Source organism: Anomaloglossus baeobatrachus, chromosome 6 (genome assembly GCF_048569485.1).
Source record: "Anomaloglossus baeobatrachus isolate aAnoBae1 chromosome 6, aAnoBae1.hap1, whole genome shotgun sequence".
In the NCBI taxonomy this organism is placed as follows: domain Eukaryota; kingdom Metazoa; phylum Chordata; class Amphibia; order Anura; family Aromobatidae; genus Anomaloglossus; species Anomaloglossus baeobatrachus.
Genome location: NC_134358.1, coordinates 215,208,548 through 215,352,726, shown reverse-complemented (window position 1 = coordinate 215,352,726; position 144,179 = coordinate 215,208,548).

The following is a 144,179-nucleotide window of genomic DNA, read 5'->3' as shown; positions in this document are numbered from 1 at the left end:
AGAAGCTGTTACTCGATCTTAGCTCGGCTTTTCCACCAAACAACCGTGCAGGTGCAGGGAGGGAATCTCCCAGTTGTAACTTGACAAACATGGGACGGTCTCGTCATCTTCAACAGTCTACCCGTACCAGTAGGACCGTATCTGGTGCCGGTAACAGCAATTTTATGGAATCTTTTCATAATTTTTTTAGACCCTCTTTTGCAAGGCCACCAGAGACAACAAGTCTGACACATAGTCAACGGCTGGAGAGGATGATACAGGAGTATCTCCAAATGAACATCGATGCCATGACTGTGCAACTGGAGCCTTGCTCCTTTTGGGCTTCAAACCTAGAAAAATGGCCAGAGCTCGCAACTTACGCCTTGGAGATTTTGTCGTGTCCAGCTGCCAGCGTTGTCTCTGAACGTGTATTCAGTGCTGCTGGGTGTGTGCTGACAGATAAGCGCACGCGTCTGTCCAGTGACAATGTGGACAGACTGACGTTCATCAAAATGAACAAGTCATGGATCCAGAAGGAATTTACTACCCCTGTGTCATCCTGGGGAGAGTAAATGCTTGTTGATTTGGAATGTGCTTGATGCAAATCAAAACATCCTGTTTGCAACTAGGGCACAAGTGCTGCCACTGATGGGGTGGGTGTGTGGGGCCCAATTTTTGGAAAAAAAGGGAGACTCCGCTTGGAGTAACCCTTGCTTACATTGTTTTTAAAAGAAGCCAAGATGAACAAGTCATGGGTCAGCAAAGACTTTATCTACCTACCCCGGTGTCATCCTGGGGACGGATAAGAATGGCGTATTTTGGAATGTGCTTGATGCAAATGTAGCTGTGAAGTGTACAACTAGGGCACAAGTGCTGCCATTGAATGGGTGGGTGTGTGGGGCCCAATTTTTGGAAAAAAAGGGAGACTCCGCTTGGAGTAACCCTTGCTTGCTGTGTTTTTAAAAGAAGCCAAGATGAACAGAGCTGGGATCAGGAAAGACTTTGCTACCTACCCCGGTGTCATCCTGGGGACGGATAAGAATGGCGTATTTTTGAATGTGCTTGATGCAAATCAAAACATCCTGTTTGCAACTAGGGCCCAAGTGCTGCCACTGATGGGGTGGGTGTGTGGGGCCCAATTTTTGGAAAAAAAGGGAGACTCCGCTTGGAGTAACCCTTGCTTGCTGTGTTTTTAAAAGAAGCCAAGATGAACAGAGCTGGGATCAGGAAAGACTTTGCTACCTACCCCGGTGTCATCCTGGGGACGGATAAGAATGGCGTATTTTGGAATGTGCTTGATGCAAATCAAAACATCCTGTTTGCAACTAGGGCCCAAGTGCTGCCACTGATGGGGTGGGTGTGTGGGGCCCAATTTTTGGAAAAAAAGGGAGACTCCGCTTGGAGTAACCCTTGCTTGCTGTGTTTTTAAAAGAAGCCAAGATGAACAGAGCTGGGATCAGGAAAGACTTTGCTACCTACCCCGGTGTCATCCTGGGGACGGATAAGAATGGCGTATTTTGGAATGTGCTTGATGCAAATGTAGCTGTGAAGTGTACAACTAGGGCACAAGTGCTGCCACTGAATGGGTGGGTGTGTGTGGGGCACAATTTTTGGAAAAAAAGGGAGACTCCGCTTGGAGTAACCCTTGCTTGCTGTGTTTTTAAAAGAAGCCAAGATGAACAGAGCTGGGATCAGGAAAGACTTTGCTACCTACCCCGGTGTCATCCTGGGGACGGATAAGAATGGCGTATTTTTGAATGTGCTTGATGCAAATCAAAACATCCTGTTTGCAACTAGGGCCCAAGTGCTGCCACTGATGGGGTGGGTGTGTGGGGCCCAATTTTTGGAAAAAAAGGGAGACTCCGCTTGGAGTAACCCTTGCTTGCTGTGTTTTTAAAAGAAGCCAAGATGAACAGAGCTGGGATCAGGAAAGACTTTGCTACCTACCCCGGTGTCATCCTGGGGACGGATAAGAATGGCGTATTTTGGAATGTGCTTGATGCAAATCAAAACATCCTGTTTGCAACTAGGGCCCAAGTGCTGCCACTGATGGGGTGGGTGTGTGGGGCCCAATTTTTGGAAAAAAAGGGAGACTCCGCTTGGAGTAACCCTTGCTTGCTGTGTTTTTAAAAGAAGCCAAGATGAACAGAGCTGGGATCAGGAAAGACTTTGCTACCTACCCCGGTGTCATGCTGGGGACGGTTAATTATGGCGTATTTTTGAATGTGCTTGATGCAAATCTAGCTGTGAAGTGTACAACTAGGGCACAAGTGCTGCCACTGAATGGGTGGGTGTGTGTGGGGCCCAATTTTTGGAAAAAAAGGGAGACTCCGCTTGGAGTAACCCTTGCTTGCTGTGTTTTTAAAAGAAGCCAAGATGAACAGAGCTGGGATCAGGAAAGACTTTGCTACCTACCCCGGTGTCATCCTGGGGACGGATAAGAATGGCGTATTTTTGAATGTGCTTGCTGCAAATCTAGCTGTGAATTGTACAACTGGGGCCCAACTGCTGCCACTGAATGGGTGGGTGGGTGTGGGGCCCAATTTTTGGAAAAAAAGGGAGACTATGCTTGGAGTCACCTTGCGGTGTTTTACATGATTTTAGAATGGCGTGCCATGCCTATATCTGTGTGTCCTCCTCTTTTTCCTTGTCCAGCTGTTTTGTTTTCGCATGAGTATATGTCCTTGTCACTTTCCAATGTGTTTGAGTTGTTTGTCACCTTTTGGACACCTTTGAGGGTGTTTTCTAGGTGTTTTACTGTGTTTGTGATTGCCTGCCATTGTTTCCTATTGGCTTGAGTTCGGTTCGTCGAACGTTCGACGAGCCGAACTCGAACGGGAGGTCCGTTCGGCGAACCGACCTCGAGCCGAACCGGGACCGGTTCGCTCATCTCTACTAATAAGTGAAAGTAAATAAACACGAACACCAAAAAATCCTTTATTTGAAATAAAAAACAAAAAAGCCACCCTCTTTCACCACTTTATTAACCCCCCAAACACCCCACCAGATACAACGTAATCCACATGAGGTCCCACGACGCTTCCAGCACTGCTACATCTGACACTCACAGTGAGCGCCATAGAACAAGACTGCTCGCTGTGAGCTCCACACAGCAACTGAAGTGAGCAGCACGACTTCAGAATCAGACTACGAGACAGAGCCGTGTAAGGAGAATGAACTCGGGTGAACCTCTGACGTCACAGCTGAGGACCCTACACTACTGTCTGTGTTGCGGCACTGACGTCAGAGCTTCAACCGAGTTCATTCTCATCTCGCAGAGATGTCTGTCTGCTGTCAGCGGGCAGTCATGCTCTACGGCGCTGTTGTGACAGGACAGGGATGTAGCAGAGCTGAATCGCCGTGGGACCTCAAGTGGATTACTTCGGACCTACAGGGGTGTTTATGGGTTAATAAAGTGGTGAAAGAGTTTTTTTGTATTTTATTCCAAACAAAGGATTTGGGGGTGTACAGTCATGGCCAAAAGTTTTGAGAATGACACAAAAATTATTTTTTCACATGATCTGTTGCCCTCTGGTTTTTAAATGTGTTTGTCTGATGTTTACATCACATACAGAAATATAATTGCAATCATATTATGAGTACCAAAAGGTTATATTGACAGAATGATTTAATGCAGCAAGTCAATATTTGCAGTGTTGACCCTTCTTCTTCAGGACCTCTGCAATTCTCCCTGGCATGCTCTCAATCAACTTCTGTACCAAATCCTGACTGATAGCTGTCCATTCTTGCATAAGCAATGCTTGCATTTTGCCAGAATTTGTTGGTTTTTGTTTGTCCACCCGTCTCTTGATGATTGCCCACAAGCTCTCAATGGGATTAAGATCTGGGGAGTTTCCAGGCCATGGACCCAAAATCTCTATGTTTTGTTCCATGAGCCATTTAGTGATCACCTTTGCTTTATGGCAAGGTGCTCCATCATGCTGGAAAAGGCATTGTTGGGTGTGAAACTGCTCTTGGGCAGTTGGGAGAAGTTGCTCTTGGAAGACATTCTGGTACCATTCTTTATTCATGGCTGTGTTTTTAGGCAAGACTGTGAGTGAGCCGATTCCCTTGGCTGAGAAGCAACCCCACACATGAATCGTTTCAGGATGCTTAACAGTTGGCATGAGACAAGACTGGTGGTAGAGCTCACCTCTTCTTCTCCTAATAAGCTGTTTTCCAGATGTCCCAAACAATGGAAAAGGGGATTCATCTGAGAAAATGACTTTACCCCAGTCCTCAGCAGTCCACTCCCTGTACCTTTTGCAGAATATCAGTCGGTCCCTGATGTTTTTTCTGGAGAGAAGTGGCTTCTTTGCTGTCCTCCTTGAAACCAGGCCTTGCTCAAAGAGTCTCCGCCTCACAGTGCGTGCAGAAGCAATCACACCAGCCTGCTGCCATTGCTGAGCTAGCTCGGCACTGCTGGTAGTCCGATCCCACAGCTGAAACAGTTTTAAGATACGGTCCTGGCATTAGCTGGTCCTTCTTGTACGCCCTGGAGCCTTTTTGGCAACAATGGAAGCTCTCTCCTTGAAGTTCTTGATGATGCGATAGATTGTTGACTGAGGTGCAATCTTTGTGGCTGCGATACTCTTCCCTGTTAGGCCATTTTTGTGCAGAGCAATGGTGGCTGCACGTGTTTCTTTAGAGATAACCAAGGTTAACTGAAGAGAAACAATGATACCAAGCACCAGCCTCCTTTTAAAGTGTCCAGTGGAGTCATTCTTACTTAATCATGACTGATTGATCGCCAGCCCTGTCCTCATCAACACTCACACCTGTGTTAATGGAACAATCACTAAAACAATGTTAGCTGCTCCTTTTAAGGGAGGAATGCAATACTGTTGAAATGTGTTTTGGGGGTTAAAGTTCATTTTCTTAGCCAATATTGACTTTGCAAGTAATTGCTGTTAAGCTGATCACTCTTTATGACATTCTGGAGTATATGCAAATTGCCATTAGAAAAACTTAAGCAGTAGACTTTGTAAAAATTAATATTTGTAGCATTCTCAAAACTTTTGGCCATGACTGTATGTGTTCATTTACTTTCACTTATACTCACTTTCACTATACTCATATTCACTCCTCCCTACATCTGTGAACTAGTCTCCCAGTACTTGCCTGCACGTAACCTTCGATCCTCACAAGATCTCCTTCTCTACTCCCCTCTCATCTCCTCTTCCCACCATTGCATCCAAAACTTCTCCCGTGCCTCCCCCATACTTTGGAATGCTCTGCCACAACATATCAGAATCTCGCCTACCTTGACAAGCTTCAAAAGGAACCTGAAGACCCACCTCTTCTGACAAGCCTACAACCTGCCTTAACCCTCAGTCTGATATAGCGCCACACAATCAGCTCTACCCTAACCTACTGTATCCTCACCTATCCCTTGTAGACTGTGAGCCCTCGCGGGCAGGGACCTCTATCCTCCTGTTCTAGTCTGTGCCTTGTATTGTTTATGATTATTGTACTCGTCCCTATTATGTATACCCCTTTCACATGTAAAGCGCCATGGAATTGATGGCGCTATAATAATAAATAATAATAATACTTATAGATTAATGATGGGGTGGGGTCTCATAGACGACTGCCATCACTAATCTAGGACTTAGTGGCTGCTGTTGTGTGGACTGCCATTAACTCCTTATTACCCCGCTTGTCACTGCACAAGGGCAATGGGAAGAGCCGGGTCCAGCGCCAGAATTGGCGCATCTTATGGATGCACTACTTCTAGGGCAGCTGTGGGCTGCTATTGTAAGGCTGGAAAGGCATAAATAATGATTAGCCTTCCCACCCTAATAATATTAGTCCCCAATTGTCTGGTGCACCTTGGCTGGTTTTAGAAAAATGGGGGGAACCCACATCATTTTTTTTTTTTTTTTTTTTTAAATAAATCAAATATAAAAAAAAAGTGTAAGATCCCCTCTATTTTTCATAACCAGCCAAGGTACAGCAGACAGCAGAGGGTTGCAGCCTGCAACTGCTGCTGTTCCTGGGCTGGATATGAAAATGAGGGAGACCCAACATCATTTTTTTTTAACAAAAAAATTAAAAACACAGCTGCCCAAGCTAGTGATCCCTCTATCAAACTATTCTGTTATTTCTTTCTATCTATTCTATATGTTCTTTCTTATCTATTCTATATGTTCTTTCTATCTATTCAATATGTTCTTTCTATCTATTCTTTCTATCTATCTACTCTATCAATTATCCTATCCTGTCATATTTTATTCCTCCTTTAAAAAAAAGCACTGACAAAACCACATCAAAAACGCATGCGTTTTTGCCGCGTTTTTTGTCAAATGCAGTGTTTACAGTTGTCAAGTCTGCCAGAGGGTGCATTTTTTTGCCTAATCAAGAACGCAGTATGCGGACATACCCTTATACTCCCCTGTTGACTTGGATACCCATTTATTTCTTGCCTGTTAATAAAAAAATTTCCTTTGTTTCTGCAACCTCGTCTTGTGTACTGTAATTGAATTCTGCACAGTGGTGGTCCCTTGGCCATCGCTTCACATCCACAAACAGATGGGTTGACTGGAAGGTATAATCAAACCTTAAAGAATATGCTCAGGAAATTTGCACACAATAATTTAAAGCAGTGGGACAAATGGTTTCTATTTTTATTTGCTTATCGTGAAGTGCTACAAGAATCAACAGGGTTTAGCGCATTTGAATTGTTATATGGGAGACAACCAGGATGACTCTTGGATATTATCAGAGAAGTATGGAAAGGTAAAACTGGTCATCAGAAAAATGTGGTTGAACATGTGATACAACAGAGAGAAACTAATGAAACTGATTAAGGTAGCTCACAATAATGTCCATAAAGCTAAATGCTATCAAAAGAAATGGTATGATCAGCATGCCAGAAATAAATCAAATCAAGTCTGACTTCATAGCGATGAAAATAAATTAATGGCGAAGTGACAAGGGCTCTATAAGGTTGTTAGACAAATAGAACCTGTAGACTGAAATTGAAACTTCAGATAAAAAAACAAGAAGTTAGGTCCATCATGTTAATTTATTGAAATGATAGCTTGAACCAAAGGGCAGTACAGAAAGTAACATTGCCTGTACTATTATTCCAGAGTCTTCATAAAATATGCCTGAAGGCATTTCAACAATTCTAAAAAAATGGTCAGATGTAATCTTGAATTCAAAGTTATCAATGGAGCAACATTTTGACTTGAGAAACCTCATGCATCCTCCTCCCATCCGAAATTTATAGTGAACGCGGTTCCTACTGGACAATTTTTAAGATTACGACGTGTATTTTCCACCAATGCCGATTTTGAAAAACAGGCAGTTGACCTCATTGCTCGCTTAAGAGAACGAGGGTATAGTAGGAAAGTACTGAAACGCGCCTATCATCGAGCCAAACATTCTACCAGACATTCCCTTTAATACTCACAGAAAAAGGAAAAAATCAAACGACACGACCAGATTTATTACTAATTTCCACTCTGAATCTGAATCCAATCTTGGCGAAAATTATCCCTAGTAGACCACTAATAATGTTTCGAAGGTCCAAAAACTTAAAAGATCTTTTGGTGCATAGCCACTATGATGTTGGCCCACAGAGGACCTTATGGGATATAAATACGAGGATGATTGGACGTGAATTCGCCCCTTGCGGCACATGTGTCGCCTGTCCCAATATTGAAAGATGTCAATCTTTCATAGATTCCAGCGGAACTAAAACTTTCAATATTAAGAAAACAATTAATTGTAATACTCGGGGCGTGATTTATTACTCCACCTGTCCTTGTTCCAAGATTTACATCGGACTAACAACAAGACAGTTAAAAGTCCGTGTAAGAGAACATGTGTTGGGTATTTTGGCGGCCCCTGGCGAGAGTGACACATCTACACTAAAAACCATCCCTAGACACTTTTTACAATATCATCAGGTGAATGGAGCCCTTTTGAAGGTCAGAGGTATTCATATGGTTGACATGGGAATTAGAGGTGGTAATTTGGGCAAACGTTTGGCCCAACTTGAGACCAGATGGATATGGACTTTGTCCACACTTTACCCGTCTGGCCTCAATGAAAATATTAGCTTTGTCCCATATCTATAATGAACTGTTGTCACGCGCGCGCACGTGTGTGTGTGTGTGTGTGTGTGTGTGTATATACAATTATGTGTATGTACAATTATGTGTATGTACATATATATATATATGCGATTATCAAATCGGTGATTGTGTTTTTTAGATTTTAATTGTTTTTATTATTTTCTCTAGGGTGATAGTTATTTTGGGATCATCACATTTTTCATTGTATTCAATTATGGTTGATTTGGATTATCTCCACTTCTGCAGCATGCAATTTATGGAATTAACTTCCTTGGTGGATTCATTACAATACTTCAATATGTATATGACTAATTTTATATGTATGGTAGTTTGCCTTAGATAAATTTTGTTGACCTATGTATTTTGTCTATATATAATATCCAATATTGTAGTTGTTATCTAATTGTTAAGATGATATCTGTTTATCAAATCTCTAATTGAACCATAAATAGTTATTGAATGGCTATACTTGTTCACGATTGCCTTTTTCACTATTGAATTACCACTGAATAAGATCCTTAATAGCAGCGGTGATTACAGCGTAGCTTATACTGACAATCAGTGTGCGGGTGCCCAGCACGCATGCGTGCCGTGGTCTCTCTGGCTCCCTCCGGCTGCCGTATCTTTATGGACGGACGGCGTCCGATCATGTGATGGGATCGGGCGCCGCCCAGACATGACGCAGCGGGCGGCGGAGAGTGTCATGGCAACACGTGCGTCACCGTAGGTGTTGCCTACTTCCTGATTGGCGCATGCTGATATAAAATACTGCGTCTACCATCTGAGCATTGCCCCTGGACGAAGACATTACCGAAACGTGCGTATGGTGTGTTCTGGACCTGTATGACCTTTTAACTTGTATGCAGGTAATAGCTCTTGTTTATGCCCACACTTAATTCCCATGGGAGCCTGGGACCAGGGCCGGCGTCAGCACCTGGCAAACCCGGGCAAATGCCGGGGCCCTGGAGAGCCGGGGGGGCCCACTCGGCCTCGTCAGTTCTCCTGTCCCTTGGCCGGGGCCCACTCGCCTTTACAGTTCTGCGGTCCCCGGCCGAGTTCCGGGGACCGCAGTCCTCGGCAGCAATCACTTTAAGGCGCGCAGACATCCTCGTTTGAATTTCATCTGTGGGCGGAGCTACCGCCTTCTCAGTCCCACAGATGAAGGAGGCGAGCTTCTGTCCGGCGCTGTGTGGGCCCCCTCTCCACCGTGACCTAATCGGGTAAGTGCCCTCCCCGCCTCCCCATTATAGCCCCGGTGAGCTGCTTCTACCCCCTGGATGTATGCCCTGGCCCCTGCCAATGCCCCCACCCGCCGATTCCGCGGGTGTGGGCCCCGCCGAGCCGCGGGTGCTGGCCCCGCCGAGCCGCGGGTGTGGGCCCTGCCGAGCCGCGGGTGCTGCCAGTGCCGCGGGTGCTGTACCCGCCGAGCCGCGGGTGTGGGCCCTGCCGAGCCGCGGGTGTGGGCCCTGCCGAGCCGCGGGTGCTGCCAGTGCCGCGGGTGCTGTACCCGCCGAGCCGCGGGTGCTGTCCCCGCCAAGCCGCGGGTGTGGGCCCCACAGAGCAGCAGAGTTGTGTGCATTTGTCTGAATGTAGCAGAGTTGTATGTGTTTGTCTGAATGTAGCAGAGTTGTATGTGTTTGTATGTAGCAGAGTTGTATGTGTTTGTCTGTATGTAGCAGAGTTGTATGTGTTTGTCTGTATGTAGCAGAGTTGTATGTGTTTGTCTGTATGTAGCAGAGTTGTGTGTGTTTGTCTGTATGTAGCAGAGTTGTATGTGTTTGTCTGTATGTAGCAGAGTTGTATGTGTTTGTCTGTATGTAGCAGAGTTGTATGTGTTTGTATGTAGCAGAGTTGTATGTGTTTGTCTGTATGTAGCAGAGTTGTGTGTGTTTGTCTGTATGTAGCAGAGTTGTGTGTGTTTGTCTGAATGTAGCAGAGTTGTATGTGTTTGTATGTAGCAGAGTTGTATGTGTTTGTCTGTATGTAGCAGAGTTGTATGTGTTTGTCTGTATGTAGCAGAGTTGTATGTGTTTGTCTGTATGTAGCAGAGTTGTATGTGTTTGTCTGTATGTAGCAGAGTTGTATGTGTTTGTCTGTATGTAGCAGAGCTGTATGTGTTTGTCTGTATGTAGCAGAGTTGTATGTGTTTGTCTGTATGTAGCAGAGTTGTGTGTGTGTGTGTCTGTATGTAGCAGAGTTGTGTGTGTGTGTGTCTGTCTGTATGCAGCAGACGTGTGTGTGTGTGTGTGTGTCTGTAAGTGTATATGACTGTATATATTTGTCTGTTTATATGTATTTTTGTGAGTTTGTCTTTAAATATGTATATGTTCGTATCGGTGTCTGTGTGTGGATGGGGCCCACTGGGACTCTTCCGCCCGGGGCCCACAAAAACCTGGAGCCGGCCCTGCCTGGGACAGATTGTTGTATACATGTAAATGGCCACATAGTGGTTGGGCAAGCTATATGCGCATTTAATGCAGGCTATATCTCACGATGCCCACACTTAAACGAAATCCCCCCTTGTGGCTATAGAGAATTACTGCATACACTGGCTGGGGATTATTGTGAATAGATTGCTTATATTTGCTTCGGCAATCTCTTTGGCATTCTAGCTATTGTCCCCTATATCTGCATGGCATATTTCCTATGTAATAGATGTTATATCTGTACAATTTCAAGATTATCTCTTGTAATGGTTGACGTATTTGTGCTTTATATATAAAGTTATAAATTCTTTCACTTTTACATAGGAAATTTGGGGTATTTTTTTTACCTGCTCATTATACATATTATTCCTAAATTGATAACAATTGCTGGAAGGTCATTTATGGTCCAACTGTTATTGTTTTTAATTGCACATTCTGGTGTTTTTCTCCCTGATCTTATCAATAAAATGTTTTTGCATCAAAAAGGACTTTGATCGTTCCTCTTTTTCTTTCTTTCCTTACAAATGTTTACGATTGTCCTTATATGGTCCATGGATATCCACATGTCCATCGTTACAAGTATGTCTTTAATACAATATGTATTGTGATTAATCATGTGGATCAATCGTTTGCCATCAACTTCTATACTTCTATAAATGATAGCTTGAACCAAAGGGCAGTACAGAAAGTAACATTGCCTGTACTTATTATTCCAGAGTCTTCATAAAATATGCTTGAAGAAATGTGTGAATTTTCAACAATTCTAAAAAAAATGGTCAGATGTAATCTTGAATTCAAAGTTATCAATGGAGCAACATTTTGACTTGAGAAACCTTATTAGGTTAAGTTCACATGTTTTCGATTGTCAGCCAGGCAGTAGATCTGTAATTTGCCATGAAATAAATTCAGGAATCATATTCCAACTGACAGAAACCTTTTGGAATACCAGAAAAATTAAAATACATAACAGAAAATGAAGTTAAGGAACTGCGGAGACCAGGGGTCATTAAACCATCAAACCGTCCTTGATCTTCACCTGTAGTGATGGTTGGGAAAAGAGATGGGACAATAAGATTCTGTAAAGTTAATACTATATCCCATTTTGACAGCTACCCTATTCCTCGCATTGATGATCTAATTAATAGACAGGGAGGAGCAGCTTATATCGATAGCCTAGATTTATGAAAGGGTTATTGCATTGGCAAATTCCTCTTGAAGAAAAGTCAAAAGAAAAAAAATATTTTGTGATGCCTAGTAGTTTGTATCAGTTGAAGATTATACCATTTGGTCTTCATGGTGCTCCAGCTACCTTTCAGAGTTCTATGGACCTACTCTTGAAAGATCAGATTAATTTATTTTATATTTTTGATATATTGGCCATTTCTGAACTCAGCAATACCAAATATTTTATTTTTGTTATTCGTTTATTTTCAATGAGGCAAAAGTTGGGGTGTCTTTTTCATATTTTTTAAAACTTTTTTGTTACATTTTTTATAGATTTATTTGGCCTTCTTAGGGGACTTGAAGCTGATATGGTCCGATCGCTTCTGCTGTTCAGAGCAATGCTTCAGCATCCCTCTGATTAGCAGAAATACCGTTCTCCTGTGAATGTCGGTGCTCTGCCGACATTCACAGGAAGCACATGACAGCGACAGAGGTCATCAATTTTTTGACTTTTAGAAGGGGGTGAATAATGTGTGTGTGTATATAATGTTCCACGCGATCATTCCACTTAAATACCGTTGTCACATATTAACAATTGTGTTCAAATGGTAGAAGAGCATTGATTGTATCTAATGCTTGTCACTGCAGGTTCTGACTGAGCTCACTCCATACACAGTAACCAGAAGGGTAACAATGTTATGAACTTTGACTTTCGGATTCCATATCTCACCATCCACTACAGCTTTGAACGTGAGGCTACCTTCATTTTATAGATAATCAGCTTGGATATCTCACACATAAATTTGACTAGCATCTGTTTAGCATATGATTAATTATGCAAATTATTTTCCAATCACTGCATTGTTAGTATTTTGTAAATCTACTTTGGCTTTCAACTCTGCCTGAATCCTTCTGTTCTCAATCAGATTCAAGCATGCCTCGACCAAAATCTGGTCCCAGGTCTCTTCTAGACATTCCCAGTTTTGGTGCATACTGGTCAACTCACTTAGGTATGTATTTATTCAACTCTACCCAGAAGTGTTCGATTGGGTTGGGGTCTGGATTATAGAATCATAAAATGGTAGAGTTGGAAGGGACCTGCAGGGCTATTGGGTCCAACCGAGTGCAAGAATTTTTGAATATTGACTTGTGCTGTTTTTTGTCCAGGATTCACCTGGACAAAAAACAGCACAAGTCAATATTCAAAAATTCTTACTGAGGGTCGACTTAAGACTTAGCCTGGCCCATCCCCAATAGATTATGACGGATGAATAGTGACGGATATAGTCCTTTTTTTCTGTACATGACTCTGTGCACAAACTATCCCTGTGGGCTTTATCTTTGGTGTTGCACCTTACCCACTGATAGACAGATACACGGGATATACTCGAGAGTGAGTGAAGGGTCAGCATAGGACGTCAGTCGGCGAGGAACGGGGGCATCATGATCAATTAGGATGCCGACCCCCGTATGTTAGGAAGGGCGAGAATAGGAGATATATATATATATATATATATATATATAATTTCCCACCTTTCCTCTCATAAAAAGAAAAAAAATTTATCACAATTAATTTTTGTATGTACTCTGTCTGTGACATATGTGTCAATCAAATTTATGGTTTTAAAGGTAAAGAAAATTTCCGGTATATGATGATCATATTCTACCTTGGTATCTGAATAGGGTTTTTGATGGTAAAATATCCCCCATTCTATACTAATATCCCCTATCCTGGCCCCCTTCATGACATAATGTTCCCCATTCTGGGCTTCTTCTAGTAAAAATGTTACTTGTTATTCTTCAACACTTCTAAAAAAACGAAAAAAAAAAAAAAATCTTTTTACCGTCCTCCATTCCCATGCCACATGGCATCCACTTCAATAGCCGGTGCAAGAACCATTAGCTGAAGTGTCCTTTCCCAGCAAGGTGCATGATGTCACTTCCATGCAAAGCCTGTGATGGGCATGCCAAAGTCAGCTCTGATTGGCAGGGACATATATTGCAGCACAAGGAGCTAAAGGGTCTCTATGCTGCAAGACATTCAGCTGGGGCCCCATTCATCTCAGGGCCCCAATGCAGCTGTACTGGCTGCACTGGCAACATATCTGTTCCTGCCTGAAAGTGATGATACCACATTTAAGAGTAACAATGACCTATGAGTATTCAAAACATTAACAATAAGGGGTACTTTACACGTTGCGACATCGCTACTGATATATCGTCGGGGTCACGGTTGTTGTGACGCACATCCGGCGCCAGTAGGTAGCTGCGATACTCTTCCCTGTTAGGCCATTTTTGTGCAGAGCAATGGTGGCTGCACGTGTTTCTTTAGAGATAACCAAGGTTAACTGAAGAGAAACAATGATACCAAGCACCAGCCTCCTTTTAAAGTGTCCAGTGGAGTCATTCTTACTTAATCATGACTGATTGATCGCCAGCCCTGTCCTCATCAACACTCACACCTGTGTTAATGGAACAATCACTAAAACAATGTTAGCTGCTCCTTTTAAGGGAGGAATGCAATACTGTTGAAATGTGTTTTGGGGGTTAAAGTTCATTTTCTTAGCCAATATTGACTTTGCAAGTAATTGCTGTTAAGCTGATCACTCTTTATGACATTCTGGAGTATATGCAAATTGCCATTAGAAAAACTTAAGCAGTAGACTTTGTAAAAATTAATATTTGTAGCATTCTCAAAACTTTTGGCCATGACTGTATGTGTTCATTTACTTTCACTTATACTCACTTTCACTATACTCATATTCACTCCTCCCTACATCTGTGAACTAGTCTCCCAGTACTTGCCTGCACGTAACCTTCGATCCTCACAAGATCTCCTTCTCTACTCCCCTCTCATCTCCTCTTCCCACCATTGCATCCAAAACTTCTCCCGTGCCTCCCCCATACTTTGGAATGCTCTGCCACAACATATCAGAATCTCGCCTACCTTGACAAGCTTCAAAAGGAACCTGAAGACCCACCTCTTCTGACAAGCCTACAACCTGCCTTAACCCTCAGTCTGATATAGCGCCACACAATCAGCTCTACCCTAACCTACTGTATCCTCACCTATCCCTTGTAGACTGTGAGCCCTCGCGGGCAGGGACCTCTATCCTCCTGTTCTAGTCTGTGCCTTGTATTGTTTATGATTATTGTACTCGTCCCTATTATGTATACCCCTTTCACATGTAAAGCGCCATGGAATTGATGGCGCTATAATAATAAATAATAATAATACTTATAGATTAATGATGGGGTGGGGTCTCATAGACGACTGCCATCACTAATCTAGGACTTAGTGGCTGCTGTGGTGTGGACTGCCATTAACTCCTTATTACCCCGCTTGTCACTGCACAAGGGCAATGGGAAGAGCCGGGTCCAGCGCCAGAATTGGCGCATCTTATGGATGCACTACTTCTAGGGCAGCTGTGGGCTGCTATTGTAAGGCTGGAAAGGCATAAATAATGATTAGCCTTCCCACCCTAATAATATTAGTCCCCAATTGTCTGCTGCACCTTGGCTGGTTTTAGAAAAATGGGGGGAACCCACATCATTTTTTTTTTTTTTTTTTTTAAATAAATCAAATATAAAAAAAAAGTGTAAGATCCCCTCTATTTTTCATAACCAGCCAAGGTACAGCAGACAGCAGAGGGTTGCAGCCTGCAACTGCTGCTGTTCCTGGGCTGGATATGAAAATGAGGGAGACCCAACATCATTTTTTTTTAACAAAAAAATTAAAAACACAGCTGCCCAAGCTAGTGATCCCTCTATCAAACTATTCTGTTATTTCTTTCTATCTATTCTATATGTTCTTTCTTATCTATTCTATATGTTCTTTCTATCTATTCAATATGTTCTTTCTATCTATTCTTTCTATCTATCTACTCTATCAATTATCCTATCCTGTCATATTTTATTCCTCCTTTAAAAAAAAGCACTGACAAAACCACATCAAAAACGCATGCGTTTTTGCCGCGTTTTTTGTCAAATGCAGTGTTTACAGTTGTCAAGTCTGCCAGAGGGTGCATTTTTTTGCCTAATCAAGAACGCAGTATGCGGACATACCCTTATACTCCCCTGTTGACTTGGATACCCATTTATTTCTTGCCTGTTAATAAAAAAATTTCCTTTGTTTCTGCAACCTCGTCTTGTGTACTGTAATTGAATTCTGCACAGTGGTGGTCCCTTGGCCATCGCTTCACATCCACAAACAGATGGGTTGACTGGAAGGTATAATCAAACCTTAAAGAATATGCTCAGGAAATTTGCACACAATAATTTAAAGCAGTGGGACAAATGGTTTCTATTTTTGTTATTTGCTTATCGTGAAGTGCTACAAGAATCAACAGGGTTTAGCGCATTTGAATTGTTATATGGGAGACAACCAGGATGACTCTTGGATATTATCAGAGAAGTATGGAAAGGTAAAACTGGTCATCAGAAAAATGTGGTTGAACATGTTATACAACAGAGAGAAACTAATGAAACTGATTAAGGTAGCTCACAATAATGTCCATAAAGCTAAATGCTATCAAAAGAAATGGTATGATCAGCATGCCAGAAATAAATCAAATCAAGTCTGACTTCATAGCGATGAAAATAAATTAATGGCGAAGTGACAAGGGCTCTATAAGGTTGTTAGACAAATAGAACCTGTAGACTGAAATTGAAACTTCAGATAAAAAAACAAGAAGTTAGGTCCATCATGTTAATTTATTGAAATGATAGCTTGAACCAAAGGGCAGTACAGAAAGTAACATTGCCTGTACTATTATTCCAGAGTCTTCATAAAATATGCCTGAAGGCATTTCAACAATTCTAAAAAAATGGTCAGATGTAATCTTGAATTCAAAGTTATCAATGGAGCAACATTTTGACTTGAGAAACCTCATGCATCCTCCTCCCATCCGAAATTTATAGTGAACGCGGTTCCTACTGGACAATTTTTAAGATTACGACGTGTATTTTCCACCAATGCCGATTTTGAAAAACAGGCAGTTGACCTCATTGCTCGCTTAAGAGAACGAGGGTATAGTAGGAAAGTACTGAAACGCGCCTATCATCGAGCCAAACATTCTACCAGACATTCCCTTTAATACTCACAGAAAAAGGAAAAAATCAAACGACACGACCAGATTTATTACTAATTTCCACTCTGAATCTGAATCCAATCTTGGCGAAAATTATCCCTAGTAGACCACTAATAATGTTTCGAAGGTCCAAAAACTTAAAAGATCTTTTGGTGCATAGCCACTATGATGTTGGCCCACAGAGGACCTTATGGGATATAAATACGAGGATGATTGGACGTGAATTCGCCCCTTGCGGCACATGTGTCGCCTGTCCCAATATTGAAAGATGTCAATCTTTCATAGATTCCAGCGGAACTAAAACTTTCAATATTAAGAAAACAATTAATTGTAATACTCGGGGCGTGATTTATTACTCCACCTGTCCTTGTTCCAAGATTTACATCGGACTAACAACAAGACAGTTAAAAGTCCGTGTAAGAGAACATGTGTTGGGTATTTTGGCGGCCCCTGGCGAGAGTGACACATCTACACTAAAAACCATCCCTAGACACTTTTTACAATATCATCAGGTGAATGGAGCCCTTTTGAAGGTCAGAGGTATTCATATGGTTGACATGGGAATTAGAGGTGGTAATTTGGGCAAACGTTTGGCCCAACTTGAGACCAGATGGATATGGACTTTGTCCACACTTTACCCGTCTGGCCTCAATGAAAATATTAGCTTTGTCCCATATCTATAATGAACTGTTGTCACGCGCGCGCGCGTGTGTGTGTGTGTGTGTGTGTGTATATACAATTATGTGTATGTACAATTATGTGTATGTACATATATATATATGCGATTATCAAATCGGTGATTGTGTTTTTTAGATTTTAATTGTTTTTATTATTTTCTCTAGGGTGATAGTTATTTTGGGATCATCACATTTTTCATTGTATTCAATTATGGTTGATTTGGATTATCTCCACTTCTGCAGCATGCAATTTATGGAATTAACTTCCTTGGTGGATTCATTACAATACTTCAATATGTATATGACTAATTTTATATGTATGGTAGTTTGCCTTAGATAAATTTTGTTGACCTATGTATTTTGTCTATATATAATATCCAATATTGTAGTTGTTATCTAATTGTTAAGATGATATCTGTTTATCAAATCTCTAATTGAACCATAAATAGTTATTGAATGGCTATACTTGTTCACGATTGCCTTTTTCACTATTGAATTACCACTGAATAAGATCCTTAATAGCAGCGGTGATTACAGCGTAGCTTATACTGACAATCAGTGTGCGGGTGCCCAGCACGCATGCGTGCCGTGGTCTCTCTGGCTCCCTCCGGCTGCCGTATCTTTATGGACGGACGGCGTCCGATCATGTGATGGGATCGGGCGCCGCCCAGACATGACGCAGCGGGCGGCGGAGAGTGTCATGGCAACACGTGCGTCACCGTAGGTGTTGCCTACTTCCTGATTGGCGCATGCTGATATAAAATACTGCGTCTACCATCTGAGCATTGCCCCTGGACGAAGGCATTACCGAAACGTGCGTATGGTGTGTTCTGGACCTGTATGACCTTTTAACTTGTATGCAGGTAATAGCTCTTGTTTATGCCCACACTTAATTCCCATGGGAGCCTGGGACCAGGGCCGGCGTCAGCACCTGGCAAACCCGGGCAAATGCCGGGGCCCTGGAGAGCCGGGGGGGCCCACTCGGCCTCGTCAGTTCTCCTGTCCCTTGGCCGGGGCCCACTCGCCTTTACAGTTCTGCGGTCCCCGGCCGAGTTCCGGGGACCGCAGTCCTCGGCAGCAATCACTTTAAGGCGCGCAGACATCCTCGTTTGAATTTCATCTGTGGGCGGAGCTACCGCCTTCTCAGTCCCACAGATGAAGGAGGCGAGCTTCTGTCCGGCGCTGTGTGGGCCCCCTCTCCACCGTGACCTAATCGGGTAAGTGCCCTCCCCGCCTCCCCATTATAGCCCCGGTGAGCTGCTTCTACCCCCTGGATGTATGCCCTGGCCCCTGCCAATGCCCCCACCCGCCGATTCCGCGGGTGTGGGCCCCGCCGAGCCGCGGGTGCTGGCCCCGCCGAGCCGCGGGTGTGGGCCCTGCCGAGCCGCGGGTGCTGCCAGTGCCGCGGGTGCTGTACCCGCCGAGCCGCGGGTGTGGGCCCTGCCGAGCCGCGGGTGTGGGCCCTGCCGAGCCGCGGGTGCTGCCAGTGCCGCGGGTGCTGTACCCGCCGAGCCGCGGGTGCTGTCCCCGCCAAGCCGCGGGTGTGGGCCCCACAGAGCAGCAGAGTTGTGTGCATTTGTCTGAATGTAGCAGAGTTGTATGTGTTTGTCTGAATGTAGCAGAGTTGTATGTGTTTGTATGTAGCAGAGTTGTATGTGTTTGTCTGTATGTAGCAGAGTTGTATGTGTTTGTCTGTATGTAGCAGAGTTGTATGTGTTTGTCTGTATGTAGCAGAGTTGTGTGTGTTTGTCTGTATGTAGCAGAGTTGTATGTGTTTGTCTGTATGTAGCAGAGTTGTATGTGTTTGTCTGTATGTAGCAGAGTTGTATGTGTTTGTATGTAGCAGAGTTGTATGTGTTTGTCTGTATGTAGCAGAGTTGTGTGTGTTTGTCTGTATGTAGCAGAGTTGTGTGTGTTTGTCTGAATGTAGCAGAGTTGTATGTGTTTGTATGTAGCAGAGTTGTATGTGTTTGTCTGTATGTAGCAGAGTTGTATGTGTTTGTCTGTATGTAGCAGAGTTGTATGTGTTTGTCTGTATGTAGCAGAGTTGTATGTGTTTGTCTGTATGTAGCAGAGTTGTATGTGTTTGTCTGTATGTAGCAGAGCTGTATGTGTTTGTCTGTATGTAGCAGAGTTGTATGTGTTTGTCTGTATGTAGCAGAGTTGTGTGTGTGTGTGTCTGTATGTAGCAGAGTTGTGTGTGTGTGTGTCTGTCTGTATGCAGCAGACGTGTGTGTGTGTGTGTGTGTCTGTAAGTGTATATGACTGTATATATTTGTCTGTTTATATGTATTTTTGTGAGTTTGTCTTTAAATATGTATATGTTCGTATCGGTGTCTGTGTGTGGATGGGGCCCACTGGGACTCTTCCGCCCGGGGCCCACAAAAACCTGGAGCCGGCCCTGCCTGGGACAGATTGTTGTATACATGTAAATGGCCACATAGTGGTTGGGCAAGCTATATGCGCATTTAATGCAGGCTATATCTCACGATGCCCACACTTAAACGAAATCCCCCCTTGTGGCTATAGAGAATTACTGCATACACTGGCTGGGGATTATTGTGAATAGATTGCTTATATTTGCTTCGGCAATCTCTTTGGCATTCTAGCTATTGTCCCCTATATCTGCATGGCATATTTCCTATGTAATAGATGTTATATCTGTACAATTTCAAGATTATCTCTTGTAATGGTTGACGTATTTGTGCTTTATATATAAAGTTATAAATTCTTTCACTTTTACATAGGAAATTTGGGGTATTTTTTTTACCTGCTCATTATACATATTATTCCTAAATTGATAACAATTGCTGGAAGGTCATTTATGGTCCAACTGTTATTGTTTTTAATTGCACATTCTGGTGTTTTTCTCCCTGATCTTATCAATAAAATGTTTTTGCATCAAAAAGGACTTTGATCGTTCCTCTTTTTCTTTCTTTCCTTACAAATGTTTACGATTGTCCTTATATGGTCCATGGATATCCACATGTCCATCGTTACAAGTATGTCTTTAATACAATATGTATTGTGATTAATCATGTGGATCAATCGTTTGCCATCAACTTCTATACTTCTATAAATGATAGCTTGAACCAAAGGGCAGTACAGAAAGTAACATTGCCTGTACTTATTATTCCAGAGTCTTCATAAAATATGCTTGAAGAAATGTGTGAATTTTCAACAATTCTAAAAAAAATGGTCAGATGTAATCTTGAATTCAAAGTTATCAATGGAGCAACATTTTGACTTGAGAAACCTTATTAGGTTAAGTTCACATGTTTTCGATTGTCAGCCAGGCAGTAGATCTGTAATTTGCCATGAAATAAATTCAGGAATCATATTCCAACTGACAGAAACCTTTTGGAATACCAGAAAAATTAAAATACATAACAGAAAATGAAGTTAAGGAACTGCGGAGACCAGGGGTCATTAAACCATCAAACCGTCCTTGATCTTCACCTGTAGTGATGGTTGGGAAAAGAGATGGGACAATAAGATTCTGTAAAGTTAATACTATATCCCATTTTGACAGCTACCCTATTCCTCGCATTGATGATCTAATTAATAGACAGGGAGGAGCAGCTTATATCGATAGCCTAGATTTATGAAAGGGTTATTGCATTGGCAAATTCCTCTTGAAGAAAAGTCAAAAGAAAAAAAATATTTTGTGATGCCTAGTAGTTTGTATCAGTTGAAGATTATACCATTTGGTCTTCATGGTGCTCCAGCTACCTTTCAGAGTTCTATGGACCTACTCTTGAAAGATCAGATTAATTTATTTTATATTTTTGATATATTGGCCATTTCTGAACTCAGCAATACCAAATATTTTATTTTTGTTATTCGTTTATTTTCAATGAGGCAAAAGTTGGGGTGTCTTTTTCATATTTTTTAAAACTTTTTTGTTACATTTTTTATAGATTTATTTGGCCTTCTTAGGGGACTTGAAGCTGATATGGTCCGATCGCTTCTGCTGTTCAGAGCAATGCTTCAGCATCCCTCTGATTAGCAGAAATACCGTTCTCCTGTGAATGTCGGTGCTCTGCCGACATTCACAGGAAGCACATGACAGCGACAGAGGTCATCAATTTTTTGACTTTTAGAAGGGGGTGAATAATGTGTGTGTGTATATAATGTTCCACGCGATCATTCCACTTAAATACCGTTGTCACATATTAACAATTGTGTTCAAATGGTAGAAGAGCATTGATTGTATCTAATGCTTGTCACTGCAGGTTCTGACTGAGCTCACTCCATACACAGTAACCAGAAGGGTAACAATGTTATGAACTTTGACTTTCGGATTCCATATCTCACCATCCACTACAGCTTTGAACGTGAGGCTACCTTCATTTTATAGATAATCAGCTTGGATATCTCACACATAAATTTGACTAGCATCTGTTTAGCATATGATTAATTATGCAAATTATTTTCCAATCACTGCATTGTTAGTATTTTGTAAATCTACTTTGGCTTTCAACTCTGCCTGAATCCTTCTGTTCTCAATCAGATTCAAGCATGCCTCGACCAAAATCTGGTCCCAGGTCTCTTCTAGACATTCCCAGTTTTGGTGCATACTGGTCAACTCACTTAGGTATGTATTTATTCAACTCTACCCAGAAGTGTTCGATTGGGTTGGGGTCTGGATTATAGAATCATAAAATGGTAGAGTTGGAAGGGACCTGCAGGGCTATTGGGTCCAACCGAGTGCAAGAATTTTTGAATATTGACTTGTGCTGTTTTTTGTCCAGGATTCACCTGGACAAAAAACAGCACAAGTCAATATTCAAAAATTCTTACTGAGGGTCGACTTAAGACTTAGCCTGGCCCATCCCCAATAGATTATGACGGATGAATAGTGACGGATATAGTCCTTTTTTTCTGTACATGACTCTGTGCACAAACTATCCCTGTGGGCTTTATCTTTGGTGTTGCACCTTACCCACTGATAGACAGATACACGGGATATACTCGAGAGTGAGTGAAGGGTCAGCATAGGACGTCAGTCGGCGAGGAACGGGGGCATCATGATCAATTAGGATGCCGACCCCCGTATGTTAGGAAGGGCGAGAATAGGAGATATATATATATATATATAATTTCCCACCTTTCCTCTCATAAAAAGAAAAAAAATTTATCACAATTAATTTTTGTATGTACTCTGTCTGTGACATATGTGTCAATCAAATTTATGGTTTTAAAGGTAAAGAAAATTTCCGGTATATGATGATCATATTCTACCTTGGTATCTGAATAGGGTTTTTGATGGTAAAATATCCCCCATTCTATACTAATATCCCCTATCCTGGCCCCCTTCATGACATAATGTTCCCCATTCTGGGCTTCTTCTAGTAAAAATGTTACTTGTTATTCTTCAACACTTCTAAAAAAACGAAAAAAAAAAAAAAAATCTTTTTACCGTCCTCCATTCCCATGCCACATGGCATCCACTTCAATAGCCGGTGCAAGAACCATTAGCTGAAGTGTCCTTTCCCAGCAAGGTGCATGATGTCACTTCCATGCAAAGCCTGTGATGGGCATGCCAAAGTCAGCTCTGATTGGCAGGGACATATATTGCAGCACAAGGAGCTAAAGGGTCTCTATGCTGCAAGACATTCAGCTGGGGCCCCATTCATCTCAGGGCCCCAATGCAGCTGTACTGGCTGCACTGGCAACATATCTGTTCCTGCCTGAAAGTGATGATACCACATTTAAGAGTAACAATGACCTATGAGTATTCAAAACATTAACAATAAGGGGTACTTTACACGTTGCGACATCGCTACTGATATATCGTCGGGGTCACGGTTGTTGTGACGCACATCCGGCGCCAGTAGCGACATTGCAATGTGTAAATCCTAGGAACGATGATGAACGAGCGCAAAACAGTCAAAAATCGCTGATCTGTGTCACGTCGTTCATTTCCATAATGTCGCTCCTGTTGCTGATGCGATGTTGTTTGTCGCTCCTGCGGCATCACACATCACTGTGTGTGAAGCCGCAGGACCGACAAACATCTCCTTAGCTGCGTCCCGCCGCCAATATGGAAGGAAGGAGGTGGGCGGGATGTTATGTACCGCTCATCTCCGCCCCTCCGCTTCTATTGGCCGGCCGCTTAGTGACGTCGCGGTGACGTCACAGTGACGCCGAACGCACATCCCCGTTGAAGGAGGGATTGTTCGGCAGTCACCGCGACGTCGCCGACCAGGTAAGTGCGTGTGAAGCTGCTGTAGCGATGATGTTCGCTACGGCAGCAATCACAAGCTATCACATGTGCGACGGGGGCGGGTACTATCGCGCTGGACATCGCTAGCCGACGCTAGCAATGTCGCAATGTATAAAGTACCCCTAACACTTATACTCTACTTACAGAAATTCTGTTACGAGAGCAGCAACCAAGCCCTCTTCCACAGTTACCAGCCAAGAAGAGGTGGTGCAGTACAGTAATGTCATTATTGTAATTACTATGGTACCTCAGTATCCTGTCAGCCACAGAACTAAAGAAATCTGTGGCCTACAAGATGGAAAACAGTTGAGCAGGCAGTCTGTCTCTTTTAAAGCAAATCTATCAGCTACCTCATCTGAGAGCAGTGTAATGCAGGAAAAGAGGCCGAGAAGCCAACAATGTATCACTTAGGGGCACTTTACACGTTGCGACATTGCTACCACTATATCATCGGGGTCACGTCGTAAGTGATGCACATCCGGCGCCGGTAGCGACATCGAAACGTGTAAATCCTAGATGGAACAATGTTCGAGCACAGAAGTGTACAATCTCGCTGATCTGTGTAACATCGTTCATTTCCATAATGTCGGATCGACCGCAGGTACGATGTTGTTTGTCGGTCCTGCAGCTCAACACATCGCTGTGTGTGACGCCACAGAAGCGACAAACATCTCCTTACCTGCGTCCCGACGGCAATGCGGAAGGGAGAAGGTGGGCGGGATGTTATGTCTCGCTCATCTCTGCCCCTCCGCTTCTATTGGCCGGCCGAATAGTGACGTCGCTGTGATGCCGAATGCACCTTCCCCCTGAAGGAGGGATAATTCGGCAGTTACAGCGACGTCGCTGAGCAGGTATGTGCGTATGATGCTGCCATAGCGATAATGTTCGTTACGGAAGCAATCACCACATATCGCATGTGCGACGGGGGAGGGTACTAATGCTAGCGATGTCGCAACGTGCAAAGTACCCCTTAGTTTACTGCATGTGTAGAAGTGACATGTCAGGGCAGGGAGGACTGGTAGGCCCAGGAGGTGGATCCACTGGACCATGCACCCCACCGGAGGGCAGGGTACATGGCAGCCCGGGCACTGGCGAGGCAGGGACAGGTATAACCAGGTCACCAGGGTCACGGAGTACTTTAAGACGGTACAGAATGCTGGTACAGGTAACAAGACACGGTACAAGGGGACCTGAGGATCTAGCTCAAAAGACAAGGCTTCAAGACACGTTGATCAGGCCCCGCCCACATGGAAAGGCAAGTCTTATATACCCAGCACAGCCCCATGTCATTTCCTGCTTCAGGTGTGCTGGGCCTATAAGACCAGGAGAGTGGGCGCGGCCTGGTCCTATACAGAGGCACTAGTCAGAGTCAGACTCCTGAGACCAGGAACAGAACACAGGAGAGCACGAGCGGGAGCGGCAGGCGTGACCGGCGGACACGTGAACTGGATCAGTGGGCAAGGAGCGGTGGTGCGATGCAGGTGCGACTGGATCAATGGGTACGGAGCGGTGGTGCGATGCAAGTACGACTGGATCAGTGTGTACGGAGCGGTGGTGCGATGCAGGTACGACTGGATCAGTGTGTACGGAGCGGTGGTGCGATGCAGGAACCGGATCAGTGGATAAGGAGGGCTGCCGGGACACCGGGAGCGTGACATGACACAACCAAAGTTTTTATATTTAGCCATGCAGCAAAGCTGAGAAAGCTAATCCCGCCAACATCAGGCTCTCTATGTACAATATCTAAAGAAAGGGAGCAATGATAATCCCAAGTGATAAAACCTTCACTATAAATAACAAAACCAGCAGGGTATTATGAGTGAAAAGGTGTGTGTGTGTAGGTGTGTGGGTGTAGGGGTGTGTGTGTGTGTGGGTGTGTGTGTGTGTGCCACAATTGGTAAAAAATAACTTTTATTCAATCTATGAAAAGATTAAAAACACACAAACAACAAAAAGGTATATAGAGGCATCATAGATAATAAGTACAGAATACACATAGGAAATAGCAACCGTAGTAAGGAAAAAATATTCAATACACAATTACTCTTACTCAGGAGTGTATATGGTGGCTGACAGTTCTAATGGGGATTCACATAGAAGAAAATAACCGTAAAAGGAATGTAAACTCTGATATACGATTACGCTTAGTAAACACACAGAAAAGAATGAAATATAAAATATGCAGCCATAGAATTGTCCTGGTGAATTCTCAATCAATAAGAAATAGCTGTGCTGAATCTATTTTTTATATCCTTGGCAGTCCAACTAAAACATATTACTCAACATATGTGCTGCCAAGTAATAGTACTGCATCAGCAATATTAAAAGCCACCCACATGTTTGTAAACAGTGGTTAAACATACAATATCCTGGGAAATGTCATTTTGTTATACGAAGGGTGATAGTAGTATCCATGTCACAAAAAGTTAGTAACAACAACAGACATCAACCTGTCCTAACCATCAGATTGATAAATTGATCACATCTAGTGCCAATATAGAAGGTAATTAAAGATAATTGTTGCCACACTTGGCCAGAGGAGAGGGGACTGCTTCCACCACGGTCACACAAAGCCCCTTGGTGACAAGACTCTGACCTTGAGGCCAGGGCTATACGGGGGATTAGCGCGATCCTCGCATGACACTCTGCTTATGCTGGCAGCACAGCGGGAACCAAGTGTCATGCGAGTGTCACTGTCAGCTGCGGGGGGGCAGGCCGGCACTCAGGAGGGAAGCGGTGCTGAGGAGGGGCGGGGGGATTTATCTCCCTCTCTCCTCTGTAGCCGGCTATTGCCATTCTCGCTCTGCACTCACGGTACACCGGTGTACCGCGAGTGCAGTGCGATTTTTCTCTTGCCCCATAGACTTGAAAGGGTGTCAGAGAAACAGGAACGCATTACAATAGCAGCATGTTGCGATTGTTTTTTCGGTCCAATTAGGGCTGAGAAAATAATCGCTCATAGGTGTTGACACATAGACTAATATTGGTCTGAGTGGAATGCGATGTTTTATCGCATTCCGCTCGCACTGATTTTCATGCCATGTGTCTCAGGCCTAATTATCCTAATTGCTCTTGGACAGTTGTCGCGGGCGGGGAGGAGGGTGACAACGCTGCGCTCTCCCACAGCTCGGGCCCGGCCGCCGCTGCTCTGCGGCTACTGCTGCTCGGTGGCTCGAGCGATGGGCCGGATCCCGGGGACTCGAGCGGCTCTCCTCGCCCGTGAGTGAAAGGGGCTGATTGTTGGTGGGGGATTTGATTAATGTCCGTGACGCCACCCACGGTTATGGTGATTCTGGTGCTGGTGCCACCACCGCTGCTCTGTACGGGGATCCCGGGAGCGTTGACAGGGAGCAGCTGAGTTGGTGATTCTCCCCTCCGTGGGCAGGGGGCTGGCTGTCCCGGGGCCCGGTGATGGGGTTGGGATGGTTGACAGGTGGGTTATGGGGGCCTGTTGAGGTGCAGGGACGCAGGGGCAGCGCTGTGCCGCACGGCACGGAGGTACTCACTCAGTCCAAGGATGATGACACAGTTCACGGTAAACAAGCGGCTGGTTGGACGGGTCCCTCGGACGGCTGTGGTGTTGATGTTCCCTGCAAGTTAGCGGTGACTGTCTCTTCCCTGCACCTAAATGCGGTTGTTGGTAGCGATGGGTTCCCACCGGTAACCCGCTCCCCGGCTTGGATATGGGCCGGAGGAGCCCCTCTTTGCCCGCAGGCGCTGGCTCTGAGGTACTGGTGCCTTGGCGGTGGCGGTGTCCCTCTCTCACGGTTGGACCTTTGCCTTCAATCGGGACTTTGCTGTTTAGAAACCCAGGAGGTCCCCTTCACTGACGGATTTGGCAAATTGTACGGCGACTCCAAGCCTTGCCGGGATCGGAAAGGCCCCTGCCAATGGTGCTGGCCTCACTTTGTTTACCGCTCCGGTACCGCCGGGCCACCACCCGTCCACGGTCCTTTCGGCAACTCCGATCAGCCTCCACTGCAGATGGTCACCGCCGTCTGTCAACCTTGCTGTCTCGTCCGGGGCACACACCCGGACGCTCTCAGTCAGTTTTTGGTTGCTCTACTGCCACTTCACTGCTCTCACCTCCACTCCTCAACTCCTCTCCAACTCAACTCAACTCAACTGTTCATTTTCCCGCCTCCAGGGCTGTGAACTCCTCGGTGGGTGGAGACCAACCGCGTGGCTCCACCCCATGGTGTGATCACCAGCCCCTGGGGGAGGGCAACAAGGGTTTGTGTTTTGACTACGGTGTCCTTGCAGGGAATGTGGGGTGTGTGGTGATGTTGTGACCTGTGACCCCTGGCTTGCCCAGGGCGTCACACAATTATTAAGGGTGCTTTAATGCTTTAAACGCTGCGACATCGCTAGCGATCTTGTTACCAATGTGACACGCCAGATCGCAGATGCGATCTGCCAAGATCGCACATGTGACTGGCGCTATAAAAACAACCTATGTGCGATCTCGGCAGTTCGCATCTGCGATCTGGCATGTCACATCGCTAACAAGATCGCTAGCGTTGTCGCCGTGTGTAAAGCACCCTTTAGACAATCATCATTTCATAGATCAGAATGATGCTTGCCCAGCTGCATCTTCGATTCAACTTCTCTTGTGTCACTGGTGGTCATATTTCAGCCTCTTTCCTCATGGGAGTTCCATAGTGACTACTGAACTTGATTCCAATGCTTACCTCACCTGCACTATGGCCGTCCACTTTATCTTGAGTTATTAGTCTCATAATCTTTATATGTTTTTATCATTTTATGATGTCTTCCTCTATCACAGAAAGATGGCCCTAAATACTTTGTAGTGTTGATATTCAATCATAACTGATATCTAGCTTTAGTCCTGGGATCACAGCTGTCATCAAAAATAAAACTTTTCTGATAACTGCCCTGACTCATCAAAGTCGATGAATAAACAGGATCCCTAGTATAAAACTAAAGTATGGATGTGATGAGGTTGGCTGGGTGATATGGCATAAAAATAAAATCTAGTTATTTTGGCACTATTTTTATTTTTTTAATGGAATTGACAAAGACCTCTTCATTTTAAAATATAGGTCATAACAAATGCATCACTACCAATTATTACAGATGAACAAATCTTTTAAAATTAAAATTCACCAGATTTGTTGAATTGATTTGCTGCTACTACAAAGCCTCCAACTGCCCAGCAAAAATGAATGTGTGGTGCCCCTGAGGCTTCGGGCACCACAGGATACTGCACCCCCATTAGGGTGTAATATCTATCCTGGGTCCAGGGAAGGTCGGTACTGGTTTTCACTCAAACATACATACAGTAACACCAGGTTGACCTCCCCAATGGGGACTGGGCCAGGGTCGGATCACAGTAGGTGGTCACCACAGCGGTGGGTTTACAGTACGCCACTGCACCAGGGGCTCCCCGGATCCACTGGAACTGGAGACTCAGGGTCAGGGAGTAGCAACCACCAGGGGGAATGAGGAGCAGACAGTGGGAAGAGGAGGTTAACCTAGTGTGAGTAGTGAACCAGCCGGTGGAAGCGGCTGGGGGCAACAGCTCGGAACACACAACACAACTACCACAAAAGGGGAGAACAGCTACAGACATGGAGCAGAGCGGACGTGCCACTAGCATCTCTGTGGGCCAAGGCGTTCAACATGCTTCCACAGGACAGGTGCTGTCAGGATACAGAATCCTAGGGCAGATAGACTTCACGCTATCTACCAACTCTTATTACTTATTATGTATTTTCTCATAGTTACATCAGTATACTTATAATTTACCATGCATCTTTTTTCATTGAATAGTCTTTTTATCTACCAACTCTGCAAGGGTCGTGGGGAATGGCTAGAACAGTCACCAGACCCGTCCCAATGAGTCTGCAGCCAAATAGCATAGGATCCAGGGTTGAGTACCAGCCCCACAACGGAAGCGCGCTATCAGCATACAGAACAGGACACTTTACTGACACCAGGATCCCCAAGTGCTTAACGCCATGGGGATCCGATACTTAGCGCATCAAAGGAGGACAGGGCTCACAGGCTGACACACACACCGGACTTGACTTTTCACGGATCTGGGATCGGCTGGAGCCCATCGTGGCAGAGATCGGTACTCTGGGGCAGCACTTGAACAACCTGTGAGTAAAAAGACCTGGAACCGAAGCCCCTGCCACTGCCTCTCCTTTACTGGTGCTGTCGCCCAGCGCTGCTGCACCCAACATCTGTCCTGGCGAGAGACCCTGCAGCGGCGGCCGCATACCTGGCCACGTACCACAGGCGGCGTCACGATCATCCGGTAGACTTTCCTAACCGTAACCCTCATCCTCCACCTCCAACTACCACCCTCATCCTTCATTGTGTTAATTATTATAATTTTTTGAGATAATAACGTTTGGGTTTTCATTGGCTGTAAGCCATAATCATCAACATTAACAGAAATAAAACATATGAAAAAGATCACTTTGTTTCTAATGAATCTATATAATACATGGGTTTCCCTTTTTGTATTGAATAACTGAAATAAATTAACTTTTTGAAGATATTCAAATTTATTGAGATGCACTTATATGTGATAATCTTGCAGGATGTGCTTTGCAATAGACCTGAATGTTAAGGATCGCATTTTCCCTTTAAAGGGAACTTGTCAGGTGCAATATGCACCCAGAACTATGATCAGTTCTGGGTGCATATTGCTAATCCCTGCCTAACAGTCCATGCATCTAGTAGCACACATAAAGAGATCTTTAGATAAAGTAATTCTAAAGATCCTTTATGATATGCTAATGAGCACAGGGACTAGTCTCAAGGGCGTTAGTTCCTGTGCTCATTCCACCCTCTTAGCATGTTAGCATGCCCATAGGGTAGAGAGCCCCGCCCCTTCTGGTCACATGGGTATAACGTTAGCAAAGTCTTTCTAGCCTCCATGATTTATATCCACAACCATTAGTAAAATCATTTCTATAATGGAATTAGCACAAATAATAGGGGGAGGAACAACAGGCAGGTGGCGGGAGTCACTATCAAAACCGACCCAGCTATTAGCAGCCGCAGCTGCTGCCAATCAATGAACTAATAATGTTACAATCTTTACTTGCTTGTGTTTCAAAACCTATACATCTGAACTGACAACTAAAGGTATGTATAGAATCAGCCTGATAGTGCCAGTATAGCACTGGCTTTAGGTTATTTAGGAAAATCCTGGTGATTGGTGCACTTTAAAGGGAACCTGTCAGCAGAAATTTTGCCCAAAACCTAAAAGATTCCCCCTCTGCAGCTCCTGGGCTGCATTCTAGAAAGGTCCCTGTTATTATTGTGCCCCCTTTCTGACCAAAATAAAGACTTTATAAAGTGGTACCTTTTTGTATTCAGATTCTGTAAATGTGACACGGGGGCGGGCTTCCTGATGGCCGTTAGTCTGCCTCCTGCCGCTTTAGGCCATCCCCCATCACTGATTTCCATATCTGTGGATGCCGCCCAGTGCTCCACAGGTCCCCGCGCATGCCCAGTGCCTATCTCTCGTGGATGAGCACTGTACCCAGTGTCACCGCTGGTGACGTGCGCGCAGGCTTTAGATTATGGGCGGTGCTGTGATGTTTATTACCAAGCAACCGCCCATAATCGCGGGACCGCGCTTTCCTCCTCAGCCTCCTTCATTCTGCGCAAGCGCGGTGCTGCTGACCCCACGTCACCTCCTTCCCATCTTGCCCTGAAGCAGGAAATAGATGGGAAGGAGGTGACGTGGGGTCAGCAGCACCGCGCTTGTGCAGAACGAAGGACGCCGAGGGGGAAAGCGCGGTCCCGCGATTATGGGCGGTTGCTTGGTAATAAACATCACAGCACCGCCCATAATCTAAAGCCTGCGCGCACGTCACCAGCGGTGACACTGGGTACAGTGCTCATCCACGAGAGATAGGCACTGGGCATGCGCGGGGACCTGTGGAGCACTGGGCGGCATCCACAGCTATGGAAATCAGCGATGGGGGATGGCCTAAAGTGGCAGGAGGCAGACTAACGGTCATCAGGCAGCCCGCCCCCGTGTCACATTTACAGAATCTGAATACAAAAAGGTACCACTTTATAAAGTCTTTATTTTGGTCAGAAAATGGGCACAATAATAACAGGGACCTTTCTAGAATGCAGCCCAGGAGCTGCAGAGGGGGAATCTTTTAGGTTTTGGGCGAAATTTCTGCTGACAGGTTCCCTTTAATGTGTATGGAGGTCTTAACTACTACCTGTAGGCTAAGGGCACTCTCAGAGCACGTGCACACAATGTCTTGTAGATGTCTGTGAACCCCCTGAGTTATTCAGGCAGAAAACTCTTCAGAACACAGTCACATTGTCCTGAAGCAACTTTTTGGTTTGCTTCTTGGTCATTTTTGCAAACATCTTTTAGCTTTCTTAATAAACTAGTAAGCGGCATTCAAGCAACAGCCGCGCATATAATGGCTCAGTCACTTTCAGCCACTTCATGTCTGAGGAAACCTGATGGGGTTAAAAAAAACTCCAAAGAACATATGAACAGTAAGTCGTTTTTACATTGCAGTGTATGACCACATTCTTTTTAGAACTTAGTTATCGTTTTTTGTATTGTTGAATATGTTATGCTAAACTTGTATCAATAAATAAAACATTAAAACAAACAAACAACAATTTCAATTTATTTTTTACTCATTATTGGAATAAATTTACAGTAAATGTTTTGGATATTACATTAAAAGCAGGAAAAGATCCAAGCAAAAGAGTTTCAATTAGTCCTTATCGCAAAGATATTGCTAGAAACACCATATTAGCAGCAGGTTCATGCCATCCTCCACATGTAATAAAAAAATATCCCGATAGGGGAAATGGTGAGATATAAGTGTAATTCAACAGATCCCAAAACAATTAAAGACGCACAAGATTCTGTGAATGTGAGACTTAAAAATAGAGGTTATCAAGATTGGATATTAAAAACAGCAACTAGGATAGTGGATGATATTGATAGAAAGGATCTATTAATAAACAACAAAAACAAATAAAAAATTCCAGTCTCCAATGAAAAAGATCTTCTCCACTACTTATAGTGGTTAAATTTGAAAGGGTTTTTTGGATGTGGAACAAAAAGATGCACTTGCTGCCAATATGCACATAAAGCAAAAAAGTTTTTTTCACTTCATAATAATAAAGAATATTCCATCAACAGTTTTATGAACTGTAATTCCACTTTTATTATTTATTTGATTGACTGTACATCCTGCAGTAAGCAGTACATTGCATGTACGACAGGAAAATTAAGAAAAAGAATCAGAAGACACATCTCTGATGCTATTAACTCTTCCACATTTAACCCATCGGTGGTGTCCAGACACTTCTCACAATTCCACCCAGGTAACTTTAACAGCTTTAGATTTAAAGCAATTGAGCATGTACCGCTCCCGTGTCAGCGGCTGAGACGCACAGATCCGGAACCGCAGTGACTCGGGGGGTCGCGCGGACACTCGAATGTAAAAGGGGGGATATGTACAGGGGGATTAGAAGTTCGTGACACTACCCACGGTGCGTGGTAAGATGGAGTACCACTGCTGCTGTTGGGGGCGCCCGGTGGAGGTGGTATGGCAGCAAGGTATTTAACCCCTCCGTGGGTAGGGGGTTTTGCTCCGGGGCCATGTGAAGGTGGTGAAGGGGTGCCGTTGGGGAGGAAAAGAGTTTCTGCGTACTCACTCAGTCCAAGAATACTGACACCGACAACTTGTAAACCACATATCTGAGCACCGCTGCAGCAAGGAGGGAGCACGCTTGGATCTGTGCCCTTGGTGTTGCTTGTTAGTCTATGACCTTTTCCATGGCACTTTCTTCTCTGTTTGGACCCTGTAGTGTAGAACTAGTCGGGTCCCGCTCACCCGTATGGCTAACACAGTGAGCTTGCTCTCAGGGTTCACGCTTGGGATTTTCTGGACTATGTATTTGGAAAGTCCTATCCCCTCGTTGCGCTAGTACCCATATTTTGGAGCGGGTGGAGGATGAATCTTGAAGACTTCACCCTCGTCGGGTAAATTACCAGGATGCATGAAGCTACTTCCCGGCCTAGGGTCCAAGTACCCCGTCGTGCCCTGGCCCCTGCCCGGAGATGACTCAAGGCTGCCGGCTGTCCTCCTCGGCAGATCCATGCCCCTTGACACAATCCCCTGCGACCGGGGTTCCAGCTCCTACCAGGCCCAGACCAACGTCTGCCACCTTGTCTTTACAGGGAGTCCTGCTCCTGACCTCCTCTCTCCTTCTCCTCCAGCTCCTAACACCTCTGACTCTCCCCTACCAACCCCTCAAGTGGGCGGCCCTATTCCCTTCAGGCCCACCAATGGTGTGTCTGGTGGGTGTGGTGCAGAGTGTTCCTAGGGTTTTGACTGGCCCTGCTATTAGCAACACCGTAGGACAGGGATCCGTAACCAAGGAGGATGTGTGATAGTCCAGGGCCTCACATTCCCCCTTGGTTAAACGTAGCATGTCCCCGAGCTACAGTACACCAGAGGTTTATTTTGCTTTAACCTTAGAAAAAAGGAAAAGTAACATTAGTAAAGCATTTATTAACAAATTCATCCCACGCAGGGGAGACACTTTTCTTAAACGTTACTAACTTTAAAGAGTTCATCGTCCAACGGTGGGGCGCTACTGGTTTTAATGGTAATGGAGGCTCAACCTGCTCCGTTGCAGCCCCTCCCAGCGACAGTTCAGTCCCAATGTCCCGGACCCAATAACCCGCCACCCAAACAACCTGACCCCCTGGAAACCTATCTGCGGGTCCGTGACCATGTTAAGGTCCTGGGTGTCGTCTAGTTGGCACAGGAGGTGCAACTATTTACAATACAGAAGTTTGTGCCGGTCACGCTAGTCCTGTGACCATGGTCCATATTTACTTATATATACTTATAAAATATAACAAAGTCCATGTACCGGTTGTACACACTGAAAAGGAATTTGGTTGTTAATCAGGTAACTTCTTCATTCATTTTCAATTACTTACTCAAACATTCATTTGCTGATATCTATATGGAAAATAAGAAACTGTGAAAAATAATAAACGAAAACACCAATACCTAACAGTGCTATGGCATCGTAAAACTACTGGCATTATAATATTTTTCAACATTCTTCTCTGTACCTCTGTGGAGGATGACCAAAGTTTACACGAGTTGATCTCCTCGATGTTGGGTTCTCATCCCCTTCTGATGAAGTGGCTACACTCCCTACAGCAGTGTTTCTCAACTCCAGTCCTCAAGACCCACCAACAGATCATGTTTTCAGGTTTTCCTCAATGTTAGACAGGGAATAATTGCATCACCTGTGCAACGTTAAGGAAATCCTGAAAACCTGACTAAGGAAAACCTGAAAACATGATCTGTTGGTGGGTCTTGAGGACTGGAGTTGAGAAACATTGCCCTACAGGTTCCTCGCCCTCTGTGCTGGGTGTAACTGGCAAAACTCTACGTGTGTGTAGCAAGGGGTCTGGTGCTACTCTAGGTGCTGGAGTGGGTGCAGTGTCAGTAAGCGTTTCCTGCTCTGATTCTTCCACGGGTTGTGGGAATGTTAACACAGGGACTGCTCCATTCTGCATAGGCAAATCTTCCAGAAAATCACCTAGAACGGTATGGATCACCTTCTTTCTTCCTTCCACCACTGAAGGCTGGGACTGAGGTTCTTCTGCCCTTCTTTAAGGTTCTGGGCACTTCTTCAGATGGTCCCTAGATAGCTTAGCCGGAGTTCTCCCATTATCCTTGCTGATCAAACAGGTCTTCTGGCTGTCAAAGTTAGAAGTCTGTATCTCATACGGCTCTTTCTCCCACTGATCATCTAACTTGTGTTGCTTTCTTTTTCTTTTTAGCACGATTTCACCAGGGGCGAAGGGGGGTGCTTTAGCTTGTTTGTTAAAGTTTCTTTCTTGGCGCTCCCGGGTTTGATCCAAGCTTTCCTCGATGCACTTCTGTCTGTTTGTACTGGGCTTGGTGACATGAGTCCCAATCTTCTCCGGGTGCGTAGGTTTCAGGCAATTCAACCTTCATCTCCAAGTCCACTGGGAGTCTTTCCGGGTGGGCTCTCAACAGGTATGCTGGGGTACACTTGGTAGATCTCACTGGGATGTTGTTGTAGATGTCTACCAGGTCTGGCAGTTTTTCAGGCCACTGGTTCCACTCCTCCAGAGGAAGGGTCTTCAGTAGATTGATCACCAGGTGGTTCATCTTCTCGCACATCCCGTTTTTCTGTGCATGATAGGGTGTAGTGCGGATCTTCTTGCACCCGTACAGACTGCAGAACTCCTGGAAGATCTCAGCCTCGAACGCAGGACCCTGGACTGTCAAGACTTAGTCGGGATACCCATGCGGCCTACAGAAGTGGGTCTGAAACACACTTGCTGCAGTGCTGGCAGTCAAATCCTTAACAGGTACCACCACCAGGAACTGTGAGTAGTGGTCAACCATCGTGAGCGCATACGTGTACCCACTTCGGCTTGGGGTCAGCTTGATATGGTTGAGGGCCACGATCTCCAGGGGCTGCTTGGTGACAATCGGCTGAAGTGGTGCTCGCTGACTGGTGCCATCTTGCCTCCTCAAGGCACAGGTGCCACAATTCCTACACCAGGCTTCTATGGAGTCTCTCATTCCTATCCAGTAGAAGCGGCTTCTCAGCAACATCTCCAGCTTCTTCCACCCAAAGTGCTCGGCTCCGTCATGGTATGCCTCCAGCACCACTGGGACGTATGACTTGGGGACCATGATCTGGCAGATTCTCTCATGGGTCTTGGGGTTGGTCAAGCTTCTGCACAGTTTGCCTTGGTGCAGATAAAGCCGACTCCACAATTTCCTGGCCTCTTCTGGAGCACCTGGTCCAAGACGGGCATCAGCTCTCGCCAGCAGCACCTTGACTAACTTGATCGCAGGGTCCCGATCCTGAGCTACTTGCCAGCCATGGTGAGGCAACGGGTTATAGGTCATCTCCTGCTGATGAACACTGGATCTGGATCGTCCCTCCGGCGGGGGCTGATGGAACGCAGGTAGCTCAACTTCTTCTAGGTCATCTTCGTCTCTGCCATCATCGAACAAATGGGGCATCCTGGATAGGGCATCTGCGTTGGTGTTCTTACGGCCAGCCCTGTATTTGATCACAAAATCATAATTGGCTAACCATGTGACCCATCGTTGCTCTAAGACTCCCAGCTTTGCCGTATCCAAGTGAGTCAATGGATTATTGTCTGTGTACACCGTGAACTTGACAGCAGCAAGGTAGTGATTCTGTCACAGCCCAGACAAGTGCCAGGAACTCTAACTTGAAGGAGCTATAATTTTCTGGATTTCTCTCCGTCCGTCTTAACTTTTGGCTGGCATAAGCGATTACCTTCTCCTTGCCCTTCTGCACCTGTGACAAGACGGCTCTTAATCTCACATTACTGGCATCTGCATACAACACAAATGGGAGGCCATAATCAGGATAAGCCAAGATTTCATCCCCAGTTAGGACAGACTTCATCCACTTGAAAGAATCTTCTTGTTCTGCGCCCCATTTGAATGGAGGCCCTGAGGATTTACCGTGTACAGTCTGACCCACCAAAAGGTCCTGTAAGGGGGCTGCCATCTGGGTATACCCCTTGATGAACCTCCGGTAGTACCCCAGCAGGCCCAGGAACTGCCGCACTTCTCTGACAGTAGAGGGCCGTGGCCAGTTCTGGATGGCTGTAATCTTTTCGAGGTCCGGTGCCACACCTTCAGCACTCACCACATGCCCCAAGTACTGCACCTTCGGTTTCAACAAGTGGCACGCACTTGGACGGCTTGTTGGACAGAGCGTCGAACACCTCGGCCAGATGCTCCAAGTGTGCTTCGTAGGTTTTGGAGTAAACAATGACGTCGTCCAGATACAACAAGACGGTTTCAAAGTTGCAGTGGCCCAAGCAGCACTCCATCAACCTCTGGAACATCCCAGATGCATTGCACAGCCCGAATGGCATGTTATTAAATTCACATAGGCCCATCAGGGTAGTACCTGCCAGTACCCGCTGGTGAGATCAAGAGTGGAGAAGTAAATAGCAGACTTCAGAGCGGCTAATGATTCCTCAATGCGGGGCAAAGGGTAGGCGTCCTTATGGGTAATCTTGTTAATCTGGCAGTAATCTACGCACATCCTCATAGTCCCATCTTTCTTTTTTACCAGTACCAGTGGGCGGCCCAGGGACTGCAGCTATCATGGATCACTCCTGCTTCTTTCATGCTCCTGAGCATATCTTTGGCACACTGGTAATGGGCAGGTGGTATGGGCCAGTGGGTATGTGGTGATGTACCCCTTTAATCCGCCCAAAATCCAGTGGGTGTTTGCTAAAGACCTGCTCATATTCCCTGACCACCCTGTAGACCCCTTGTTTATGATGTGCAGGTGTAGAGTCGGTGCCCACGTGTAACTCCTGACACCACTTTTCTACCGGGCCCTGGGGATTAGCACTGGGGAGCTGACTAGGCTTGTCTGGAGAGCCTGTTGCATGGATGTCGTCTGCATTTACCATAAACAGCTTGGCTATGGTGGCATATCGGGGTAGGGTAACTTCCTCCTCCCCACAGTTTGGCACTCGCATGGGCACTCTCCCCTTCTCGACATCGACTACCACTCTGGCTGTGAACACAGTGGGCCAATGCTCTGAGTGTAGGGGCTCTACCACTTCCTGGTAATCCTGTCCCCGAGAACCTATAGCTGGCCTGCACCATATCAACATTTCACTTCATGGGGGCACTACTAGAGGGGCCATATCCATTACCCGTACACCACCTATCTCACCTCCAGAGAGATTTACCTATTGCCGCTGCAAGAGAGCTCGAATCTCACATTGCAGGACTCTCTGCCGCCCTGCTCCTGCAGTCTCAGACAGCTGTTGAAGCAAAAACAACACTTCTCCTATGCAATTCTCAATGACATTTGTTCCTAAAATGATCTTCGGATTCCGATCACTAGGGTCATTTTGTAATACTATTAGGCCTTGTTTGACTAATTCTTCACGGCCCACCTTTATGGTCACCTCCTTGAACCCAATTTGAGTCACAGGTAACTCATTGACAGCATAGATAGTCAAACTGTCGTCCGGCGGCATCAAATCATCATCAAGCCAGAACTTCTTATATAGTACATAGGGAACACTCGTTACCTGGGAGCCGGTATCAAGAAGTGCAGAGGTAGGGATCCTATCCAGGGTGATGGAAACAATGGGCCGTCCCCCTACATATCGTTCTCTCCAGTCTGCTGGGCCTTGGCAATTTATTCCTGGGGATTGGCCCTTGGCCCCAGGGGTTGCCCGTTTAAAGGACAGCTTCTTGCGTAGTGGCCGGTCTTGTTGCGCTTATAACAAACAGGTGGGCCATACCGGTCACTGCTCCGTCCTCTATACGCTGAGGTCCGCTTTCTCATCCAGGGGATGTCCTCCGGGCAGTCGGCCAATTGGATCTCCCTTGACGAGGTGGTCTTTGACTTTAGCTTGCATGGCTTCCAGAATCCGGGCGACATCTTTAGTTAACTGCTGCACTTGGGTAGAGAAATCGGGTGCTCTGCTCCCAGTCATTGTTAAAGGAGACGGCTTAGGCAGGGCCAGGGCAGAGGGTTTCACTTGCGCCGGAGAGGCATCAGCTTGCCAAGCTGGGAGTGGGGAGTCAGGAGCCTCTGGGGGCTGCAGGGCTTTAATTGCCCGCTCCTTCAGGGTAGCAAAGTCTAAAGCAGGATGTTCCAGGGCCCACAGCCAAAGCTGCTTGCAGTCCTCCACTGACCTGAGGCCTTGCAGGAACTGCTCCACCAGCATCTTGTTCCCCTCCAGCTCTCTCCGATATCGTTGGTCAGTCTCAGGGTCTGCAACACTGCTTGCAATTTTAAGGCGTAATCTCGGATGCTGTCTTGGGGCCGTTGCTTGCAGCTGTAAAACCTCATCCTCAATTCCGCTTCCGTGTGGGTTTCAAATGCAGCTCCCAGTCTCCTGAAAATGGCAGCTACTGATGTCCAATCTGCCTTAGTCCACGTTTCCACTTCCAGCTCGGCAACACCAGTCAGCTGCCCGAGCACTACCGACGCCCGCTGCCACCCGTTCAAGGCAAACATGTCAAGAACGATACAGATTTTCCTCTTGAATCCTTGCAGCGCGTCTGGACGGCCATCATACTGTGGGAGCCAGGAAGCGGCTGGTACATATGGCAATGTTATCGGCATTATGGGAACAACCACCTCAGGTCCCGGTGCCGCCCCCCCTGTGGCCGTAGCAGTGTCCGCTGCGCCATCGTTACCCTGGTCGGGCGGAGGCAGCGCCGCCACAGTTCCATCATCTGGAGCCGACATCTCTGCGCACCCCCTTGGTCTTTTCTCAGCACTCTTTCGCGCGCTGTGGCCCTTTGGGTACTTCCGGTTCCGGCCTCACACGCAAGAGAAAGAACGGGGCTTAGGCTTCACGCGTTTTCTCACGGAAGACAGGGTTTTGGCGCGAAAAGATGGCGGAAAATGGCGGAATTGGCGGAAAAAGGACTCTTGACTCGCGGTTTTCGGCTTTCAAGGCACACGTCACCCAGGTAAGTGGGTCCTGCTCGTATCCTGTTCGTGACGGCAGGTTTTTCAAGGTGTACCGCCCCCGTGTCAGCGGCCGAGCCGCTCATATCCAGAACCGCGGTGGCTCGAGGGGTCTCTGGACCCGGGGGGGTCGCGCGGACACTTGAATGTAAAAGGGGGGATATGTACAGGGGGTTAGAAGTTTGTGACGCCACCCACGGTGCGTGGTAAGATGGAGTACCACCGCTGCTGTTGGGGGCGCCCGGTGGCGGTGGTATGGCAGCAAGGTGTAGGTGGTTTTGCCCCTCGGGCCCGGTGAAGGTGGTGAAGGGGTGCCGTTGGGGAGGAAAAGGGTTTCTGCGTACTTACTCAGTCCAAGAATAATGACACCGACAACTTGTAAACCAGAATTCTGAGCACCGCTGCAGCAAGGAGGGAGCACGCTTGGATCCGTGCCCTTGTTTTTTTTGTTACAGCTCAGTTTTTTTGTGTTTTTTGTCTGCTGTCTTTTATTGCAAGCTGGGGGCGCAGCCCTCCTTATACTGAGGCTGAACAACCAATTGCTTCCCACTTTGCTGTATATTTGATCTGGGACACAGCTGACCACTTGTTACAATTCACATTGGAGTTTTTGATAGACACAAGTCAGGTATATATAATGGTTTTAACTTTAGTTGTTTAGGGACCGTCCCTGATGGGTACACCGTGACAAGGTGGGATGGCTTCTTACGTTTTTGCAAAAATGTATATACTAAATACCCTGTTATTAAACACTTGCATTTTATTCATTATCATTCAGGGTATTTTTCAAACAATTTTTCTCTTAGTTTTTTTCTTGTCTAGAGGCTGCCATTTTCATGCGTGTAATGTTGCATGTTTACTGTTTTTTTTCGTTACAGCTCAGTTTTTTGGTGTTTTAGGACTTAGAGTATACTAGATTATTCACTATATGTCCTATAGTTTCATGGTAATAAGGTTCTTTTCACATATGTACACTGTGTATATATTTTTATATACAATACATATATTAAGTTGGATATTAATGAATAATGATAAATTTGATAAATTGAATGTATTTGATCAAATTTTGATATTATATTAAAGTGGCATTGTAAAAATATATATTTTTTTCTCTCCTTTGTATTTGTCCATCATGGGATTTACTACAAAAATCTGTTACATGATTGTGTGATGCCCCTAGGCTATCAGGTCGTCACAGGGTATTGCACAATCTGCTCTCCCGTGCAGTATCCACCTCCTTCTTGGTTATGGGTCCCCAACTATATGGTGTTGCCTACATCAGCTAATCAAATCCTAGGTACACTCTGCACCACACCCACCAAACACACCAGTGGACGGCTTGAGTGGAATAGAGTCACCCACTTGGGGGGGTTGGAAAGGGGAGGTCAGGAGTGTCAGGAAAGGGAGAGTGTTGTTGGAAATGAGAGAGGAGGTCAGGAGCAGGGCTCCTAGGAAGCTATCTAGGTGGCAGGCGGTGGTCTGGGCCTAGAGGAGCTGGACCCCCGGTCGCAGGGGATCGTGGCAAGGGGAACGGAACTGTCGAGGAGGACAGCCGGCTGCCTTGCACCATCACCGGGCTGGGAACAAGGCACGACTGGGTACGTGGACCCTAGGTCAGGGAGTAGCTTCAGGCAAACTGACAATTTACCCGACGAGAATGGAGCCTTTAAGATCCGCTCTCCAACCACTCCAGAATCGGGGTACTAGCGCAACGAGGGGGATAGGACTTTTCACTAAAAATGGTCCAGAAAAATCCCAAGTGTGAACCCTGAGAACAAGCTCCCACACTTAGCCACAGTGGGGAGCGGGACCCGGCCAGTTCCATACTACCGGGACCAACAGAGAAGTAAACTTAGTGCCAGGAGGCAGGTCACGGATCACCAGGCAGCACCATTGGGGACGGGACCCGAACTAAGCTCCCCTCAGCGGCAGCGGTATCCAGAACTTTGGTTTATCCAGTTGTTGGTGTCAGCTTAATGGACTGAGTGAGCACGCAAGTGACCCCCTTTGCGCCCAACGGCACTCCCCCTCACCATATCTGAACCCCGGAGTATCCCCCCTACCCGTGGAGGGTCTCAACACGAGGCTGTCCCATTGTAGCGGTGGTCCTCCTAGTTACCACATACCACGGGTGGCGTCACGAACTCTATAAAGTCCCTTGTAAATACCCTCTTCATTTGAGTCGCCACACGACCCCTGAGTCCGGAGACGCTCGAGCCACTGAGAACCCAGATCCAAGCAGCTCGGCTGCTGGCACGGGGTGGCACACCTCGAATTCTTGGCGTCACGAACAGGATTCAAGTAGGACCCACTTACCTGGGTGATGTGTGCCTTAGAAGTTGAAACCAAGAGTCAAAATTCCCGTTTCCCGCCATTTCCACCATCTTCCGCCATCTTTTGACGCCAAACGCCATCTTCTCCATTGAAAGCGCGCAAAGCCGAATCCCCACCCTTTGTCCTGAGAGTCAGCCTGGAACTGGCAGTTCCCAGAGAGCCACAGCACCAAAGTGAGTGGTGGGCGAAAACCGAGGGAGCGTGATGGAATGTAGCAGCGGAAGAGAAGCAGGGACGCCAGGACTCTGCCATAACATTCCTGGACCCTGCAGAGGAAAGATGGCGGCTGAGAGGAGCTGGTCACTGGAATGTGCTGTTCCCGGGACCGCGACCTGGACTGAGGAAGAGACAGAGCAGCTTTGCAGAAGGTTGCAGACGCAGATCCTGCTCATATTGGACCACTGGAGGGAAGAGATGAGGAGCCTGGCGATGGCGGTGTGAGTCCGTGAGATCGAAATCCCACGTGAAGAGAGGGTAAGCGGTTACCCAGTCCCTGTTAATTACCCTAATCCGGCTGATGCGGCTGTGGGATCCGGACTGCCCCCGCTCCTGGCAAGCACTTCGTCGCCACCTACCCCGTCCTGGGCGGACGCTGAGCTGCCTGCTCCCACCATGGCAGCGGAACCTTCAGCCCCCCCGTTTATGAAGACGCAGCTGCAGAACCCCTGGGTCCGTCACCCGACCCGGTCACGACAGCGGTCACCCCAACACTGGCCCGACCAGACCTGGCCGCATCAACGGGCCGGTCCTTAGAGGCGGAGCACCCGGACTCTGGGTCCACAACTATATGGTGTTGCCTACATCAGCTAATCAAATCCTAGGTACACTCTGCACCACAACCACCAAACACACCAGGGGACGGCTTGAGTGGAATAGAGTCGCCCACTTGGGGGGTTAGAAAGGGGAGGTCAAGAGTGGCAGGAAAGGGAGAGTGTTGTTGGAAGTGAAAGAGAGAAGAGGTCAGGAGCAGGACTCCTAGGAAGCTATCTAGGTGGCAGATGGTGGTCTGGGCCTAGAGGAGCTGGACCCCTGGTTGCAGGGGATCGTGGCAAGGTGCACGGGACTGTCGAGGAGGACAGCCAGCAGCCTTGCACCATCACCGGGCTGGGACCAAGGCACGACGGGGTACGTGGACCCTAGGTCAGGGAGTAGCTTCAGGCAACCTGACAATTTACCCGACGAGAACAAAGCCTTCAAGATCCGCTCTCCACCCACTCCAGAATCAGGGTACTAGCGCAACGAGGGGGATAGGACTTTCCACTAAAAATGGTCCAGAAAATCCCAAGCGTGAACCCTGAGAGCAAGCTCCCACACTTAGCCATAGTGGAGAGCGGAACCCGGCCAGTTCCATGCTACTGGGACTAACAGAGAAGTAAACTTAGTGCCAAGAGGCAGGTCACGGATCACCCTGCAGCACCATTGGGGATGGGACCCGAACTAAGCTCCCCTCAGCGGCAGCGGTATCTAGAGCTTTGGTTTATCCAGTTGTTGGTGTCAGCTTAATAGACTGAGTGAGCATGCAAGTGACCCCCTTTGTGCCCAACGGCACTCCCCCTCACCATATCCGAGCCCCGGAGTATCCCCCCTTAACATGGAGGCTCTCAACACCAGGCTGCCCCATTCCATCACCTTCGGGTACTCCCAATTACAGTGGTGGTACTCCTAGTTACCACATACCACGGGTGGCGTCACAAACTCTATAAAGTCTCTTGTAAATACCCCCTTCATTTGAGTCACCGCACGACCCCCGGGTCCGGAGGCGCTCGAGCCACTGAGAACCCGGATCCGAGCAGCTCGCCTGCTGGCACGGGGGCGGCACAATTGTATTGTAAAACTATATATTTATATTACTCCTTGTTTATCAGGCTTGTTTTTGGGTTTGATTTTTAAATGGTCAATGGTAGGAGGGGGATGATTACATCTGTAGCCAATCTTAGTTAATTTGCTATAGCACCACCGACCTTGAAATTTTTTCTTTTTATTTCCCAGTGAAACAGCAATGTGTATTAATGCAATGATAAAGGTATAGCCGAAACGCGTCTTGCCGTGCGGTTACAGCAGTAATCTTCCATCTCTGCCTGAATCTATTTGTTTTTTTGCTGCTATCTGTACTTTTTATTTGTTTTTGAAATAAAGAAAATATTTTTTATTCATTAACAACTGTTGAGCTCGCTGGAATTATCCTTCCTCTTCCATCCTGCATACAGGTTATTTGGTATAGCTACAATGCAGTGTGCCACGTCTCCTGTCCTGTATACTGGGTATAATTCTCAGTATGTATTATTTTGTATATATAAACTGCCCAGAAACACTTCTCCTGTCCTGTATGCTAAGTGTAATTCTCAAAGGAAAAAAAAACAAAAACAAAAAAAAAAAAACAACAGAAAATGTCCTGCTCACCAGTTCAAGGATAATGTAGAAGAATCCCACATGGAGTTCAGGTTGAAGACAAATCCTGAGGGCGGTGAACGGTACAGATCCCAGAAGATTCTGAGATTGTATTTTCGTGACATATTTTACTTTATGATAGTGGTCAATTTAGGATATTTTTTGTGTTTATTTGTAAAATTTTGGAAATTTTGTAAAAATGTTGAAAATATTGCAGCTTTTAACATTTTAATTTTTATGCCCTTAAACTAGAGAATTACACTGGAGAGCAAAATAAGAGAACAATGTCTGATTACTTGCATTATTCAGAAATAATGTAATCTACATTGATCAACATTTGAGGTTTTCTTTTGTAAGGGGTACACCATGCCACTAGAACAGTGTTTTACAAAAGATCCAAAGTTTATCAACATAAAACCTTTATTTTGCCCAAAACGGGATGATGATAATTAGAGAAGAACAATGACCGTAGCACAGAGAAAGATTATAACTAAATTTTCTGAAGGTAACAGTCACCATACAGTACGACGTGTACAGGCCTTTGCTTTGAATGACTTTAGCACATCTGCAGCCACAGGACATCACTAGTCTCTCACACTGCTCTGGTGTGAATTTGGACCACTCTTCTTCCAGTCTCTTCCACTGTTCTTTGACTGTTGTGGGTTTCTTGGCCAAAACTTTGTCACCATGGATTTTCCAGAGGTTTTCTATTGGTTTAGATCAGAACTCTGTGCTGTCCATTTCATTGTTCTAATGATTTCTGTTTCAAGGAACTGCTTTACCCATTTTTCTGTGTGACAGGGGGTATTGTCGTGCATGAAAATTACTAGCTGACTCAGTGATAAGCACAAGTAAGAAACACGTGTTGTGTAAGAAGCTTCTGATACACACTTGCATTCACTACTCTGCCATGTAGCTGTATGAGAGGTTCAACTGCTGATGCAGAAAACATTCCCAAACCATAACACTTCCTCCACCATATTCACTGGCTTCTTAACACACTTTGGGTTTATTCTTTCCCCAGTTTGTCGATGAACATAATGTTTCCCATCAGACCCAAATGAATTAAATTTGCTTCTTTCATCATTAAAATGAACTGTGGACCACTATTCCTCTGTCCACACAACATGTTCCTCACCAAAGGTGAGTTTAGCTTGTTGGGTTTTTTTTCTGCTAATGAGAGGTTTAGTCACTGCAGAGTGGGCTTTCAGTCAAAATGATCTTAACCCCTTCACGACCTTGGACGGATCTATCCGTCCAGGATCGTGTCCCGTTAAGCCCCGCCCCCTGCCGCAGGCAGGCGGCGTGGATCGGGACACATATCAGCTGTTTTCAACAGCTGACATGTGTGCCTACTAGCCGCAGGTGGAATCGCTTCCACCCGCGGCCATTAACCCCTTAAATCTTGCTGCCAAAGTCTGGCAGCAAGATTTAAATGCGCGCGGCCATGTTTGTTACTTACCGCCGCCCCCACCGGAAGTCACGTGTGTTATCACGTGACTATCGGTGGTTGCCATCGTAGCACAGGGTCATGTGATTACGCCTGCTGCTACGATGTTTCACTTTCATTTTCCCTCGGTCGAGAGCAGAGGGAAAACCAAAGTGACTGAATCTGCTGATTACAGCGGTATAGCTGTGATCAGCAGATAGCGATCAGCAATCAGATTGCTGATCGCTATAGCCCCCTAGGGGGACTAGTAAAATAAAAAAAAAAAGTAAAAAAAAAAGTTTTAAAAAATAAAAAAAAAACAAAAAACCTAAAAGTTCAAATCACCCCCCTTTCCCCCCATTGAAAATTAAAGGGTTAAAAAATAAATAAATATACACATATTTGGTATCGCCGCGTTCAGAAATGCCCGATCTATCAAAATATAAAATCAATTAATCTGATTGGCAAACGGCGTAGTGGCAAAAAAATTCCAAACGCCAAAATTAAGTTTTTTGGTCGCCGCAAGTTTTACGCAAAATGCAATAACAGGCGATCAAAACGTAGCATCTGCGCAAAAATGGTACCATTATAAACGTCAGCTTGAGACGCAAAAAATAAGCCATCACTGAGCCATAGATCCTTAAAAATAAGAACGCTACGTGTTTCGGAAAATGGCGCAAAACACGCACCACTTTTATTGGACAAACTTGTGAATTTTTTTTAACCCCTTAGATACAAGTAAACCTATACATGTTTGGTGTCTACAAACTCGCACCGACCTGAGGCATCACATAGATACATCAGTTTGATCATATAGTGAACACGGTGAATAAAACGTCCCAAACACTATTGTGCGATGACACTTTTTTTGCAGTTTTTCCACACTTGGAATTTTTTTGCTGTTTTCCAGTACAATATGTGGTAAAACCTATGGTTTCATTTAAAAGTACAACTCGTCCCGCAAAAACAAGCCCTCATATGGCAAGATTGACGGAATAATAAAAAAGTTTCGGCTCTCGGAAGAAAAGGAGCAAAAAACAAAAACGCAAAAACGGAAAGTGCCCGGGGGCTGAAGGGGTTAAACATTGTGACACTGTATGTCGAGACAGATCTTTACCCTGTTCAGTCTTGAACTGGCGAGCAATTCCAGCTGAAGTGTTGAAACGATTACCCATAGAGATTCTCAGCATTATCCTGTCCTCTCTTGCATTTGTCTTTCAAGGGCGTCCAGCCTTCTTGGGGAACTTAGGAATCATACATTATAATTTTGAAACAGTAAATTTTTATTTATATAAAGTGCTCGTGCAAAAAATACATAAAAATTTCATCATACATAGGATAACAGTTTTGGAATATGGGGAGGGATGTCAAGCCGCACTTATGAGGAGTGGCGCAATATTTACAGTAACTGCATCTGCCCGTATGAAAACGGCTAGTATTAATTATAAATGGACATACATGTATATCATATGTCCACAGGGATGGACCAAAGATACCTGTGGCCATCAGTGAGGTTGGAGTGGGTGCAACTTGCGGTGCTGCAGAGGACACGTACCTTTTACTGATGGCCACAGGTATCTTTGACTGACTTGAAGGGTTTATAGATAGGTGGAGGCAGTGCTATAGGCGCGTGTAGTACTTTTTCAATGGTTCATATTTTATGAACCATGGTGCCCTTTAGCCAGTCCATATAGTGGTAAACGAAATGCCTATACCTTTATACATTATTAGAGCTATGTTACTTAGTACCATATCTATTTAAATTATGCCTTACTTGGTCCATCCCTGTGGACATATGATATACATGTATGTCCATTTATAATTAATACTAGCCGTTTTTATACGGGCAGATGCAGTTACTGTAAATATTGCGCCACTCCTCATAAGTGCGGCTTGACATCCCTCCCCATATTCCAAAACTGTTATCCTATGTATGATGAAATTTTTATGTATTTTTTGCACGAGCACTTTATATAAATAAAAATTTACTGTTTCAAAATTATAATGTATGATTCCTGAGTCCTTTATAGGTTATTATTTAGTATAACTGGAATCTGTTTCAGAATAATGAGAGGCCTTATATAGGTAATTTTTCTTGAAGAACTTGAAAGAGTTTGTGATGTTGTAAAGATGCAATGTTCTTCAAATTACAGACTTGGAATGACCAACTTCTCTTGCTATGGATGATAGGGTCACCCCTTTTGCCTTCATCTAGACAACCTGCTGCCGGAGGGTTTCAGTCACTTTGGAATGGCACACCATTTTTGCAAAGTCAGTGAAAACTGGAAAGTTAGGCTGTCAGTTACATAGTGTTTGTTAGATAATTAAGGAAGTTAGCACCAGGTGCCAGATTATGATTAACACCAATACCTTGCAGGTATCTGAAAGTGTTCCCTAATTTTGATCAGTGTTCTTTTTCATTTATCTCATTTCCTTTTTTATTATGTGCTTTTAAAAAAAATTAATTTATGAAATATTCTTAAAATACTGCTAGTTAGGATATAATCACATAGCACTACACATTGACCTTAACATTTAGGAAATTGTGTGTTGTTCTCCAATTTTGATCTCCAGTGTATGTCACACATAATGGTGACTAAATGACATTTCCCACAAGTTTACTTTACATCAGCGCAATTTTTGAAACATATTTTTTTTTGTTAGGAATTTAGAAGGATTCAAAGTTCATCAGCAAGTTCTCATTTTTCCAACAAAATTTTATAAAATAATCTTTTTAGGGACCACATCATATTTGAAGTGACTTTGAGAGGCGTAGGTGACAGAAAATACTCAAAAGTGACACCATTCTACAAACTGCACATCCCACACTGCTCAAAACCAAATCCAAGAAGTTTATTAAACCTTTAGGTGTTTCACAGGAACCAAAGCAGTGTGGAAGGAAAAAATGGAAGTTTTACTTTTTTTCCACAAAAAGGGAACTTTAGCCATAAAATTTTGCATTTTCACAAGGGTGTCAGGAAAAAATGCACCCTAAAATGTATTGTGCAATTTCTTCTGAGTATGCTGACATCTCATATGTAGTGGAAATCAACTGTTTGGGTGCACGGCAGGGCTTGGAAGGGAAGCAGTGCCATTTCACTTTTTGAAAGCAAAATTAGCTGGAATCATTAGCGGACACTATGTCACATCTGGAGACTCCCTAAGGTGCCTAAACAGTGGAGCTCCCACTCAAGTGACCCCATTTTGGAAACTAGACCCCTCAAGGAATTTATCTAGATGTTTGGTGAGCACCTTGAACCCTCAGGGGCTTCACAGAAGTTCATAACATTGAGTCATGAAAATAAAAAATAAATTTTTATCGCAAGATTGTTACTTCAAACAAAAAACTTTTTTCACAAGGGTATCAGAAAAAATGCACCATAAAATTTATTGTGCAATTTCTCCTGAATACGCTGATACTTCATATGTGATAGAAATCAACTGTTTGAGCGTACGCCAGGGTTTGGAAGGGAAACCACTGCATTTGACTGCAAAATTGGTTGAAATCATTAGCAAACGCCATGTTGCATTTGAAGAGCGCCTGATGTGTCTAAACAGTTGAGCTCCACCACAAGTGTCTCCATTTTGGAAACTAGACCCTTCAAGGAATTTATATAGATGACTGGTGAACACCTGGAACCCCTGGGGGCTTCATAAAATGTTATAATGTTGAGCTGTTAAAATGAAAAAATACATTTTTAACCACAAAAATGATGTATTAATGCCAAATTTTTCAACTACACTACGGTAACAGGATATAATGAATCATAATTTGTTGTGCAATTTCTCCTGAGTACACCAGTTCCCCATATGTGGTCTAAACTACTTTTGAGTCACAGTACAAAATGAAGAAGGAAAGGAGCCTATAGTGGGGTCCAGATTTAGTTGGAATGGTTTGCAGGTGCCATTGGCAGAGCCCCTGAGGTTCCAGAACAGCAGAACCCCCACAAATGACCCCATTTTACAAACTGCACCCCTCAGTGAATTTATCCAGGGGTGCAGTGAGCATATTGACACAACAGAGGTGTCATAAAATTTTCTAATATTGGGCGGTGAAAAAAAAAGAATTACATTTTTACCACTAAAATGTTGTTTTAACCCAAGATTTCCAATTTTCACAAAGGCAATAGGTAAAAAAAGCCCCATAATGTGTTACACAATTTCTCCTGAACATGGCAATACCCCACATGTGACTGTACAGTACTGTAGTTACACCACAGTGTAATAGAGGGAAGGAGCACCACTTGATTTTTGGAGAACAGACTTTCCTAGAATTGTTTGCAAACTCCATTTGCAGAGCCAGTAAGTGCCAGAACAGAAGAAATCCCCCCTCAAGTGACCAGATTTTGGAAATTACACCCCACTGGGAATTCATCTATGGGTGTAGTGACAATTTAGTCACTGGAAAACACCCATGGTGTAAAACACAGTAAATGTTGCAGAATTAAAATTGCAAATAAGCCCTTGTTGTGCACACTATATTGTAGTGTCCATACATAGTGCCCAGCTTGTGCTTCTGTAAACCTGCACCCCATACATTTAAGTGGTCTCTCCTCACTACAACAATGCCAAACATGTGGATGCTAACTCTGGTTTAGGCCCGTTTCACACGTCAGTGAAAAACACAGACGTTTTTCACTGGCGTGTAAAACACGCACATGTCCCTGCGTGTGCCGAAAATCACGGCACATGTGGGTTGTCTAAGTGCAATCGGGGCTCCGTTCTCCATGGCCCGTGATTGCACTTAGAGATTCACTCACCTGCGCCCGCTCCCGCTCTCCATGGTGCTGATCGCTCCCGCGACGCAGCATCTGGCCGGCGGTGACCCCTGCAGGAGCTACTTCCGGGTCGGCTGTGTCGCGCATAATGAATATGCGTGACAGTAATCAGCCGGCTTAGAAGGAGCAGGCTGCACGGGCTGCAGAGGACATCGCTGGACGCCGGGTGAGTTAAAATGTTTATTATTTTAAATGCACGTTTTTTTCTGGCACGTGTTTTACGGACCACACCACTGCGTGGTCCGTGGAACATCAGTGATGCCAGAAAAAAATGGACATGTCTCCGTGCAGCAATCACACACACGCGGGTATGCTGCACGGAGACACGTGCAGTGAAAAATCACTGACGTGTGAGCAGACCCATTCATTATAATGGGTCTGCGTATGTCAGTGATTCTGGTACGTTAAAAAAAAAAAGCACAAACGTACCAGAATCACTGACATGTGAAAGGGGCTTTAGGCACATTGTGCGCCTCAGAAGAGACAGGAGCATTTGGATTTGGGAGCACAGATTTTGCTGGATTTCTTTTTTTTTTTTAGGAGGGGGGCAGCCATAGCATTTTAGGAGAGCCTTTGTGCTACCACTAATATGGAAGCCCCCTACATTTCCGTTAACTGATCATGGACCTGAATAGAAACTTGTAGTTTTGTGGGCTGAGTTGAATGCTATTTGGTGGCAATTTTAGTACAGAACATTTTGTATCAGTTCACATTTATCTTCTGCTCTATGCTGAGCACTTACATCAGAGTTTGCATCTACATCTCTGAAATATGTGATTCAGTAAAATCCGGACTCTATTTGGATTCTGTTCAGTGGTGTCTGTCTTTTCAAAGGTGAACAAAGCTGTTGATGATAAAAAGATGCACAAAAAGATGGACCCCGCCAGACCGAATGCCAGACATGAGGGCAAAGTGACTCCCTCTGCCTAATTACTGTGAATTTTCCATTGGGAATATTGTCTGAATCACGTTTTTCAGAGATTTACGGTAGGTGCCCATGATTCATGCATGCTGTATACTGGACAAAGCGTGTCTTCCCCTACAGAGACGCAAGTGTTCTCCACAGATTACCGCACTTGCCCATGCCCATGATCAGGGGTGGGGGGGGGCTGTGGGCTTTCGCTATGTTTTCCTAGCTGAGAACACTCGCTTCTCCGCAGCATAAATTGACATGCTGCATCTAGGGAAGCCGCACCGTATGTCAGTTTACACTGCTGAGAAAAAAAGCACAGAGGGCAGGAGATTTCTATAAATCCCATCCCCTTTCCTTGTACTGCCCAATTCAGCAGTTTGGACGCGGTGAAAACACACTGCATCAAAGGCACTGCTTTTCCTGATTATGGGCACGCACTTCTACTCATAATCCCTTTGCAAGCGCTCAGCATAGACCGCAGGATAAATAGGAGCTACGCCATACTCCGATCTTTTAGAGGCATAATGAACAAATCAATAGCAGGTGAAGAATTGGCTATATTTTTTTAGGGTGTTCACCTTGCTTTATTTTTCTGCTGACAGAGCCATGTGAGGGCTTGTTTTTTGCAGGATGAGTTGGAGTTTTTATTGGTAACATTTTTTGGCCACAAAATGTTTTTTGATCGCTTTCTATTCCAGTTTTTGTGAGGAAGAATCAAAAAGAAACAGCAACTCAGGAATAGTTTTTCTTTTAAGACATTAACTGTGCCGTGAAAGTGATAAGACAATTTTATTCTTCAGGTCTGTACAATTACAACAACACCATATTTATGTAGTTTTTTTTTGTTTTGCTGCTTTTACACCATAAATACTGTTTTATGGGAAAAAACAATTTTTACATTGCTGTATTCTAAGAGCTATAACTATTTTCATTGGTTGGCTGATGGAGCTATATGGTGGCTTGCTTTTTGCAGGACAAGATGACGTTTTCAGTGGTACTATTTTTATTTATTTATGACTTTTGTCTCAGTTTAGTCCACATTTTTTGTCAGTTGTATGATGAAAAGACAGTTTTTTCTACTTTTTTATGGTATTCACTGAAGGGGTTAACTAGTTTGACAGTTTTATAGTCTAGATTGCTACGGACGTATGTTGTATGACGAAAAGACAGTTTTTGGTATTTTTTTTATACGTTACCGTATTTACTGAAGGGATTAACTAGTGTAACAGTTTTATAGCCTAGGTTGTTACAGACGCGGCAATACCAAATATGTGTACTTTTTGTTTTACACAAACAACTATTTATTTGAAATTTTTTTTATGTTTTTGTTCTTTATTTGCTGGTTTTTTTATTTTTATTTTTTTATTTTTTTTTTTACTTTTTCACTTAGTCCCTAAATGGGTTATCATACTGCAGTACTCTGATTGCATCTGCAATGTTCAAACACTGCAGAACATCACAGCTGTTAGAGCTGCACTATGAAACCCTGAGTGTTCATACTGCAGGCATGATCACACAGAGTTTCCAAAGTCAGGTGAGGTCCCCATGACAATGATCAGGCCCTTGCAATTACATTGCAGGAGTCCCGATCGGAGGGGACTGAGAGCATGATCCCTCTTCCAATCCCCTAAGGCCTGCAATCGGCACTTTCCCTGGCTGTGAGGGCTAGGGCTCGGCTGTCGGGTAAGCTGAATCCCCAATGGCGATCGCACGTGCACAGCCCCCTGTGCCCTCACAATTGCTAATATGTACTGGTACATCCTTACCAGTACCATATCAGAACGTTCTTGGTCAGAAAGTGGTTAAATTATTGAAATAATTTAAAAAAATGTATGAGGTCCCACATATTTTGATACACAGCCAAGATAATGCACACAGCTGGCGGCTGCAGCCTCCAGCTGTCTGTTTTATATGTGCTAGGTATCCAAATACGGGGTACCCTATGCCATTTTTTCCAATTATTTATTTTTACACTCCACTTCTTGATCCAGACAGCTAGTGTGATGGAAATCAATCACACATGCCAGCACAGAGGATGGGCGGGGGAAGCAGGAGTGCAACCAAATACACACACTGTAACAGAGGAGGGCGAGGGAAGCAGTGAATATTCATAAAGGTTAATGATTGGACCCGGAAGCAGTGTGACAGCCTCTGGAAACTCAGTAAGCATAATTCTCCTGCTTTAATCCCCGTAACACTCTGACAACATTATTCCCAGAAATTAGCTATGAAACAGAAATGCATGCAGGCATCTTCTTGATGGTGTTCCCATTCAGTTTCAGCACTTTTACACCCATTGCAGCATGTTTACAGCCCTCCCAGATCTACTATCAAGGTCCTCAGGAAAAATATTTGAGTTTCCCAATGATTTGCATTAGGTTCATTATTCGTGACGAATACACAAATAGTACAAATTATCCGGCATGGTGGAGAGGTTGGAGTGTGTTTGATTGTCTGGACAGGCTTCTTTTATACAGGTAACAGGTTCAAATCGATGCAGTTAATACAGGTAATGAATGCAAAGTAGGAGGACTTCTTAAAGAAAAAATTACAGGTCTGTGAGACCACAATTCTTGCTAGTTGGTAGGTGATCAAATACTTACCGGATTTTTCAAAGTGGGGGGTGCGTCTTATAGTCTGAATGTAGGGCTGCGGGGAATGAGGGTGCTGAGGTAGAGTGGGTCATCGGCAGCATGAGCAGGCTGTAGCAGCGCCTGTCGTGACCACGTGAGCCCACTCATATCATATGCATGCATTCTCCCGCCCATTATCTCTTAGCGCTGAAGCCGGCACTGACAGGTGGGTGGGATGATGGGCAGGGGGTGCACGCATAGTAAACAGCCGGCCCGCGCGATCACCTCTGACAACTACAGCCTAGAGTGATCATGTGCGTCTGTATTCACTGCCCCCCGCGTATCATCATCATCAGCAGCATCATCAATAAGTAGGGTATACTCACTGGCCACTGATCTCTGCAGCATCGTGATGTCCTCCTGTCTGCTGGCCAGCTGATCCGTGTAGAGAGTGGTGAGCACAGCGATGATGTCATCCCTGTGCACACCGCTAGTCAACACACACATCAGCGAGCTGGCAGACAGGAGGACATCGCGATGCTTGCTGCACGGGAACGGCTCCACAAAGGTCAGCGGCGCTGCTGCTGACACAGAGAGGAAGATGATCAATGCTGCAGGGAGTGAGGAAAGGTGAGTATAAATGTTTATTTTTTTCTGTGCCATAGGATACAGGCCATATAGCAGTATTGGGTCTATAGCAGGATGAGGGCATATACCAGGATGGGGGTATATGTCACGCTTCCCGGTCCGCGGGCCCCGCTCTCCGGTCCCCGTGCCCCGCACTCCGGTCCCCGTGGTCCGCTCCCCGGTTCCCGCCGGCGTCCCCTGCTCACCACCCCGGTCCCGGTCCCGTCCTCCTCGCCTGCACCCTCCTTGTGTCCTGCTCCCCGCTCCCGGCGCTCCTCTGCGACATGGGACACACAGCCGGGCGCTCCTGCTTCCTCCTCACCGCTTCCTGGACTGGCTTCTGGCACACGGGCCTCGCGCATGTGCATTAGGGAGCGCGCGCGGTCATTGACCCTCTCTTAAAGGGCCAGCACCCAGAAACAGGATATTGCATAGACAGGTACAGGGTATATTAGGGTTCTCTTTCCTGGTGGGCGGGGCCTGTTCTACGTGTTTAGCAAGCTAGTGTTCAGGTCCCCGTATTGCTTTACCCTGTGCTTTGCCCTGTATTAACCCTGTCTGTCTCGCAGAGCCTGTCCTGCCACGCCAGCCGCTCCGAACCAAGTCCATCCCTGGACCCTGACGGTGACTTCGGCGGATGTTCCACCACCTCTGCAGCTCCGCCAGTCTCCAGTCCCTGGCTCCGTTCGGTGACCCGCCCCATCGCTCAGCAGGTTCCGGATTCCGCCTGACCCTACAACCCGGCCTCGGACCCTGAGCCTCGTCACCTGGACTACCGTCCAGAACTCCGTGGGTTCAGCAACATACACCTTTCCTGCTCCTCTACGGACTGTCTGGCTACCAATAGTGCTTCGGCTGCCGTGCATCAGGACCCTCTGGCGGGGTGACCGGCCTGGCTGCCTCCTCAGGAGAAACCGGTGTACGGTCCAGAGTTTCCACCACCCGGACGTAACAGCTAGAACAGGCCATGGATCCCGCCGAAGCACTAGCGGCCTTGCAGCAGGAACTCACACGACAGCGCGAGACCCAGACCCGCATGCTGTCCTTCATGTCTTCTGTGGATACCCGCCTGAACACGCTTCAAGCAACGGCCACGTCCTTGGCATCTCAGGTGTCCACTGTGCAATCCACGGCCGCAGCTCCCGTGGCAGCCTCCTCGGATACTTCCAAACTTCATTTGGCCTCACCACCCCGGTACGCCGGAGATCCCAAGACCTGCAGGGGATTCATAAATCAATGCTCCCTCCATTTCAAGCTGCTGCCGCACCTTTTTGCCTCTGACCAAGCCAAGGTCGCGTTCATGATGTCCCATCTAGAGGGAGAGACACTGGCCTGGATGAACCCCTTGTGGGAGAAGGAGCATCTGGTAACCGCCGACATCCAGGAGTTCCTGCAGGCTTTTCGTGGCACCTTTGACGAGCCCGGACGCGCCTCCACGTCTGCCTCATCCCTCCTCCGGCTACGTCAGGGGACTCTGACGGTGGGCCAATATGCTATACGTTTTCGCACCTTGGCTTCGGAATTAGGGTGGAACAATGAGGCTCTAACCGCCGCCTTCTGGGAAGGACTCTCGGGTCGTATTAAAGATGAGCTGGCTGGTTGTGACGTGCCTTCCACCCTGGATGCCCTGATTGATCTAGCGACTCGAGTGGATCTTCGCTTTCAGGAACGAGCCAAAGAGGTGTCCCGCGAGAGGCGTCCGATAAGGCACTCCTCCCCACCACAGAAGTCCATCGCTCCCCAGTCGGCGTCACCTGGCGCGTCTACCATCGAGCCCATGCAAATTGACCGCCTGAGGCAGTCTGAGCAACGCAGAGCAGAACGACTAGCAAAGGGTCTCTGCTTCTACTGCGGTGATGGCACACACCTGCTACGCTCTTGTCCCGAGAAGCCGGGAAACTCCAAAGCCTAGGCTTGGTAGGAGAGGCCACCCTAGGTGCTGAGACTCTCTCAGACTCTGTTACATGGACTGTTCAAGTCACTACAGAAGAGACCGGGTTCACGGCAGAGGCTTATCTCGATTCCGGAGCAGCAGGCAACTTCATCCAGCAGTCCACAGTGGATAAGTACCAGGTGCCTGTTCTCCCACTGGAAAAACCGCTGGTGATCGCCTCTGTAGATGGGAGACCCCTCTCTGACACCGTCTCACTGATCACCAAGCCTGTGGACTTACGGATCGGTGCCCTGCACACCGAGAAGATCACCTTCTACGTCCTCCCGCGCATGTCTCATCAGATCCTGCTGGGACTCCCATGGTTACGGGCACACGAACCGTCGGTCAGCTGGAGTACAGGTGAAATTACCCGATGGGGCTCCTCGTGTCACGAGAGATGCCTGAAATCCATCCAGCCCATCCGACGACCTCCGGTTCCAGAGTCTCTACCAGGACTGCCTTCTGCCTACTGGTCCTTCTCGGACGTGTTTGATAAAAAGGAGTCGGAGGTACTACCGCCTCATCATCCCTACGACTGTGCCATCGATCTATTGCCAGGAACTACGCCTCCTAGAGGAAGAATATACCCCTTGTCCCCTGCTGAAACACGCGCCATGTCTGCCTATATCACCGAGAGCCTGGCTAAGGGCTTCATTCGGAGATCCTTGTCCCCTGCCGGAGCAGGGTTTTTCTTTGTCAAGAAGAAGGAGGGTGATCTGCGCCCTTGCATTGACTACCGGGGATTAAACCAGATCACCGTAAAAAACAAATACCCTCTGCCTCTCATCCCCGAACTATTCGATCGGCTCTGAGGAGCTCGTGTATTTACCAAGTTGGACCTCCGTGGGGCCTATAACCTGGTTCGCATTTGCTCTGGAGACGAATGGAAGACCGCATTCAACACTCGGGATGGGCACTACGAGTATTGTGTCATGCCCTTTGGTCTGTGTAATGCTCCAGCAGTCTTCCAAGAATTGGTAAACGACGTGTTCAGAGATCTCCTCTATGTATGTGTCGTGGTGTATCTGGACGACATCCTGGTCTTCTCTCCGGACCTACAGACCCAGAGAGAGAACGTGCAGCTAGTACTCCAAAGGCTTAGAGAGAACCGTCTGTACGCCAAATACGAGAAGTGCGTCTTTGAAAAGTCGTCCCTTCCCTTTCTGGGTTATGTAATCTCGGACACCGGCCTGCAGATGGACCCCGAGAAAGTGTCTTCCATCCTCAACTGGCCTCCTCCATCCGGACTGAAGGCTATCCAACGCTTCCTTGGCTTTGCGAACTATTATCGGCAATTCATCCCGCACTTCTCTGCCCTGACTGCGCCTCTCTCTGCCTTGACCAAGAAGGGAGCTAATCCTAAGGACTGGCCACCGGCGGCCAATGCCGCGTTCTGCTCATTCAAACAGGCGTTTGCTTCCTCCCAAGTTCTTCATCGCCCTGAATTGAACCGACAGTTTACCTTGGAGGTGGATGCCTCCTCCTCAGGGGCCGGGGCAGTGTTGATGCAGAAATCCTGCTCCGGGAAGATGGTTACATGCGGATTCTTCTCCAAGAGTTTCTCGGCACCCGAACGCAACTACACCATCGGTGATTGGGAGCTACTGGCCGTCAAGCTGGCCTTGGAGGAATGGCGCTACCTCTTGGAGGGAGCTGTATATCCTGTGATTATCTACACGGACCACAAGAATCTGGAGTACCTGCGGTCTGCCCAAAGACTGAACTCACGACAAGCCCGCTGGTCCTTGTTTTTCGCTCGTTTTGATTTCCAACTCCATTTTCGGCCCGCAGACAAGAACGTGCGGGCAGACGCCTTGTCTAGGTCCTTCGTGCCCATTGAGCTGGAGGAGGAGACGTTCCAGCCCATCATCAGCCCCAGTAAAGTCATTCCGGTGGCTCCTGTCGCTCTGACTCAGATACCCTCTGGGAAAACCTATGTCTCTGATACTGACAGACACAGAGTCCTGCAATGGGGCCATGCCTCTAAGATTGCCGGCCACGCTGGTCAGAAGAAGACGTGGAGTACGATTGTCCGTCACTACTGGTGGCCGTCTCTCCGTAAAGACGTCGCAACCTTCGTCTCAGCCTGTTCGTCCTGTGCCCGGAACAAGACACCCAAGCACCTACCATATGGACGTCTTCTGCCTCTGCCCATTCCTTCCGTTCCGTGGCAACATATTGCAATGGACTTCATTACGGACTTACCCTTATCCTCCGGACACACAGTCATATGGGTTGTGGTGGACCGTTTCTCAAAAATGGCTCACTTCATTCCCATGGCCGGGCTGCCCTCTGCCCAGGAACTAGCTGACTCCTTCATACAACATATATTCCGATTGCATGGCTTTCTCGCACACATTGTGTCCGACAGAGGAACTCCGTTTACCTCGCGCTTCTGGAGGGCCCTCTGCAAACATCTGGGAGTATCTCTGGACTTCTCTTCAGCCTACCATCCTCAGTCGAATGGGCAAGTGGAACGGGTCAATCAGATCCTGACCTCCTTCCTGCGCCACTACGTTAATGCCCATCACGATGACTGGTCCGCGCTTCTTCCTTGGGCTGAGTTCTCCCACAACCACCACATCAGTGAGTCCACTTCCTGCTCTCTCTTCTGAGTCGTTTACGAACTTTGGCCTTCTGTCCCATTGCCAGTATCCTCGGCTTCCGACGTCCCCGGAGCAGATGCTCTGGTCCAAGACTTCTCAGCCATATGGAGCTCTGTCAAGACTTCCCTAGAGCGTGCTTCTTTGCGGATGAAGAGACATGCGGACAAACGGCGCCTGGATCCCCCGTGTTTCTCCCCTTGTGATTTGGTCTGGCTTGCATCCAAATATGTCCGATTGAAGTTGCCATCGTACAAGTTGGGTCCTCGTTACATCGGGCCGTTTAAAGTCATCAGCAAGATTAATGCAGTCTCCTACAAGCTGCAGCTCCCGGCCACGATGCGGATACCCAACTCCTTCCATGTCTCCCTGCTCAAGCCTGTTGTCCTTGGTCCCTTCTCCGCTGATGCCGGTACTGCTCCTCCTCCCATCGCTGACGATGACATCTATGCGGTAAGGGATATCGTGGCCATGAAGACTGTGAGAGGTTGGCAATACTTTCTGGTGGACTGGGCGGGGTATGGTCCCGAGGATAGGTCCTGGGAGCCCCGGGAGAATGGTGGCACTCCTCTGATACGTGCCTTCCTGTCCCGGTTGCGGGGAGGGGGGCGTGGGGGAGGGGGTACTGTCACGCTTCCCGGTCCACGGGCCCCGCTCTCTGGTCCCCGTGCCCCGCACTCCGGTCCCCGTGGTCCGCTCCCCGGTTCCCACCGGCGTCCCCTGCTCACCACCCCGGTCCCGGTCCCGTCCTCCTCGCCTGCACCCTCCTTGTGTCCTGCTCCCCGCTCCCGGCGCTCCTCTGCGACATGGGACACACAGCCGGGCGCTCCTGCTTCCTCCTCACCGCTTCCTGGACTGGCTTCTGGGACACGGGCCTCGCGCATGCGCATTAGGGCGCGCGCGCGGTCATTGACCCTCTCTTAAAGGGCCAGCACCCAGAAACAGGATATTGCATAGACAGGTACAGGGTATATTAGGGTTCTCTTTCCTGGTGGGCGGGGCCTGTTCTACGTGTTTAGCAAGCTAGTGTTCAGGTCCCCGTATTGCTTTACCCTGTGCTTTGCCCTGTATTAACCCTGTCTGTCTCGCAGAGCCTGTCCTGCCACGCCAGCCGCTCCGAACCAAGTCCATCCCTGGACCCTGACGGTGACTTCGGCGGATGTTCCACCACCTCTGCAGCTCCGCCAGTCTCCAGTCCCTGGCTCCGTTCGGTGACCCGCCCCATCGCTCAGCAGGTTCCGGATTCCGCCTGACCCTACAACCCGGCCTCGGACCCTGAGCCTCGTCACCCGGACTACCGTCCAGAACTCCGTGGGTTCAGCAACATACACCTTTCCTGCTCCTCTACGGACTGTCTGGCTACCAATAGTGCTTCGGCTGCCGTGCATCAGGACCCTCTGGCGGGGTGACCGACCTGGCTGCCTCCTCAGGAGAAACCGGTGTACGGTCCAGAGTTTCCACCACCCGGACGTAACAGCTAGAACAGGCCATGGATCCCGCCGAAGCACTAGCGGCCTTGCAGCAGGAACTCACACGACAGCGCGAGACCCAGACCCGCATGCTGTCCTTCATGTCTTCTGTGGATACCCGCCTGAACACGCTTCAAGCAACGGCCACGTCCTTGGCATCTCAGGTGTCCACTGTGCAATCCACGGCCGCAGCTCCCGTGGCAGCCTCCTCGGATACTTCCAAACTTCATTTGGCCTCACCACCCCGGTACGCCGGAGATCCCAAGACCTGCAGGGGATTCATAAATCAATGCTCCCTCCATTTCAAGCTGCTGCCGCACCTTTTTGCCTCTGACCAAGCCAAGGTCGCGTTCATGATGTCCCATCTAGAGGGAGAGACACTGGCCTGGATGAACCCCTTGTGGGAGAAGGAGCATCTGGTAACCGCCGACATCCAGGAGTTCCTGCAGGCTTTTCGTGGCACCTTTGACGAGCCCGGACGCGCCTCCACGTCTGCCTCATCCCTCCTCCGGCTACGTCAGGGGACTCTGACGGTGGGCCAATATGCTATACGTTTTCGCACCTTGGCTTCGGAATTAGGGTGGAACAATGAGGCTCTAACCGCCGCCTTCTGGGAAGGACTCTCGGGTCGTATTAAAGATGAGCTGGCTGGTTGTGACGTGCCTTCCACCCTGGATGCCCTGATTGATCTAGCGACTCGAGTGGATCTTCGCTTTCAGGAACGAGCCAAAGAGGTGTCCCGCGAGAGGCGTCCGATAAGGCACTCCTCCCCACCACAGAAGTCCATCGCTCCCCAGTCGGCGTCACCTGGCGCGTCTACCATCGAGCCCATGCAAATTGACCGCCTGAGGCAGTCTGAGCAACGCAGAGCAGAACGACTAGCAAAGGGTCTCTGCTTCTACTGCGGTGATGGCACACACCTGCTACGCTCTTGTCCCGAGAAGCCGGGAAACTCCAAAGCCTAGGCTTGGTAGGAGAGGCCACCCTAGGTGCTGGGACTCTCTCAGACTCTGTTACATGGACTGTTCAAGTCACTACAGAAGAGACCCGGTTCACGGCAGAGGCTTATCTCGATTCCGGAGCAGCAGGCAACTTCATCCAGCAGTCCACAGTGGATAAGTACCAGGTGCCTGTTCTCCCACTGGAAAAACCGCTGGTGATCGCCTCTTTAGATGGGAGACCCCTCTCTGACACCGTCTCACTGATCACCAAGCCTGTGGACTTACGGATCGGTGCCCTGCACACCGAGAAGATCACCTTCTACGTCCTCCCGCGCATGTCTCATCAGATCCTGCTGGGACTCCCATGGTTACGGGCACACGAACCGTCGGTCAGCTGGAGTACAGGTGAAATTACCCGATGGGGCTCCTCGTGTCACGAGAGATGCCTGAAATCCATCCAGCCCATCCGACGACCTCCGGTTCCAGAGTCTCTACCAGGACTGCCTTCTGCCTACTGGTCCTTCTCGGACGTGTTTGATAAAAAGGAGTCGGAGGTACTACCGCCTCATCATCCCTACGACTGTGCCATCGATCTATTGCCAGTAACTACGCCTCCTAGAGGAAGAATATACCCCTTGTCCCCTGCTGAAACACGGGCCATGTCTGCCTATATCACCGAGAGCCTGGCTAAGGGCTTCATTCGGAGATCCTTGTCCCCTGCCGGAGCAGGGTTTTTCTTTGTCAAGAAGAAGGAGGGTGATCTGCGCCCTTGCATTGACTACCGGGGATTAAACCAGATCACCGTAAAAAACAAATACCCTCTGCCTCTCATCCCCGAACTATTTGATCGGCTCTGAGGAGCTCGTGTATTTACCAAGTTGGACCTCCGTGGGGCCTATAACCTGGTTCGCATTTGCTCTGGAGACGAATGGAAGACCGCATTCAACACTCGGGATGGGCACTACGAGTATTGTCATGCCCTTTGGTCTGTGTAATGCTCCAGCAGTCTTCCAAGAATTGGTAAACGACGTGTTCAGAGATCTCCTCTATGTATGTGTCGTGGTGTATCTGGACGACATCCTGGTCTTCTCTCCGGACCTACAGACCCAGAGAGAGAACGTGCAGCTAGTACTCCAAAGGCTTAGAGAGAACCGTCTGTACGCCAAATACGAGAAGTGCGTCTTTGAAAAGTCGTCCCTTCCCTTTCTGGGTTATGTAATCTCGGACACCGGCCTGCAGATGGACCCCGAGAAAGTGTCTTCCATCCTCAACTGGCCTCCTCCATCCGGACTGAAGGCTATCCAACGCTTCCTTGGCTTTGCGAACTATTATCAGCAATTCATCCCGCACTTCTCTGCCCTGACTGCGCCTCTCTCTGCCTTGACCAAGAAGGGAGCTAATCCTAAGGACTGGCCACCGGCGGCCAATGCCGCGTTCTGCTCATTCAAACAGGCGTTTGCTTCCTCCCAAGTTCTTCATCGCCCTGAATTGAACCGACAGTTTACCTTGGAGGTGGATGCCTCCTCCTCAGGGGCCGGGGCAGTGTTGATGCAGAAATCCTGCTCCGGGAAGATGGTTACATGCGGATTCTTCTCCAAGAGTTTCTCGGCACCCGAACGCAACTACACCATCGGTGATTGGGAGCTACTGGCCGTCAAGCTGGCCTTGGAGGAATGGCGCTACCTCTTGGAGGGAGCTGTATATCCTGTGATTATCTACACGGACCACAAGAATCTGGAGTACCTGCGGTCTGCCCAAAGACTGAACTCACGACAAGCCCGCTGGTCCTTGTTTTTCGCTCGTTTTGATTTCCAACTCCATTTTCGGCCCGCGGACAAGAACGTGCGGGCAGACGCCTTGTCTAGGTCCTTCGTGCCCATTGAGCTGGAGGAGGAGACGTTCCAGCCCATCATCAGCCCCAGTAAAGTCATTCCGGTGGCTCCTGTCGCTCTGACTCAGATACCCTCTGGGAAAACCTATGTCTCTGATACTGACAGACACAGAGTCCTGCAATGGGGCCATGCCTCTAAGATCGCCGGCCACGCTGGTCAGAAGAAGACGTGGAGTACGATTGTCCGTCACTACTGGTGGCCGTCTCTCCGTAAAGACGTCGCAACCTTCGTCTCAGCCTGTTCGTCCTGTGCCAGGAACAAGACACCCAAGCACCTACCATATGGACGTCTTCTGCCTCTGCCCATTCCTTCCGTTCCGTGGCAACATATTGCAATGGACTTCATTACGGACTTACCCTTATCCTCCGGACACACAGTCATATGGGTTGTGGTGGACCGTTTCTCAAAAATGGCTCACTTCATTCCCATGGCCGGGCTGCCCTCTGCCCAGGAACTAGCTGACTCCTTCATACAACATATATTCCGATTGCATGGCTTTCCTGCACACATTGTGTCCGACAGAGGAACTCCGTTTACCTCGCGCTTCTGGAGGGCCCTCTGCAAACATCTGGGAGTATCTCTGGACTTCTCTTCAGCCTACCATCCTCAGTCGAATGGGCAAGTGGAACGGGTCAATCAGATCCTGACCTCCTTCCTGCGCCACTACGTTAATGCCCATCACGATGACTGGTCCGCGCTTCTTCCTTGGGCTGAGTTCTCCCACAACCACCACATCAGTGAGTCCACTTCCTGCTCTCTCTTCTGAGTCGTTTACGGACTTCGGCCTTCTGTCCCATTGCCAGTATCCTCGGCTTCCGACGTCCCCGCAGCAGATGCTCTGGTCCAAGACTTCTCAGCCATATGGAGCTCTGTCAAGACTTCCCTAGAGCGTGCTTCTTTGCGGATGAAGAGACATGCGGACAAACGGCGCCTGGATCCCCAGTGTTTCTCCCCTGGTGATTTGGTCTGGCTTGCATCCAAATATGTCCGATTGAAGTTGCCATCGTACAAGTTGGGTCCTCGTTACATCGGGCCGTTTAAAGTCATCAGCAAGATTAATGCAGTCTCCTACAAGCTGCAGCTCCCGGCCACGATGCGGATACCCAACTCCTTCCATGTCTCCCTGCTCAAGCCTGTTGTCCTTGGTCCCTTCTCCGCTGATGCCGGTACTGCTCCTCCTCCCATCGCTGACGATGACATCTATGCGGTAAGGGATATCGTGGCCATGAAGACTGTGAGAGGTCGGCAATACTTTCTGGTGGACTGGGCGGGGTATGGTCCCGAGGATAGGTCCTGGGAGCCCCGGGAGAATGTTGGCACTCCTCTGATACGTGCCTTCCTGTCCCGGTTGCGGGGAGGGGGGCGTGGGGGAGGGGGTACTGTCACGCTTCCCGGTCCACGGGCCCCGCTCTCCGGTCCCCGTGCCCCGCACTCCGGTCCCCGTGGTCCGCTCCCCGGTTCCCACCGGCGTCCCCTGCTCACCACCCCGGTCCCGGTCCCGTCCTCCTCGCCTGCACCCTCCTTGTGTCCTGCTCCCCGCTCCCGGCGCTCCTCTGCGACATGGGACACACAGCCGGGCTCTCCTGCATCCTCCTCACCGCTTCCTGGACTGGCTTCTGGGACACGGGCCTCGCGCATGCGCATTAGGGCGCGCGCGCGGTCATTGACCCTCTCTTAAAGGGCCAGCACCCAGAAACAGGATATTGCATAGACAGGTACAGGGTATATTAGGGTTCTCTTTCCTGGTGGGCGGGGCCTGTTCTACGTGTTTAGCAAGCTAGTGTTCAGGTCCCCGTATTGCTTTACCCTGTGCTTTGCCCTGTATTAACCCTGTCTGTCTCGCAGAGCCTGTCCTGCCACGCCAGCCGCTCTGAACCAAGTCCATCCCTGGACCCTGACGGTGACTTCGGCGGATGTTCCACCACCTCTGCAGCTCCGCCAGTCTCCAGTCCCTGGCTCCGTTCGGTGACCCGCCCCATCGCTCAGCAGGTTCCGGATTCCGCCTGACCCTACAACCCGGCCTCGGACCCTGAGCCTCGTCACCCGGACTACCGTCCAGAACTCCGTGGGTTCAGCAACATACACCTTTCCTGCTCCTCTACGGACTGTCTGGCTACCAATAGTGCTTCGGCTGCCGTGCATCAAGACCCTCTGGCGGGGTGACCGGCCTGGCTGCCTCCTCAGGAGAAACCGGTGTACGGTCCAGAGTTTCTCCCACCCGGACGTAACAGTATATTATGAGCAGAATGAGGGCATATAGCAGATGGAGGTATATTATGAACAGGTAGGGGGTATACTATGAGCAGGATGGGGGTATATAGCAGGAAGGGGGTATATAGCATATGGGGCTATATAGCAGGACGGGGTATATAGCAGGATGGGGGTATTTATCAGGATGGGGGTACATAGCAGGATAGGGGATATTTATCAGGATGGGGGTACATAGCAGGATGGGGGTATATAGCAGGATGGGGGTATTTATCAGGATGAGGGTATATAGCAGGATGGGGGTATATAGCAGGATGGGGTATATAGCAGGAAAGGGGTATTTATCAGGATGGGGGTATTTATCAGGATGGGGGCTATACCAGAATGAGGGACATATATAAAAGGATGGGGATCATATACAAGGCAGGAGGATCATTACCAGGATGTTTTACCTTAGTAGAGAATTTGGGGACATTACCTCCATAACAGTGTCAACAGCAGATCCTCGCCCCATAACTGTGTGCCATGACCACAATTTTTGCTTAAAATTTTATTTTCCTATTTTCCTCCTCTAAAACCAGGGTGCGTCTTATGCTCCGGTGCGTCTTATATTCTGAAATATACAGTATTTCATGCAATAAAATGCAAATTATTCATTTAAAAATCGTACAGTGCGATTTTCTGGATTTTTTTTTAGTTTGTCTGTCACAGTTGAAGAGTACCTATGATAAAAATTACAGACATCTCCAGTTTTTGTAGGTGGGAAAACTTGTAAAATCAACAGTGTATCAAATACTTTTTTACCTCACTGTATGTGAATATATAAATGATTGTATCTTTCTATGCTACACTCATTGTAATGTTTAGGACCTGTTCATCATGTGATTACTCATTGCCGTCCCCCCGCCTTCCTTCTAATCATTATAAAATAGCGGATCCCACATGCTTGTATATAATACATTTAAGATCTTCACAGATCGAAATGCATAATTATGCTACTTTGGGACTAGCTACCCAATGCCTTGCATTTATAATTTTATGAATTTGAAATAAATGGGATTTTAGTCATCCCTAGACATCATGCTGGATACCTTTATCTTTGGACTTCATATTTGCCTAAACATAACCATTCATGCATCGTCATTGACACCTGTTTTCCATGTCTCCATGTTCATGGTGAGCTGAACTCTCTTTTTCTTGTAGAGTGTAATTCTAAGTATCTATATTATTCTTTATGTATGCAGCGCACTTTACCAATTCTCCTGTCCTGTATACTGGGTGTAATTCCGAGTTTATGTATATATACACATTGCAGGACCACTTCTGTCTTGTGTACCTGGTTTAATTTTTTAGTATCTGTATTATTCTGTATATATACACATTGCAAAGTATCAATTCTCATGTTCAGTATAGTATAATGGGTGTAATTTTCCTGACGCATCTATAAGGGATAAGCAGGTTACAATGCTAAACTCCCCCCCGTACCATATTTACTTAAATAAAGACGATAACCACGACTTTATTGCACGAATGGCCACAGCTTTATTTAACCGTATATATGTATACCAAAAACTCGTGGCTCAACATGCCACCCACTGTTAAACATAACCTTATACATATATACCCTTATAACCAAACCACCGATAGATCCGTCCGAGAGGCCAACCATCATTCTTAACCCCCCGGCCATAACCTCCAACCGGCCCAGAGGACCACCTCGGCCGTGACCAACCGGCCCGAGGTGAGGGGTAATAACGTTCCATCATTAATTACCTCCACCCAGAACCTGCAGGACCTCTGCCCACAAGTTCCAATACAATCCGAAGCCACTCCCCTTGAGCGACTTCGTACCAACCAACCGACTGTCGGTACTCCCAACCTCTCTGACGGACCTATCACCCCGCCACAGACCGGCCAAGTGACACCTTAGTTGGCCCGGGCCCTCCACACCCCTAGCGCTTGCTCCAGACCATCCCTCAATCCCAACATCCCCAAATCTAACCCCACGTCTGTGAGATGAACCCCATCTCGCCTTAAATACTGTTCGGTGGACTCCTCCAGTTCTCTATGCCGTACCACCAAACCACCGTTTCGGGACACAAATTTGCCAATAGCCCGGTTCAATTTGCTCCGGGCCCTGTTAATACGGTCCACTGACCTCCCAAAACGCCACTGCGTCCGGGCTATGATATCCGACCAAACAATTACGATGCCCGGGAACGCCCTCCACAAATGCAACAAATCCAGCTTTATATCCCTTTTCACTTCTCTCGCCGACCTCACTCCCAAATCATTCCCTCCCACATGTAAAATCAACACATCAGGGTCGCGATCAATGCGGCTATAATAAGCCACCTCAGGGCACACTCTACCCCATGTCATGCCCCGAATTCCCAGCCACTTTACTCGGGCTTCCGTCACCGCCACTCCGAGCTGCCGACCGTCGTGACGAACATCCGCCCGCAACGCTCCCCAATACACATCGGAGTGCCCGAGGATCCACACAAGGCATGGACCTACAAAATATAAAGACCACAAATAAAAAATCACAACCGAAACAAGGAAACATTGCACACCAGAATCATAACGCAAACCAGGAATCCCAGCTTACGAAACCATCACCTAACCAGGTGAGGTCTAATGTACGAATGAAACCTGGAAGATTCCCACCGCCCAATCCGTCGGATCCAATCCTCACTTAAACCCCACCTAGCGGCCTCCGTTGCTGCCCCAATCCGGAAGGAGTGAGATCCGTACTCACTTGGCTCCTCCCCCCACCCGTGCTAAAGCCGTCTTCAGCACTGCAATAAATTGGAAATGCGATAAAGCAGATCCGTCCCTATGCCTAAGGAAAATGTCGGGGTAACCACCTCGCAACTTTAAAAACTCCGAAACCTGTACCACCGGGCATAACTGGTGCCCCGGCAACTCAAACAACACTACTAGGCGCCCCCGGCCCCTCTGATCCGTCTTGGAAAAACAAAGCCGACATTCCACCCTGTCCTCCCCCAACATTACATCATCCATCAGCAAACCACCTATCGCTTGCTTAGTGGGGCTGACCAATTCGCCAATGCGAAAGGCCCCAAAAAACACCAATACAAAAGCTATCGAAAACAACACCTGCTCATACGGGGATGAACATAACTCACCCAAACACCCCACTAAACGAACCAACAATGGCAACGACACCGTCCGCCTCGTGTCGCGCGACCGCGCCCCCTTTTGAAAACACTTTATTGCCTGCCGTACCAAAAAATCCTTAGTCGCATCCTGAACCCCTTGCATCTTAAACAAGAAGGCCAACGCCGCCAACTTGTAACCAATCACCGAAACAGACCGACCTGCCGAAAATTCCCCACTAATCAACGTCAGGAGTCAGACCCCCAACACTCAACCCGTGTAACCAGGCTCCATGAAGTCCCCACTTTCCAACTCTTCCCATTCCTTCCAAACCGACTGATATCGGCACCAAGTAGCCTCGGCCACCGATCTCCTAATTCCCTCAAACGCTACACCGATGCCAAGTCCCACAGCCATTCCGGGCAGAGTTCTCCATCCGCGTCCGCTCCCGGCACCAGCCTCCTGAACCTGTAAAACTGAAACCGAGAGAGCGCGTCAGCCACCTCGTTTTGCACCCCGGGCACGTGCCGAGCCACCACACAAATGTTGAACTCCAAGCAACGCAACACCAGATGCCTTAAATATCCCACTACCGGCGGAGACTTTGCCGACAGTGCATTGATAGAATGCACCACCGCCATGTTGTCACAATGCATGCAAACCCTTTTTCCTGCAAATTCGGGACCCCACAACTCCACCGCCACAATAATGGGAAACAGTTCCAGCAGCGCCAAGTTCTTTACCAAACCTTTTTCCACCCAAAGCCGTGGCCACCGTCCCACGCACCAGCGCATCTGAAAAATTGCTCCAAAACCCGTCGCCCCAGCCGCATCCGTAAACAATTCCAGCTGGCTATTGGACAGTACCTTGATCATCCAAAGGGTCCGCCCGTTATACTGGTCCAAAAACCCCTCCCAAACCAACAAATCCTCCTTCATCACCTTGGTCACTCTGACAAAGTGATTCGGAGCTTTCACCCCCGCGGTTGCGCTCGTCAGTCTCCTGTTAAATATCCGCCCCATCGGCATAATGCGACAAGCAAAATTCAATTTCCCGAGCTCTGACTGCAAATCCCGCAACCGCATCCTGGAATGGGCCCACCATCCTCCCCAACTCCACCTCCTTTTGCAGCTTTTCCTTCATCACCTCCGGATGTTCCTTTGCGGACCTCAAGTTCCCAGGGCGAAACACCGGCGCCTCAGATTTAAACGGAATCCGAAAACCCTCAGTAAAACCACTCGCCAACAGCTCTGCCGCCCGAACATCCGGATATCTATTTAAATAGGGAAGCATCGCCTCTACCCTCACTGGTGTCCTCCCTTTTTCCAGACCCCTCCCCTGCCTTTCCTTTACCTTTTTTGAAGCACCTGGCCAAGGAATGGGAACCTCCACATCCGGAACACTCATGTTTGAACCGACACGAGGCCCCGAACTTACACTGTCCCTCATTATATTGCCAACAAGCCCCTTTTTTCGGGCCAGCCGGGGACCCGCCGCTTGCACCCGGGCTCCCGGCACCCCCTCGAAAGGGCTGAGCCGGAGCCATCATTAACCGCATCCACAAGGAAATATTCTTGTGATCCCACCGGACACCAGGCCGCAGAGCCTTCCGTTGCCGGAACTGCTCGTCATATCTTAACCACCCTAAACCTCCATACACTCTATACGCCTCCCCTATCGCGTCCATATATCCAAATAGGGCGGAACAATGCTCCGGCTCCTTTTCCCCAATCACGCTGGCTAAAATTGCAAAGGCCTGTAGCCAGTTAGTAAAAGTCCTCGGGATCAACCGATACCTTCGTTTCTCCTCGTCCTCACTAGGCTTCACTTTGTCCAAATTAAACTTCTCCAAGGGAAGCAGGGAAAAAATTTCCACATACTCCCCTTTCCATATCTTTTCCCTCACCTCCTTTTTTAAATGTACCCCTAACAGACTTTCAAAACACACATAAATTTCACTCCGTGCCCTATCATCCAACCGCACAACCTCATCCTCCTTTTCTTTCTCTTTTTCTGCATCCTTACTCGTACCCACTTCAGCCACACCGCCGGCTGCCTGTTCCGCACCTACCGCTGAGGTAGTTTCCTGCGCCGCAACCTCGCGCACCGGCGCCCCTGTCGGCACCGCCCCCGAGGGGCCCACCCACGCCCCCATCGATGACCCAGGCCCCCTCTGACCTAACCGCTCCGCAGACAACCCCTGCAACACCCCCAAAAGCTGCCCCCAAAATTCCGGGCCCGGTAAACCCGACTGACCGACCGTACTCGCCCCCTGTGTAATGCACCCCGCGAAGTAACCCATGCCCCCGCCCGCACTAACAACAGCATTAAACCTATCTGTCGTCCTCTCACCAGGCTGCCGTTGCACTGAATCCGGGACAGCCGTACACCGATCTTCCTGCTGTCGCTCTGTCCGACCCGCCGCCGCCGCCACTGATCCTTCTCCTTCACCGGAGTCTGACGTGCTGCCGAAGTCCTCAGGGGGAACCAGCGAGGGGACAGCCCGCACCTGGCCGTCAACCCCCATGGTCACCGCACCCCTCTCTTCCGGGCGTCTCCTGCTGGACCTCTTTCTTTTGGCGCGATGTGGCACCTTGCCGCTGTCCATTCTCGCCGTTTCCATGCTTGACTGCTGCGCTGCCGCTGCATCCTCTCTTCTCAGTGGGCTCCCTCCTTGCCAACTGCAGGAAGGCCGTCCTGTTCCTGACGCGCGCTGGGAACACCCCCCAGCCCGATCCTCGCTGGGGGGGGACCGTAATCATGGACCGCATCCTACCCTGCGGGCCACTGTACCCCTCCTCAGCTCGTCTCTGGCTCCCACTTCGATCCTCACTTGCCGCCCGTCCTGTGTTCCTCCCCTGCTGCCTGTAGGGAGTCTCCTCCGCTGTTCCGGGACGCCGGGCTCCACCCCCGGCCCGCACTTCACCGGGGGCTGCCGCCGCCGCTGCTCTAGTCCGGGGCCTTGCAGGCCGCGGAAAAGAAGTAGGCCTCGCCGAGGCTCCACCCACCTCCGACCCGCGGGATCTCCGGCAAGGATTCCTCCCGGCGGCCAGCAGCTCCACAAGGTAAGATGCAGGGCTCCGCTGCCCCAGAGGGTCCCCGAAGGGGCTCCTGGATCTCCTTCTTCCCCTCCGGCTGGGGGAGTAGCGCTCCGGCGGCCGCGCCCGCCGAGCACGTAGCATAGGCCCAGGCGCAGGAGCAGCAGGCATAACCGCTCCAGCACCACAGACCGCCGCCAGCTGCTCCCGCAGCACGTCAAGGACCTCCGATGCCCCGCGCACCATCTCAATTAAAGCGGCCAGGTCAGCCATAGCAATGAAGGCAGCACGGACGTCCTGGAGGCACAAAATTATCGTCGACAAAAGGGAGGAAACTTATGCACATCCCCTTTTATACCTCCTATAACACCCCCACCTTTTCCCTGCTCTCCTCCAGTCCCCCATACAGTACTTTCTACCAATCCTATGACCCCATATACCACCCCATCCTAAACAACCCACTTAACCCCTTACTACCCTGCACCCTCACGATCGTCATGGGCCTGTTCACCCCTATGGGGCTCACTGCCCCTCTGTATCTGTACTATCCTGTAAACCTGTAAAGAAACATAATCAAGTTCAGCTTACCCCTTCTGACGTGCTTCTTATGTCTCCTGCTGCACGGACAAACAGGTACTATCACCTGGTGGAATCACGGAAGAAAGGAAAAGTAATCCAGCGCATGTGGAGTATAGTAACCGCCACTCAGGATAAATTTCCAGCTAATTTATTATCGTATAGTGATAAAAATATAAAACATGTAAAGCATGCATGCAGTTGCACGCTTTTCGGCTATATATTATAGTAGCCTTTGTCAAGTCAAGTGAATTGACAAAGGCTACAATATGTAGCCGAAATGCGTGCAACTGTCAATTTTTTTCTATACCTTGAAGCTGTGTATCTATCATGCTTCACATGCTTTATATTTTTACCACTATACGATAATAAATTAGCTGGAAATTTATCCTGAGTGGCGGTCACCATACTCCACATGCGCCGGATTACTTTTCCTTTCATCCTGTATATATACATTGCACAGCACCACTTCTGTCCTGTTTACTGTGTGTAATTCTCAGCATCTATAGCATTCTGAATATATACAGTGTATAGTACCAACTTATAATTCTCAGTTCCTGTATTATCATATACAGTGCCTACAAGTAGTATTCAACCCCCTGCAGATTTAGCAGGTTTACACATTCGGAATTAACTTGGCATTGTGACATTTGGACTGTAGATCAGCCTGGAAGTGTGAAATGCACTGCAGCAAAAAAGAATGTTATTTATTTATTTATTTTTTTTTTAAATTGTGAAAAGTTTATTCAGAGGGTCATTTATTATTCAACCCCTCAAACCACCAGAATTCTGTTTGGTTCCCCTAAAGTATTAAGAAGTATTTCAGGCAGAAAGAACAATGAGCGTCACATGTTTTGATTAATTATCTATTTTTCCAGCCTTTTCTGACTAATTAAGACCCTCCCCAAACTTGTGAACAGAACTCATACTTGGTCAACATGGGAAAGACAAAGGAGCATTCCAAGGCCATCAGAGACAAGATCGTGGAGGGTCACAAGGCTGGCAAGGGGTACAAAACCCTTTCCAAGGAGTTGGGCCTACCTGTCTCCACTGTTGGGAGCATCATCCGGAAGTGGAAGGCTTATGGAACTACTGTTACCCTTCCACGGCCTGGACAGCCTTTGAAATTTTCCACCCGTGCCGAGGCCAGGCTTGTCCGAAGAGTCAAGGCTAACCCAAGGACAACAAGGAAGGAGCTCCGGGAAGATCTCATGGCAGTGGGGACATTGGTTTCAGTCAATACCATAAGTAACGTACTCCACCGCAATGGTCTCCGTTCCAGACGAGCCTGTAAGGTACCTTTACTTTCAAAGCGTCATGTCAAGGCTCGTCTACAGTTTGCTCATGATCACTTGGAGGACTCTGAGACAGACTGGTTCAAGGTTCTCTGGTCTGATGAGACCAAGATTGAGATCTTTGGTGCCAACCACACACGTGACGTTTGGAGACTGGATGGCACTGCATACGACCCCAAGAATACCATCCCTACAGTCAAGCATGGTGGTGGCAGCATCATGCTGTGGGGCTGTTTTTCAGCCAAGGGGCCTGGCCTTCTGGTCTGCATCCATGGGAAGATGGATAGCACGGCCTACCTGGAGATTTTGGCCAAGAACCTCCGCTCCTCCATCAAGGATCTTAAGCTGGGTCGTCATTTCATCTTCCAACAAGACAACGACCCAAAGCACACAGCCAAGAAAACCAAGGCCTGGTTCAAGAGGGAAAAAATCAAGGTGTTGCAGTGGCCTAGTCAGTCTCCTGACCTTAACCCAATTGAAAACTTGTGGAAGGAGCTCAAGATTAAAGTCCACATGAGACACCCAAAGAACCTAGATAACTTGGAGAAGATCTGCATGGAGGAGTGGGCCAAGATAACTCCAGAGACCTGTGCCGGCCTGATCAGGTCTTATAAAAGACGATTATTAGCTGTAATTGCAAACAAGGGTTATTCCACAAAATATTAAACCTAGGGGTTGAATAATAATTGACCCACACTTTTATGTTGAAAATTTATTAAAATTTAACTGAGCAACATAACTTGTTGGTTTGTAAGATTTATGCATCTGTTAATAAATCCCGCTCTTGTTTGACGTTTGCAGGCTCTAACTTATTTGCATCTTATCAAACCTGCTAAATCTGCAGGGGGTTGAAGACTACTTGTAGGCACTGTATATATATATATATATGCAGTGTATATACAGTATATATATATACAGTTAGGTCCAGAAATATTTGGACAGTGACACAATTTTCGCGAGTTGGGCTCTGCATGCCACCACATTGGATTTGAAATGAAATCTCTACAACAGAATTCAAGTGCAGATTGTAACGTTTAATTTGAAGGTTTGAACAAAAATATCTGATAGAAATTGTAGGAATTGTACACATTTCTTTACAAACACTCCACATTTTAGGAGGTCAAAAGTAATTGGACAAATAAACCAAACCCAAACAAAATATTTTTATTTTCAATATTTTGTTGCGAATACTTTGGAGGCAATCACTGCCTTAAGTCTGGAACCCATGGACATCACCAAACGCTGGGTTTCCTCCTTCTTAATGCTTTGCCAGGCCTTTACAGCCGCAGCCTTCAGGTCTTGCTTGTTTGTGGGTCTTTCCGTCTTAAGTCTGGATTTGAGCAAGTGAAATGCATGCTCAATTGGGTTAAGATCTGGTGATTGACTTGGCCATTGCAGAATGTTCCACTTTTTTGCACTCAGGAACTCCTGGGTAGCTTTGGCTGTATGCTTGGGGTCATTGTCCATCTGTACTATGAAGCGCCGTCCGATCAACTTTGCGGCATTTGGCTGAATCTGGGCTGAAATTATATCCCGGTACACTTCAGAATTCATCCGGCTACTCTTGTCTGCTGTTATGTCATCAATAAACACAAGTGACCCAGTGCCATTGAAAGCCATGCATGCCCATGCCATCACGTTGCCTCCAAGATGTTTTACAGAGGATGTGGTGTGCCTTGGATCATGTGCCGTTCCCTTTCTTCTCCAAACTTTTTTCTTCCCATCATTCTGGTACAGGTTGATCTTTGTCTCATCTGTCCATAGAATACTTTTCCAGAACTGAGCTGGCTTCATGAGGTGTTTTTCAGCAAATTTAACTCTGGCCTGTCTATTTTTGGAATTGATGAATGGTTTGCATCTAGATGTGAACCCTTTGTATTTACTTTCATGGAGTCTTCTCTTTACTGTTGACTTAGAGACAGATACACCTACTTCACTGAGAGTGTTCTGGACTTCAGTTAATGCTGTGAACGGGTTCTTCTTCACCAAAGAAAGTATGCGGCGATCATCCACCACTGTTGTCATCCGTGGACGCCCAGGCCTTTTTGAGTTCCCAAGCTCACCAGTCAATTCCTTTTTTCTCAGACTGTACCCGACTGTTGATTTTGCTACTCCAAGCATGTCTTCTATCTCTCTGATGGATTTTTTCTTTTTTTTCAGCCTCAGGATGTTCTGCTTCACCTCAATTGAGAGTTCCTTAGACCGCATGTTGTCTGGTCACAGCAACAGCTTCCAAATGCAAAACCACACACCTGTAATCAACCCCAGACCTTTTAACTACTTCATTGATTACAGGTTAACGAGGGAGACGCCTTCAGAGTTAATTGCAGCCCTTAGAGTCCCTTGTCCAATTACTTTTGGTCCCTTGAAAAAAGAGGAGGCTATGCATTACAGAGCTATGATTCCTAAACCCTTTCTCCGATTTGGATGTGAAAACTCTCATATTGCAGCTGGGTGTGTGCACTTTCAGCCCATATTATATATATAGTTGTATTTCTGAACATGTTTTTGTAAACAGCTAAAATAACAAAACTTGTGTCACTGTCCAAATATTTCTGGACCTAACTGTATATATATACAGTCATATGAAAAAGTTTGGGCACCCCTATTAATGTTAACCTTTTTTCTTTATAACAATTTGGGTTTTTGCAGCAGCTATTTCAGTTTCATATATCTAATAACTGATTGACTGAGTAATATTTCTGGATTGAAATGAGGTTTATTGCACTAACAGAAAATGTGCAATCTGCAGTTCAACTAAATTTTACAGGTGCATAAGTACGGGCACCCTTATCAATTTCTTGTTTTGAACACTCTTAACTACTTTTTACTGACTTACTGAAGCACTAAATTGGTTTTGTAACCTCATTGAGCTTTGAACTTCATAGGCAGGTGTATCCAATCATGAGAAAAGGTATTTAAGGTGGCCATTTCAAGTTGTTTTCCTATTTGAATCCCCTATGAAGAGTGGCATCATGGGATCCTCAAAACAACTCTGAAATGACCTGAAAACAAAAATTATTCAACAGTTGTTCAGGGGAAGGATACAAAAAGTTGTCTCAGAGATTTAAACTGTCAGTTTCCACTGTGAGGAACATAGTAAGGAAATGGAAGAACACAGGTACAGTTCTTGTTAAGCCCAGAAGTGGCAGGCCAAGAAAAATATCAGAAAGGCAGAGAAGAAGAATGGTGAGAACAGTCAAGGACAATCCACAGACCACCTCCAAAGACCTGCAGCATCATCTTGCTGCAGATGGTGTCAATGTGCATTGGTCAACAATACAGTGCACGTTGCACAAGGAGAAGCTGTATGGGAGAGTAATGCGAAAGAAGCCGTTTCTGCAAGCACACCACAAACAGAGTCGCCTGAGGTATGCAAAAGCACATTTGGTCAAGCCAGTTACATTTTGGAAGAAGGTCCTGTGGACTGATGAAACAAAGATTGAGTTGTTTGGTCATACAAAAAGGCGTTATGCATGGAGGCAAAAAAACACAGCATTCCAAGAAAAGCACTTGCTACCCTCAGTAAAATTTGGTGGAGGTTCCATGATGCTATGGGGCTGTGTGGCCAATGTCGTCACCGAGAATCTTGTTAAAGTTGAGGGTCGCATGGATTCAACTCAGTATCAGCAGATTCTTGACAATAATGTGCAAGAATCAGTGACAAAATTGAAGTTACGCAGGGGATGGATATTTCAGCAAGACAATGATCCAAAACACCGCTCCAAATCTACTCAGGTATTCATGCAGAGGAACAATTACAATGTTCTGGAATGGCCATCCCAGTCCCCAGACCTGAATATCATTGAAAATCTGTGGGATGATGTGAAGCGGCTGTCCATGCTCGGCGACCATCAAACTTAACTGAACTGGAATTGTTTTGTAAACAGGAATGGTCAAATATACCTTCATCCAGGATCCAGGAACTCATTAAAAGCTACAGGAAGCGACTAGAGGCTGTTATTTTTGCAAAAGGAGGAGCTACAAAATATTAATGTCACTTTTATGTTGAGCTGCCCATACTTTTGCACCGGTCAAATTTTGTTTAAATGCGGATTGCACATTTTCTGTTAGTACAATAAACTTCATTTCAATCCAGAAATATTACTCAGTCCATCAGTTATTAGATACATGAATCTGAAATAGCTGTTGCAAAAACCCAAATTGTTATAAAGAAAAAAGGTTAACATTAATAGGGGTGCCCACACTTTTTCATATGACTGTATATATATATATATATATATATATATACTGTACTACTGCTCCTGTCGTGTGTACAAGGTGTAATTCTCAGTATCTGTATTAGTCTATATAGATACATTGACTGCACAGTACCACTTCCGCTTTTCAGTATACTGGGTGTAATTCTCAGTATCTGCATTGTTATGTACATATATGCTTTTTCTGTCCTGGATACTTGTGTAATTTTCAGTATGTGCATTATTATTCTGTATATATCCACTGCACAGTACCATTTCTCATGTCCTGTATTCTGGGTGTAATTCTCAGTATCTGTATTATTCAGTATATATAAACTGCACAGAAACACTTTTCCTGTCCTTTATACTGGGTGTAATTCTCAGTTTCTATATTATTTGGTGTAGATACACTGCACAGTGCAACTTCATCTGTCTTGTATAGTCAGTGCAATTCTCAGTATCTGTATTATTCTGTATGTATACAGTGCACAGTACCACTTCTCCTATCCTGGGTGTAATTCTCAGTATGTGAGCTTACTTTGTATTATTTTGGGCAACTCAGGGTGTGGTCTTTATGGGGCATGTTAAAGTTCATGACAAATTTCCCCCAAAAATTTTCACCATCCGTGAATTTTGGTCGAGCTGTCTAAGAAAAATTTAATATCAGGTCGGCAACCCTGGTATTTATCATGTAACCTCCAGAAACCATTTGTCTTGATCTGTTTGTTGGTTTTATTTGTTATACAGTCTGAACTAGCATACTTTCAAACTTTTACAGAACAGAAAAAGAGACAAACTATACAAGTTTTGACTATGCCACCCAACAGGCCACACCCATTTACTGTTTCTTTCCACCCTGGCAAGAGAAGATGTCAGAGGGACATTCAGCAGACTTCCTGGAAACACAGGGCATAGACCAAAAGTCAGGACTGCCCTGCTGTATCCGACAAAGTTGGGACTTATGGATTTATTTTTTGTTCATTCATTCATAGCTGAAACAGTTATTTTTACGTAAGCTTTATTATATGAGGTCTTGCTTTTTTGTGTCTGTAAGGCCTGAAACACACATCCGTGAAACACGTGCGTGTTTGGTCCGTTTCCGTGTATACTGGAGACACGGCCAAACGTGCACCAATGTTACTATATCTCTGCGGTTACAATTGCGTTTTTGGTTATGTCCGTGAGTCCGTCTCCGTGATGCGTTTTTTGGTCCGTGTCTCACGCCAGCATGTCCGTTTTCTGCACGCAACACGCAGCACGGACCCAATGAAAGTCAATGGGTCTGGGCGCACGTCCGAGTTACACGGACGCATCTCTGTTTGCTCCCTGTACGTTTTGTGCTTTTTTCATGTGATGTCGGTCTTTTTTCTTTTTCTGTTTCGTTCTCTCCCTCAGTCTGTCGGTCGGTCTCTCTGTCTGTCGGTCGGTCTCTCTGTCTTATCTGTCCCTCTAGCTGTCTGTCGGTCAGTTCCCCCCGCTCTCTCATACTTACCGTTCCCCGATCTCCGGCACGGCGCTGCACGGCTGTTATAAAAACTCCGGCGGCTTTTACTATTTTGAAGAAGCCGGCCGCCCATTAGTTAATCTCGTATTCCCTGCTTTACCCGCCCACCGGCGCCTGTGATTGGTTGCAGTCACACACGCCCACCACGCTGAGTGACAGCTGTCTAACTGTACCCAATCACAGCAGCCGGTGGGCGTGTCTATACTGTGCAGTGAAATAAATAAATAAATAATTAAAAAAAACGGCGTGCGGTCCCCCCCATTTTAATACCAGCCAGATAAAGCCATACGGCTGAAGGCTGGTATTCAGGATGGGGAGCTCCACGTTATGGGGAGCCCCCCAGCCTAACAATATCAGTCAGCAGCCGCCCAGAATTGCCGCATACATTAGATGCGACAGTTCTGGGGCTGTACCCGGCTCTTCCCGATTTACCCTGGTGCATTGGCAAATCGGGGTAATAAGGAGTTATTGGCAGCCCATAGCTGCCAATAAGTCCTAGATTAATCATGTCAGGCGTCTCCCCGAGATACCTTCCATGATTAATCTGTAAGTGACAGTTAAAAAACACACACACCCGAAAAATCCTTTATTAGAATTAAAAACCACAAACAAATTCCCTCATTACCAATTTATTTACCCCGACAAAGCCCTCCATGTCCGGCGTAATCCACGGACCTCCAGCGTCGCTTCTAGCTCTGCTGCATGGAGGTGACCGGAGCGGCGGTGTATTCTGCTGCTCCTGTCACCTCCATGCAGCAGAACCCAAAAACCGGACCCAAAAAACGGCCAGTTTTACACGGACGTGGTTTTCACGGATGTGTGGCGGAGCCCTAAGGGCGTGTTCAAAATGTAGGCTAAATACTGTTTTTTTCTGCAAGTGTCCACACCAAACTAAATAATAACAATCTTCTCTGGTTATTGCAATTTGCATTATTTTTTATGTTTTCTCTTCTTAGTTGGTGTGTTTTTGCTGCAGATTTGGAATAACGTTCTCAATATATTTTTTTATTTATTTATTATTATTTATTTATTTTAATTTTTTTTTACATTGTTTTATTCTGGCTCCCCAATAAAGTAGAAACCTATAGAGAATGAAAACTGCAGAGTTCAGCAGCATATTTTGACTCACAGCGGGCAGCAGTTTTCATGAAATCACAAGCAATTTCCTTAGACAACTAAACACAGCAGAATTTCTATGCAAAAAAACGCAGCATAAAAAATGCAGTATTTAAACTATACGGCCTAAATATCCAAGTGAAGTGGATGTAGTTCCATGAAAACTCTGTCCACTGAGCCTTTGGCATCTAAAGACGCTGCTGAATGGTGAGGTTTTTGATGCATTTTTCTCTATAAGCATCTATATGGAGCCTTAATAAAACATTCATTAAAAAACATTACTTTGATTTAAAGGGGTGGTCCAAGGTCCAAAGTAGTTTTCCTAAATTTAGTGCTATAATAATAATAATAATAATATACTTGAATTAAAAACTCCCTACCGTTCCCCAACTACACTATCTAACTGCTTTTCTATTTTTTTTTGTTCATTTCCTCTTAAGGCTATGTGCCCACGCTAGAATGTCCCTGCGGATTTTTTTGCCTGAAAATCCGCGACTTTCGCGGCAAATCCGCACCCGCGGATTTGCCGCGAATTTACCGCGGATTTACCGCGGATTTGCCGCGGATTTTGATGCGGATTTCATTTTTTTTTTTTTCCCCCATTCAAAACCAAAAATCCGGACCAAATCTGCACCAAACAATTGACATGCTGCAGATTTTTCCGGATCAAAATCCGCGGCAAATCCGCAGCAGAAAAATCCGCAGCATGGGCACAGCATTTCCAAAATGCCATTGAAATGGCTTGGAAGTGCTGCTGCTGCAGATTTTCGGGAAATCCGCGGCAAATCCGCTGCAAAATCCGCGCAAAATCCGCAGCGTGGGCAAATAGCCTTAATGACGCTTCATTTGAGAATCCCTGTGCAAGCTGGGATACTCAAATGAAGCATCATCAGACAGCAGAGGCTGCAGTCACAGCTACAGCCTCACTTTTCCCATGTCACCTCAGCACTTATGCACTTACCTTCTGGTATTTCCCCCTTGTCCCACCGACTCACACCATTGATCATTTAATTTACTATTGCTTCTCCTCCCTCCCCCTTCCGTTTACTATAAACGTTAATTGTCATTGTATACAATTTGTGCAGGTATCGATTTTTATTCTCCATTGATGTATTTTCTATGTTTCTGTTTATGGATCCTTCTAGTCAGTCTGTCCGACCAGATGAAGGCCGAGGTTAGGCCGAAACGTTTTTAGGCGGACTCTCTGCAAATTATACTATTATTCCCTTCTTCTGAAAAATAAAAATTGGAATATATATCAAGACTCTTTCTTGGACTTCATTTGGGAAACATAACAGTGTGCCGGGGATATCTCCCTTTTTTTTTTTTACAGCTACAGCCTCTTCCCTCTTGCTGAAATAAAGCGTCATTAGTGTTGCTCGTTTGAGGGGCTTGGTGAGTCCCAGCATGATGTACACTGTGCGATGTGTACAATGACAGAATGCTCTCTGTTTCTGGCTCAGAGTGGCATTAAGAAGAGCAGGAGAGCATGTTGTCAAAATAATTAACATGCGGAGACTAGCGTCACCTCCGCAAGGGAAGTCACTGGTCTTTGCACGCTGGGTATTCTGACAACATGCTCTCCGGCTGATTTGTTACTGTTGCTCTGAGCCAGCAACAGAGTGTGTCTGTGGCACCTCTGAGGCTTCCGTCATGACAGAGGTACTGCACCTCATCCAGAAGGGTGGTATCCCATCCCAGGGTAAGGAAGGGGTCATCTACCGGTTCACACGACACACGCACACAGACAGACTCATCACAACACTCCACTAAACCGTGGTTAGGGCCTAGTGTAGCTGGACTTGTACAGTTGCTTGCACCATCCCCAAAGCCAGTCTGGGGGTGGAGCTTAGTGGGTGAGGTGTCTGAGGTGAATGGGCGGAGCTGAGTTGACAGTTGACAGTGTTAGTTAGTGGTGTGGAGAGGAGGCGACCGGAAAGTAGAGACCCTGCTCCTGCTCGACCTGAGTGACACAGAAGTACGGATCCTAGAGACACGAGAGTGAGGGAAGCACCCGTGGGCTTGCTCCACAGAACACTGGGTGGAAGAATCTGGCCGCAAAATGGGGACCTGGTCCCTAGACTAAAAAGAAACTAACATACTCTTTGGTAACACCGGGGGCTTGGGTGGCTGCAAGCATCCAGGGCTGAAAATCAGCACACAAATCCGCTGGAAGGGGGCCACAAAGTATCGGAGGGCCAGGCAGGCAGAAAACCCATTGAAGGTTACCAGCCCCTGGCTCGGGGCACTATGTGAAGAGGCGTGGGACAGGAGGGCGAGAGTCAGTGCAGTAGAGACGACCAGGAAAGACACATTTGAGGGGTGCACCGGTATTGACCTCTGAGCTGCTTGGGATCTGCGGGAGCCCATCACAGTGGATCCCAGCATTCCGCGGGTGATTGCCAGCTTACTGTACACCTGTGGAACTAGTACCGTGAGTAAAGACTTTGACTGCAAACCCCAGTTTCGTCTACGTCCTTCCCGTGCCCTCTCATGATCCTCGGGCCTCAAGCTCTACCTGTGGAGAACAATATCACCTCAGCTGTGCCATCAACATCTGCCCTGGGGAATATACAGTGCAGCGGCGGCCCACATAGCCGCGGTGCCACAGGTGGCGTCACAAACTTGTAATTTTAACTATAGCTCCCATCATCACAATCATCATCCCTTTGTTATTGAAAGACACCGCCAGGGTCATGGAACCGGGCCATGCCGCCGTGACATCACTGGATTAGTCTGGCTCGGTAACGAGTACCCCACGGCCCTGGAGCTGAGCGTGTCATGTCCAGACATTACTGGCAGTACATCACAATCTATATTGCAGCAGTAATACCATACACCTACACTAGTGTTGTGTCGAAGTATGTACAGCACATATGGGAACAGACATTGTTTACACTACGTATGTTTATTCCATTCCTACTGTACTATCCCATGGTGTGGCCTGTATTTTATTACAGCTCTTATCTATATGGTTAATCTTGTACAAAGAGCCATAAAAACAGCAAACTTTTATTGCATTCTATGCCCTGAGGTTAGTAGAAACTAGAGTCAAAGGGTGTTGCAATATCTTGGAATAGAGTTGTTCTTAATTTCAACAAAATTCTGGGATGAATCAAGACAAGCATTAACTCTAGATCAAGAGAGCTAACTATTTCCCTATACTCTGCCCTGGTTAGACCCCACCTGGAATACTGTGTACAGTTGTGGGCGCCCCAATTCAAGAAAGACATTGATATTTTGGATCAATTCCAGAGAAGAGCAACCAAGATGGTAGAAAGTCTGCAAGCCATGTCATATGAATACCGGCTAAAAGAAAGGAATGTTTTATTTGCAAAAAAGAAGGCTGAGAGGAGACTTAATAATAAAATATCTGAAAAGTAGTCACAGTGCAGAGGGAACTACCCTAGGCTTATTAGCACAAGGAAGTACAAGAAGCAAGAGGATGAAACTAAAAGGAAAGAGATTCAGACTAGCCATTAGGAAAAACTTTCTGTCAGTGAGGGCAGTCAGAGAGTGAAACAGGCTACCACAGGAGGTAGTGAGCTCTCCATCATTGGAAGTCTTCAAGCAGAAACTGGATAAACATACAGTATAGCTGGGATGAATTTGGAACACCTGCACTCACAGGGGGTTGGACCCGATGGCCCTTGTGGTCCCTTCCAACTCTACTATTCTATGATTCTATAAATTTAGGTAGCAGCAGTGAAGCGCCCGCATCTCTGGAGGGACGCCAACTTACTCACCGCCCTAACCGGGTCGCATCCTCCCCCATACTACCTGGGTCGTCTACATGTGCTACTGTCCTAGCCTCTCCCCGAGGCCTGTGAATGTGTCGCGGGCGGGGAGGACGCTGCCGCTGCTGCACTCTCGCTAACGCTCGGGTCCGGCGCTGCTGCGGCCGCTGCTGCTCGGTGGCTCGAGCGGTGGGCCGGATCCGGGGACTTGAGCGGCGCTCCTTGCCCGTGAACAAAAGGGGTGGTTGATTTGGGGGATTTAGTCCGTGACGCCACCCAAGCGTCGTGGTGAAGATGGGCACCACCGCTGCTGGAGACGGGGATCCCAGGAGCGATGGTAGGGAGCAGCTGCGATGTTGTTTTCCCCCTCCGTGGGTAGGGGTCGGTGGTTTTGGGGCCCGGTGATGTGACGGGGAGGCAGGGTTGGTAAGGTGCAGGGTTGCAGGGACAGCGCGGCGCGGTGCCGGATGGCATGGGTGTACTCACTCAGAAACGTACAAAGTCCTCGGTAAACCAAATGGCTGGATGGATGGGTCCCGCAGCCGGCTGCTGTGTCTCTCCCCGGACAGGTGATGGCGGCTGTCTTTCCCTGCACCTTGATGTTCTCGTTTGACTACTATGGATCCCCAACGGTAGTCCGCTCCCCGGTGTATGGGTACCGGAGGAGCCCGTTTGCCCGCAGGCGCTGGCCCTTGGGTCTCTAGCCTTAGACGGTAGCTGTATACCCTCACGGTGTGGGCGGTTGCCTTCAATCGGGACTTTTGCTGTTAGGAAACCCCTGGGGTTCCGGTCACATTCGGATTTGACTATTGTCAGCGGCTCCAAGCCTGGTCGGGGTCCGATGGCCCTGCCTGTGTGTGCTGGCTTCACTTCGCTCCCCGGTCGGTACTGGCGGGCCAACGCCCGACCCCGGTCCTACGTTTCCGCGTTGCTTCACCACTCCTGCAGACGGCCACCACCATCTGCCAACCTTACTGTCAGTGCATGGGTCACAAACCCAGACACCCAAGTGCTCACTCCTCTCACTTCAAACTCCAAACTCTATCTGTCACTTTTCCCGCCTCAAGGCCTGTGAACTCCTCGGTGGATGGGGCCTACCGCTTGGCTCCGCCCCACCTGGTGTGGACATCAGAAACTGGAGGGAGGCAACAAGGGTTTTTGTTTGGCTGGTGTCCCTGTCTAATGGGGGTGGGGGTGTTTGAGTGTTATCTGTGACGACCTGGCTAGTCCAGGTCGCCACAAATGCAGCACAGGCTCCCCAGGAAGGCGCCTAGTATGCACGTGCACCAGCCCTACCCTTAAAGGCCTGAGAGGCACTATGTATTAGAGGAGGTGCCTGTTCAATGCCTTTAGTTAGTCAGTGAGTCTCCAGTCCGTTAGCTAGCTGTCAGGTCCATGTGCCCCTGTCCCGTTATCCCTCTGTCCATCACCTGTAGTTGCCTTCCCATGCTTATTTGTACCTGCCGTGCACACTATATCTGTCTGTACCTGCCTGCTATTCTGCCACAGGCATCCCACCTGTTCCTGCCTATATCTGAGTCCATCACCTGTCCTGGGGGTCAACTGCCACAGTCCCGGTCACTGCCCTGGAAATGGTACCTGGCATCTGCCTCCCGGTAGGGAGGCAGATAATTCTAGTTAAGTCCCTCTCACTAAAGGGTAAGCCCGGGTTTCCCCTGTGGTTTAGTGGGCTCACTAACCCTGCTAACTGCCCCTACACTGGTCGTGAGCATTACAGTGTGTACAGGCCATGGACTCTGCTGGCTCTGACATCCTTTCTCTGTCAGCACTGTACCAGGAGACGTCGCAGATGCAAGAACAGATTTGGCACCTTCTGCAGTCCATCAACACCCTTCTGAACCATCTGGGTCCAGCTGGTTCCTCGGCATCCGTCCAGCCTGCAGCTCTGGCACCGGAAAAATCCTGGCCCTCTTTGTCTGCTCCACCACATTTTGATGGCGATCCGAAGCAATGCCGAGGGTTCATCATTGTTCCTTGCACTTTGAACTTTTGCCACATAAGTTCCCTTTGAAGTGGGCCACAGTGGCATTCCTCATGTCGCACCTCGGCTGGAAATCCACCACTTCAGGATGTCGGACCAACGTTGAGACTACCGTCGAGCTATAGGACTGTGTTTCTACTGTAGAGGTGCAAAACACTTCATTCATGCATGTCACGCATGGCCGAAAAGACGTTTGGTTCCTGAAGCTCCAGTGAGGCCTAGCCTGGAAGTTGGTGCTGTCTTCCTTTCAGGGTCTAGGAAGGAGTCCCTCGAACAGCCGCCATCCAGTCTTTCTTGACCACTACCATGTCTTTGAAGGACAAGTTGCTGGGGAAGAAATTTCCTTCAGGGCTGCAGAAGAGGGGGCATATAGGGGGGACTACTGAAGCGCCGCCATCCCTGGAGGGATGCTGACTTACTCAACACCCCAGCCGGGTTGCCTCCTCTCCTGCACTCCCTCAGTCGTCCATGGGTGTTGCTGTCCTTTCCTCTCCTTGGGGCCTGTGCACGCAGTACAGGTTCCCCAGGAATGCACCTAATACGTGTGTGTGCATCGGCCCTCCTCCTAAAGGGCCGCAGTGCTTTTTCCAAGAAATGACTCTCAGCCTATGGCTCAGAGACATGATGTATTTGAGGCACCCTCCCATTGGGGAGGTGCCTGTGCAACGTCTTTAATTAGTCAGTCCCCAGTCTGCTAGCTAGTTGTCAGGTTCCCATGCTCCTATCCTGTTATCCCTATGTTCGTCACCTGTAGCTGCCTTCCCATACCTATCTCTCCCCGTTCTGCTCATCATATCTGTCTGTACCCGCCTGCCAGTCTGCCACAATTATCCCAACTGTACCTACCTATACCTGAGTCCACCACCTGTCCTGTACCTGAGTCTGTCACGTGTCTTGGAGTCAGCTGCCACAGTCCCGATCACTGCCTTGTGAGTGCTACCTGGTGTCTGCCTCGCGGTAGGTGCTTAGTTAAGCTCCTCCCACTAAAGGGTAAGCCCGGGTCCCCATGTGGTCCAGTGGGCCCACTAACGCCTCTCGCTACCCCTACACTGGCTGCAAGCATTACAAGCAGAAAGGACTGTAAGGCTCTAATCCTTGTCTATATGGCTCTACTCTTAATGTATCCCTCCTGCAGCAGCTATTCTTACAAGGTTCTTATATAGACCCAATGACGTATTTCAGCCAACCAATCACAGGAATGCCAGTAGCCCACATGGGTAAGGCGTTACCATGATTGGCAGGCAATCCCTGCATGTTTAGTGATTGAAAATGAGCATGCGAGGCGGGGACTTGAGCATGGTGCTCGAGCACCAGGGATACTTTATATAGTATCAAGCGTGCCCATGCACCCCGATGCTCAATTGAGTATCAAGCAGTGGCCAGCACGCTTGCCCATCACTACTCAGTACTAGTGATGGAACCGTAAAAGTCTGATCACCACGGGTTCAAAAGAACCCAAACACGGACCCCAGGGAGTTCTCAGGGAACCCCGGTTATTAATCTGTATCAGCCACCTGGGTAATAAGATCAAAGAAAATAAGAATAAAGCAAAAGCTTTATACTTACCGATCTCCGCGCTTCTGTAACTCTTCTTCCAGGCCACTCACTCTATTTCCGAGACCGCTCATTATCCTTCATATATATTCATTGCCCCCCACTCACGGCAGTCTCAGCATCTCTGATTGGTTGCAGTCAGACAGCGCCCCAAGTCTGTGTGACTGCAACCAATCAGAGATGCTGTGTCTGCATCTAGATTGACGTAAATGTGACGCCCCTGGACTATCAGGTCATCACAGGGTATTGCCCTCCCATGCAATATCCACCTCCTTCTTCGTTTTTGGTCCCTAAGTATATGGTGTTGCCTACATCAGCTAATCAAAACCTTAGATACACTCTGCACCACACCCACCAAACACACCAGTGGACAGCTTGAGTGGAATAGAGTCGCCCACCTGGGAGGGTTGGAGAAGGGAGATCAGGAGGGAGGAGAGTTGAGTTTGGAAGTGAAGGAGAGAGGAGGTCAGGAGCAGGGCTCCTAGGAAGCAGTCTAGGTAGCAGACGGTGGTCTGGGCCTAGTGGAGCTGGACCCCCGGTCGCAAAGGATCGTGGCAAGTGGCACGGATTTGTCGAGGAGGACAGCCGGCGGCCTTGCACCATCACCGGGCTGAGACCAGGGCACGACGGGGTACGTGGACCCTAGGTCAAGGAGTAGCATTAGGCAACCTGACAATTTACTCACCTGCTCCAGAATCGGGGTACTAGCGCAACGAGGGGGATAGGACTTTCCACTCAAAACGGTCAAGAAAATCCCAAGCGTTAACCCTGAGAGAAAGCGCCTACACTTGACCATAATAAAGGGAATATGTCACTAGGATTTTGCAATGTAAGCTGAGGGCAGTGTGCTGCAAGAGTTAAAAAAGTAAAAACATCTGTGTTTCTCTTACCTGAGTCTTAGATATTGTTTATTCATATTAAAGAGTTTATTGCCCTGTGATTTGCATTGGTGTGACACAGTGCCTCCTGCAGACCAGTCTCTCTCACCCCCTGCTGTGATTGACACTTCATAGTCAATGCACAATTTCTATAGAGAGTCTGATGTGAGTGGGGACAGATCTCTCAGGTCTATTACAATCAATTCTGAGATAAAGTCAGAATGGCTGCACACAGTGATTTAAGATAAGCATGGATAGTTTTAGAATCTTTGCCCACAACATGCTGCTCTCAGATGAAGTAGCAAAAGCTTACAGACAGATTTCCTTTAATTCCATAGATGATAAGTCTATAAATAATGAGATGAAGTCTTCAGTTCCAAGAGATGCATGTATTGATTGGGCTTAACACTAAAACACTTTCCAATATTGACAAATAACTAGATGACACCTACACCTGTGATAAGTCGGAAATGTCCTTATTCTTCAAGTAAATAACCAACACAGGGAGAGACAGGTAGACATCTGGGTGAAAAATATTCATGAGACTCAAGCAAATATGCAAAGTACTTGAGAAACTTCCAACTTAAAACAATATATCATTGGAGAAAACATCCAGGTCTGGGGAGCAGCATGAGCCGTTCATCTGCCAAATATTCAATAACATTCACAGATCATTCTGAAATTCCCAAACCCACTATTTCTAGCTGCTTGGGTGGGATGTTGAATAGCAAACGAGATCAATGACATTTCTTTTCTAAACATAAACAAGAACATTCCCCCGAGAAATAATAGCAAATTAATTAGAGGTTGTACAGTAGCATAACTGATTTTTTTTTCTTCTCATATTTTTTGCTATTACGCGCCTCTCAAAACATCAATTATATTATTTTAGCAATATTACCTTCTATTATGCTCCAGCAGCAGATCCTCAATGCTGGATACAGCTCTGACGGGGTTAATGGACAGCTTCCCCTCTCCTGAGCTCCTGGGTTCTATTACTACAAGGTCCATAATGCATTGCAGAGGCTGGCTAGCCAGCATCTATGTTACCCACCTAGAACCCCACCCGAGACCCTGCCTTCTCTTATTTTTCTATTTTCAACCTGCTGCATTTTGTGACAGAGCAAGCACAGACTTCTGATGAGGAGGATGAGATCATATCAGTGTCTGAAGCTCAGACACCAGCTCCGAGCATTGCACAACCAGGGGAAGAAAGATTTTATCTCTTAAGCTGGGTTTACACACTGCAACATCTCAAACGACATCGCTGTAACGTCACCGGTTTTGTGACGCAATAGCGATGTTGTTTGCGATGTTGCAGTGTGTGAAACCTATCAGCGACCCGGCCCCTGCTGTGAAGTTGTAATCGTTACAAATCGTTCAGGACCATTCCTAGGTCCTTTGTTTCCCGCTGTCGCTGTACAGCAAGCATCGCTGGAAAGTTTCAGTGTGTGAAAGACTTTGCAGAGACTTTGTTAGCAACTTCCCTTTCAAAAGGCTGCTTATCAACGTCCCCAACAACCAGCTAGGTCGCTCTGCAGGTCCGGATCGCTGTTGAGTTGTTGGCCAGGTTTGCCTGTTTGACTGCTCACCAGCGACTTAGCAGAGACTTAGGGAGGTCGCTATTGCGTCACCAAACCGGTGACGTTACAGCGATGTCCTTTGCGATGTTGCAGTGTGTAAACCCAGCTTTACTCTTTCTCATATATTTCATAAACATAGCAAAAAGGGAACTACCCAAACTCATAGAAACAAATGCACAGAGGATGCAGCAGGCCCCTTAATAAAGGAGGCAACACAGGTGCACAATACTGACAACCTCTCTCCACCTTGTAATAAGGCGCAAGTCACACATATGTGAAGCACACTGCCTAGTTAAAGGGTACTTTACATGCTGCGATATCGGTACCGATATCCCTAGCGAGCGTACTCGCCTCCGTCGGTTGTGCGCAACGGGCAAATCGCTGCCCGTGGCGCACAACATCGCTAACACCCGTCACATGTACTTACCTTCTCTGCGACGTCGCTCTGGCCGGTGATCCGCCTCTTTTCTAAGGGGGTGGTTTGTGCGGCGTCACAGCGACGTCACACAGCAGCCGCCCAATAGCAGAGGAGGGGCGAAGATGAGCGGCCGGAACATGCCGTCCACCTCCTTCCTTCTTCATTGCCGGTGGATGGAGGTAAGGAGATGTTCGTCGTTCCTGCGGTGTCACACATAGCGATGTGTGCTGCCGCAGGAACGATGAACAACATTGTACCTGCAGCAGCAACGATATTTTGAAAAGGAGCGACGTGTCAACGAGCAACGATTTTTCACGTTTTTGCGCTCGTTGATCGTCGCTCCTTGGTGTCACACACTGCGATGTTGTTAACGGCGCCGGATGTGCGTCATTAACGATGTGATCCCGATGGTATATCGTTAGTGATGTCGTAGCGTGTAAAGCACCCTTCATACCACTGCCATTTTGCTATGTTTTTAATTGAATTATCTTGGAATCCTTTGTTTAAAAAAAAATAGCTTTTTTTAATTCTACTGTAGTGTAGGGACTTACAAGACATGGGGCTCTCAATGCTGCTTGGGGGGTTTGCGTATTTTGTAAAATATAAACCAAGTCCTCATATTCATTTTTACAGAGTGCTACCAGGTCCATCAATAATGACGCCAATACTCTGTGTTTGCACTGAGTGGGTACCGGGCAACCCGCCTAATTGAATAGTAGGGGTGCGTAATAGTTTATTCGCTAGGCGACACCTTACACACACGGAATGGCTGCTACTCTCTCTCTTCCTCCAGATGTAAGCCATTTTTTTTTATAAAGATGAATAGAGTGAAACGGCCACTGATTGGCCACACTGTTCACGTAACGTAGCACTGCGACGTGGATAGACAGTGCCGGCACAGCTGAAATTATATAAATCATATACTTGTGGTCACATGACCTCCTGTTCCCTGTGTGTGATGGGAGGAGTCAAAAGACTGCAGTCACATAGATCGACTGCAGACTTTTAGCCTAACAACAGACAAAGCCTTTTAAATTATTCCATTGTTCCTATTGTCTGTTATCACGATTAAGCATGAAATGATCCATGGTAACTCACCTTCATGCAACCTGATACACAAACTGCATGACATTATTAAAACCAGTTTTTGCATCCTATATTAAAGGGGTGGTTCAGTACTTGCCCAGTAATTTATATTTATGGGGTTTCCTATAGATAGGTTTTCACTGGGATGGCGGTACAACATCTGGCACCATTGCTGTATAGCTGTTATTGGCACCGACAGCGGAGAGATGTGCTTAGTAGCATAGTGGCACTACACAGCTCTGTCAACCACACAGCGGCTGTAGTGTGGTACTGTAAATCCAACCATAATCATTACCCAGCTGTGGAAACCATAAAGTCGACGGTGCTGTATTTTACCGCTCTGTTGCTGAACACATATGGCCGCCATTGGTGTTAATACCTATCTTATATTTATATGCTATCCTAAGGCTATGCCATCAATGTAAATTACTGGATACTCCCATAAATAAAGTATACTGTAAAAGGATTGATTCCAGCATCCATGTCTTTGTAAAAATAAAACTTCACCTATATTATTATTATTATGATTAAGAACGCTCCAGCGTTCGAAATGCGTCTTTCTTGTTCATTGATGGACTTTTTTATGGAATTTTAAATTTTATTAAAATAAAGGTGAAGTTTTATTTTTACAAAGACATGGATGCTGGAGTTTTTCCTTTGTGCTGAATTTGGACTTGCCTACCCTCCCTGTGCCGTCAAATTAATATCTCCATGTGGTGAGCTGGAATTCTCTTTTTTCCTTGTAAATGGATTGATGTACTGCTAATAAAATATTAATGGGTATTATTGTTAAATAGTTTTCTTAACCCGCAAGTAATTTAAATTTATATGTTGTTGTTACCAACGGTCTCATGAACATCACTGAAGAACTAATTGATTATGAATCAGAATAAAACAAAATTCAACCATTATTAAGTATAGATAATTAAAAAAGAGAAAAAAATGTTTTTTCTCTTAGGCCTGCGCCACACATCCGTGCCTCCGGCACGTGTTTGTCATTTTTTACACGTACCGGCGGCACGGAGACACTTTAACCAATGCTACCCTATTGTAGCAGGCACACACACGTAAAACCACACGGAACGTGTGTCCGTGTGCGTTTGTACGTGTGTGCGTTTTTGAAAGCGCTGACATGTCCGTTTTTTCACCGGCAGCACGGGTGTTACACGGCCCGCACCCGTACCACACGGGTGTAGTGTGGATGCGGTCCCGTGTGACACGCGCCGGAGAAAACACACATGTCATTGAAAAAAAAACAAAACATTAACTCACCTTCTCCAGCCCTCCTGTCTCTGCCGCTGCTGCCTCTTGCTGCCGACCGCCGCTCATTAATCTCATAGAATATTCACTTCACTGCCTGGCAGCAGCAGCAGAGGGGAGACGGGAGGGCTGGAGCCCGAGGATCAGCACCACGGACAGCAGCGCGGGCAGCAGGAAGGACCAGGTGAGTATAATAATTACCGGTTATACGTGTGCTATCGCGGATAGCACACGTAGAACACACGTGTCACGCACGTACCAGAGACACGTACTTACCTGCACGCAACACGCAGGGAAAATACGTGTCTCTCGGCACGTGCGTGAATTTCACGTGAGTGTGGCAGAGGCCTTAAACTGTAATATTCTCAAGACGCTGCCAGGGCTCCCAATCTAGTTAAATGGGCCGCTATATGTATATGAAAAAAAACATTTTTTTCTCTTTTTTAATTATCTATACTTAATAAAGGTTGAAATTTTATGATGCTTAATTGAACTAATATATTTATCTGATTTGGTATTGCTGTTACAATGAATCAGAATCAAACACTGATCCTGCTTCGTAGTTAGCAATTTTTTAATTACAATTCTACTTTTCTATTATAAGGTTTATCTAATTCTGCCCTGTGTAGTTTTATTATTATTTTTATATTATTATTATTATTATTATAATACTAATTATCTAATGTTTATTTTTTCCAGGAAGAAACAACAAAGGATGATGATGATGATGATGATGATGTCGGAGAAACGTCAGCTCATCCCCCTCAAGGCCTGTACTCTGTATGTATATCAGTTCGTATATAGCCTTAAGGTGGCTTTACACACTGCAACATCGCAAACGACATCGCTGTAACGTCACCGGTTTTGTGACGTAATAGCGACCTCCCCAGCGACATTGCAGTGTGTGAAACACATCAGCGACCTGTCCCCTGCTGTGAAGTTGTGATCTGTCACGGCCAGGTGTACGGGCAGGCCCAGGAGGTGGATCCACTGGACCGAACTCCTAGATGGTAGGAAAGAGTCCGGCAGCTGGAACACTAGAAACAGCAGAACAGTCCTTGCACACGGGAATAGCGGAGAAGTCCCTGGGACCACGGAGTTATGGGTGGTAGTCCGGGTGACGCAGCTCAGGTTCGGAAGCCGAGATGATGTCAGGCGGGGTCCGGAACCTTGGGAGCAGGATGACGGGTCACCGCAGGGATCCGAGATGGTGCGGACTGTCAGGATGGCAGAAGGACAGCGTTCGGGGTTCAGGATACGGCAGACTGGATGGCGAGGCAAGCACGGCTCTACAAAGAGAGATAGGTGAGTACATGCACTGAAACACCAGGAGACCTGACTCCTAGCTTAGGGAACACGAAGATCAGGCCCCGCCCCCTTGGACAATACACCCCTTTATACCCTGTACCTGATTAGCCTCATTACCAGTTAATGGACGCTGGCCCTTTAAGAAAGGGTCAGTGACCGCGCGCGCGCCCTAATGCGCATGCGCGCAGCCCGGGTGCCAGAAGCCAGGGAAGGAGGCTGAGAAGAGGACGCAGGGGAGCCGGCCAGGGCCTGGGAAGCCGTCGGGCGCCGCGATCGGGGACCAGGGGGCCTGAGAAGGACGGGGACCGGAGGCTGGAGAGCGGGGAGCGTGGCAGGTGAGCCGGGGAGCGGGGCTGAGGACCCGGGGAGCGGAGCAGAGGACCCGGGGAGGGAAGCCAAGGACCCGGGGAGCGTGACAGTACCCCCCCCCCACGCCCCCCTCCCCGCAACCGGGACATGAAGGCACGGATCAGAGGAGTGCCCACGTTCTCCCTGGGCTCCCAGGACCTATCCTCAGGACCATACCCCTCCCAGTCCACCAGGAAGAACTGACGACCTCGAACGGTCTTCATGGCCACGATATCCCTTACCGCATAGATGTCGTCATCGGCAATAGGTGGAGGAGCCGGACAGGCAGCAGCGGAGAAGGGACCAAGGACGACCGGCTTGAGCAGGGAGACGTGGAAAGAGTTGGGAATCCTCATCGTGGCCGGGAGCTGTAGCTTGTAGGAGACCTCATTGATCTTGCTGAGGACCTTAAACGGCCCGATGTAGCGAGGACCCAGCTTGTAGGAAGGTATCTTCAATCGGATGTACTGGGAAGCAAGCCAGACTAGGTCACCAGGAGAGAAACACGGAGGGTCCAGACGCCTCTTGTCAGCGTGTTTCTTCATCCGCTGGGAAGCGCGTCCAAGGGACGCCTTGACAGAGTCCCAAATGGTAGCGAAGTCACGAGCTACAGTATCAGCCGCAGGGACATCCGAAGAAGGGGATATAGGCAATGGAACGGAGGGCTGAAGTCCGTAAACGACATGGAAGGGAGATTTGGAGGACGACTCACTGATATGGTGGTTATGTGAGAATTCAGCCCAAGGCAGAAGCGTGGACCAGTCGTCGTGATGGGCGTTGACATAGTGATGTAAGAAGGATGTCAAGATTTGATTGACCCTCTCCACTTGGCCATTAGACTGAGGATGGTAAGCAGAAGAAAAGTCCAGAGTCACTCCCAGATGCTTGCAGAGCGCCCTCCAGAAGCGGGAGGTGAACTGAGTTCCTCTGTCGGACACGATGTGGGATGGAAAGCCATGCAAGCAGAAGATGTGTTGTATATAGGCTTCCGCGAGTTCCTGAGCAGAGGGCAGTCCGGCCATAGGGACGAAGTGAGCCATTTTGGAGAACCGGTCCACCACGACCCATATGACTGTGTGTCCGGAGGATAATGGCAAGTCCGTAATAAAATCCATCGCTATGTGTTGCCACGGAACTGAGGGTATAGGCAGAGGCAGAAGACGGCCATAGGGCAGGTGTTTGGGCGTCTTGTTCCTGGCACAAGAGGAGCAGGCAGAGACATAAGCAGCGACGTCCGTGCGAAGGGATGGCCACCAGTAATGGCGTACAATCGCACCCCATGTTCTCTTCTGGCCTGCATGACCGGCTGTTTTGGAGGCATGACCCCAGTGTAACACTTTTTGCCTGTCAGTCTCAGAGACATAGGTCTTCCCGGGCGGTATCTGGGCCAGAGTGACAGGGGCCACCGGAATAATCTTGCTAGGAGGGATGATAGGTTGGGTAGTCTCTTCCTCCTGCTCCATGGGCACGAAAGACCTAGACAAGGCATCAGCGCGTACATTCTTGTCCGCGGGTCTGAAATGGAGCTGAAAGTCAAACCTGGCAAAGAATAAGGACCACCTGGCTTGCCGTGGGTTCAGTCGCTGAGCGGACCGCAGGTATTCCAGGTTCTTGTGGTCCGTGTAGATAATCACGGGGTACACTGCTCCTTCCAGGAGGTAGCGCCACTCCTCCAGAGCCAGTTTGACCGCCAATAGTTCTCGGTCACCGATGGTGTAATTACGTTCCGGCGCTGAGAAGCTCTTGGAGAAGAAACCGCAAGTCACCATCTTGCCGGAGGAGGATTTCTGCATGAGCACTGCTCCAGCCCCCGAGGAGGAGGCATCCACTTCCAAGGTGAACTGGCGGTTTAACTCCGGACGGTGGAGTACAGGAGCGGAGGCAAATGCTCGCTTCAGGGAGCAAAACGCGGCGTCGGCCGCAGGTGACCAGTCCTTTGGATTAGCCTCCTTTTTGGTCAAAGCGGAGAGAGGAGCAGTCAGGGCAGAGAAGTGAGGGATAAACTGGCGGTAGTAGTTGGCGAATCCCAGGAACCGTTGGATTGCCTTCAGTCCAGAAGGGGGAGGCCAGTTGAGTATGGAGGAGACCTTCTTTGGATCCATCTGCAGTCCAGTGCCCGAGATGATGTATCCCAGGAAAGGGAGAGAAGACTGCTCAAAGACGCACTTCTCATATTTGGCGTAAAGACGATTCTCCCTCAGTCTTTGCAGAACCAGCTGTACGTTCTCTCTATGGGTCTGGAGGTCCGGAGAGAAGATAAGGATGTCATCCAGATAAACTACGACACAGACGTAGAGGAGGTCCCGGAATATGTCGTTCACCAATTCTTGGAAGACTGCTGGTGCGTTACACAGGCCGAAGGGCATCACGCAGTATTCATAGTGCCCATCGCGAGTATTAAACGCGGTCTTCCATTCGTCCCCAGAGCGGATACGAACTAGGTTGTAGGCACCCCGAAGATCCAGCTTGGTGAACACACGGGCTCCTCTGAGCCGGTCGAACAATTCGGGGATGAGCGGCAGAGGGTACTTGTTTTTGACGGTGATCTGATTTAGACCCCGGTAGTCGATGCATGGGCGTAGGTCACCCTCTTTCTTCTTCACGAAGAAGAAGCCTGCTCCCGCAGGAGAGGAGGATCTCCGGATGAATCCTTTTGCCAGGCTCTCTGTGATGTAGGTAGACATGGCCCTGGTTTCGGCCGGAGACAACGGATATATCCGTCCTCGAGGTGGTGTTGTTCCTGGGAGCAGGTCGATGGCACAATCGTAGGGACGGTGTGGCGGAAGTACCTCAGACTCCTTCTTGTCAAAAACGTCTGCGAAGGACCAATAGGCCGAGGGCAGTTCCGGTAGGTTCTCTGGAACCGGAGGTCGTCGGATAGGTTGTATGGACTTCAGACACTTCTCATGACAAGCAGAACCCCATCGGGTGATTTCGCCAGTACCCCAGCTGACTGATGGTTCGTGTGTCCGCAACCAGGGAAGTCCCAGCAGGATCTGGTGGGACATGTGTGGAAGGACGTAGAGAGTGATGTTCTCGGTGTGCAGGGCACCGATACGCAGTTCGACCGGTCTGGTGACCCAGGAGATGGTATCAGAGAGGGGTCTCCCATCCACAGAGGCAATCACTAGGGGCTTCTCGAGTAGAGTAACAGGCAGCTGGTACTTGTCCACCGTGGCCTGCTGGATGAAATTGCCTGCTGCTCCAGAGTCGAGGTATGCCTCAGCCGTGAAGCGCGTCTCTCCCGTTGACACTTGCACAGTCCACATAACCGGGTCTGAGAGATTCCCAGCACCTAGGGTGGCCTCTCCTACCAACCCTAGGCTTTGGAGTTTCCCGGCCTTTCCGGACAGGAGCGTAGGAGGTGAGTGTCCTCTCCGCAGTAAAAGCAGAGGCCCTTGGCGAGCCGCTCTGCTCGACGTTGTTCAGATTGCCGTACTCGGTCGATCTGCATGGGCTCGTGGACGGGAATCCCAGCTGTTGATGACTGCGATACGGAGGGCTTCTGTGGAGGAGGGGAATGTCGTACCGGACGTCTCTCACGAGACAGCTCTTTGGAGCGCTCCTGAAAACGAATGTCCACTCGAGTTGCTAGGGCAATCAGGGCATCTAGGGTGGAGGGCACGTCACGACCCGCCAACTCATCTTTGATGCGACTCGAGAGTCCTTCCCAGAAGGCGGCTGTTAGGGCCTCATTATTCCACCCAAGTTCAGAAGCCAACGTGCGGAAACGGATGGCGTATTGGCCCACCGTCAGTGTTCCTTGACGTAAGCGGAGGAGGGATGAAGCAGACGCAGAGGCGCGTCCCGGCTCGTCAAAGGTGCTGCGGAAGGCCTGCAGGAACTCTTGAAGATCCTTGGTCATAGGGTCCTCCTTCTCCCACAACGGGTTCATCCACGCCAGTGCCTCGCCCTCCAGGTGAGACATGATGAAGGCGACCTTGGCTTGGTCGGAGGCAAACAGATGTGGCAGCTGCGTGAAGTGGAGGGAGCATTGGTTTATAAACCCCCTGCAAGTCTTGGGATCTCCGGCGTACCGGGGTGGTGAGGCCAAACGCAGTCTGGAAGCATCCGAAGAAGCGGCCACGGGAGCGGGGGACGTGGCTTGACTAGTGGCGGCTTGGGATGTTGTAGACGTGACTGCTGCTTGTAGCATGGTCAGGCGGGTGTCCACGGAAGTCATGAAGTTCAGCATGCGGGTCTGGACTTCACGCTGGCGTTGGAGTTCCTCTTGCAAGGCCGCTAGTGCTGCAGCGGGATCCATGGCCTGATCTTACTGTCACGGCCAGGTGTACGGGCAGGCCCAGGAGGTGGATCCACTGGACCGAACTCCTAGATGGTAGGAAAGAGTCCGGCAGCTGGAACACTAGAAACAGCAGAACAGTCCTTGCACACGGGAATAGCGGAGAAGTCCCTGGGACCACGGAGTTATGGGTGGTAGTCCGGGTGACGCAGCTCAGGTTCGGAAGCCGAGATGATGTCAGGCGGGGTCCGGAACCTTGGGAGCAGGATGACGGGTCACCGCAGGGATCCGAGATGGTGCGGACTGTCAGGATGGCAGAAGGACAGCGTTCGGGGTTCAGGATACGGCAGACTGGATGGCGAGGCAAGCACGGCTCTACAAAGAGAGATAGGTGAGTACATGCACTGAAACACCAGGAGACCTGACTCCTAGCTTAGGGAACACGAAGATCAGGCCCCGCCCCCTTGGACAATACACCCCTTTATACCCTGTACCTGATTAGCCTCATTACCAGTTAATGGACGCTGGCCCTTTAAGAAAGGGTCAGTGACCGCGCGCGCGCCCTAATGCGCATGCGCGCAGCCCGGGTGCCAGAAGCCAGGGAAGGAGGCTGAGAAGAGGACGCAGGGGAGCCGGCCAGGGCCTGGGAAGCCGTCGGGCGCCGCGATCGGGGACCAGGGGGCCTGAGAAGGACGGGGACCGGAGGCTGGAGAGCGGGGAGCGTGGCAGGTGAGCCGGGGAGCGGGGCTGAGGACCCGGGGAGCGGAGCAGAGGACCCGGGGAGGGAAGCCAAGGACCCGGGGAGCGTGACATGATCGCTACAAATCGTTCAGGACCATTCTTTGGTCCTTTGTTTCCCGCTGTGCAGCAAAGTCTCAGTGTGTAAAAGGACTTTACAGCGACTTTGTTAGCGACTTCCCTTTCAAAAAGCTGCTTTACAACGTCCCCAAAGACTAGCTAGGTCGCTCTGCAGGTCCGGATCGCTGTTGCGTCGTTGGCCAGGTTTGCCTGTTTGACAGCTCACCAGAGACTTTGTAGCGATCCCGGCCAGGTTGGGATCACTGGTGGGATCGCTAGAAAGTCTCAGTGTGTAAAGGGGCCTTTAGGATTACATTGAATATTTATTTTTCTATCATAAATGAATTAGATGACTCATGTAATAAAGGCTATTGTGCTGAACATCGCTGCTCCATCTCACAGTTAGTGCTGCCGGATACTGTAAATCTCTTTTTTTTTTTCTTCACTTTTATCAGCAGTACTGAGCTTCAGCCAACAATGTGTGATGCATCATCAGTGTTCTGCATCCTACACTGTTATCATGTCAGCTATAAAACTGGAAAAATTGTTCATGTGGAGTGCTGCATCCCACCACAATCTAATATGCTATGATGACCTATCCTTAAAATAAAACATCTATAACAAGGGGTTTAAACATATTTGGAATTTAGGTTTGTTTTGGATTACAATCCAATTATGGTTTTAACTTTGAATTTTAACCAAAATTAAGAAAGCATTTTTGAAGTACAGCTCTCCAGTCTGTACCATAATATGAGTGATTTATTTTTTTATTTTTTACAGATTGCAGGCCTTGCTAGACAGAATACAGAAAGGTAGCGATGAAGAAAACCGACTTAACCCTTGGTGTTTTCAAAATGATCCACAGTGGGGCCTAAATGAAGAGTGTCCAACTCAAACACCAGATCCCACATGGAAGATTGGTGAGAACCGATTGGTGTAGGTGCGGAAAATGCCTTGCGATGACAACAGTTGAGGAAAGCATTTGTTGTCATGAATTTTAATCCATGTCACAAATTTTAGAAAACAACCAATGTGTGACTACCTATCCTCAGTTCAACACAGAGATTCTGTCAAGAGACTTTCAAATAAGGATTATCCAGAGTGGAAGTCTCTTTACAGAAAGACAATTTAAAGCGAACCAGCCAGCAGGATTTTGCGCTATAAACTAAAGGCAGTGCCACAATAGTGCTAGGATGATGACTAAAATGATACCTTTAGATAAAAAATCCGAGGCTTGATTGCAGAATAATCCATCACTGGTGCACAGGCTTGAGCTTCGGGGTAGGACTTTGTGCGACGAGTCCTCTGTGATGTTTGCTCCTCCTGCCTTGCCTCCTTTTCTTTTTTTAAATTGTTTGCTGCTGCCATTACCACTGTTGGCAATGTGTGCGCATTGCTATTGCAACATTGTCTTCAATAAAATGGCGCAGGAATGGGTGCATAACGCAATCCCTGGTGCCATTTTATTTATCCACACAGTGGAGACCAATCTGAGTGGTGCATGCGCAGATTGATTTTTTTTTTTATATTAGCGCATGCAGCACTGCTGCTCATAGTCCTCTTCACAGTGTCCTCAGTAAAATGGCACTGGAGATCGCGGTATGCGCATGCCCTTATTCCAGCACCATCTTATTGTAGACAACATCACAATAGCAATGCGCAAGTGCCACCAGCAGTGGTAATGACAGCGGCGTGAAAATTAAATAAAGAAAAGGAGGCAAGGCAAGAGTATGAATGCTTACAGAGGACCCGACCCACAAAGTCCCGCCCTGATGCTCAAGCCATTGCACAAATTCTGTAATTTCTGACAGTTTTGACAAGGATTATTTTGCAATAAAGCCTTTGATTTCTTATCTAAAGGTATCATTTTTATTTCAGCATCCTAGCACCAGTACCCTGCCTCCAGTTTATAGGACAAAAACCTGCTGTCTTGTTCCCTTTAATCAATATGAGACTCACTAAGTAATAATTATTGAAACATCCTTTAAATATCTAAGACCAGTTTCCCACATGCATAAAACAAAGACCATGCTCTTTATGGAATACTTGGCCTGACCACTAAACTGTACATTCTGGCCTGATTTACCTGCCTAATACAAGTATGCATAAGTTATTTCATGCTGGTGATCCCAGTATGGGTCATGTTGTTGAACCACTAACAATCTTAATTGGATGACCAATAAGCTAGGTCATTAATAATGTATTCCTAGATACAGTGCCTTGCGAAAGTATTTGGCCACCTTGAATTTTTCAACTTTTTGCCACATTTCAGGTTTCAAACATAACGATAAAAAATTTAATGTAGTGGTGAAGAATCAACAACAAATGGGACACAATTGTGAAGTTGAAGTTGGTTATATTAAACTTTAAAAAGACAAAACAAAAAACTGCAAATTGGGGCGTGCAATATTATTCAGCCCCTTTAAGTTAATACTTTGTAGCGCCACCTGTTGCTGCGATTACAGCTGCAAGTCGATTGGGGTATGTGTCTATCAGTTTTGCACGTCGAGAGACTGAAATTCTTGCCCATTCTTCCTTTGCAAATAGCTCGAGTTGAGTGAGGTTGGATGGAGAGCGTTTGTAAACAGCAGTTTTCAGCTCTTTCCACAGATTCTTGATTAGATTCAGGTCTGAACTTTGACTTGGCCACTCTAACACCTGGATATGTTTATTTGTGAACCATTCCATTGTAGATTTTGCTTTATGTTTGGGATCATTGTCTTGTTGGAAGTCAAATCTCTGTCCCAGTCTCAGGTCTTTTCCAGACTTCAACAGGTTTTCTTAAAGAATGGTCCTGTATTTGGCTCCATCCATCTTCCCATCAATTTTAACCATCTTCCCTATCCCTGCTGAAGAAAAGCAGGCCCAAACCATGCTGCTGCCACCACCACGTTTGACAGTGGGGATGGTGTGTTTTCAGGTTGATGAGCTGTTTTGCTTTTATGCCAAACATAGCGTTTGGCATTGTGCCAAAATAGTTCGATTTTGGTTTCATCTGACCAGAGCACCGTTTTCCACATGTTTGGTGTGTATCCCAGGTGGCTTGTGGCAAACTTTAAACAACACTTTTTATGGATATCTTTGAGAAATGGCTTTCTTCTTGCCATTCTTCCATAAAGGCCAGATGTATTCAGTGAATGACTGATTGTTGTCCTATGGATAGACTCTCCCACCTCAGCTGTAGATCTCTGCAGTTCATCCAGAGTGATCATGGGCCTCTTGGCTGCATCTCTGATCAGTCTTCTCCTTGTTTGAGATGAAAGTTTGGATGGACGGCCGGGTCTTGGTAGATTTGCAGTGGTATGATACTCCTTCCATTTCAATATGATCGCTTGCACAGTGCTCCTTGGGATGTTTCCAGTTTAGGCAATCTTTTTGTAACCAAATCCAGCTTTAAACTTCTCCACAATAGTATCACGGACTTGCCTGTTGTGTTCTTTGGTCTTCATGATGCTATCTGCGCTCTTAAACAGAACACTGAGACTATCACAGAGTGGGTGCATTTATACGGAGACTTGATTACACACAGGTGGCTTATATTTATCATCAGTAATTTAGGACAACATTGGATCATTCAGAGATCCTCAATGAACTTCTGGAGTGAGTTTGCAGCACTGCACGTAAAGGGGACGAATAATATTGCACGCCCCAATTTTAAGTTTTTTATTTTAAAAAAAAGCTTAAAATACCCAATATATTTCGTTCAACTTCACAATTGTGTCCCACTTGCTGTTGATTCTTCACCATAACATTAAAATTTTTATCTTTATGTTTGAAGCCTGAAATGTGGGAAAAGGTTGAAAAATTCAAGGGAGACAAATACTTTCGCAAGGCACTGTAAACTACACAAAGGTACTTCATTTTTAAAAGGATATATAAATTGTTAACTTTAAAGTTTTTTTCCACTACTTGGACAACCCCTTCTCATGCATCCCTATAGAAATAAAAAAGCCGCAGCGCTCACTTACTGTAAATTACTTACTTGTCCGAAGGTGGGGAGAAAGAAGCTGGTGGTGACTGGTCCCGTGGCTTGCTTGTCATAACAATGTCACATGGGCCCCATGAATGCAAATTCTGACATCGCTGGAACCACACTGACAGTGGAGGGGAGTATAGGCTTTTTTATTTTCATGTGGACACACATGGGGAGTGAGAAGGGGTTTGTCCAAATAGTGGACAAAGCTTTTAATGGTAATCGGACATGGACATAATGGCTGTTTTGATCAAGATATTAGTGTAATGTACCATTAAATAGGGTTTAACCCCTTCTTGACCTTTGATGGATCTATCCGTCATGCAACGTGTCACATTAAGCCCCGCCCCTGCCACGGGCAGGCGGCAACGATCGGCACACATATCAGCTGTTTTCAACAGCTGACATGTGTGCCTGCATGTTGCGAGTGGAATCACTTCCACTCGCAACATTTAACCCCTTAAATCTCGCTGCCAAAGTCTGGCAGCGAGATCTAGATGCGCATGATTTTTACTTACCGCCGCCCCCACCGGAAGTCACGTGCGTGATCACGTGACTTTCGGTGGTTGCCATGGTAGCACAGGTGATGATGCCTGCAGCTATGACGTTTCACTTTCGTTTTCACCCGGCCCGGAGCCGAATGAAACAGGAAGTGACCATATCTGCTGTTTACAGCTGTGTAGCTGTGATCAGCAGATAGATCAGAGCGATCTGATTGCTGATCGCTATAGCCCCCTAGGGGGACTAGTAAAATAAAAAAAAAGTAAAGAAAAAGTTTTAAAAAAAAACTAAAAGTTCAAATCACCCCCCTTTCACCCTATTGAAAATTAAAGTGTTAAAAAAATAAATATACACATATTTGGTATCGCCGCGTTCAGAAATGTCCGATCTATCAAAATATAAAATCAATTAATCTGATTGGTAAACGACGTAGTGGCAAAAAAATTCCAAACGCCAAAATTACGTTTTTTGGTCGCAGCATGTTTTACGCAAAGGCGATCAAAACGTAGCATCTGCACAACTATGGTACCATTAAAAATGTCAGCTCGAGATGCAAAAAATAAGCCGTCACTGAGCCATAGATCCAGAAAAATGAGAACGCTACGTGTTTCAGAAAATGGCGCAAAACGTGCGCCACTTTTATTGGACAAACTTGTGAATTTTTTTTAACCCCTTAGATACAAGTAAACCTATACATGTTTGGTGTCTACAAACTCGCACCAACCTGAGGCATCACACCTCCAATTATCTGCCACTTCCATCCATTGTTGTTTTTAAATATATTTAATATTTAAGGCCCCCTTCACACGTCCATGAAGCACGTGCGTGTTTGTTCCGTTTCCATATATACCGGAGACAAGGACAAACATGCACCAATGTTAATCTATGTTTGAGGTCACACGTGCGTTATTTCATAATGTCCGTGTGTGCGTGTCCGTAATCCGTATGTGTTTCCGTGTTGAACGGAAGCATGTCCGTTTTCTGCACAGAGCACGCACACATGGACCCAATGAAAGTCTATAGGTATGTGCGCACACATTAGTAAACACGTATGCATCTCCCTATGGTCCGTGTCCGTTTGGTATTTTTTTCTAGCAATGTCGGTCATTCTTTCTATTTCTATGTATGTCGGTCGGTCTCTCTCTGTCTGTCTGTCTCTCTCTCTGTCTTGTCTGTCCCTCTCTCACAGTCCCTCTCTCACAGTCTGTCAGTCAGTCTTCCCCCTCTCTCATACTTACCGATCCCCGATCACCGGAGCGGCGCTGTACAGCTGTAAAATAAACTCCGGCGGCTTTTACTATTTTGAAAAAGCCGGCCGCTCATTAATCAATCTCGTATTCCCTGCTTTCCCTGTCCACCGGCGCCTATGATTGGTTGCAGTGAGACACGCCCCCACTCTGAGTGACAGCTGTCTCACTGCAACCAATCACAGCAGCCGGTGGGCGGGTCTATACTGTGAAGACAAAAAAAAAAAATAATTAAAAAAAAACGACGTGTGCACCCCCCCATTTTGATAACAGCCAGGGTAAAGCCACACGGCTGAAGGCTGGTATTCTCAGGATGGGGAGCACCATGATATGGGGAGCCCCCCAGCCTAACAATATCAGCCAGCAGCCGCCCAGAATTGCCGCATCCATTAGATGCGATAGTTCTGGGACTCTACCCGGCTCTTCCTGATTTGCCCTGGTGCGGTGGCAATCGGGGTAATAAAGAGTTATTGGCAGCCCATAGCTGTCACTAAGTCCTAGATTAATCATTACAGGCGTCTATGAGACACCCCCAATGATAAATCTGTAAGTTACAGTAAATAAACACACACAACGAAAAATCCTTTATTTGAAATAATAAACACTACAAAAAACCCGCGTTCACCAATTTATTAAGCCTCAAAAACCCCTCCAGGTCCGGCGTAATCCACGGAGGTCCCTCGTCGCTTCCAGCTCTGCTACATGAAGGTGACAGGAGCTGCAGAAGACACCGCCGCTCCTGTCAGCTCCACGCAGCAACTGAAGTGAGTATCGCAATCAGCTGAGCTGGCACTGAGGTTACACGCAGCCACCACTGGATCCTCCACCTGTGACAGCAAGTCGCCCGAGTGACAGCGATGAAGTCACAGGTGAGTTGCGGTCACAAGTGGAGGATCCAGGTAGCCATGGGTAGCCTGAGTGACGGCAGCGCTAATCGCTCTGCTCAATTCAGTCACTCAGGGGATTAGCGGTCACTGGTGAGTACTTCACGGGTTACCGCTAATCAGTACATTACACACAGACGGAGCCGTGGTATGACAATGAAGTCGGGTGAAGTTCACCCGAGTTCATTCTCAGCGCGCGACTCTGCTGTCAGCGGGTATGTATCAACGACATGTTACATCACACACGGACATTTCACACGGACAACACACACACGTCAGTTAAGTTTCACACGCACACACGGACATTACACACGCACACACGGCTAGCATACGCAGTTCACACAGATGCCGCACGGACACAAACGGGACACGGACACGAAAAACGGCCCGTAACACACCTGCGTGTATTTTCACGGACGTGTGAAGGGGGCCTAAATGTGACACTACTGTGTATTCCTAAGGAAATAAGATAGTGAATTACATGATCTAGATATACAGTGCCTACAAGTAGTATTCAACCCCCTGCAGATTTAGCAGGTTTACACATTCGGAATTAACTTGGCATTGTGACATTTGGACTGTAGATCAGCCTGGAAGTGTAAAATGCACTGCAGCAAAAAAGAATGTTATTTCTTTTTTTTTTTTTTTTTTTAAATTGTGAAAAGTTTATTCAGAGGGTCATTTATTATTCAACCCCTCAAACCACCAGAATTCTGTTTGGTTCCCCTAAAGTATTAAGAAGTATTTCAGGCACAAAGAACAATGAGCTTCACATGTTTGGATTAATTATCTCTTTTTCCAGCCTTTTCTGACTAATTAAGACCCTCCCCAAACTTGTGAACAGCACTCATACTTGGTCAACATGGGAAAGACAAAGGAGCATTCCAAGGCCATCAGAGACAAGATCGTGGAGGGTCACAAGGCTGGCAAGGGGTACAAAACCCTTTCCAAGGAGTTGGGCCTACCTGTCTCCACTGTTGGGAGCATCATCCGGAAGTGGAAGGCTTATGGAACTACTGTTAGCCTTCCACGGCCTGGACAGCCTTTGAAAGTTTCCACCCGTGCCGAGGCCAGGCTTGTCCGAAGAGTCAAGGCTAACCCAAGGACAACAAGGAAGGAGCTCCGGGAAGATCTCATGGCAGTGGGGACATTGGTTTCAGTCAATACCATAAGTAACGTACTCCACCGCAATGGTCTCCTTTCCAGACGATCCCGTAAGGTACATTTACTTTCAAAGCGTCATGTCAAGGCTCGTCTACAGTTTGCTCATGATCACTTGGAGGACTCTGAGACAGACTGGTTCAAGGTTCTCTGGTCTGATGAGACCAAGATTGAGATCTTTGGTGCCAACCACACACGTGACGTTTGGAGACTGGATGGCACTGCATACGACCCCAAGAATACCATCCCTACAGTCAAGCATGGTGGTGGCAGCATCATGCTGTGGGGCTGTTTTTCAGCCAAGGGGCCTGGCCTTCTGGTCTGCATCCATGGGAAGATGGATAGCACGGCCTACCTGGAGATTTTGGCCAAGAACCTCCGCTCCTCCATCAAGGATCTTAAGCTGGGTCGTCATTTCATCTTCCAACAAGACAACGACCCAAAGCACACAGCCAAGAAAACCAAGGCCTGGTTCAAGAGGGAAAAAATCAAGGTGTTGCAGTGGCCTAGTCAGTCTCCTGACCTTAACCCAATTGAAAACTTGTGGAAGGAGCTCAAGATTAAAGTCCACATGAGACACCCAAAGAACCTAGATAACTTGGAGAAGATCTGCATGGAGGAGTGGGCCAAGATAACTCCAGAGACCTGTGCCGGCCTGATCAGGTCTTATAAAAGACGATTATTAGCTGTAATTGCAAACAAGGGTTATTCCACAAAATATTAAACCTAGGGGTTGAATAATAATTGACCCACACTTTTATGTTGAAAATTTATTAAAATTTAACTGAGCAACATAACTTGTTGGTTTGTAAGATTTATACATCTGTTAATAAAGCCTGCTCTTGTTTGAAGTTTGCAGGCTCTAACTTATTTGCATCTTATCAAACCTGCTAAATCTGCAGGGGGTTGAATACTACTTGTAGGCACTGTACCATAATGTATAATAGTTGCTGTTGTCACAAATGGAACCCCTATCTTACTCAAGAAGGGCGTCCTGTCGCATGCTGTTGTCAGTGTAGACGTTGTTCCATACTAATTAATGGGAATGACGTGCTTCCATGTTCTGTTCTCAAGGTAGATGTACAAGTGCATCTCAATAAAATAGAATATCATCAAAAAGTTAATTTATTTCAGTAATTCAATACAAAAAGGGAAACACATATATTATATAGTCATTACAGAGTGATCTATTTCAAGTGTTTATTTCTGTTAATGTTGATGATTATGGCTTCCAGCAAATGAAAGTCCAAAAGTCATTATCTCAGAAAATTAGACTATTATATAAGATCAACTAAAAAAGTTATTTTAAACTCAGAAATGTTGGCGCCTACTGAAAAGTCTGTACAGTAAATGCACTCAATACTTAATCGGGGCTCCTTTTGCATGATATACTACATCAATGCGGCGTGGCATGGAGGTGATCACCCTGTGCCACTGCTGAGGTGTTATGGAAGCCCAGGTTGCTTTGATAGCAGCCTTCAGCTCATCTGCATTGTTGGGTCTGGTGTCTCTCATCTTCCTCTTGACAATACCACATAGATTCTCTATGGGGTTTAGGTCAGGCGAGTTTGCTGGCCAATCAAGCACAGTGATACTGTGGTTATTAAACCGGGTATTGGCACTTTTGGCAGTGTGGACAGGTGCCAAATCCTGCTGGAAAAGTAAATTTCCATCTCCAAAAAGCTTGTGAGGGAAGAATGAAGTGCTCTAAAAGTTCCTGGCAGACGTTTGAGCTGACTTTGGTCTTGATAAAACACAGTGGACCTACACCAGCAGATAACATGGCTCCCTAAACCATTACTGATTGTGGAAACTTCACACTGGACCCCAAGCAGCTTGGATTGTGGCCTCTCCACTCTTTCTCCAGACACTGGGACCTTGATTTCCAAATGCAATGCAAAATTTACTTTCATCTGAAAACAACACCTCTGACCACTGAGCAACAGTCCAGTTACTTTTCTCCTTGGCCCAGGTAAGACGCTTCTGGTGTTGTCTATTGCTCATGAGTGGTTTGACACAAAAAATGCAACAGTTGTAGCCAGGGCCACCACTAGGAATTTCAGGGCCCCATACTGACAACATTTTCAGGCCCCCTTTGGACTCCACCCAGGCTCCACCCCAGCTCCACCTCCACCCTTCAAATTTCCTACAGTCTCACTGCCACTCTTGCAAAAACATGTATGTATGTATGTATGTATGATAGATTATATGATATATATATATATATATATATATATATATATATATATATATATATTGTGATAACACGCTCCGGGATCGCCTTTGCTGGGTTCAAAGGGCACGTATTCACCTCAGGCAGACAGCCGAATTCAAGGTGTAACTGACGCTTGGTCAGGTTTATTGCAGTGAAGCATAAACAAAAAGAAAAAAAACACCAACAAAATAAATCCTTGCCTGTCCGGCACTAACTATACACGGTGTTATCCTAACTACCAACTGGAGGGCTTCTCCCTTCCAGCTAAACCTTACAAACATCAGGCACTGCTCCTCACAAGTGTCTCCTACACAGACAGGCTTACTGTGTTCCCAGATGGAGACCCTCCCCCAACTTCCCAGATTCCTTTTACCTCCGTCCTTCACCTCCCATTAATCCATTAGTAGCCAGGTGATCCTGGCCAGGCTAAGTCACATAGGACCGATACCGGGGTGAGATATACCTGCCCTCATCCACTAATCCCACATGAGTCTCACATATCCCCCCCCCTCTGCTCAGACCACTGCAGCTGAGCAACAGCACCCACAAAACAGTGCACACGAGACAGGGCATCAGCATTCCCCATCCGCACCCCCGGGCGGTGCTCCACTGTAAAACGGTAGGCCTGAAGTGCAAGGAACCACCGGGTCACTCGGCCATTCCGTTCCCTATTCAAGTGCATCCACTTGAGAGGGGCATGGTCAGTGATCAGCCGGAACTTCCTTCCAATCAAGTAATATTTAAGGGACTCTAGAGCCCACTTAATGGCTAAGCATTCATTTTCCACTATGGCATAGTTGCGTTCATGCTTATTAAGTTTCCGACTAAGATAAAGGACCGGATGTTCCTCTCCGTCCTTCAGTTGTGACAATACAGCCCCTATACCGGCATCAGAAGTGTCCGTTTGGACCACGAACTCGCTGCGGAAGTCAGGAGTCATTAGCACAGGTTGAGAGCAAAGAGCTAGTTTTAAGTTATGGAAGGCTTCTTCGGCTGCCGTGGTCCATTTGATCATGACAGAGTCTTTCCCTTTGGTAAGGTCTGTCAGGGGAACAGCGGTAGCCGCAAAATTGGGAATGAACCGTCGGTAGTAGCCGGCTATTCCCAAAAACGCTCTCACCTGCTTCTTGTTGACTGGTTGCGGCCATTTCTGAATGGCTTGTATCTTGTCAATCTGGGGTTTAACAATTCCCCTCCCAATTACGTATCCCAAATACCGGGCTTCTTCCAGCCCGATATGACATTTCTTGGGGTTTGCTGTTAGACCCGCCTCCCGCAGGTCCTCAATCACAGCCTCTAGTTTCTGGAGGTGCGTCTCCCAGTCCAGGCTGTAAATGACTATGTCATCCAAATACGCAGAAGCATACTGCCTATGGGGCCTCAGGACTCGGTCCATCAACCTTTGAAAGGTTGCCGGTGCCCCGTGTAGTCCAAACGGCATATACACATACTGGTATAAACCTTCCGGTGTAGAAAACGCGGTTTTCTCTTTAGCGGCCTCTGTTAGCGGGATCTGCCAATAGCCCTTCGTTAAGTCTAGGGTCGTGATATACCGGGCTTTTCCAAGCCGATCTATTAATTCATCGACCCGTGGCATAGGGTATGCATCAAATTTGGAGACCGCATTTAATCTCCTGAAGTCATTGCAGAATCTAATGGAGCCGTCTGGTTTCGGTATTAACACAATCGGACTCGACCAGGCGCTATGCGATTCCTCGATTACACCTAACTCTAACATGGTCTTCACTTCTCGGGAGACAGCTTCCCGCCGAGCCTCCGGTATTCGGTAGGGCTTTACCTGAACTGTTACCCCAGGCTCTGTTATGATGTCATGTTTAATGAGAGTGGTCTGCCCGGGCTTTTCCGAGAAAAACTCGTGATTGTTGATTACAAACTGCTTGACGTCGGTCTTTTGCCGCTCCGACAGAGTCTCCGCCGTCCCGACATCCGGTATGGTCTGCTTGCAGACCGGAAGGGCCAGACCTGCTGACAGAGCTGGACGGTCCTTCCAGGGTTTTATCAGATTCACGTGATAAATCTGTTCAGGCTTCCTTTTACCAGCCTGGTACACTTTGTAGTTTACCTCACCCACCCGTTCCTTAATTTCAAAGGGGCCTTGCCACTTTGCCAGAAATTTGCTTTCTGCCGTGGGGACCAGGATCAACACCCTATCTCCGGGTGCAAAAGTACGGATCTTGGCCCCCCTATCATAAATCCTTTTCTGTGCTCCTTGAGCCTGTATCATATGCTCTTTAACGATGGGCATCACCGCCGCAATACGGTCCTGCATTTGGGTTACATGGTCTATTACGCTTTTGAACGGGGTGACCTGTCCCTCCCAGGTTTCTTTAGCGACATCTAACAGTCCACGGGGACGTCGGGCGTACAGAAGCTCGAAAGGAGAGAACCCGGTGGAAGACTGGGGCACCTCCCGGATGGCAAAAAGCAAATACGGGAGTAAGTAGTCCCAGTTCTTCCCGTCCTTGTCTATCGCCTTACGGAGCATCTGTTTCAAAGTTTTGTTAAACCGTTCGACCAGTCCGTCCGTTTGAGGGTGATACACGGAGGTGCGTAACTGTGCTATTTGTAACAGCCTGCAGAGTTCTTTCATTACTTTAGACATAAAGGGGGTTCCTTGGTCTGTGAGTATTTGTTTTGGGACACCAACCCGACTAAACACATGGACCAGCTCCTTGGCAATGGTCTTGGTGGCCGTGTTACGCAAAGGGATGGCCTCGGGGTAACGAGTGGCATAATCCAAGATGACAAGGATGTGCTGGTGTCCTCGTGCAGACTTGGGGAGGGGTCCAACTAAATCCATCCCAATTCTCTCAAATGGGATCTCGATGATAGGCAGAGGTACTAAGGGGCTACAGAAACGGGGCCTAGGCGCAGAGATTTGGCAGTCGGGACAAGACTCGCAATAGGTGCGAATATCGTGATGCATGCCGGGCCAAACAAAACAGTGTAATATCCTTTCGGTAGTTTTCTGGACCCCCAGGTGTCCCCCCATCATGTGTCCGTGTGCCAGGTCCAGCACTCTCCGCCTGTAGGCTCTCGGCACAACCAATTGTTGTACTGTGTCATCCCCCTTCTTCTCTATCTGATAGAGAAAGTCATTCTCCAGTGCCATGTAGGGGTAAGACAGCCTAGTACCTGCATCCACCTGCACCCCGTTTATCATTTTAACATTTTTCATAGCCTGAGAAAGGGTAGGATCTCTCATTTGCTCACTTTGGAAGTCATCTTTCTGGACTTCCAAATTCAGCCAAGAGGAAGGGGGACAGCCACCCGTGTCCGCCTCTGCCCCGGGTTCATCGGAATCACCCGCCAGAACTGAAAAGGGGAACTGGGGGTTGTTTTCAGCGGATTCCTCCTCTGAACCCTCTTGTGGGGCATCCTCTAGTGGCTCCGGGCCCACACAAGGTGTGGGAGAAGAATCATCCGTGCGGCTACCCTGGGGTACTAATTGGTTCTCCCACAACTGCCAGAAGTGGGGAAAATCCCTGCCCAAAATGATATCATGCAATAGTGCTGGTACTAGTCCCACCTTATGATGCACAGACCCATAGGGCGTAGTAATGCAGGAGACCGTTGTGAGGTACGAGCAGGTGTCTCCATGCACACATGTCACAGAAAATTTATCTGACGTCCCATCGGGACTGCTACCAGACTGGCCTTTACCAGAGTCACCACACTTCCCGAGTCTAATAGTGCAACAACAGTATTGCCATCAATGGACACTTCACACAGGTGTTTTTTCATATCGCCTTGACATGCAGCAACACACACTACCCGTGCAACCATAGCCCTGCGTTTTTCAAAGTCCGTGACATCACACTGCATCGGTTCTGCAGTTACTGGACAGTTTGCAGCAATGTGGCCCACCTCCTGGCAGCGGAAACACCTCACGGGCCCCTTGCTAAGACCATAGTTTGGCACCTTAGCCCTCACAGGGCCAGCAGTCCTGTTTTCCTCCTCCACTGCCTTAGGATATTTTCCTCCTCCCCATGACCCTGGAACAGTCTTACCAGATCCTCGTCGAGAAGGGGAAGAGCGAGGATGTGTAGCATCGTCCATAAGTCCTTCTGCCAAGGAATAACGCTCCACTAGATCCACTAGCTGATCCGCTGTCGTGGGGTTTCCATGGCTTACCCACCTCTTCAGAGATGGCGGTAGAGCTCTTAGGTATTTATCAAGAACGATTCTTTGTACCATCTCTGGCGCCGTCAAAACCTCGGGCTGTAGCCATTTCTTGGTCAAGTGAATGAGGTCAAACATCTGTGACCGCGGTGGTTTATCGGGCTGATAAGTCCATTGATGAACTCTCTGTGCTCGCACGGCCGTCGTCACTCCCAGCCGGGCAAGGATCTCGGCTTTTAGTTTATCAAAGTCATGCGCTGCTTCAGGCTCAAGATCAAAGTAGGCTTTTTGGGCCTCACCTGCCAGAAACGGTGCAAGCAAGTCGGCCCATCGCTCCTTTGGCCACTTTTCCCGCTCCGCCGTCCGTTCAAACGTGGTCAGGTAAGCTTCCACATCGTCCTCTGTGGTTAATTTCTGCCAGCACCGACTCACATGAATCACCCTCTGGTCAGCCTCCGCATTACTCTCCGGTACGGTCGCCAGACGCTGCGCCACCTGCTGCAAAAGTTGGCGGTCTTTAACCGTCGATTCCACCAGTTCCTTCAACTGTGCCGACATCAAGCGATTAGCCTCCTGCTGCACAGCTGCGGATTGTACCAGCGCTTTCACCACGTCATCCATTATGATGCGCTGTAACGTGCTGCCCGCGTTCTCCACCACAATGTGATAACACGCTCCGGGATCGCCTTTGCTGGGTTCAAAGGGCACGTATTCACCTCAGGCAGAGAGCCGAATTCAAGGTGTAACTGACGCTTGGTCAGGTTTATTGCAGTGAAGCATAAACAAAAAGAAAAAAAACACCAACAAAATAAATCCTTGCCTGTCCGGCACTAACTATACACGGTGTTATCCTAACTACCAACTGGAGGGCTTCTCCCTTCCAGCTAAACCTTACAAACATCAGGCACTGCTCCTCACAAGTGTCTCCTACACAGACAGGCTTACTGTGTTCCCAGATGGAGACCCTCCCCCAACTTCCCAGATTCCTTTTACCTCCGTCCTTCACCTCCCATTAATCCATTAGTAGCCAGGTGATCCTGGCCAGGCTAAGTCACATAGGACCGATACCGGGGTGAGATATACCTGCCCTCATCCACTAATCCCACATGAGTCTCACAATATATATATACATATACACAGACAGACAGTATACACAGACAGACAGTATACACAGACAGACGGTATACAGAGACGGTATACACAGACAGACTGTATACACAGACAGACGGTATACAGAGACGGTATACACAGACAGACTGTATACACAGACAGACTGTATACACAGACTGTATAGACAGACTGTATACACAGAGACAGACTGTATACACAGACAGACTGTATACACAGACTGTATACACAGACAGACTGTATACACAGACAGACAGACTGTATAGACAGACAGACTGTACAGAGACAGACTGTATAGACAGACAGACCATATACACAGACAGACTGTATACACAGACTGTATACACAGACAGACAGACTGTATACACAGACAATGTGAGCAAGGATGGTTGACCTTAGGGAGATCAACATCCACCACTGCGGAGACACCATCACGTGTTTCTCAACGCAGTGATTCTAGCGCAATGCCCCCTGGGAAATATTCAAAGCAAGAAGGCCTGCGGAGACACCATCACATGTTTCTCAACGCTGGCAGGAAACTAGCCAGGTCTTTCACCGGGAAGGAACAACCACGGGAAGGGCAGTCTCCAGTCAAGGAGACCACCTATGCCAAACATGGTATCCATCCACAGACAGCCGTTTCGGTGTATTTGCCCCTCATCAGTGTGGAGTAGGAATCTGGCTAGTGGGAGCATTGCCTAGTAAAAGACTATGTGAGCAAGGATGGTTGACCTTAGGGAGATCAACATCCACCACTGCGGAGACACCATCACGTGTTTCTCAACGCAGTGATTCTAGCGCAATGCCCCCTGGGAAATATTCAAAGCAAGAAGGCCTGCGGAGACACCATCACATGTTTCTCAACGCTGGCAGGAAACTAGCCAGGTCTTTCACCGGGAAGGAACAACCACGGGAAGGGCAGTCTCCAGTCAAGGAGACCACCTATGCCAAACATGGTATCCATCCACAGACAGCCGTTTCGGGGTATTTGCCCCTCATCAGTGTGGAGTAGGAATCTGGCTAGTGGGAGCATTGCCTAGTAAAAGACTATGTGAGCAAGGATGGTTGACCTTAGGGAGATCAACATCCACCACTGCGGAGACACCATCACGTGTTTCTCAACGCAGTGATGCTAGCGCAATGCCCCCTGGGAAATATTCAAAGCAAGAAGGCCTGCGGAGACACCATCACATGTTTCTCAACGCTGGCAGGAAACTAGCCAGGTCTTTCACCGGGAAGGAACAACCACGGGAAGGGCAGTCTCCAGTCAAGGAGACCACCTATGCCAAACATGGTATCCATCCACAGACAGCCGTTTCGGGGTATTTGCCCCTCATCAGTGTGGAGTAGGAATCTGGCTAGTGGGAGCATTGCCTAGTAAAAGACTATGTGAGCAAGGATGGTTGACCTTAGGGAGATCAACATCCACCACTGCGGAGACACCATCACGTGTTTCTCAACGCAGTGATTCTAGCGCAATGCCCCCTGGGAAATATTCAAAGCAAGAAGGCCTGCGGAGACACCATCACATGTTTCTCAACGCTGGCAGGAAACTAGCCAGGTCTTTCACCGGGAAGGAACAACCACGGGAAGGGCAGTCTCCAGTCAAGGAGACCACCTATGCCAAACATGGTATCCATCCACAGACAGCCGTTTCGGGGTATTTGCCCCTCATCAGTGTGGAGTAGGAATCTGGCTAGTGGTATACACAGACAGACTGTACAGAGTCAGACTGTATAGACAGACAGACTGTATACACAGACAGACTGTATACACAGACAGATAGTATACACAGACAGGCAGACTGTATATATAGACAGACTATATACACAGACAGACAGTTTATACATACAGATAGTATACACAGAAAGACAGTATACACAGACAGACACAGTATATACAGACAGACAGTATATACAGACAGATAGTATACAGATACAGATAGTATACATAGACAGACAGTATACACATATAGTATACATAGACAGACAGGTACATATTGCACACTATACAGGACACACATACTGTATCTTATACATAACACATACAGACAGCACATAACACATAGACAGCACATAACACATACAGACAGCACATAACACATACAGACAGCACAAAACGCATATAGACAGCACATAACACATAACACATACAGGCAAATAGCTGAATCCAGGCAGAAAAATAGGTGCTTAGAAAGGGAGACCTAAAATATAGCTTTTATTTCACGTGCTTGATAAAAAGTGAATCTAGGCTCACTGAAGGTGAGTAAAAACAGACCACAGACATAAATACATCCTGTTATACACAGGGACAGAATAAACAGACCAATAAATTCTTGGCCCTTGGTGATAGGGTACGACAATTGTTGGCCTCAAGGTTGAGTTGAGGATGCTACCAAAGAGAAGACCCCCACCACGGAAAAGTCAACAATTGCACTGAAACACAGCCCTACTCATTCATAAAACTGAATATAATAATAGACTCAGGGCATGTGTCACAGATATCAAAGGTATATGTTAACAATTACACTGGAACATATCCCTCCTCATTCATAGAGCTGAATTTAATGTCAGCATAAGGGCATGTGTCACAGGTATCAAACGTGGACCACAGGGAGTCATAATCAGTTGTCCCATAAGGGAACGATCTTACCCGGTCCAGCTGATATACAGGAAGGGCGGCAAATGGGAGGACCAACAAAGACGGCTTATCCAGGGGGGGCTGTCCACCAGCTCATCAGATCCCACAATGATAATGCCAGAAGGTCACTTCCATGTTAGGGCAGAAACTCTCTCCCAACGCGTTTCATGGAGAGCAATCATCAGGGGAGTAGGTGAGTTAAATCATGTATGGCCCATACCATCCTATGTGGCCATTTAATTATGCCCGAAGAGATTCTAAATAAAAACAGAGTTCAAAATAAGCCCTTCATATGCATAAACAAGAATCGAGACCCATTTCCTCTGCCCCACGAATCATATACTCACCGCACTCTTAGGTGCGTCAGTCATACGCCCCTTCAAAGGTGCCGCGCTCCGTCCCCGGAAGCGGGCTCCTTCTTATAGGGAGGCGCATGCGCAGTAGCAACGTTCCGGCCGATGACGCGCGCTCCCAGAAGACACCGGGACCGGAAGCACGCGTCATCGGATGCCGCATCGCCACAAGGCGGGCGCGGCCTCACCAGGTAGCGTCATGTCCTGGTGAGTGACGCCTGCTAGGAAACACAAATCAGAGCGTGGAGCGCGCTGCCATAGCAACGCACAAACGCTCCAGCTCCGCCTGCAGTGCATCAATGTAAAAGAAACCATGTTCGTTAGTTAATACATGGTGGGTAAGAATAGCTTATGACAACAGCATCAGTTATAGTATTGGTACAGTATAGACCCGTCCACGTGTGCCCTGTTGGTATTAGTGTAAAAAAGATTACAACCCATAGGGAAGAGCCACATTTATTAGAGCAATATTATAAGTAACAGGGCCCGGGGCATAGATTAAGGAAAGTTACTTAAAAGATACACGCATTATGTCCATATGTCACAATTGCAAAGTGGCAGTATTGAAACAACCATGTAGATATCCCAGTGACATAATTGCAGATTGAGTATTTGAGTGAGGAACGACCAGCGGGAGCAGAAACGGAACATACCCAGCTATACATAGGGCATACATACTGGGGAAAAGGGTGGGGGGGAGGGAATTTACACAAAAGAAGCCTGGAAACACAGGGGGGGGGGGAAGATTTGTGGTGCAAGTAGGGGGGTGGAACCTGCTCAGATGTTGACCTAGCAAACCCTCTGACCCAACCTACCATGTGGGGGTCGGCACCCTAAAATCCCCCACGCCCATGGTGCCCCCACTCGGCCGTCGTCTTTCCCTCCTACACTTACCCTAAACCCTGCAATGCTCCTAAAGGAAGGGGGTGAAGGACAGGGACTCATTTAGGCCCGTTGGTGCCATAGTATTGAGGCTGTAGATCCAGAAGCACTCCTTTCGGAGTATCGTCTTGTCCCAATTCCCTCCCCTGATAGGGGGGCGAATGAGGTCAATCCCCATAATCGTAAAGCTTTTCAAATCGCCATCATGAAAATTGTTGATATGTCTAGCAACCGGTGTGTCATTTTTCTTGAGGATATCATTTTTGTGTTCACCCACACGTCTTCGCAACTCTCTAATCGTTTTTCCAATATAGAGTTTTCCACACATACACTTAACCCTGTATATGACTCCCCTTGACTTGCAAGTGATCAGTGATCTTATGGAAAAACTCCTTTTGTTGTTATAATTAGCGAACTCCCTTCCTTCCTCAATGTATTTACAATTGACACAATCATGACATTTGAAACATCCATGGGCCGCATTCGTTGTTCCCACTGGTCCATCCTCACTGAAATGGCTATGGACAAGTCTATCACCCAGGGACTTAGCCCTCCTATAGGTAATGGAAGGATACGTCAAAAGATGTTTATCAATCAGAGGATCCATTTGTAGGACATGCCAATACTTCGAGAGGATTCCCCTGAAGGCACCCGCCCCATTGTTGAACGTAGTAATGAATCTAAGAATCTCAGCAGGATTCTCCTTCTTTTGATTGGGGTTCAGAAGTTTAGTGCGATCCACCTTGCGTACCTCGTTGTAAGCCTTGTGGATAATGCCATCAGGGTAGCCTCTTTCTTTTAGGCGTCCCATCAACTCAACTGCCTGTTTGTTAAAGCCCACTTCCTCCGAGCAGTTACGCCGCTTCCTTATAAATTGCCCCTTTGGAATTCCTCTCTTTAGGGGAACAGGGTGAGCACTTTCCCACTTCAACAGGGAATTCGAAGATGTAGCTTTTCTAAACGTGCTGGTGACCAAACGACCGTCCGGCCCCTTCTCCACCATCACATCCAGGAAAAACAGTTTTTCCCCACCAATCTCACTGGTGAACCTCAGGCCAATCTCATTGTCATTTAATTTAGCCATAAACTGATGGAAATCACATAATTGGCCCTTCCAGACAACGAAGACGTCGTCGATGTATCTAAGCCATAGGACGACGTCTTCGGTGTCTAGGAGGCCGCCAAATACCACGGTCTCCTCCCACCAGCCCAGGAGGAGGTTAGCATACGATGGGGCACAGCAACTCCCCATCGCGGTCCCCCTGAGCTGGTGATAGAAACTCCCTCCAAAGGTGAAGGCATTTTTTGTCAGACAAAATTCGAGTGCCTTCATAACAAAGTCATTGTGTTGGCGAAATTGACTTCCTCTGGATTCCAGGTAGTATTTGACAGCTCCTATTCCTGCTGTATGTGGAATAGAGGAATACAACGCCTCTACGTCAATGCTGCATAAGAGCATACCCTCCTCCAAGAAGATATCCTCTATGCGGCGTAGAAAGTCTGTCGTGTCCCTGAGGTAGGAATTGAGGGACAGCACAAAGGGTCGTAGAATTTTATCAATGTAGATGCTCAGTTTCTCCGTTATGCCTCCTATACCCGAAACAATGGGGCGACCCTTTAAGGGATTTAAACCCTTATGCACTTTGGGTAAAGTGTAAAAGGTCGCCACCACTGGAAAAGTGGGTAATAGGAATTCATATTCATTTTTATCAATAATGTTGGACTCCAAAGCCTCCCCCAGCAGGGTTTTTAGTTCTTCTTTATACCCCGAAGTAGGGTTGGAGTCCAACTTCGCATAACAAAGTTTATCACTAAGGATCTTTAAACAGATCTCTTTGTAGGCGCTAGAGTCCAGTATCACCACATTCCCCCCTTTGTCAGAGGGCTTTATGGTGATACTGGAGTCCCTCTCTAAATTCTTGAGACTGAGCATCTCGCTTTTAGTCAGATTATATTGACTACCATAAGAACCCCTGCTGTTCCTCACATCCTCCATCACCAAATTGACAAAGATATCAACAGCATCAATCTCCATCATAGTGTGAGGCATCCTGACACTCTTATTTTTCAGATTAGTGAAGGGCCCTTCACCAAAATCATTCGGGTTCATGTCTCCAAGATGGAAAAGTAACTTTACATCTTCAAGGAGTTCTCCTGGAATCCCCAATTCAGCCGAGTTTTTTTCTTTTTGTTTCTCAAAGAATTTTTTCCATTTAAGGCGTCTGGCAAAAAGATGCAGATCCTTAATCGCCTCAAACTCGTCAAAGTCCGTTGTAGGGACAAAGGACAAACCCTTGTTAAGAATGGACAAGTCCACCTCAGAGAGGGGTCTAGAAGACAAGTTTATCACCTGAGGAGCCGCGCTTGTACTTACGGGTTTAGTTGTCCCTTGCTCCTCAGGTGATATTGGTTGTCTAAACCCCCCCCCCCCCTGTTTCCAAAATATTGTGGGGCTCCCCTGTGTTGGAATCTTCCCCTATCTCTCTGCTTTTTAGATTGTTGTGGGGGTCTAAAAGGATTGCTCCTGGTTTCAGAGTCTGAAAGCTCCGCGTCCGTGGAGGAGATATCCGTCTCACTTTGCCTGTTATTACGGTTATTCGCAGGAAAATATACTCTATTCTCCTTAAAGTCTTGTAAATCCCTAATATAAAATTTATGTTTACGCTCTTTTAATTTATATTGAAATTTCTCTATAACCCCTTGCAAGACCAATTCTTTGTTGGCAAAGTCGCCTTCGCTGTTAAATTTGCGAGTGATATCTATATGCTCCTTAAGGGAGTCCTCCAGGCTAGTGAGATTTTTCTTTTCTTCTTCCAATAATAACCTCATGAATCTGAGGGAGCTTTCAGTTGCCTCTTTTTCCCAAAAGGTTCATGAAATCACCATTTTTATGGCGGAAACCAGGTTGTAGTGTGATCCTAAGGTGTCGTGGGACTATCCTTTCTTTTAGGTAGCTTTCCAGTGACTGGACCTCCCACCAAGATGTAATACGATCCTTATAGACCTTTGTAAGGTCTTTAAATGCCCCACTAAGGGTAGGTGTATATCTTTTCAACACTAAATTTTTCTCTGAGAATACATCCTTGGCCTCCGTGGCCCATTGTCTGGTGTCTATATCTGATGAAAGAAAGCCTGCCATCAAGCAGTAATTGGATCAAAACAGCAATAGCAAGATACCCAAAGGATCCACAGTATCAACCTAGGCAAATAGCTGAATCCAGGCAGAAAAATAGGTGCTTAGAAAGGGAGACCTAAAATATAGCTTTTATTTCACGTGCTTGATAAAAAGTGAATCTAGGCTCACTGAAGGTGAGTAAAAACAGACCACAGACATAAATACATCCTGTTATACACAGGGACAGAATAAACAGACCAATAAATTCTTGGCCCTTGGTGATAGGGTACGACAATTGTTGGCCTCAAAGTTGAGTTGAGGATGCTACCAAAGAGAAGACCCCCACCACGGAAAAGTCAACAATTGCACTGAAACACAGCCCTACTCATTCATAAAACTGAATATAATAATAGACTCAGGGCATGTGTCACAGATATCAAAGGTATATGTTAACAATTACACTGGAACATATCCCTCCTCATTCATAGAGCTGAATTTAATGTCAGCATAAGGGCATGTGTCACAGGTATCAAACGTGGACCACAGGGAGTCATAATCAGTTGTCCCATAAGGGAACGATCTTACCCGGTCCAGCTGATATACAGGAAGGGCGGCAAATGGGAGGACCAACAAAGACGGCTTATCCAGGGGGGGCTGTCCACCAGCTCATCAGATCCCACAATGATAATGCCAGAAGGTCACTTCCATGTTAGGGCAGAAACTCACTCCCAACGCGTTTCATGGAGAGCAATCATCAGGGGAGTAGGTGAGTTAAATCATGTATGGCCCATACCATCCTATGTGGCCATTTAATTATGCCCGAAGAGATTCTAAATAAAAACAGAGTTCAAAATAAGCCCTTCATATGCATAAACAAGAATCGAGACCCATTTCCTCTGCCCCACGAATCATATACTCACCGCACTCTTAGGTGCGTCAGTCATACGCCCCTTCAAAGGTGCCGCGCTCCGTCCCCGGAAGCGGGCTCCTTCTTATAGGGAGGCGCATGCGCAGTAGCAACGTTCCGGCCGATGACGCGCGCTCCCAGAAGACACCGGGACCGGAAGCACGCGTCATCGGCTGCCGCATCGCCACAAGGCGGGCGCGGCCTCACCAGGTAGCGTCATGTCCTGGTGAGTGACGCCTGCTAGGAAACACAAATCAGAGCGTGGAGCGCGCTGCCATAGCAACGCACAAACGCTCCAGCTCCGCCTGCAGTGCATCAATGTAAAAGAAACCATGTTCGTTAGTTAATACATGGTGGGTAAGAATAGCTTATGACAACAGCATTAGTTATAGTATTGGTACAGTATAGACCCGTCCACGTGTGCCCTGTTGGTATTAGTGTAAAAAAGATTACAACCCATAGGGAAGAGCCACATTTATTAGAGCAATATTATAAGTAACAGGGCCCGGGGCATAGATTAAGGAAAGTTACTTAAAAGATACACGCATTATGTCCATATGTCACAATTGCAAAGTGGCAGTATTGAAACAACCATGTAGATATCCCAGTGACATAATTGCAGATTGAGTATTTGAGTGAGGAACGACCAGCGGGAGCAGAAACGGAACATACCCAGCTATACATAGGGCATACATACTGGAGAAAAGGGTGGGGGGGAGGGAATTTACACAAAAGAAGCCTGGAAACACGGGGGGGGGAGATTTGTGGTGCAAGTAGGGGGGTGGAACCTGCTCAGATGTTGACCTAGCAAACCCTCTGACCCTACCTACCATGTGGGGGTCGGCACCCTAAAATCCCCCACGCCCATGGTGCCCCCACTCGGCCGTCGTCTTTCCCTCCTACACTTACCCTAAACCCTGCAATGCTCCTAAAGGAAGGGGGTGAAGGACAGGGACTCATTTATGGAGTTTTTCCATAAGATCACTGATCACTTGCAAGTCAAGGGGAGTCATATACAGGGTTAAGTGTATGTGTGGAAAACTCTATATTGGAAAAACGATTAGAGAGTTGCGAAGACGTGTGGGTGAACACAAAAATGATATCCTCAAGAAAAATGACACACCGGTTGCTAGACATATCAACAATTTTCATGATGGCGATTTGAAAAGCTTTACGATTATGGGGATTGACCTCATTCGCCCCCCTATCAGGGGAGGGAATTGGGACAAGACGATACTCCGAAAGGAGTGCTTCTGGATCTACAGCCTCAATACTATGGCACCAACGGGCCTAAATGAGTCCCTGTCCTTCACCCCCTTCCTTTAGGAGCATTGCAGGGTTTAGGGTAAGTGTAGGAGGGAAAGACGACGGCCGAGTGGGGGCACCATGGGCGTGGGGGATTTTAGGGTGCCGACCCCCACATGGTAGGTAGGGTCAGAGGGTTTGCTAGGTCAACATCTGAGCAGGTTCCACCCCCCTACTTGCACCACAAATCTTCCCCCCCCCCCCCCCCCGTGTTTCCAGGCTTCTTTTGTGCAAATTCCCTCCCCCCCACCCTTTTCCCCAGTATGTATGCCCTATGTATAGCTGGGTATGTTCCGTTTCTGCTCCCGCTGGTCGTTCCTCACTCAAATACTCAATCTGCAAATATGTCACTGGGATATCTACATGGTTGTTTCAATACTGCCACTTTGCAATTGTGACATATGGACATAATGCGTGTATCTTTTAAGTAACTTTCCTTAATCTATGCCCCGGGCCCTGTTACTTATAATATTGCTCTAATAAATGTGGCTCTTCCCTATGGGTTGTAATCTTTTTTACACTAATACCAACAGGGCACACGTGGACGGGTCTATACTGTACCAATACTATAACTAATGCTGTTGTCATAAGCTATTCTTACCCACCATGTATTAACTAACGAACATGGTTTCTTTTACATTGATGCACTGCAGGCGGAGCTGGAGCGTTTGTGCGTTGCTATGGCAGCGCGCTCCACGCTCTGATTTGTGTTTCCTAGCAGGCGTCACTCACCAGGACATGACGCTACCTGGTGAGGCCGCGCCCGCCTTGTGGCGATGCGGCAGCCGATGACGCGTGCTTCCGGTCCCGGTGTCTTCTGGGAGCGCGCGTCATCGGCCGGAACGTTGCTACTGCGCATGCGCCTCCCTATAAGAAGGAGCCCGCTTCCGGGGACGGAGCGCGGCACCTTTGAAGGGGCGTATGACTGACGCACCTAAGAGTGCGGTGAGTATATGATTCGTGGGGCAGAGGAAATGGGTCTCGATTCTTGTTTATGCATATGAAGGGCTTATTTTGAACTCTGTTTTTATTTAGAATCTCTTCGGGCATAATTAAATGGCCACATAGGATGGTATGGGCCATACATGATTTAACTCACCTACTCCCCTGATGATTGCTCTCCATGAAACGCGTTGGGAGTGAGTTTCTGCCCTAACATGGAAGTGACCTTCTGGCATTATCATTGTGGGATCTGATGAGCTGGTGGACAGCCCCCCCTGGATAAGCCGTCTTTGTTGGTCCTCCCATTTGCCGCCCTTCCTGTATATCAGCTGGACCGGGTAAGATCGTTCCCTTATGGGACAACTGATTATGACTCCCTGTGGTCCACGTTTGATACCTGTGACACATGCCCTTATGCTGACATTAAATTCAGCTCTATGAATGAGGAGGGATATGTTCCAGTGTAATTGTTAACATATACCTTTGATATCTGTGACACATGCCCTGAGTCTATTATTATATTCAGTTTTATGAATGAGTAGGGCTGTGTTTCAGTACAATTGTTGACTTTTCCGTGGTGGGGGTCTTCTCTTTGGTAGCATCCTCAACTCAACCTTGAGGCCAACAATTGTCGTACCCTATCACCAAGGGCCAAGAATTTATTGGTCTGTTTATTCTGTCCCTGTGTATAACAGGATGTATTTATGTCTGTGGTCTGTTTTTACTCACCTTCAGTGAGCCTAGGTTCACTTTTTATCAAGCACGTGAAATAAAAGCTATATTTTAGGTCTCCCTTTCTAAGCACCTATTTTTCTGCCTGGATTCAGCTATTTGCCTAGGTTGATACTGTGGATCCTTTGGGTATCTTGCTATTGCTGCTATAACACATACAGACAGCACATAACACATACAGACAGCACATAACACATGATTCACATTATACTCACCTGCCCGTGATGCATTTCAGCGCCCTCCCGCGCATCTAGCTGAGGCAAGGCAGGGGCTGGGGTCAGCAGGCCCCCCCAGTCTGAGGTCAGCGCCGCCCCCGCTCCCCCCATCTGAGATCAGCGGTCCCTCCAGCAGAGATCAGCATCCCCCCACCCAGCGATTGTATTCAGCTCACAGCGCTTACCTGTCCCGCTGGCTGTTAGGGCCAGGTGGACAGGCAGACCCAGGAGGTGGATCCACTGGGCTGAACACCTCACCGAGGGCAAGGTGCCCGGTAGCCGGAGCACTACGGGTAGCAGGACAGTCCGTTCAGAGGAGTGGAGTGAAGAAGTCCCTGGGACCACGGGGTCTCTGAAGGTAGTCCGGGTGACGGAGCTCAGGTTCGGAGGCCGAGATTACGTCAGGCAGAGTCCGGAACCAACGGAGCGAGAAGGTGGGTCACCACAGGGATCGGAGATGGTAGGAACTGACGGGATGGCAGACAGTCACCGTTCGGGGTTCGGGTATCGTCAGGACTGGTTGGCGAGGCAGGAGCGGCTCTACGAGAGAGATAGGTAAGTATACCACAAGACACAAGGAGACCTGACTCCTAGCTTAGCAAAACATGAAGAACAAGCCCCGCCCACTTGGAAAGGATCCCCCTATATACCCTGTACCTGATTCTTCAATATCCTGTTGGAGGACACTGGCCCTTTAAGAGAGGGTCAATGACCGCGCGCGCGCCCTAATGCGCATGCGCGAGGCCCGGGTGCCAGAAGCCAGAGCAGGGAGCGGTGCACAGGAGGCAGGAGTGCCGGGCTGGAGCAGAGTTGCCGACGGGCGCCGGGAGCGGGGACCGGGCTGCCTGGGGACCGCAGGTGATGGGGCATGGAGGCTGTGGAGCGGGGGACGCCTGGCAGAGGAGCCGGGGAGCGTGGCAGGGGAGCCGGGGAGCGTGACAAGGGAGCTGGGGAGCGTGACAGTACCCCCTCCCCCACGCCCCCCTCCCCGCAACCGGGACAGGAAGGCACGTATCAGGGGAGTACCCACATTCTTCCGGGGTTCCCAGGACCTATCCTCAGGACCATACCCTGCCCAGTCCACCAGGAAGAACTGTCGGCCCCGTACGGTCTTCATGGCCACGATATCCCTTACCGCATAGATGTCATCATCAGCAATAGGAGGAGGAGCAGAACTGGCAGCAGCGGAGAAGGGACCAAGGACAACCGGCTTGAGCAGGGAGACGTGGAAGGAGTTGGGTATTCTCATCGTGGCCGGGAGCTGCAGCTTGTAGGAGACCTCATTTATTTTGCTGATGACTTTAAACGGCCCGATGTAGCGAGGACCCAGCTTGTATGATGGAAGCTTCAATCGGACGTACTTGGAAGCAAGCCAGACCAGATCTCCTGGAGAGAAGCATGGAGGATCCAGCCGCCTCTTGTTTGCTTGTCTCTTCATCCGCAGAGAAGCACGTCCAAGAGATGTATTGACAGAGTCCCAAATTGTTGTAAAGTCACGGACTACAGCATCAGCAGCAGGGACATCCGAGGAAGAGGATACAGGTAATGGGACGGAAGGCTGAAGTCCGTAAATGACATGGAAGGGAGAGCTGGAGGAGGACTCACTGATGTGGTGGTTATGGGAGAATTCAGCCCAAGGAAGAAGCGTGGACCAGTCTGTCGGACACAATGTGTGAGGGAAAGCCATGCAACCGGAAGATGTGCTGTATGTAGGCGTCAGCGAGTTCCTGGGCAGAGGGCAGTCCAGCCATAGGGACGAAATGAGCCATTTTGGAGAACCGGTCCACCACGACCCATATGACTGTGTGTCCGGCGGACAAGGGCAAGTCTGTAATAAAGTCCATTGCAATGTGTTGCCACGGTACGGAGGGAATAGGCAGAGGCAGAAGGCGACCATATGGCAGGTGTTTGGGCGTCTTGTTCCTGGCACAAGAGGAGCAGGCTGAGACAAAAGACGCGACGTCCGTGCGAAGGGATGGCCACCAGTAGTGACGTACAATTGTACTCCATGTTTTCTTCTGACCAGCATGGCCGGCTATTTTCGAGGCATGGCCCCAGTGCAACACTTTTTGCCTGTCAGTCTCAGAGACATAGGTCTTCCCGGGAGGTATCTGGGCCAGAGTGACAGGGGCCACCGGAATGATCTTACTTGGGCAGATGATGGGCTGGGATGTCTCCTCCTCCTGTTCCATGGGCATAAATGACCTGGACAAGGCATCTGCTCGCACATTCTTGTCCGCGGGTCAAAAATGGAGCTGAAAATCGAACCTGGCAAAGAACAAGGACCACCTGGCTTGTCGTGGGTTCAGTCGCTGAGCGGACCGCAGGTATTCCAGGTTCTTGTGGTCCGTGTAAATGATCACGGGGTACACTGCTCCCTCCGGAAGGTAGCGCCACTCCTCCAGAGCCAGTTTGACTGCTAATAGCTCTCGGTCACCGATGGTGTAGTTGCGTTCAGGCGCTGAGAAGCTCTTGGAGTAGAAACCGCAAGTAACCATCTTCCCGGAGGAGGACTTCTGCATGAGCACTGCTCCGGCTCCCAAGGAGGAGGCATCCACCTCCAAGGTGAACTGTCGGTTTAACTCAGGACGGTGGAGCACAGCAGAGGAAGCAAATGCCTGTTTCAGGGAGCCAAACGCGGCGTCGGCCGCAGGTGACCAGTCCTTTGGATTAGCCCCCTTCTTGGTCAAGGCGGAGAGAGGCGCAGTCAGGGCAGAGAAGTGAGGGATAAACTGACGGTAATAGTTTGCAAATCCAAGAAACCGTTGGATTGCCTTCAGTCCGGAAGGAGGGGGCCAGTTGAGAACGGAAGAGACCTTCTCTGGATCCATTTGCAGACCGGTATCGGAGATAATGTAACCCAGGAAGGGAAGAGAAGACTGCTCGAAGACACACTTCTCGTACTTGGCGTACAGACAATTCTCTCTCAGTCTTTGTAGTACCAGCTGCACGTTCTCTCTGTGGGTCTGGAGGTCCGGAGAGAAGACCAGGATATCATCAAGATACACCACCACACAGACGTAGAGAAGGTCCCGGAACACGTCGTTCACCAATTCTTGAAAGACTGCTGGTGAGTTACACAGGCCGAAGGGCATCACACAGTATTCATAGTGCCCATCGCGAGTATTGAATGTGGTCTTCCATTCGTCCCCAGAGCGGATGCGGACCAGGTTGTAGGCACCCCGAAGGTCCAACTTGGTAAACACACGAGCTCCTCTAAGCCGATCAAACAATTCGGGGATGAGGGGCAGGGGGTATTTATTTTTCACGGTGATTTGGTTCAATCCCCGGTAGTCAATGCATGGGCGCAGGTTGCCCTCTTTCTTCTTAACGAAGAAGAAGCCTGCTCCAGCAGGAGAGGAGGATCTCCGAATGAATCCCCTTGCCAGGTTCTCCGTGATGTAGGCAGACATAGCCCTTGTTTCAGCAGGGGACAAAGGATATAACCGTCCTCGAGGTGGTGTAGTTCCCGGGAGTAGGTCGATGGCACAGTCGTAAGGACGATGTGGCGGCAGTACCTCTGACTCCTTTTTATCAAAGACGTCCGCGAAGGACCACTAGGCCGAGGGCAGTCCCGGTAGGGACTCCGGAACCGGAGGTCGTCGGATGGGCTGTATGGTCTTCAGGCAGTTCTCGTGGCAAGAGGAGCCCCATCGGGTGATTTCACCAGTACGCCAGCTGACTGACGGTTCGTGTGTCCGTAACCAGGGGAGTCCCAGCAGGATTTGATGAGACATGTGTGGGAGGACGTTGAGAGCGATGTTCTCGGTGTGCAGGGCACCAATACGTAGTTCCACCGGCTTGGTGATCCACGAGATGGTGTCAGAGAGGGGTCTCCCATCTACAGAGGCAATCACGAGGGGTTTGTCGAGTGGAGTAACAGGCACCTGGTACTTGTCCACCGTGGCCTGCTGGATGAAATTGCCTGCTGCCCCGGAATCGAGGTACGCCTCGGCCGTGAACCGCGTCTCTCCCGTTGTCACTTGAACAGTCCACGTAACTGGGTCTGAGAGAGTCCCAGCACCTAGGGTGGCCTCTCCTACCAACCCTAGGCTTTGGAGTTTCCCGGCCTCTCTGGACAGGAACGTAGCAGGTGTGTGCCCTCTCTGCAGTAGAAGCAGAGACCGTTAGCGAGCCGTTCTGCTCGGTGTTGGTCGGACTGCCTCAGACGATCAATCTGCATGGGTTCGTGGACAGAGACGCCAGACGATGCCGACTGAGGTACGACGGGCTTCTGTGGAGGAGAGGAATACCGTATTGGACGTCTCTCGCGGGACACCTCTTTGGATCGTTCCTGGAATCTGAGGTCCACGCGGGTGGCTAGTGCAATTAGGGCATCCAGTGTGGAAGGAACATTGCGGCCTGCCAGCTCGTCCTTAATACGACTGGAGAGTCCTTCCCAGAAGGCGGCGGTGAGGGCTTCATTGTTCCACCCCAATTCTGAGGCCAAGGTGCGAAAGCGGATGGCATACTGCCCCACCGTCATGGTCCCCTGACGTAGCCTGAGGAGTGATGAGGCGGATGCGGCGGCACGTCCGGGTTCGTCAAAGGTGGTTCTAAACGCCTGCAGGAAGTCCTGGATGTTAGTGGTTACAGGGTCCTCCTTTTCCCACAAGGGGTTCATCCAGGCCAGTGCCTCACCCTCTAGATGGGACATCACAAACGCCACCTTGGCTTGGTCGGAGGCAAACAGATGCGGAAGCAGCTTAAAGTGGAGGGAGCACTGGTTTAAGAAACCTCTGCAGGTCTAGGGATCTCTGGCATAACGGGGTGGAGAGGCCAAGCGGAGTTTAGAAGCTTCCGAGGTAGCCACCACGGGAACCGTGGCCGTGGACTGTGCAGTAGGAGCCTGAGATGCCAGAGACGTGGCAGTTGCTTGCAGCGTGTTCAGGCGAGTATCCACCGAGGACATGAAGGCCAGCATGCGGGACTGGGTCTTGCGCTGTCGTACGAGTTCCTGCTGCAAGGTGCCCAGCTGGGCCGCTAGTGCTTCGGCGGGATCCATGGCCTGTTCTTACTGTTAGGGCCAGGTGGACGGGCAGACCCAGGAGGTGGATCCACTGGGCTGAACACCTCACCGAGGGCAAGATGCCCGGTAGCTGGAGCACTACGGGTAGCAGGACAGTCCGTTCAGAGGAGTGGAGTGAAGAAGTCCCTGGGACCACGGGGTCTCTGAAGGTAGTCCGGGTGACGGAGCTCAGGTTCGGAGGCCGAGATGACGTCAGGCAGAGTCCGGAACCAACGGAGCGAGAAGGTGGGTCACCACAGGGATCGGAGATGGTAGGAACTGACGGGATGGCAGACAGTCACCGTTCGGGGTTCGGGTACCGTCAGGACCGGTTGGCGAGGCAGGAGCGGCTCTACGAGAGAGATAGGTAAGTATACCACAAGACACAAGGAGACCTGACTCCTAGCTTAGCAAAACACGAAGAACAGGCCCCGCCCACTTGGAAAGGCTCCCCTTATATACCCTGTACCTGATTCTTCAATATCCTGTTGGAGGACACTGGCCCTTTAAGAGAGGGTCAATGACCGCGCGCGCGCCCTAATGCGCATGCGCGAGGCCCGGGTGCTAGAAGCCAGAGCAGGGAGCGGTGCACAGGAGGCAGGAGTGCCGGGCTGGAGCAGAGTTGCCGACGGGCGCCGGGAGCGGGGACCGGACTGCCTGGGGACCGCAGGTGATGGGGCATGGAGGCTGTGGAGCGGGGGACGCCTGGCAGAGGAGCCGGGGAGCGTGGCAGGGGAGCCGGGGAGCGTGACAAGGGAGCCGGGGAGCGTGACACGTCGCCACCTCTGCCGCTGTTACTTGCAGGAATGTAATGAAGTCGCAGAGTGATGACCTCACCACACTGCTGCAAGGCCCAGCCGTGATGCGCCAGTGCCCTGCTCCGCTCCAATGACCCTGCCTCCACTCCAACACATGGCTTATTTGCATGCTCCGCCCTGTCGCATGCAAATTAGTCATGTAAAGAAGTGAAGCGACACTGCGGGGCTCCTCTGCTGCAGCTGTGACTGGCGCCTGGTGAAGAGGAGGGGCCCGTCCTGCTGGGGGCTTAATAAAGCTAAGTATTTACCCCGGGCCTGTCCGAGCCCCCTCTCTTCACCGGGCTCCCTACACCAGTCACAGTAGTAATGCCCTGATGGCGGCCCTGGTTGTAGCACATGTCCTGGCTGTGTGTGGTATGTGTGGTGGCCCTTGGAGTATTGACTCCAGCAGCAGCCCACTCCTCCTGAATCTCCCCCAAATATTTGAATGGCCTTCTCTTAACAATCCTATCAAGGCTGCGATTATTGCGGTTGCTTGTGCACCTTTTACTACCACACTTTTTCCTTTCACTCAATTGTCCATCAATATGCCTGGATACAGCACTCTGTGAACAGCCAACTTCTTTATCAATGACCTTTTGTGGCTTTCCCTCCTTGTGGAGTGTGTCAATTACTGCCTTCTGGACAGCTGTCAAGTCAGCATTCTTCCCCATGATTGTGCAGCCTAGTGAACCAGACTAAGGGACCATTTAAAATGCTTACAAAGCCTTTGCAGGTGTTTTGTGGTAATTATTCTAATTTTCTGAGATAATGACTTTTGGGTTTTCATTGTCTGTAAGCCATAATCATCAACATTAACAGAAATAAATACTTGAAATAGATCATGCTGTTTGTAAAGACTCCATATAATATATGCGTTTCTTTTTTTGTATTGAATTACTGAAAAGTTCACTTTGTGATGATATTCTAATTTATTGAGATGCACATGTATATGTTTAACACTAGAAGTCCCAGAGGGGGGTCATTTAACATTTCTACCTTTGGAACCCAGAGACGGGTCGAATGACCTGAACGATTTTAGCTAACTTCCTATAATCACCGTCTTTTGTTCTGTAATTAAGGCCATTACTGTCACACCACAGGAGGTTGTTGTTTTCCATTGAGTTTAGCCATTTAGTTTATAGTTAGTTCTATTCAGTTTATTGTATGTCATTTGACCCTCTTTCGGGACTTCAGGGGGGAGCTCGAAATTTCTGGGACTTCTAGTGTTAAACTCCTTGATATAGATGTTTTATTTTTAGGATAGGTCATCATAGCATATTAGATTGCAGTGAGATGCGCAGCACTCAATTAACTTTTTGATGATATTCTAATTTATTGAGATGTACTTGTAGGTGTTACTGGTGGGATCCATGTCTACTACTAATGTATTAACTGAGAATATTCAGTACCTTTAAAAGCTTTAAGTACACAGTGACTGACAAGAAAAATAAGTAACATCTTTTATTCATTTCAAGCTGTCTTTTCTCATACAGTATAACCTAGAAGTGTGCTCTTATAGGCTCTAACATGGCAAATCAGAAGGTCCAAACCAAGGAATTATTTAAAATGTAATTTATTAAGAAAAATAGGATCTCAGTATATGTAATTTCCAAATGACAGCAGCAATTCTATATTTTATATAGTGTATGATGATTCATTGATGATTAATGTTTTTTGGTTACAATAAAAACTAAAAAATGGCTTTATAGAATTAAAAAAGGGCTCCCCCACAAAAAAAAAAAAAAATAGAGCCAAATCTACTCATGGGCTGTGTCTGGTGTTAAATCTAATGTTCTTTGAAGTTAAACAATGCCATTTCTATGCACGGGCTGTGACTGTTTTAAAAGGGAACCTGATACTTGATTCATACCACCCAAACCATGCGCAGGCTGAATCAGAGACAGGTAAATTTAGTTAGAAGATTAGGTTTTGGACCATAGGCAGAGACATGAATAGTCTGACCCGCCCCTGGCCAGATTCTTCCCATGCAACACTACAGCTGATTGAAAGCTCTCTATCATAGCAGGAGAGCTGTAAATCACTTGCAGTGGCATTGGGAGAAGCCTGCCAGTGGCGGGGCTGCGCTGGTCTCGTCTATGCCTAGGGTCTCTGGCCAGATCTTTATAGCATAAGTGTAGCCCACCTGAAGCAGTCGCCCAAGGGACACCACTCCACCTTCGGGGACGCCACAGGGTCTTCACTTGGGTATTTCTGGCAACAGGTATGTCGGTTTTGTATGTATAGGAGTCGTGACGCCACTCACGGTTTGCGGTCAGGGTTATGGGTGACCGCCACTGCAGGTTTAACGAGTGTCTGAGGCTGATGGAGTCTGCAGTTGGATAGTATGGCCTCCTGTGAGTAAGGCTGGCCCCAGGGGCTTGGGTGTGTCCCAGGTCCTAGAATAACTCAGTCTCAGTCCGGAAAGCCTTTCAACTTGTTTTTACTCACTTTTAGATGTTTTGTGAGGTACCCGGGTGATGCTGAGATTGAACCAGGAAAAACCAGGTATCCTTTAGGCCGGTCTAAGGGTAACCGTTAACTCGCCTTCCTAGCACTTCTTGTTTCGGATAAACCCTGACTTGAAGTACCGTGGGATTCATCCATGAAAGTCGCTACTGCCTTTTCTCCCCTTTTTGGCCCGTGTGCCGGCAGCGTGGACCAAGTAAGATGGCTTCAGACTCGATCCTCCTTATGGGCCCCCTCGTTGCTGCTGAGGCTCGGACTCTAGATGGTTGGTGAGGGACTTGTAGTTCCCCTCACCGGCAGGTTTAGCAGATCAATAAATGGATGTCTACTCTAGGGACCTGTTCCCCGTGTGTGCCTAGTTACCAGGAGTCCCCGTACTCAACCAACTGACTCCCTCAGCGTCTTTCTGACTGACTTGCTGGTAACCGTTCTCCCCCGCTAATGGCTACTTCACGTGCAGGGTCTGACTAGAGTGTCCACGCGACTGCGTCTCCTAGCAACCGCGCTCACTGCTACCAGACTGGCTCTCCTCCTACTTTCCTGACAGCCTCTGCAACCTTAGCTCCCAGCCTCTCCGCTCCACCCCTTGATGAGATGTGGAGGCAAGCCCCCTCTTGGGTCTGCCCAAGGGTCCCCTCTCGAGGTGTGGGAGACCTGGTCACTATGTGTCTGTGCGTACACACCCTATTCCAGCCTTCAGGATTACCTGGAAGTACTGCCCCACCATGGGTGCAGTACTAAGTGGTGCCTGACCAGGTCAGGGGCGCTACATTTACAGAATTATCTCAGAAATGTCATTGTTTCAATTCATGTGGCTGTATCGCACTGCAAGACACAACATGGACACCAGACTGGAATAAAAGAAGAGACCACTTTAACCGTAATTAGTATATGCTTAATATTGTATTAGGATTACAAGTACTGGGGAAGTAAGTCTATGAATCGAGTGAAACAATTTGCTCATATCTGTTTATCACTGCTCCCATTGGGCTGTCATTGGGCTTTCTTATATTTCTAAATGGGAATTCTCCATAGGTTTGCAGTAATATAGGAGGGGATATTTCATTGTATAACCAGATAGAGATACAGGGGGAGCAGGTGTATTACTACAATACCAAGCAATTGTTACAACCCCCATCGTAGGAGTAGTATTAGCAGCTATTTTTATTGCTTTGGAAAGCTATAAACTGCAAAGTAATGTAAGTTTGTGAGCTAGAACAGCTCAAGATGAACTTACATATTTGCTGGTGTTAAGTTTCCTGGTATAGGAAAGTACAGAGCCATACTTAGTCTTCACCAGGTGCAACCATTTAGTTTGCTACTGTAACCCAATGGCGATACATTCTGGACAATGCTTTTTGGTGCCGATCTCATCCCCTCACCAGCTAGCACAGAAAAATCTTCACATATAGTGTAAATGTATAATAAAGTGCCTCTAGTACAATGTCTGTGTTTTTCTTTTAAAATATAAATATTTCCAATCTAATCTACTAGTTCTCTCTCATTTGCTTTAAATACTTTTTACAACATAACTTATAATGTACATTGATTTAAACACAGGTAGATGTAGGATAAGAGTATTTCAGCATCCTGAAAGGTAGAAGTACAGACTGTGAATAGGAACAGTAAGGATTACTCTGTTGCTTGTTTTTCAAGGTACGGTTACTTGATAATTATTACAAGGAATGTCTAAGTATGTAAAAACGTCAAAAACAATTAATATAAATAAAATGTATGTAATGATTTGCTTCTTCTATATTTCGATTATTTGTTGATTTTTTATGATTAAATATTTGATTTTGTTTAATTCAAAAATAAATTAACAGATTTCCCTGAAGTTGCTCAAAATGTAAAGTTTTATAGTGTATAAGCCATTCTTCATCCCATGGTTCACATCATGTTGCAGCTTTGTGCATTATTCCTATGCTGTTGGTTTCTCAAAAATGCCTCCCAGTCTGGAGGTGACACAGGTAATTTAATCTGAAAATGGTTCCAAAATCTAAAATGCAAAAATCAAACATGGAATGATTACTTGGGTGCATAGTCAGAACAAAATGGAATTAAAAAGGGTTGTCCACTATTAAGACAACCCCTTCTTAAAAATGATATTCCCCCTTGCAAAAAAAAATAACCTCAATTCTCATACTGGTGCCATTTCAGCAATGTTTGCCTCGGGTCTCCTGAGGCTTATGTGATATTATTATTTCATGTGAGCCCTCCAATCGCTAATAGGCGATAGATCTCTTAATTCCTTCACACTTCTGAAAGAAGCGTGAATACAGCAGCTCTATAGAGTTTGCTGATTGTAATGCAACATGAATCCTGCAGCCAATGTCATGCAAACCTCAGGAGACCTGGCACAAACATCACTAGAATGGTACTGGTACAAGAGGTGAGTACAGTGGGGAAAAAAGTATTTAGTCAGCCACCAATTGTGCAAGTTCTCCCACTTAAAAAGATGAGAGAGGCCTGTAATTGACATCATAGCTAGACTACAACTATGAGGGACAAAATGAGAAAACAAATCCAGAAAATCACCTTGTCTGATTTGGCAAGATTTTTCTACAAACTATGGTGGAAAATATGTATTTAGTCATCTTAAAACATGCAAGATTTCTAGCTGTCACAGACCTGTAACTTCTTCTTTAAGATGTTCCTCTGTCTTCCACTCATTGCCTGTAGCAGTGGCACCTATTTGAACTTTTTATCAGTATAAAAGACATCTGTACACAAACTCAAACAGTCATACTACAAAGTCCACTATGGTGAAGACCAAAGAGCTGTTGAAGGACACCAGAAACAAAATTGTAGCCCTGCAACAGGCTGAGAAGACTGAATCTGCAATAGACAAGCAGCTTGGTGTGATGAAATCAACTGTGGGAGCAATAATAAGAAAATGGAAGACATACAAGACCACTGATAATCTCCCTCGATCTGGGGCTCCACGCAAGATCTCACCCCGTTGGGTCAAAATGATCACAAGAACGGTGAGCAAAAATTCCAGAACCACACGGTGGGACCTAGTGAATGATCTGCATAGAGCTGGGACCACCGTAACAAACGCTACCATCAGTAACACACTTCGCTGCCAGGGACTCAGATCCTGCAGTGACAGATGTGTTCCCCTGCTTAAGCCAGTAGATGTCCGGGTCCGTCTGAAGTTTGCTAGAGAGCAGTTGGATTATCCAGAAGAGTATTGGGAGAATGTCATATGGTCTGATAAAACCAATGTAGAACTGTTTGGTAGAAACACAGCTCGTCGTGTTTGGAGGAGACAGAATGCTGAGTTGCATCCAAAGAACACCATACCTACTGTGAAGCATGGTGGTGGCAACATCATGCTTTGGGTCTGTTTCTCTGCAAAGGGGATAGGACAACTGATCCGTGTACATGAAAGACTGAAGGGGGCCATGTATCGTGAGATTTTGAGTGCAAACCTCCTTCCATGAGCAAGGGCATTGAAGATAAAACATGGCTGGGTCTTTCAGCACTATAATGATCCCAAGCACACCGCCAGGGCAATGAAGGAGTAGCTTTGTAAGAAGCATATGAAGGTCCTGGAGTGGCCTAGCCAGTCTCCAGACCTCAACACCATTGAAAACCTTTGGAGGGAGTTGAAAGTCCATGCTGCCCAGAGACAGGCCCAAAACATCACTGCTCTAGAGGAGATCTGCATGGAGGAATGGACCAACATACCACCAACAGTGTGTGCCAACCTTACGAAGACTTACAGAAAACGATTGACCTCTGCCATTGCCAACAAAGGATATATAACGAAATATTGAAATGAAGTTTTGTTATTGACCAAATACTTATTTTCCACATTAGTTTGCAAAAAGAAGGTGATTTTCTGGATTTGCGTTCTCATTTTGTCTCTCATAGTTGTGGTCTAGCTATGATGTCAATTACAGGCCTCTCTCATCTTTTTAAGTAGGAGAACTTGCACAATTGGTGGCTGGCTAAATACTTTTTTTCCCCACTGTATATGGAATTTTCATTTTACAATGGAGGAGATGGTATTTAAGAATTGTGTGTCCTAGTAGTGGATGACCGCTTTAACCTCCAAGAACTTATCTGAAATAACATGGTATGCTCTAGCTCTTCAGTGTTCAGTCCTACCTCAGTACTTTGTAAGAAAAACACAAGCTTTACATTTCCATTTTAAGAATTTATGGCATATCCATAAGAGCTCTGTTTGATTGAACTTTATGGAGAGTGCAAGCGCAGAATGCTTCTCACCTTTCTTGCATTTATGGCATATCCTTGAGATAGGCTCAAAGTACTCAAGATGGGAAAACCTTTGTACAACCACCATCCTAATAGAAGATCACTTACAGGTAACTTGTCACCAGGTTTTTCCCCTATAAGCTGTAGCCACCACCAGTGAGCCCTTATATACAGTATTCTAGAATGCTGTATATAAGTGCCTAAGCCACACTTTAGAACATAAAAAAGACCTCTATTATACTCACCTAGGGGGTGGTCAGGTACAATGGGTGTTGCTGCTCTCGGGTCCGGCGCCTGCTCCATCTTGTGCAGTCGCTGTCCTCCTCCACAGCCCTGTGTGGGTGATGCCTCGTTCATCATCCAGACAGAGGCCATCATTGCACTTCTGCGCATGTGCACCTCTGTTTGCCCTGCTGAGGGCAGAAAAAAGTATTGTAGTGTGTATGTGCAGGCGGTCTTTGACCTTTCCTCACGCCTGTGTATTAGAGTGCTTTGCTCTGCCGTCAGCAGGGCAGATCAAAATGTGCATGCGCAGGAGCGCAATGGCAGCCTCTGTGTGTATGACAGTGGATGCGTCTTCCACACAGGGCTGGGAAGGAGAACAGCGACAGTACGAGATAGAGGAGGCGCCGGACAGAGAGCAGCGACACCCATTAGACCCGTCCATCCACTAGGTGAGCATAATAAAGGTCTTTTTTACATGCTAAAGTGCAGCCTTTTCACTTATATATTAGACTAGCTGTAGTACCCAACATTGCCCGGGATAGTAACTGTCTCACTGTTTCTCTCCCAGTCTCTGTCTTTCTCTCTTTCTTTCTGTCTCTCTCTCTGTCTCTCTTTCCCTGTCTGTCTCTCTCATCTCTCTCTTTCCCTGTCTGTCTCTCTATCTCTTTGCCTGTCTATCTCTCTCTTTCTGTCTGTCTCTTTCCCTGTCTGTCTGTCTCTTTCTCTGTCTTTCCCTGTCTGTCTCTTTCCCTGTCTGTCTCTGTCTGTGTCTGTCTCCTTGTCTGTGTCTATCTGTGTCTGTCTGTTTATTTGTCTATCTGTCTCTGACTGTCTCTGTCTGTCTATATCTTTCCCTGTCTGTCTCTTTCCCTGTCTGTCTGTCTATAAAGAATATGTAATATTATTTAATGCTGTACATAAGGACTCACTGGTACTGGCCTCAGGTTATAAGGGAAAAACGTGGTGACAGGTTCCCTGTAAAGAATAATGCACTGCATTGAAACAGCACTGCAGTGTATTATGTAAGTGATCACGTAGTTGTAGTTTCAAAAAATGTTAAAATATAAATTGCAGTTAAAAAGAAACATTGAAATATCCCCCTTTTTCCCCATTCTGTATATAAACAAGTATAAAAATAAAACATATTTAGTATAGACTTGTCCTTAAAAGACATTTCTTTTAAAAAATACCATTATTTATTCTGCACAGTGAATGGTGTAAAAAGGAAATAAAAATTCAAGTATTTCTGTTTTTCAGTCATATTACATTATAAAAAGAGAATAAAAAACAAACAAAAATGTGTATGTTATGTTGACAAAAATCTATCAAAATTGTAAAAAGCTATTTGAAGATGGGGATGTAAAAGTGAAAGCGAAAAAAAAAAAGTAGAAAGGGGTTTGAACAGCAAGTGTAAAGGTGACTTTCACTACACAATCAGAGAACTTACTGATGATGGTAGATGTCTGGGTCACGTTGGATTCGGGTTTGAAATCCAATGTACAAATCATCCCATAGAAGACCATTTTTTACTACGTGTCTCATGACTGTAGCTCGAGTCCGTATCTGTTATAAATTGAAGCAGCGTAAAGTTAGCATTGGACAGTGATACTATATATAGTGAGACTGTTGGCAGACAGGACTATAAATTTAAAACTTGGTTTGTAATGGCATCAGGGGTCTGCATTGGGGTTGTATCAGCCATAGTTTACACCAAGCATCCACAAAGGATATAATAAAATGTGACATCCCTGTGGTAACCAGGTGTCACAAAAACAAGGTAACAACAAAGCAACAGCTCGGGTCTTACATAATTGTGCCAGTCAGTACACACACACACTAGCACACCAGGACATTTACACTCACAACCAGGGTGGGAGACCCCCTTAAGAGCCAGGTGACAGGGATGGGCACTGTGAGCTAACAGGCAGCCAATTGGGAACGGAGGGACCAGACCTGGGGGAGGAGAAAGTGACCTGGGAAGTGTGGGTAGACAGTGGGAGGAGTGAGTTAGTTGTTAGGAGTGAGAGAGAAAGGAGGTGAGAGATGAGGAGTGAGAAGTGAGTGGTAGTAAAAAGACAGGTGTCAAGACAGAAAGCAAAATCTTGAGACACAGGGAAAGTAGCAAAGACCCCGCAAAGACCTGAGTAGAAAGATCAGCCACTCAGAGGAGAAAGTAGCTGGAGAGCGAGAGAGCAAGCTCTAAGGACAGAGGGATCCTATGGGGTGAACATCCAGGGTTCATAGTACTTTGCACGTACGGGGTTCAGATCCCAGAACAGACCAGGACTTCAAGCCATCTGTTAACTCTGTCAGGCGGGTGGGTTTCCAGGACTCATCTGCCACCACTAATGTCCGAGGCATCAGCAGCAATTGGGGACCGGGAGAAATTGTAAATAGTTCAATTATTCCAAATTTATAAGATTTTTTTATTTTTTATAGGTCAAAGCCACATACCACCAACGTGCATATATAACCATAAGTACAAGACCAAACGGTCGCATGTATAAAAATACAAAGACAATGTGTACAATAAACATATACAGTTGTCAAAAAATGAAGGTTCACAAAATAAGGGATGGAGTCAGAGCCCAAACTTATCCTTGGGACCACACAAAATGGTTCAGGCAGCGCCACATAGTATGGAAGGAAGATTTCAGTCCTTATAAGTCCAAGGAGGTATATAGGGGTGCTCTCCAACAATTCCCTTTATATTGATAGAGGTGAGCCTTCAACTTCATAGATTGGATTATCTCCACCTCAAACAGATTATCTCCACCTCAACGCGTTTCCCCATACAACACACCTTATGGTTCATCAGGAGGCTACAAGATAAATACACTAAGGGTACCTTCACACTTAGCGATGCAGCAGCGATCCGACCAGCGATCTGACCTGGTTAGGATCGCTGCTGCATCGCTACATGGTCGCTGGTGAGCTGTCAAACAGGCAGATCTCACCAGCGACCACTGAACAGCCCCCAGCCAGCAGCGACGTGCAAGCGACGCTGCGCTTGCAGGGAGCCGCCGACTGGAAGCTGCGGAGACTGGTAACTAAGGTAAACATCGGGTATGGTTACCCGATGTTTACATTAGTTACCAGCGCTGTGTGCAGAGAGCAGGGAGCCGCGCACACTGAGCGCTGGCTCCTTGCTCTCCTAGCTGCTGTACACATCGGGTTAATTAACCCGATGTGTAATGCAGCTACATGTGCAGAGAGCAGGGAGCCGCGCACACTGCTTAGCGCTGGCTCCTTGCTCTCCTAGCTGCTGTACACATCGGGTTAATTAACCCGATGTGTACAGCAGCTACATGTGCAGAGAGCCGGAGCCGGCAGCACAGGCAGCGTGAGAGCTGCGGAGGCTGGTAACTAAGGTAAATATCGGGTAACCACCTTGGTACCTAGTGTATCTAGGCGCCGCCGGGTCCTTCTGTATGTGCGCATTGCCAGATAATGTCTGCGCATGCGCGCCGGGAATTATTGGGGATTGATTGATATCTTTTATTTATTATTGCAATGTGTGATGGCAAAAAATTTGTCCAGTAGGATATCTTTATCTATTTCATCTAATTATGGTGCTCTGACATGAGGGGTCCCACGCATGTGTTATTAGGGTCAGGGTGATGTCACCGCATCACCAATATGTATATGCGCGTTGCCTGGGGGTCCCGGATATGTGCGTCTGTGTATCTAGGCGCCGCCGGGTCCTTCTGTATGTGCGCATTGCCAGATAATGTCTGCGCATGCGCGCCGGGAATTATTGTGGTGTCACACGATCGGCGTTTGTTTATGTGCATTGCCTGGGAGATCCCGGGCATGCGCACTAACCGGCTGCGTGTGGCGCTGCTGGGCCTCCCTCTAGGCGTGCGCGATGTGTGCGTGCTGCCAGGGTTCCTTTGAGCATGCGCGCCTGGGGGGAGTGTGGTGTTGCTTGGCTGCCGGATGTTTATGTGCGTTGCCTGGGAGATCCCGGGCATGCGCACTGACCGGCTTGCTGTGGCGCCGCTGGGCCTCCGTATAGGCGTGCGCGTTGCCTGGGAGATCTTGGGCATGCATCTTTAAGATGCTAATGGCGATGTGGGACGGCCTTGTATCGGATCCTGTCTATGCATAATGCCCGCAATACATTAGGCAACTTGCACCTGTAGAGAGGCTGATATTTGCATAATTGATTGATTACACCCAGCTGCTTTTGGCTATTTAAATCCATCCTGATATGCAACTCCATGACGCCTCGCCCTGGACTATGGTAGTAATATATCTTCAGCATTGTCTGCCTGCTATGGATCCCTGCTGATGGCGCCATGGACCTGCATATCTAACAACTTTATCTCGTTGGGCAAGTATTTTATTATAGTTTATCATTTGTTCCATACCACATGTGGTGCCTTTCGTTTAAAACTGTTTGTCTTATTGTAAGTCTTTTGGTTGCTGATTTAGTGTATTTATCTTGTAGCCTCCTGATGAACCATAAGGTGTGTTGTATGGGGAAACACGTTGAGGTGGAGATAATCTGTTTGAGGTGGAGATAATCCAATCTATGAAGTTGAAGGCTCACCTCTATCAATATAAAGGGAATTGTTGGAGAGCACCCCTATATACCTCCTTGGACTTATAAGGACTGAAATCTTCCTTCCATACTATGTGGCGCTGCCTGAACCATTTTGTGTGGTCCCAAGGATAAGTTTGGGCTCTGACTCCATCCCTTATTTTGTGAACCTTCATTTTTTGACAACTGTATATGTTTATTGTACACATTGTCTTTGTATTT